This window comes from Hirundo rustica, chromosome 1, assembly GCF_015227805.2.
Source record: "Hirundo rustica isolate bHirRus1 chromosome 1, bHirRus1.pri.v3, whole genome shotgun sequence".
In the NCBI taxonomy this organism is placed as follows: Eukaryota; Metazoa; Chordata; class Aves; order Passeriformes; family Hirundinidae; genus Hirundo; species Hirundo rustica.
In genome coordinates, this window is record NC_053450.1 from 60114665 (window position 1) to 60258843 (window position 144179).

At 41.5% G+C, this 144179-nt stretch overlaps 1 protein-coding gene across 5 annotated transcripts; it reads right to left on the reverse strand.

The window, feature by feature from the left end:
• Positions 1 to 14578: 14578 nt before the first annotated feature.
• On the reverse strand, positions 14579 to 115250 carry ZNF516 (zinc finger protein 516). Of its 5 annotated transcripts, none has more exons than XM_040082916.1 (6): positions 115128 to 115250; positions 70817 to 72836; positions 30684 to 32153; positions 25030 to 25134; positions 24055 to 24122; positions 14579 to 17565 (listed from the first exon to the last, which is right to left on the reverse strand). In XM_040082916.1, the coding sequence occupies exons 2-6, from the start codon at positions 72711 to 72713 to the stop codon at positions 17506 to 17508; spliced, it is 3600 nt and encodes a 1199-aa protein (XP_039938850.1). In that variant the 5' UTR covers positions 72714 to 72836; positions 115128 to 115250; the 3' UTR covers positions 14579 to 17505. The 5 variants fall into 5 exon arrangements, with proteins under 5 accessions (XP_039938850.1, XP_058279101.1, XP_058279103.1 ...); XM_058423118.1 differs by lacking the exon at positions 14579 to 17565 and adding an exon at positions 20076 to 20371; XM_058423120.1 differs by lacking the exons at positions 14579 to 17565; positions 115128 to 115250 and adding exons at positions 20076 to 20371; positions 114977 to 115086.
• Positions 115251 to 144179: the final 28929 nt, after the last annotated feature.

The window sequence follows — 144179 nt, forward strand, 5'->3', positions numbered from 1 at the left end:
ATAAATCGAGCCTTTTTTTTTTTTCCATAGAAGCTGATTTCAAGAGAAGCTAAAAATTATCCAGTGTAAATGATGCGCAGGCTGATGCAGCTGAATTTATAAATTGGGTTGAAAAGTTTGACATGCTGAATTAGATTATACCATATAATGCATCACTAAGTAATTGATATGTACATTACGCACAAAGAAAGCCCCGCTAACTCATGGGTAACTTTCTTTTTTTTTTTTTCCACATTATTGTGTAACTTGGCCATTGGATCATTGTTAGTTGAACAAATTTTCAAAAGGAGATTTAGTCCCTTATGAGCTGAATAAAAACTTTGGTATGTTCTGGTATTCTAAAAATAGAATACAGGATAAAGACACATTTTTTAAAAAGTAAAAAATATATAGGAACACATCAGAGCATTTAAAGCTTCTTTTGTGTCCTTTTTTTCCCATTTTTAGGGAAGTTTTCCTTACATTTGCTCAAGAAATGTAAAGTCCAGATGAAAGATGTGCAGTACCAGCCCCAACAGGAAAGGTCATCAAATATTTAAGGGAATGGGGAATATACCATTTCCTCAACTAAAACCAAACAATGTAACACAGATTTCTGTCTTCTGGGAGTACACTAGAATTTTTTTTAAATCATACCAGAAAGAAATTTCAATTTGATCCTGACTGTTCAGTATATTTACAGTCTTCCACTGATGATCTGCATTTATTTCAAAAAGATGAGAACATTTCCCTCTGCAATTACTAGCATATCTGCTCTGATCCAATGCTGATTGCAGCACAGGGCCTTAAATCTCTGTAATCTGTCTGAAATGTTATTAAATATTAGATTTCACTGTGATTTGTTTTCTTAGCACTTTACTTGTAACTGTACTGCCATTCACCGCCAAGAGACCTTGAACTGGAGGCTTTAATCTCAATTTGTTATACTAAAATGCAAAATTAAAGAAGAATGAAAAAAGTTGAATATTACCAAGCAATGTAATTGATAACACTGTGTCAGTTTTGAGTTTTAATATTATAAACTGGATTTTATGATACTCTACCCTAATAGTGACATATTTAACATTTTAAGACTGGATATAATAATTTTATGGGACAAAATGGGTATTGTTAGAAGATAATACAGTAGTACTTTATCAAGTCCTTCTATATTAAATACCAAAACACTATGATAAAATAATAGTAAGTCTCACTTCTCCTTGGAGAAGAAAATCTGTCTTTAGTGTCTCGTCTCTGGTTCAAGACCTCCTGGAGGTCTCTGGTGAGGAAGCAGTGCGGTGCAGTACGTGCCACCAAAGCTCTGTGCACAGGGATATGGACAGACAACATTTACAGAGTTCTGGCAGTTTTCATTTGAAAATGCAATGCAGGGACATTTTTATATCCTGACAAATTCTGCTTTGTTTTCATGAAATCCTAGTTTGGTAGGTGCCCAAAGGAAATATACCAAAGCGAAAAGGCATGGACATGATTTCAAACAGTACAGGAGCAGCCAGGAGTGGATGATTTTGTTTTTCCTCCCCTGTTTGACTACTCCCCAAAACAGAGGTTCTCTCTTCCATATCACCAGCCAGATTCAAAATTCCTTCCATCAGAGTCCCTCTAATGCACCTCTGGCATTCTGCTGGTTACTATGCTTGTTTATTTGCACGGCATTTTCCTTCCAATCTTCTCTTCCCCTGACCTCCATCTACCTCCCTCTCAGCCCATCCTTAAACTATGGAGAACATGGGATATTCCAAATAACAACAACAAACCAAAAACAACAACAAAAATGTAGAAATCCAAATCTGCATTTCAAGTGAGCTATATTGCCAAAATGTGGCAGGATATCATCATTTTTAGCACTGGTACACACCTGTCATGGTAAAGAAGGGCAATTTTCTAGACTGAGAAAAGGGAATTAATTCCCTCTTGCCAGGAGTCTGAAATACAGACTATGTCCAAATGCAAAAAAAAAAAAAAGGGGAAAAAAAAAAAAAAAAAGGTAGAAATATTGGATGTTATGAGTGCAGAATGGCAGCAGCTCTGGAGATGAGGTATAATACATGAGGGTACAGATGTACAAAGAGGGAGGATAGCACAGGACCTTCAACCATGGAAATATCCAGGTCAGGATACTAACCCAGCAGTTCCATTCTGCTTCGTCTGTCTGAATCACCCAAGCAATGTTCCTCCTAAACAGTCTATCCTTAAAGTGCATATAATAAAACGAGGTCACAGAGACTCATACATGGCTGGCTCTCTCCGTTGGTTTTAATTCACTAACTAGAAATGCTGCAGAAGGTCAGTTTATGTGGAAAAATCTGTATCAGCAGAGGCTGACATTGACCCTTCTTTCAGAAGAAAATGATAGGATTTGAAACTGGGGTTTTGTATAGATTGGCAAAAGTGTCCACAGAAAAGAATGGTGACTGAGATTTTATACAGACACATATAAAGGTTTGGAAGAGCTGTGCCGTGCTTTTGTTACTTATATAGGGCTCTTTCATGACCCACAAAGATCAAAACTGTCAAAAAAAGGAGGTTTGGGGGAGTTTTCAAGGGGAAGGAAGGAAGGAAGGGAGGAAGGAAGGCAGGAAGGAAGAGTGAGTTATACTTTGGATATCACTAAACATGAAAAGACAATCTAGCTACATCTGGTGTTCATGAATGGGTTAATGTTAGAGTTGGCTTCTCTAGAAAGTTCTGTCCAACAAGCTCAGGTGTCCATGATGTACAGCCCCAAGCATAACACTTTATTGCTTATATTTGTCATCTCTTACTGCAATTGCAATTTAGGGACAGATTCAGGGTGAGATTTAGGGACAGAGTTCTTTTCCCAATTCATCCCCACAAAGTACAGGTCAACAAAGGTCTTTCTAGCTGCTGTATTTTCATGGTTTGCTTTCAGATTTACATCACAAATGGATACCCTAACACTTGCACAGTCTTTGTCTCTCTCCTTCTTTGTGTGCATTTACACACAAAATGAAACATTATTCATTTTAGTCCATTTGAGATACATATTATTTTCAATTTTATTTTTTAAATTCTAGAGTACAACAGGATTGGAAAATGTGAAGAGTAAAATAGGGATGGATATCTATAGCAAGAGAAAGCCAACTAAAAGCTTCAAAAATACAAAGGACAACATTTACCCAGAACAGAATCCAGCTAGATCCTGCTTCCATCCGTGGACAGGCCTGGAAAAAAAGGTCATGATCATCTTCCTCTTGGAAGAGGATCACAAAATAATTTCTGAGATGTTAGTTTCAAACAGACATCACTCTGCCTGCAACATTATCCCAGGGCTCAGTATAGAAGAGAAACATGCCAGCTGTGTTCAAAGTGAAAGAAAACTCCCCCTAAAAATACTTTCCAAACAGAAATGGACATCAATTAAAAATAAATAAATAAAAATCAGCCCATATTTATAAAACAAGAAGAGAAATAAAACCTGTCTGATCACACTGCAGAAGTGTCTATTTTGTAGTACGAAGAAAAGAAGTGAAGCTATAGCTAATTTTCTCTGAGTTTTGTTCCTTTTTTTTCCTCAGAAAAGGAAGACATAAAAAAAAAAGTAAATAAAAAGTGGGTTCAAAAACACACAGGGAAAAGGAAACACTTGCTCACAAGATGGTTCTCTCTAATTCCACCTTGGAGATGTCGGCAAACATAAAATGCTGTGCCGGCAGCGGGGCAAGTCGTTACAAACCTGAGGAGCCACATTGTGCACCAGGCTGAAGTCCCAGGGGAACTGTGACACCCAAGCAGGAACAGCTGGCAGCTCCCCCAGAGCTTTTGTGCCCGGAGCCAGGAGGGCAGAGCTGGCACTGGAATGGGCTGGGGCTGGCACCGGGCTGGATTGAGTGTCCCTGCATCAGGGCACTGCAGCCAAAGGAAGGGCTCTCTGTGTGCTTGCACGCTGTGGGGTGCTGTTCGAAAAATGACTCTTCCTGACATGTGATTGCTGTGATTTGGCTCACTGCTCAATCAGAATTTAAAAAAAAAAAAAAAGAAAAAAAAATTCAAAATCAATCTTCTAGAAAAATTCTGTTTACATTCAACCTGGAGACAAAAGCCAAAACACCCAAGAGGTCCATCCCAGGGCTGTAGCAACCCAGCAATAATTAAAGGGAACATTTTTGTTTTATGGCACAATATAGTCATGGTCTTTGGACTTGTCAAAACAAACAAACCATATTCAGGGAAATCTGTGGTACAAAAGAGCGAAACAAATTATGGGGTAGAGGCAAACATGGCCACACCATCAGCATTCAAGACCTGAAGAAAAGAGTGGAAACTTTCAGGGTCTGAATGCAGGAGTAGAAAAGCTAATTGAGCACAAATGAAAGGATCTATTACGGCTGAAAGAATAAGTGAGAGTACAGGCAGGACAATACTCTCATTTATGATTCAAATATCCATGGATAGTGCAGTACAGCTTTAAATACAATTTACAGCCTTGATTACAAATGACTATGTGCATCAACTTGGAAGCAATGCAAAGACTGTGAGCGGGAGAAAGAGCCTGCCTTGTCAGAAAGGAAGGAGAAGGGGATAAGTGACGGCAGAGCTGGGCTGGACACTCAGAAGCAATTGGAATGTGCAGAATTATGAAATAGGGCTTTTAAAAACCTGAAGATGAACTGATTAGTGGGCAAGAAGGCTCACATTTAGAATAACCAAATTGCCCAGTGATAAGATTATAAAGGGAGATTTATGTTAGATAATCACAGCGAGATCAGGGGCAAAGGAGTATCATTCTGTCGCTGTGCCTTCCAAAAGCAAAATATAAATATATGAATGTGGTAAAAATAATAAGTACTGGAAATGAAGAGCAAGGACAGGCTCTTATTTTTATGGAAAGCAGCAGCAGCTTTTTTTCTCAGCCTGCATGAGACCCAAAACTGACCTGAAACCACCCAAGTTGTAACTTTCTACCCAGAAACTGCCTCTCCTGCCTTTTTTTTTTTTTTTTTAAAGCTATGTTACATTTTATGAACCAAACATTCCTTACATCAAATTTCCAAGAGCTAGAAAATTCTAAAAATCTTTCAAAAAGCATAAAATTATTTGGGCTGTGTAGAAACAAAATTAGCACTGGATGGACATTGGCACCAATGACGCTGCACCTCAGGAGCTGCCACAGGCTGTATATTTATGTATTTTTTCAATTCCATTCTGATCTCCAGCCATTGGGTACCGCAGCAGCTAACAAAATCAGGAAAATGCCATCAACCCTCCACAGGTCCCACTTTCCCAATTCTCCCAGTCCCTGTCTGAAACCAGAAACTCACTAAAAAGCTAACGGTGGGAGTAGACCTCAGTGACAAGGAGACAAGCACAAGCAGAAGCAAAGAGCTGAGTGAAGGTGTGGCCTTCCCACCTGCAGGAGGACATCAGTACCTGAGAACTCAGCCCTGCCGCACTTTTCACTAGGACTGGCTAAACAGCACAGGTTTTTGCATTTACCTCTTCCTAGGTGGCCCTGAGACATGGTTTCTTCCAAGTGGAAATCGCTCACCGGAAGTGATCTGTGCATCCAGGACTGTCTTAATCTCAGGCAGTGCACCACATTCTCAGGAGCGAACCCCAAATTTAAAAAGTCTCCTTGCCTCATGCAATATGCAGCAGGCCCTTGACTAAACCAAATTAAGGGGTGGTTCAATACAATTAAGGAGAGCTGCGCATATATCCCTGCAACATCCCAACCCATTCTCACTGAATAATTGTCAGAATCAGTTTTCAAAATGTCCAAGTAGTGAGGACAACCAAACATCAGGAATTACCCTTCCTCTCATAACCAAAAGCCACAATCTCCGTAATGATGTGCATGGGAGACTGGAACTGTGTAGTGAGGAGGAAGAAAATGAGAGGCTTCGGACAGCTGATTCAAGACAACGGAGCCCTCACCTCTGAGCCCAAAGAGTAACCACACAAAAGACAAACCCAAAGTTTCTTCTGTTTCCCTCATCATAACCATTCACTGCAGAGCACAAGAATGCTGGGCAACTGTGTGTATTTTTACTTCTTTTCTAAGTGTCCAGGTGGCACCTTTCTTAAGCAAGGCAGTTAGCATGAGTAGCCCAAAACAGCACCCTTTCTCCACAGTTATTCTTTTTTTAAGGACACTGTTTTTGAAACAAAAAGATAATGAAACTACATGGCAATGCAGTCCCAGTCTCAGATCGGGAGTGGAAGAAAATAATGGCCACACACTGCTATACAATTAGGTCTGCCTTGGAAAGAAATTATACTGATGTTTTTCTAAGCAATGCCAGGTGGTTTATTCACCAAATAATGAGACACTAAATGGATCTAAAGATTCCTGGTGACTGGTAAATGCTTACCTTAGATTCCCTATTCCTCTCTTCAAGAAATGGTTTGCTTTTCCCAAGAGTTTTCTTAAGTAGCACCTCAGCTGTGATTAAAAGTAAATAACAGTGGTCTGAAGGTTGGTTAACTTACACTTGTTTAATGATACAGCTCAGGGAACTGCAAGTGCACCTCAGATGCCTCACTGATTTAGTAAACAGCTTCAGCCATCACAAGACCTTGTTCTGAAAGTCCATAATTTCCTTCCAGAAACAAAAAATAAAATCCCAAACTGTTGTAGCTAACTTTCCTCTACTTGATCACTGCCCAAAATCCTATTAGAAAAAAAAAAAAAAAAAAAAAAAAAAAAAAAAAAAAAAAAAAAAAAAAAAAAAAAAAAAATCTTAGCTTCATTATTTGCAAGAACAACAAAAACACAGAATCTTTTCCCTGGCACTGCAGAAGGAGGGGACACAAGCTCTGAGAGAGAGAGGGAGGTGGCCACGTGTGGGCAGCAGCACAGCAAGGACTGGTGATGTCCACAGCCCAGCACGGAGGAGCAAAGGAGCCAGGCAAAGAAGGGAGAGACCATATGCCAACAGGAGCGTCTGGGCTCCGCATCGACTGTGGAGCAAATCTGCACACAAAGGAGGACTTGAGGGGACCTGGCTCCAACACTTGCTCAAGTAAAAGCTGATGGAACAGCCAAGGACCTCAGAGCCAACATGGCAGTAACTCCCAGGGTTATCCCGTGCCCCTGGGGCCAGGGAAAGACCAGCTGAATGATCCCACTGATCACTGGGAAACTCGATGTTCCAACAACAGCTCTGCCCCATGATTCAAACCCCACCCTGTGATGCTCCATCTTTGAGAACTAGAGAGTGCTTCAGCTCCAAACAAAACTGACCTGGGGACAGGACCCCTCCTGTACAGGTACAAAGCAACGTAAATAAACCTGGGGCTGCTAAGGGCAGGCTTAGGCGTGGGCTGCTCACTTTTCCCCCTGCCGCACTGGCAGGGGTGGACACAGCCTGGTGGGATGGGGTGGACACCAAGGTCGGCAGAAGCACCAGCAACCAGCAGGTGACCACTAGGATGTCACTCAGGAAAAAGGTTTTAAAGGAACAAGCCATTTCAGAACTATCAGCAGACAGCAAATAGAGCAGCCGATGGATTTTGCTTCCCTATCTTTTTGTCCGTTTAGGGAGAGAAGCACATTATAATAATATTAATAACGAAAAATAATGCTGTGAATAATTCTTCACTTATGGTTCCTCCTCCAAATATTTAGAATTAGTATTGCTTTGACCATCTTTGTCCGAAGATCGCTCCCATTTCAAAAGATGACTGTTCACAGCCAGAGATTCAGAATTTCGTTTATGTGAATATAAATTGATATTTATGAAAAATCCTACATCTAAAGTACATCTGCTAGAGTAATTTTCTAGAATATTCCACAAAACTCTAAACATGCTGAACACTGCAAGGCTTCCCAAGAAGAACTAATTACGATGCCCAAATTAATATTTGAAGAAAATCTTGAAGCAATGGTTCTGTTCTCATTTAAATATGTGACTACTCTCTTTATAATGTGCAAAGCATTATAACCATTTATATATGTTCCAAGTGATATATTACTGAGTTGAACCTAGATTCCCCTTCTTTTGTTCTGGGTTCATAACCTTGCTGTATTATCTTCCATAACTCTATAGCTTGCTAATGCATAATTCAAGCTTCTCTTATTGACAAAAGGCGGCAGAAAGAAAGAATATTTCAATGCCACTTTCCCACGTAGATAGTATTGCTTTCACTTCAGCCAGTATCATTTCCATACTAAAGCCAAATCTTTTAAAGTACATTAAGTATCATTTTCATAGCTTATTCACAATTTATTCACTGGGACAACTACATCTGTTTACCTCCATCTTCTGAGACTATTTTATTGCAAGTTTTTTGTTGGGTATTATTGGGGTGTTTTTGAAGTGGGTTTCTTGCCAAAAGAAGAAACTTCAGTTAAAACATTATGCACTAATGTATGACATCGGCTTCACACTAATCTCTTGATTTAACTAGAGCTTTGCTTTAGGACTAGTGTCGCAGTTTCCCCAGATGCAAGTGTGGAGCAGGACGATTTTGCCATCCTTCTGCAAACTCTGTTCTGACCCCTTCTCTGTGTAAAGTAACAGGCAAGTATCATGTTCCCATGCATTTCTGTCTGGAGGTCAAATTTGTCCTCACAGTCAGCCATCCATCTATGCAAAAATCCCACTGATATTAATGCAGTTCCTTCAAATACACACAGGTGGGAGGGAGAAGATAGTTTGTCCATTTTCCACACTGGTGATGGATAGAGAGCTCCAACAGTTTTCAGTCTCCTCTGAGAAACAGATTGCCTCCTTCTCATGGCACAAGAGTGACACAGGCCCACAGACAGAGTAATTAAGGACAATTTAACACTCCAAGAAACAGACAAGTATCAATCTTTCCTCATCACTACCCAGGCGGGTTAAGACTGTCCAAGTTCTCGTGTCTCCACAACACCCAGTTCCACGTCCTCTCATTGGAGCATTCTTTGGAAGCCTAAAAAGGGACGCATCTTCCTTTACAGATGGCTGTAGGGCAGCGAGCAGCTACTCTCCCAGAGGAGAGCTTGTCACCACACCCTTCACACAGTCAGTCCCTGCTGAGTGTGGCTCAGCACACTGTGCTGCGCAGGGAGCTGTGAGAGGCCAGGCTCCTCTGCTGCCTTCCTCCCTACCTGTGCATTTATCTGAGCTCTGAAACCCTGCTCTCGTCTCATCGAACTCTCCCTGGCAGGCAGCCTGGGCAGCCGCACTGCCTACGCACGGCACCTGCCCGTGTGGCAGGCAGCGTCCCCCAGCCAGCCACCACTGTTTGTGCCGTCTCTTGGCTGCAGTAAGAGCAGAGCTTCGGGCAGATCGGCCAAACCCACGAGTGCCGGGGTTCACCCCCACAGTAGGTCCAAGCTGCAACTCATTTGCCCCACAGGCAGCTTAAAGGCATTCAAGCAGGTAAGTGCTGCGGTCAGGGGGGGATTTGCCCCCGAGGCTGGTGCAGCATCACTTCTGCGTGGCAGCCCACAAGCAGCTTTAGCATCAAGAAATGTCTCTTACCATACAGGGCCCAGCAGGGATGGACACCTACCTTTATGTAAATGAAGGAAACTGTAATCTTACAAATTATTATGCCAAAAGGGGCATGAAAAATTATCAGAGGAGGCCCTACTAGGTTCCTGGATTCCCTGGAATCATATTTACCAAACCAGTGTCAGTAATAACACCATCTAGGTAGGTTTACAGCCTTGGTGCTTTCTCTCTGTGTCACCTCAGCCACTCATCTGTTTCTTGCAAGTTCAGCTTCCTGAAGAATTTTAATTCTGGCTACAGTCAAAATGATTTCTCTAAACTTAGGAGCTTGTTTATTTTTTTTCTAAAAAGTCTCAAAGACTAATTTTCTGCAAAATACTCAGAAAACACAGCTTGAGAAGCAAAATTCAGGTGGGTTTAATGGTGCCTCCAGCTGTGCCTCATTTTAAAGTCACTGTTTATTCAACAGAATCAATGCAAAGGAGAATTAGCTCAAGTTATCAAATATTTAAAATGTCATGGCCTGAAAAAGTAGCAGTTTAGGACTGCTGCCAGTTGGACTATTCCCCTTCTACTTGTCTCACTGTAAAAGCCATGGGATTTCTCATATCAAATGATGTCAGACAAGACAAAATGAAAATAACTTCTGTAACTTTGTAGGGAATCCCATTTTTCTAACGCTGAAAGCACTAGTCCTTCAAGGGATAGTGTTGGAAATGGTGCCGTGAAGTAAATCAACAGCCTTGCCAGCAGCAAGTAAAAGGTCCATGTCATTTTTGACACTTGCTAACTGCCTGTCCTTCACCCCAGAATTTCACTTGGGTATGCCTGGATTTAATTCCAGCACTTGCACTCAGCCTATCTCAGAAGTTCCTGCTGTTCCCATTCCACCACACATGAACCCTGGCCAAATGCAAGGACAGCTTAACTTGTGGAGGATGACTACAGAGTTGCAATGAACCTTTTCAGATGATACTGCCCAGGTTCTCAGTTGTTCAGCACATTCAGGATCCCCCCGAGAGGCCTGAACACCTCTCCAGCAAAAGGAGCACAGGGCTTCTGGATCCTGGGCTGCTCCCACTGCATGGCTGGTGCAAAACAAAAAACCCACGACACAGCTGTGCCAAGAGACCCTCCTCAATGGCAGGGCTGAGACCAGCCCCAATTCCCTTCACACCTCTGTCCCGGCAGATGTAGCTCTAGGGATGTGAGAGCAGAGCTTCCCCAGTGGCAGCTGTGAGCTGGGAGGCAGGCAGGTCAGGGAGGGAGCCCAAGGAGAGCCGTGCAAGGATGTCACTGCTGGGGAAACATCAAGTACAGGTCCCCTTCACCACCTGAGTGCCAGCCCAGGGCCGGTGGCAGCAGGGAGCCTTGCCCTCTCAAGGCACAGGGATGGTGACAAACCAGACTGAGGACCTAAGCAAATATCCACATAATTCCACCTTCTTGATAGCAAATTTCCAAAAATCTTTCTTTGTAAAGAGCTCCTAGAACCTACCACTAGACCTACAGTTCTTAGAGATAAAAAATGGGCTTCGTGTTGCACCTGCACTAAGCTTCCTCCTGTCCCTATAACAAACCAGTCAAACACTCCCTAACAAGGACACTCTACCCTTGTCAATACTTTAAAAAAAAATCTTGGGAAAAGCCAATCATTCCCATATTCATAGTAGGCTTTTGCAAATCATCAGAAGCAGGGCCACACAACTGATTTGCTACTTGTCAGGACAAGAAGGTGGCAAACCCCAGCACGAGGAGGGGGACAGGACTAGGCAAGCTTCTGATGTGGACTTCTTGTAAACAGAAAACTCTTCCCAGCTGCCTGTCCGCACCGCTGCTTTGGAGATGTCACCTCCTCTGTGGTGCGAGCAACTACACACATCTCTGTTCTCTGAAGGAGGAGAGGAACACGGGGAGGAAAGATTTGGGAAAGCAGTAGCCAGAAAACTGGTTACCATTTTACATCCATGGTCTTCTGTGGGTGAGGTGCTTGCAGTGACCTCCCACTGCTGGCTGCCATGGGGAAGGACAGACCCACTGTCCCTGCAGCAGCAGCATGACTCGTGTGAAAACTCGTGGTAAAAGCAAGAAATGGCTTAGTCTGTGACCTACCTTCACCAAGGGGAGTCCCTCACAGAAGAACCATGTTAATAGGAGCACTGCTCCAGCATTCTGAGACAAGTTGTAGACCTCAAAAACCACCACTGGCTCGTGAATGGTCCCAGGCAAAGCACAACACTGCCCTGTCCCAGAAAAATAATCTGAATTCTGTGAGCAAGATGAACTGGAGGGTCAGTGTCCCTTTTATTTTATGTCATATCATAACAACGAATACTTAGAAGATAAATAAATAATTTTTCTCTGCTTAGAAAAACCTTCGGAGGTTCCTGTGGTACTTTTGAGTTGATGGTGATGAAAGATGACATGCACAGCTTTTCACTTAGAGAAAGGCAACATGGGTAACTCACATTTTCTAAACTCCTGACAAGTAACTCACCTGATGACACAGGAACAAACAAATCAAGCCATCTGTACCAATCTCATATGAACAACTGAAATACGAGATACAAAGGATTTCACAGAGGAAAGAGCCAAGTGTCTGAAGCCATTTTAATATTGCACATTTTTTTCTTAACAGCTTTAAGCATCTCTAGCTCTTTTTTCCAACATACTACAAGGCATCTTAAAACATTCTGTATTACAGAATGCTATCTGAATGCACCCTCTAGCATCCTCAAAGGATTGCTCCAGTTCAGCATCTGCTTAAAACACTGAGCCTTCTTGCCTGCCTTTTTTTTTCCCCTTTCCTGCTTGGGGCTAATCGGTCTACTTGTTTCTCCAGAAGAGCAATATGCTTCTCAGAATGCCTTAGGTATTGGAGAGACCCTTCAGTCCACCCTCAACTACTCATAATTATAGTACTACCTCTGGTTCACTCATCAGTCAAGAAAGCAGAAACCAAAAGACCTTCCCTTATTTTCTGTCAGAACATCATTCAGCCTAAGAACATTTTTGCAGAATAAAATGATTCACCGAGATTGAAGTATATGCTTATTTTCAGAAGTTTCCAATCCATCTTCCCACAAGCTGTCTGCACATTCCTCCTCTCTTTCATTTGAACAGAAGCCCTCCGCAATGGGAACATAACTTTTCTGCTTGTTTCAGAGTTTCTGCTCCATCTCCAATTTTTTTCAATCTCTCAAATTCCTGACTGTGCCCTTTTTGCCAACTTTTTCACACAAAGGTGATTCTCCTCTGAACTTCTCGCTCCACTTCAGGCCTCTCCTTGCTCCTGTTCTCAGCTTCGGCCTTCCTCAGAGACTGCCTTCCATCTACTTCAACTTCAGAGGGACAAAACTGAGCCCCTTTCTGATCTTTCACGGGCTTTCTTCCTCCTTCTTACAGCCCCATGAGCAACATCCACCACAGTATTCCAACCCACAGAGCTGGGAACAGAACAAATCCCTGGTCTGTGTCTGCTTCCTACTCACAACATATCCCTTTCTCTCTCACAAGCAAAAGCATCCCTTGCTTTGACCAGTAACTGGTGGTCAGTTTGGAATCCATATATGGATTTGGGTTTTTTAACCCATGTACTATTTACTCTGTGACTACCAGCCTTGAATAAAAGGGCATTTTTTTCTGTGTTTTGGGGTGCTTATGGTTTTCTTGCTCCCAAACACAGTATTAATAAGCCCAAGGGACAACAAACAAACAAACAAAACCACAAGCAGAAGTATCTTTGTAACAGCAACTGTATACTTGAAGATAGCTAATGATGCCATCGCATGGGTACAGTCCCTCTTGAAAACACCAGCATTCCCAGAGTCCCATGGAAAGCAGCTAATAGAGGACCATGTCTATGCTTTCAATTATCTTCAACTGCTTTACACCACTTGCTGCTCCAGAAACAATCATTTCAAAATTTGTAATAAAAACCTGATTTTTTTTTTTTTTTTTTTTTTTTTTTTTTTTTAATGCATCAACATGCTCCATTTCATTTGTGTTACCCTCTAAATATTGGGACCAGGCTGGTGTTCCTTACCTGAGAGCTCCCAGTGAATCCACTTGTGCTTTGTCTCTGAACACTGGACTGCCCTGAAGTATGGGGGTTCTCAAACACAGCAGAAGAGAAAGGACAGCACAAGTGGAGAAGACTGTGCAATTCGGTGCTTTGCACAGAACTGCTGGCTTAAAAATAGTGTCTTGCACGGAGGCTAGGAAATTTGACTTGTCATAAAATGCAACGTTTCCCCCAATAATCCAACACATTTTATGCAGTAAGAACTGAACGAAGAAGTTACCACTTGCTTTGTTTCAGGTCTTGTGACAGATCGGCTCCTCAAGGACAAATCCCCAGTGAATTCCAGCATTCCTGGTGAAGCTGCTGAGATACACCTGAGGTAGCCCAACATGGGAATACGGCAAGGAAGAACAAAACCAAGCACAGGCCTGGTCAGAAACTCTTTGGGCATGAGAAGGAGTGAACAGAGGGGATGCACTCCCACTAGAATAACAGGATTTTTTAAGATGACTCCAAACATCATGCACGCTCTGATGCCTCCAGTAGGATAAACGAAGACACCACCAAGCTCCCCAAAGCAGGAGAATGCAGCAACACAGTTACAGGGATTACCACAAAACTTGCAGGATATCAGTGCCTGGAATTCCCCCTAGTGAGATTTGTATCCTACAGTCAACAGCAAACCACTTTTTGCACCTACCAGCAGATGCTGTCTTCTAAAGGATAATACCCAGTTGATTCCATTAAAGCTCAGTCTTCTGTAGGACAGAGGCAGCAATTTATGCTAAGGTTTATCACCAAGGACTTTTAAGAGGTTTTGAAACACAAACCTAAAAACTGTCTTGGCTTTTCAACTGGCGTAACTTTTGGCATAGAATGCATCCATTTATACACGACATTTCTGACAGAAGGAATTTCAGTAATGCAGCATGGTGGCAAGGTAGTAGTTGATTAATCCTGTGGAGAAAGTCTCTCCAAGCTGGACTTTTGCTCAGTGTACAACATTCAGGATACAAAAATACTCTGATGGTCTTTCCCTTCAGCCATAATAGAAGAGATCTCCTACACTTTAGCTAAAATAAACCACACACAAACCAGAGAGAGAGGGAGAGAGAGAGAGATGGCAGATACACTGAGAATCTGCAGCGTAGATAATCAAACCCTTTATTGTCTAAGTTACATTAGACTCGCAACACCATAAAAACCTGTTAAGAAGAAGAAACAGTAGATTGGTAGAGGTAGTAGAAAGTCCCTGTAACAGTCATAAAAGGGCTTTACAGGAGTGTGTCATGCCAAAAAAACTTATCACGTCGCTTAAAAGAGCTGATGAAAGCCCATTTGACTAAATAAATAAGAACACAACTCATTTTAAATACTATGGTCTAACTAAAATAACAAATCAATACAATACAATGATAAAGGAAAAAAAACCCAGAAATCGTGGGATTCACTTTCAAAACCAGATGGTTCTTAAGGTTGGTTTTCCTGCACCCACTCTTATTTCTTGTTTAATTAAGTGAAAATCTCACTTCTGTGCTATACACAGCATATAATTATTTAAACTGATTTCCCCTACTGTTGTTCTTCATGAAGCTAAATTATGATTGTAAACTTTGCTGATTAGTACCCTGGGAATGGCGGTGACAGCACTAGCTTCTCTGGCATTCGGGAAGAAAATTCCAGAAAGAAGATTTTGGCTCTAAATATTAACTCAGATTTTCTAGTTCAGCTTGCCAAAAATATACAATTTAAAAAGGGGAGAAACTACAAATGTACCCTACACTTTTGTGCCATTTTGGGTATAGAAGACATTTTAATAACTAAACCACAAACAAACAGGTTAAGCAACTAACTTTTGTGCATTTCCTGAATTGTCACCATTACTTTCTCTCATGGAAAATATGACTTTAAAAAGTAACAAAACAAAAGGGGAAAAAAACAAAAACAAAAACAAAAAACCCACCAAAACACCCAAAGAGAAAGCTAGTGCAAACCCAAAATGATAACCATTAAGCAACACAGCAAAATATTTAATTTTTTCTTTTTTTTTTTTTTCTATTTTTTCGGTGTACAATGGAATGTGTCTATGCGACCTCCCTCAAAATAACTTCACAGAACAGTTAATTACAGTCACTTTTAAGTACTTGCACAGACATTCCTAACTACACCGAGACTTAGAGAGATTTCTGCTTTACATCTCGTGTAATAGCATAAGGAAAATCTAGTTTGAAAAAAAAGTAAGAAGTTAATTTGCATTGTTGCAAGTGTTGCAAAGTAACAAAACCTGTCAAGTAATTTAAAACAAGAAACAAGTAGTATCCAGCCCAAATTATTGATTGGACTTTTTTAAAAAAGAAACACCCCCCCCCTCCCACCTGTTAGAACCGAACTGTTAGAACAGAAAGTTCATGTTTTAAGGGTTTTTTTCTGCCTTTTTTTTTTAAACAAATCTTTTGTCAGAAGCCCATTTCTACAAAATCAGCACTATTCCATTACTGTATTAAGTAAACTGTGGTCTCACCTGTATTAAAGGTTAGCATCATTTCTGTACATGTAAAATTATTGCTTTTTTGAAAAATATATTTAGCATGCTAGTTGGTTTTTAACTCGATTTCCTGCCTTTACAAAATGTTACAATTAAAAAAAAAACAAAAAAACCCAAACTAGTAAAGCTTTTGCAAAAATTTTCACAGAACATTTTCTTTCAAGGCAGCAGTAACTTTTGATAATGCATAAAATTATATGTGCAAAATCTGAAACTTTCAGAAATATTACCATCACACATAGTGTCACAGCAATAAGAAAAGAAAATATTTATATCTGTGGAATTAATTTTTAATTGCTTACACTGCATGGTTTAACAACCTGTTATGTGCCACAACCCCACCTTGAAAACTTGCAGTTAAAGAGTTACTGTAGAAGAGGTATATAAAGTTTTTTTTTCTTTTTTTTTTTCTTTTTTCCTAACACCACCAGTGATCACCAAGTACAAGACATGACACATTTAAATGAACATTAACCCGCCACCACAAAAGAAGTTCCTCATCTTTCCAGAATGTCAGTGGACCCAAGGAGGAGCGGCAGCTGGTCTGCTCAACCAAACGCAGGAGCAAAGAGCACCTTATGGCCCCAGGGCTGCCTGAATCCGTTCAGTGACACCTTTTCTCTTCTAAACAGACAGATCAGCGGTGTTAGACAGCTGAATGTTTTAATTTTTCCTTTTTATTTTTCATTAAGTGAAGACTTCCTTTGTGACCAGGTTGAAGAAAGTAGCCCTGTTACAAAAAAAAAAGGTCCTGAGAGTAAAACACAGAAGCCTGGTTTTTTTCTTAGTGTTCAACTAGCTTTTCTTTTCCAAAGCAGAATAGAAGCTTTTCTCTGGAAGTGTTTCAATTTCCATATTCACATACTATTAATGGTGCGCAGTCAAGAGCAAGAGCACTCGAAATGCAAGTGGTCCCCAAACTGTAATGAAACAAACCATTGCAGAATGACGGTCTTTCTCTTTAGTCCCTTTAATCCTTCATCAAGCATTGCTTTCTCAGCACCGAATGCCACCTTTCCCCTGCACTCCCCATTCTTCCTCTCTCTGTTGCTGTTTTTTTCTTAATTTGCTTTTCAGCATGACAGGCAGTGGCAGTTTCATTAATTAATACTTCTCCAGCCCTCGAATCCACTGCTGTTTTTCAAATGTATCAAATAGTCATTGTGAGCATCAGGGAGGTTTTTGTTACAGTGCTTAACTTCTTCACGCTGTCCAAATCACATAAAGTTTAATTTTTCCAGTGTCTCAAACTTCTCTTGATTAATATAGATGCCTTGTGCCGCCACAGTGCTTGCCAACTCCACTGTTTATTATAAGGGAAATAAGGAACCATGGGACTGATTAGTATGTCAATTTATATATATCTTGTGTAGCATCTTCATTTGTTTTAAGATGATTAACAGCGCGGAGGCACCCCCCTCCTGGCAGAGCGCTGCTCCCGGCCTCGCGCAGCAGCTCCGGGTGCGGCGAGGGCTGGCAGGGGGATGCTCTGGAGCGCGGGGGGCTGCCGGGGCTCCTCCGCCCGGGATCTAGGTTCCCTTCCGGAGATGCAGCATGTGGGCGACCTCTGCGCTGCCGTGGTCTCTCCCCTGCAAGAAGGACAAGATGGGGAAAAGCTCATTCTCACCCCTGCTCCCAGGCACGACCCTCCAGCAAGTTCTGCCGGCATTCGTTACTCTTTATCAGCATCACGAACATTTATCTTGACCTACCACGTGAGAACACTTTGGTTTTTTTTTTTTTAAGCATCTCCACCAAGAGCAAAGCATGTCAGACACACATAAAGTCCCTGATGGACTAGAACAAGAAGTAACAGGATCTGGCAGAGCAGTTCAGAGAAGGCTAAGAACAAGGAGGCAAAGAAGAGGCCTCCAAAAAGTGGAAATTATGTGCTAGCCAAAAGGGATTCACAACTAGATCAATGCTTGAAAAAGGCTGAAGTCTGAGGTCACAGAGGCAGCTAAATGAAGAAAAACTGAATTCTTGTGCAGGTCTGTCAAATGCTAAGGCGGCTTTTTTTCCCCCCTTGTCATCTTCCTTTTATTTTCTTAGACAATTTTCATGAATAATTACCACGTTGAAAAAAAATAGCAGGGATATTCTAAAATCAAGTGAAATTAAAGATAACATCATGAATAAGTGGGAGCCTGCAGCTCCCAAGAAAAGCTTTAAAATGACATTTAGAACATCACTGTCGGAACAATGCAGTTTACAATCCTGATCCTAAAACAACATGGCAAGATTAATCTTACATAAATGCATTATCCTTAAGCTAAAGTCTTGATGAAGTGAAACAGACCATTTTAAATTAATGCAACATAAAATACGGCACCCATGTAAAATCCAAGCAAGTTTCAAGCTGTGCCTATGGCAGCCCTCGAAATAGCTAAAGAAAGCCCAGCTCTGGTTGACATAATGTATTAAGTGCATCTCTTTTGTTAATAGATTTAGAAAATTCCTAATTAAACCTGGCCCGAGATTCATGACATTTACCAGTCAAAGTTTGGTTTTAAGTCCGAAAGATTTGCAACAAAATTAAAGAAAAAAAAAGCTGCTGTACAGACCGCAGTATATTTGAAATGTAGGAAACAGTAACTGAATGAGAGATGTGATAAAACTTCCTTAGTTGGATGCTGAATTTCCCGCAGTAAACTAAGAAAGATGCTTTACATTTTTGCACGGCTGCATCATGCCTGAGAGACACAGCCACAATTCCAGGAGGAGGCATTCATCACTGGAACGCCTCGTATCGAACCGGCTCCACGCACACGGGGGAGCGCAGCAGAGCTCTGCCGGGCTGGGGAGGAGGGGGGAAAGGGAAGGGGAGGGGATGGCAGGCATCTTGCCCCACTTTGCCCAGGCAGAAACTGAAAAAAAGGGGTGTAATTAGAGGTGCTCTTCTGGGATGGGTGGCCTGCGAGGTGCTGAAAGCGTGCCCTGCGTGTCATGGACCGCACAGCACAAGGGATCCAGGAAAAAGATAATCCATCCTCCCCACACCTGCAAGGACAGCGCAGAGGGGCTGGAGGTGATGGGTGGCTGGGCCCCTCTCAGGCACAGCTGTGCTCCCAGGTTCACTGGCAAACAGGACCTGAGCTTCACATGTGCCAAAACCCACCCGGGGGTTCACCCCCCTGTACTCACACCAACGTATGGCCAGATTTTGAACCAGTTGATACAGAGTTGGATTGACTTCTTCCTGAAATACAAATGTTTTCCCTTTTAAAAAGTAGGCTTTCTTTACTTTTATTGAAAAGCAGCAGATCTTTACGTGAAACCTACAGTTTCCATGCCAAAAGCTGCTCTCATAGCAACTTCCAGTGCTTTTCCCCAGTTATCAGGAAAAACCCAGTTTCTTAACATGCTGGAGAAAGATCATTGCATAACACTGAAGTAAACTGCAAGGAGCACAGATACCACTGCAGTTTCCTAGCAAGGAACAAGCGCTGGGACAAGAACTACAGCTCCTAATCCTGTCTCTAATGCTCATAAAGTAAGAGACATACAGCACATGCATATTACTCAGATGCCAGTACAGCAGCCTCCATGGTTCCTTGATTGTTTGCATTATAATCTCCATATGTATGAACGAGACAAATTAGGTTGCCATTTATTTGTTCATTATCTATTATTTTGATTAATGGAATTCTTGTTCTCAGAATAACTATTTAAAAATAACATTTGCAATAATGAGGACTGAACTATTAATCATGATCTTTGGAAGAAACTCTGCAAGGAACTGAGGCAAGACATTTCACATGAACAAATGTCATAAATAGGACTTCTAACAGACAGTACTAGAATTTTGAGTGCAAGAAAGCCCAAACCAGCCGAACTCAGAAACCAATAGTTTAAATAACTATTTAATCTGGGTTATGTTTTTCTGCCTCCTCCCCTTCTCTGTAAAGTTGCTTTAGGACAAGCAGAGCGATAGTGTTGCTGGACTGTAAAAACATTACAGGTAACAGATGTCCCCAGCTTTTCTCCCAAGCTCCTTTACAACACACACATATAGACACGTATATAGTGTTTTCGTGATGGTTCTCTCCAATATTTCTATCCCTTAAGTTCGGGCTATTTATTGACATTTATGCTATTTCAAGTATTGAATGATGCAAGAGATATTTTAAAATACTTATAGTGGACAAAATAAAGGTTTATGGACCCCTAAATGGCAGGCCACACAGTACTCTTGTCACAGAGCAGGGGACAGGACCTACTGGACACCTGTCTTTTCAGTGAATGAGGCCCAAAAACTGGGGTGTCCAGAGCTGTCTCACAAACAAAGCTGACCACCGCCTTCTGTCATAGGGAAAGCTTCAGCCAGAGAATTCAGGATACCAACAGTTTGGGGTTTTGCTCTGGGCTGCAGCTTCTAAGTGATTTTCTGATTTTCTGTAAACAAAAGGCAGAGAGGACAAAGGCTGGAGTTTTGGAGGTTTTCCTTGTTTCACTCACACAGAAGATGGAGAACTTGGTGTGTCAGGCTCCAGTGATGCAAATATGGCTCACATACATATACACACAATTAAAGAGAGCTCTCCTTCATTGCCAACCAGGAAAATATGACTTTTGAACACTCAATTTCTTGTTCCTTAAAATTTTTAGAGCGCATTGATTGACACGGATAGAGCATAAACCACATTCCTGAAGTGGGCTGAATTTTCATACAGCTTTAAAAATGCCGAGGGAGAAGTCAAACGCACGGCGTACGCGTTACAAACGGCTACCACTGCTGTCACCACCGTGAAAAAGCAGGCTCCAGACTGACTCCTGCACCGCTGGGAATTGGGCTTCTGGCTGCAGCATCAGGAAGTGCCTCTGAAATGACCCCACACTTTAGGAGAGCCTTGCTTTGAGACACACGTGCGTGCAGGGCCCCTTCTGAAGGGGAGCCAGCTTTTGTCTTGCCGTGTATATGCAATTGGAGTGTGCTCCCCGAATTCATGCCTGCTAAATCGTGTCTCTGGATGTCGCTGAAGAGTATTCCAAATTAAGATACATATTCATTGTGGATAACCAAGTTTAATTATGTATATACTGGGATATTTAGCATTTATAAAAATATTCAGAATATTCAGTATGTTTAATATGGCAGCTTTTCAAGAGACTATACATGACTTAGCACAGATTGTATTGACTTGGCATATGTAATGAGCATTTTTTGTCCTTTAGATAAAAAAGAATAGAAAATATTCCAGAGTTCATGGGAAATTCATTTTATGTAAAAATGTCATTTTGTTGGGTTTTTTTTTTTTTAAGCATTCAGGTGGAAATAAGAAAACACAATAAATAATGTTATGAATGAACATCATATTCCTACATTTTATTTATATTTCATTGGTGCTGATAACAAAGCATGAAACACAGCCCAGTGCTAACAGTGGCAAAATTGTGTGTGCTTGATCTTTTTTATACACTCCTATAGGTGACGTCCTTTTCAGGGGTGCTGAACACCTGCACCTCCTGTTGGTGGTCCGTTACCCAAAAATAGGGTTCTTGTTTAGACACCTAAATATACATTTAGCTGGTTCATTTTTGAAAAAGCCTGGCTGTGGACCCTGTTTTTAACATGCAGAATTAGAATTATTCTGTGATAAAGCTGCTATTCAATACAGCATTGCTGTAAGCTACCATGCTGGGGGATTTTAAAAGCCCTACCTAACGTTGCTTCCTAAAGGAAACCTTTAGAGATGATCTTCTGGCTGACTAGAGAAGGGAATGGGGGAACCGTGAAATACTAATGTTAATATTTTTACTCTTTAGCAGACTACTCAGGGGAAGATATTTTACCTGTGAGGTGGAAACATTATGTAAAGTGAATCATTTCCACTTGACATCAAAAAAACCCCCTCATTCCTTCTCAAACTACCGTACATGGTAACTATTGTTTCTTGCTCGGAGCATGTGCATGGCACTTCTGTAACTTGAACTGACTTTACACCATAAACTCTCATGAATAGATCTGTCCCCAATTAAGAAATGAAATGAAGACATGGAGTGACAACGTTTAAAGTGGGAAATGGTAATGTTAACGGAATGCTGCAGGCACCGTTCTCACTGAGAGCTCATTTCTGCGCTTCTAAAGGCCCCTACAGCTGCCTGTGGAAATGAGAGAATTCCCTCTGTAATGCCCAGGGACTGTGCAGGTGGAGTCTTCTGGGGCAGCACAATGCCTGCCTGCGATGAGAGCCGGCGAAACAGCAGACAACTGAATAATCCCACCCGACACAGGCACTGACAAATTGAGACAAAGGCTGGTACGGAGGAGCAAACAAGACAAAAGAAAGGGAACGATCTCCTGCAGAAGTGATCACACCGCATCTTCTGTGGAAGAAACACTGACTGGCATGAGATAAACCCATTCAAGCTGCTAAACCCTACTCGGTGTTCTGCTGTATTGAGAGATGCTGTAATTTAATCAAATGCTTCAAAGGCAGACTGGCAGAGAGAGAGAGCAAGCTACCTTTGCCACAGAAGTTAGTCCGTAAATTCTGACACGACAACAGTTTACAAAGACAAGATTATTAGTCAATTCATTGTGCAGTAATATAGCCCAAATGACAAAAAGAGTCAAGATGTGGTCCAAGCTGCCACACTTCTTTTTGGATATATATGGCCATTCCAGAATTTTTTGGAAATGTACTTCCAGCTCTGACCTTATATTGTCTTCTAGAAGAAAGCCCAGATGCCTTCAGAATGTAATATCAACTACACATGAGAGAAAACAATGAGCATGAGAAGATGAAAGAGAGGAAAGATTAGAAGATGCTTAGGTTTTTTAATCTGTGTTACTAAACTGATGAGAACCAAAGACTAGCTGAGTGAGCTGCCAGAGCTGCAGTGTTTCACTCTGTCACGTTGACTGTGTGCATCTGTCATTTACTCTATTACTCAGAGACATGTTCTTGCACAATTGTATCAGATAAGCATCATAACAGAGACACTGCAGCCTAACTTTGCAGCTACTGTCCCACAAAAGCAAAGCAAACACTGCCCACAACAACAACAACTGAAGTGTTATTTCATCTTAGAAACTTCATGAGAATTGCTGGCCACTCCTATGGCTTGGTGTCATTTCAGACACTCCTGTGACAGAGGCTGGGTTCTCCATGCAGCCTTTGGGCCAGAAAGATGCATGGACACAGAGAAGGTGCCAAGAGTCTTCATGAAGGGTGCAGCCTATGAACTAGGCAGTGTAGTGGTGTCCAGTGAGAATGTTAACTGAGCAAGAGAAACCAATTCCTAAACTTCATACTGTTGGGAGTAGCATGGAGATGCATTCTCTAAGCACGGCTAAAAAACATCTGCAGTAGTTTATTAAGAGGACAGGATGACAGATTTCACTGCTGCTACAGTGAAAATCAAAAATGAGGGAGAAAGGAAAAGCGAGTGATGCTAGAGGCAGTTTCACAATGGAAGAGAAGTGCCCATGAGAAGGTGTGCTCTGAAACAAAGCTGCAAATGGAATGGGAAGTCCAGGCTAAGACACTGCTCTCCAATGACATAAGATACACGAAACAAATTCAGTTTAATGATTTTCTACGTAACAGCTTTGTCACGTATAATTCAGAGCTCTGAGAATTGTTTGTCAAGACAGGAAACTGTATACTATGAACAGGAAAGCACACTAACAGAGTCCATGGAAACTGGTGGATGAGAGCTTTTCAAAGGCCAGATACTGGGTATCAGGGTACAAATAATCTTCAGAAAATATAGACTAAATATTAGTTGTCTTGTTGCAGCAGAAAACATGTTAATTGTTAGAGCAAATTTCCAGGAATTCTTTATGTACTATCTCACAACTACAACTCAGTGCACATTGCAGAATTACCAATCCCACCCAGGCCCCAGTAAGCCAGTGACATGTTTAAACACTACCTGTTTTACAATTAACTGACTCTATATATCAGATTCTGATAAAATGCTCTAAAAATTTAACAGCTAAAAATTAAGCAATACCATTATTATTTATAAGTCTTCTAAAATAGTCAGTGCTTTAGTGATGAATATCCCTGTGCAATTTTTTCCCAGCTACCACATTAAAAACCAAACACCCAATTAATTGTAAAACATACTTGTTTTGGGGCATCTGCGGAGGTGGTGTGAACTTCAGTACCTCGGAGTCCATTAGACTCAAATACCACTGTGGGAACAAGGGGGCTTGTTAACAGATGAACATTCAAGCTTCGTTAGTGTGTGTACATTATTTGAGACCATTACAGATTAACCACGTTCAAAAAAAGACACCAGTTACTAGCCTGTGGCCGGAAAATACCAATTTACCGTAACACTTACTGTAAGAGAGTGTGCTAATGGCAGCCTAGGGCCACTGCCCTTTTTAATTCAGACTTCAGCGCTGAAGAAAGCAATCACTGACAACATTAATTATCAGTGTATGTGTAAAGGGACCCTCTTCTTGCATTACTTACCATTTGGCTTCTGTCATTTTGCATCAGACTGGCTTATGTATGCATCATTCACACTTCCGAGGAGGAACCTGCTACTCTCACTGTCTCATGCAACGCTCAGGAGGGATCACAACACTAGTGGCTTCAGCCTCCTCCAGCCTCAACCACAGACCGCCTCAGGTTAAAAAAGGCTGGTAGGGATTTCTCATTTTAGTGCTGACCAGTCTGAGGAAAAACCTCGTTTCCCACAAAAATGTTCCTGTCAACAGCAATGATGAGGCAAAACAAAGCCTTATGTTGTGCTGAAAGGGGTACTTTGATTTCAATTTGTGCTGGTGGCAACAGAATTCATTAGCATATTCATCTCGGAGTACCCTACTCTCTAATTAAAATAAACCATTTGCAAACAGACTTATCTTGGATGCATTGCTATTTTATGCAGTTCGGGCAGGGATCAGGTAAGCAATATTTGGAGAACAAGAGCAATAGTCATAAAAATAAAAAACCTGTCTCTTAGATTTAGGTACTAGAATTACTTAGGTTAACATGGTATGTGAAATGTAATTCTTGGCATTTTGTTAGCTGAACCTGAAAGCAGGCAAGTGGGAAAGGGAGAAAGCAAGAGTGAGTGTGAAAAGATACCTGTGTGGGACCTCTGATGAGTCCTGAGGTGGCTGGGTTGGGTAAAGCATTTTCCACATTCTCTGCAGACACAGTCTCCTTGGCGTGTTTGTGTCCTGAGCATCCCTGTAGTTAGGAGACAGGGAGGGAAGGAGGGAGGGGGGGTGGGAGGGGGAGAGGAGAGAGGAAAGTTGAGAAGAAAACATTATGCCAGAAGAAAACATCATTAGTATGTCTAATGTGTCATTATGTGAGGCTACCTTCAGGCCCTGGATGACAACTGTCAGCCTTCATCTAGGCACTGGCTGACAGGCTAGGCACACACAGGACTGCAAGAATGCATAAATTACATTGAATTAAAAAATGCTCCCCATGATGTGCCCGCACCAGGACTGGCATGTCAGGTGTGCGCTTTTCAGAGCAGCTGGATCCACTTCTCAGCCATCACCCAGCTTTGTCAAGCTGGTCAAGTACATCAGGCAAATCAAAGTGACTCCAGCGTGGCGGAGACAAGTCACATGGATAATAGGAAGTGAGCAGGACCAGAGCCCGACTGTCCCCCCCAGGCGGCAATACCTCAGAGACAAATGCAGAGCGAGTGGAGCCATCGCAGACTGATCAAACCTTTCGCCCCTGCCTACCTGCCTGCCGGTGGCTGCTTTGACCCCAGACCTCTGAGGCACAGACGAGAGACATCTGTGAATGAAAGTGTCATTCCGGACATTTTGAGCTGGTAGCAGCACAGCAGCCTTCCCCCAGCCCTGGGTAAACATGTTTTCTAGGCCATTAGCATTTGTGGAAAACCGCTCAAACCTCTCCTTTTTCTCCAAAGGTCAGTTTACAGCATCTGACTTAAAGGGCTGGTCTTTGTCTTTTTGCTGCTGATCAAAAAAGACACATTTGACTTTTATTGGGCTTTTCTATTATTAAAAAAAAAAAAAAAAAAAACCTAAGTTTGAACATCATCTTTTCTATTTCGGTAAAACACCCTCTTTGGAAGAAAAGAGTTGATGTTTCCATTTGCCACTGGAATATTTTGGCTTTTAAAGAAATTCTGAAAGGGACGTCAACAGAAGTGAAATTTCAGCTTTTCTTTCATATCCCCCCCCTCCACGGTGACAGCACTTAAAAATAATAAAATTGTGACTAAAAAAGTGGCAACAAAAAAACCTCCACAAAACTGAAAACTTGACTGCAGGATGCCACAAGATTCATCCAAACTAGAGGCGCTGCATCTTAAAATGAACAGAGAAGACAGCTACTATCTACTCTGCTGGTATGACACCAAGCATCCCGCGATGGTTTCCACCAGACCATATACTGCAAAGAAATGTCTTGCTGCAAAAAAACCTCCCAATGCCCCACTCGCAGATTGTTTTCTCCTTTTCTAATAGCACCTCCTGCAGATGGCAGCACAGTCTGCATAATGCACCTGAACATTTGTTCACAAAATTAAGTTTCTGACAGTCAAATGCAAGATCATGATTTGGGGGAAAATCCAGATCAGGTATACACACACACACAAAAAAAAAAAAAAAAAATAAAAAAATCCCCAAACAAACAAACCCAAGGAAAGAAAACCCCAAGAAAACAGATTTTTTAAAATCACATATATGTTCTAAATATCAATACCTTACTGAACTGTAATGAGACAGGTTTGCCCTGTAAAGCAGTCAAGATTAAAGCAGGATTTCTGAGCTGTTAGGAGCATTTTTCCCCTCACTGCCCAGAACTGTAGCTGCAAGCAAGAAAGCAAAGCTGAGGGAAATGTGTGGAGGAACCAGTTGTGGCCTTTGCAGGAGTGCCATGCTGACTGCTGGACAGGTGGGGACCAGCAGAGCAGCTCTGTGAGGCCCAGGAGAGCTGGGTGCCTCAGGTCATGGCTCTGACACCTCTGGAAAGACATTTAATCCCTCTATAACCCACATCTCCTTGTGCTGAAGGAGAATACACGTATCTCAGCAGCCATCACCAACCCAATCCACCAGCCTTCATGGAAGCACTGCTCTCACCCACGAGGGAAGGTTGACGATGCTGTTTGCAAACCAATGTATACACACCAAGAGTGAGTGGGATTAAGACTTCCACCTAATCCCTCCCTAGGACTCACTTTACAGGAGTTATTCAAAAAGCAGGTGGAAAAAAATGGATTGCTTCCAGGTGTATTTGCCATTGCTGCATTTCCCAGGTAGGCTTTTGATAGGTCAGAGCTTTGAGCCATGGGCGTGGCTGCCACAAGGCAATACCCCCGTGAGTTATCACTCAGGTTATCCTCCAGGTGAACAACAGGCAGTGGACAACTACAGGTGTTCGCTAATTAAGGTAAACGAACACCACGGCGTGAATGGGAGTTCCTGTGAAATCCAGGCTCAAAGCTGGACTCAAAGGAGTCCCCAAGAAAGAGTGCATCCGCTGCCATAACCCAGCCATTCCTAATATATAAATGGCATTAATAAAACAAATAACCTCTTTTAAATATAACAGTAAGATTCTCTCTACAGGCATTTGGGAAAACTGGGTAGTGTGCAAGAAACCTAGCCTAAGCACAGAAAGCTTCATGTTTGCAGCTGTATCACAACAGTACACACAACAACTCTCTTCCAAGGACGAACTGGAAAAAAACACAAACGTAAAAGAAAGGATCCCAAAAACAAACGCAGCCACTCAAAAGGAAGTTGAACACTGCACTACCACACACTAAATAATCTAGTATGATCCAAGAAGACATGATATACCAAAAAACCCCAAGGAAAGTCTATTGGGAACATTCAATTGAGGGGAAAAACAGGACAAAGTATACCTAAGCGGGATTTTTGGATGTCCTTTATGTCATGATTACCATGTTCACATTACAGTATTAATGCTAAATGGGATGATACATACTGACTCAGAGGACTCAGCCTATCTAGAGCCATATGTTATTTCAGATGAAGTTCAATTACCCTACTCTGTTTGCAGTTGGTAGGATCTCGTTCCTTTTGCCTGAAGCAGCTTTTTATTTGAGTGCTATGAAAAACAGCCATCATGCCAATTGGTTTGGAGAAACATCAGCAACCTGGAAGTTGTATATAAAACCAAGACAAGCTACATTAAAAAAAAAAAAAGAGATTTCAAATTCTGAAAACTTGATTGCTATAAAACACTTGGACTGAAAGAAGAGGTTTCAAAGCAGAGATGGGCACTAAATAACTTCCAGTTTTCCTAGGATGACTTTATGATGCTTGTATCCCCAATTGTCTGTTCTACTTACGTTGAATATTAAGTTCTGCACCTTTGAGACTGGTTCTGAGAGCGAAGAGGGGAGAAGAAGTGCAGAGTTTGTTTTCAGAAACTGCACTTGCTCCCCTGCATTCTGCTCCTGGACTGTGCTGTCTGCAGCACGGACAGTGGGAGAGAGCTCTCCTTTGCTTTTAGTTAGTTTTTTTTAGCTAGCTGAGGCAGAGAAGTTCCCCAGACTGTGCCTTTTCTTTTCCTTGTAATTGACTGGCCCTGCTCTGGACTGAAAACCCAGAAAAACACCAGGAGCTCACACCTGTGGCCCACCAGGGCCCAGAACACAGCATTTTCCAGCACAGGACGGACTGATGAGATACTGAGCGAGCCGAGCTACAACCCACGACAAGGACTTTCTGGATTTGCTATGTCTTCAGAACAGCAAGAAGTTTTTTTATTTATTATTCATTTTTTAATGCTTGTGAAAACTTTGCTGGTTAAACAAACAGGTTTTTCCACTTTTCTCCAAGGAAATCTTCCCCTGAATCAGAAGGGGGAGGGACCACTTGAATCTGCTTTCTAGAAGGACCCCTTTGGAAGTTTCCTCTCAAATTTGCCCTAAAACAGGACACCAGTTAAAGTGTTGCTAGAAATCACTGCCCAGCAAAAACATTTTGGAAATAAAATCCCTCTTTTAAAAAGCAGGTAAATAGATACCTCTTTAAAGATCCTGCCCCTATTTTACTTTGTTCTGAAAGTCATCATGATTTTTCTGGTCCTTGCCTTCACTAAGTCATCTTCTATTTCCTAGCTTCTACTGTTTTTCTCTTATTCCTCCTAAGACAGCTGGGAACTCACTGATCAGTACGATTTCTGTGAGCAGGCTGACACAATGTACTATTAAATAACATCAAGGAGGACACCCACATGAAGGTACCCCAAGCTGGGGGTGGAACAATTAACTGGTACTTAAGAGCAGGATGTGGACAGGGAGAAACTTTAGAAAACAATCCACTGGGATGGCGAAAGCAAAGCTAGCTGGACAAAAAACCCCTAAGGAACACTAAAACCATAGTTTTCGAAACTAAGCATGTCCTCCTCTGCTTCCTTAACAAAACCCAGGAGCCTGATGTTGGTTGCAATCATCACGCAGCCCCTAAGCTCCTGCAAAATTATCTGCTCAATAAATAGCAGGCCCCTACACAGCACCACCTCTGAAGTGACTGAGCAGAACTGACAATGTGGTGGCTGAAAGGTGCAACTCACTCATGGACAAGGTCGGACAGATTCTGCCTTCCTGTCTCCTCCAAAAGGCCCTCCACAAGACTTAACCTAACACTGGGCCCCTTCCTTACCTCAACTTGCACACACCTTCTGGGCACTAGACCACAGCTGTCCTTAAAACTACCAGCTCCCAAGTGTCCTGGATTTTATACCACTTTCAAAAGCTCCATTTCGCACATGCTTTTGGCAAAACAGAGTGTATTATGTCAAGTGAGGACACTGGGACACCGGCCTGGAATGTGTGCTCTTTTCATGTGGAGTTGATTTGCACGACTTCTACAAAGACAAGAAGGGTATAAAAAATAGAACTGTTTACAAGTGGTGAGAGGTGAGACTATGGCTTCAATTCTCCTCCTCTACAGACACATCTCATATGCAATCAATCAGTGTGATTTTCAGTTTCCACTGAGACAAACTAATTCTGGCAGATCATCACAAGAGTATGGTTTCAAATGCAAATACGTAGGTATATTTTTATTTATATGGCCACTGAACTTTTTTAGTCCCTGAATTTTTAAACTGGCTATTTGCACAACAGATTTTTCTGCTTATGTGAATTAGCAGGCACATGTTGAGCTCTATCTCTTTTTAATTATAAGCATACAAACAGATCAAAAGACTCATTTGAAAAATATCTAGTAGCCTTTGATACAGACAAGGAAGATCTTAAGACTTTTGTCAAGAAAGACAAAGGACACTGACAAGCGATTATCCCTCTGTGTTGTTGGAATACTTGTTTGCAGACAAAATTGAACAAAACCTCCAAAATAACATCACAGATAAGCCCCAGAGGATGTTTATTTTGCCTGGAGCAAAAAGATGATGATGCGTGCCAGCACCAGCATATCAGGGGGATCTTCCTGTGACAGCACATCTGTGTAACTCTAGCCTGCTTGAAGCAAGAGGACAAAGGAACAGCAGTACTCCAGGTGGAACCAGATACATTTAACTTGCGACAGAAATGTCACACAGTGCACAAGGGGGGATGCTGCAATGTTAAGAAAGCAGTAAACAAACTCATTCAAGCCTATCCAGCAATGATAAAAACAGTGAACTTGTAATCCTAACTGTTAAAGGCAGAGAAGGAAAAAACTGGGAAAGAGCATGTCATGGCTCTGAACAAAGAAGGAACAAACAAACTACGTCCTCCGTTATGGAAGAGCTTGTGAAAACCTTACCTGTGTGATCTAGGACAGGGCTGTTGGCACCACAGGTTTGGTACAGTGAAGCAAGGTCCTTTGGAATGTATGTTTTAAAGATATTCAAAATGTCCAAATGTTTCTCGTGCCCATCTGATCCCAGATCCTGTCTGCTGGAGTGTAAAGCCGGAGGAACTCCCACGGCGCCAGGCGGAGGCTGCAGCACTGGACTGGCTCGTGCTACCACTGTGCAGTTCCCCAAAGTCCTCATCTCATTTCCAGCCTTCACGTGAGGCTCCCTCTGAGGCACCGCGGGCTCTTCGTGTTTAGGGTTCTGCTCACTTTTACACAGAGGGTGGTACTGCAGCGGGGGGTTCTGTTTGGCCTTCATGGGGTCGGATGCACAGTGCTTACCTGGAGAGGCAAAACCGGTACTTCCTTGGGGAACCACATACTTTTCCACTTGCTTACTGTTGGTGGGCTGCATGCTAGGCCTGGATATGACTGTTTGAGTAGGTGTTACGCTTCTGCCATAGGTTCCCATTTGTGTAAGTTTGGAATTTGCCTCATACTTGCTTTTTTGTGGTGCTGCTATGCTGTATTGCTCCTGGGAATGGTTTACCTTGGGCTGTCTGTACCCATCCAGGCCTGACACGCGGGAACCACAGTGGCCGAGCGCATGACTGTCCTTTGACAGATGTGTACTCCCGGACTTTGCAGCCATCCCAACAGAAAGAGAACTGGGTTTGGAACCTGGCAACGCACTTGGCACTTGAGTACGTGTAAATCTGGCAATGGGCAAAGGCTGGCATTCCTTACCGCCGAGAACAGGAGGGGGGCCAGTGCGCCCATTCCTCGCCAGAAAGACCAGGTTGTTTTTAATACTCCTGAATCCGTTTTGTTGAACCCACGGGGGTACCATCGAGTTACAGCTGATTTTGTGCAAAATTCTTTTGTGCATCCACAGGACTTCAGGGTAGTAAGTCTTGTGACTGCAGAAAGGACACGGGTAGACAATTAAAGCAGCCTGCAGGGATGTATTTAGGTATTTATTGCATGAACTATCCCTTGTTGATTTTTCACTCAAATCGAGGGGAGCTACCTCTAGAGCTTCAGCACCTTTTTCTATCAGAGGACGCTCCCTGTGCAAGTCTAGCAAATTTTCTCTAGCACGACTAGCTTGCACTTCAAGTGACGTTTTCAAGTCCATGACCATGTCTGAAGATGCGTGGCCCATACCCGAAGCAAAGCTAGCAATGTGACTGGAGCAAGGAAGCCCCTGGCTATGATGAAATACTGGCATCTTTATGTCTGCAGAACCATGGTATTTTGAAAAGGGTTCCTTGATGACACTCTCCAGTGCTGACACCAGAGCAGGAATCTCTGGTTTAGATTCCCTGGCCTCATTTTCTCTGGCGTTGTGGCTGCCCGGCTTTGGGAGTTCATCCAACTGAGATGTTATCATTGGGGTTTCCTCTTCGGGGAAGTTGCAGCGGTATGGCTTTCCATCTGAATGGGGCAAACAATAAAACATCATTGTCATTTCACACAGAAAGGAACCCAAAAGACAAAGCAGAATTCAAGATTAGAAAGGACAGCGGGAGAAAAAGGAAATTTTGGTATTACTATGGTAATGATGTGTTACGGACCAAATGTACTGTATGAGCAAGAAAATCCTGAAATAAGACACAACAGTTCAATTTACTTTTAAAGATGACTGCGGAGTCTGGATAAACTCTCTAATACTGCATATTCGTGACATTTTGAAGAAAAAACAATTCAATAACATACCCATGTTAAAATTCTGGGACTGTGAGAAAAATAAACAAATCTGCAACCATTTAATGCTTTAACAAAAGCAAAGATAATGGAGCCAGATAAAACTGACCTAGTTAAAGGTCTGTCAGCACTTCCATTACAAGCCCCTATTTTCAAAGGGTTTATAACTCAGCAATAAAAATTGGCTCCACACGGAAACCAACCATACAAGCAGGTATAGCATACAGAATAAACTGCCCACTTAAGGGGGACTTTTGCAGTGGCCAAATATAAAAGATGAGTTAAAGAGCATCTAAAATTTGAATTTTCCATCCTTTAGTTTAAAGCAGATTTTTTTTGTTTGTTTGTTTGTTTTTATTTTTTTTTCTTTGTAAAATAAGTTTATGTTTGAGTCAAACTTTAGGAAAATTTTGTGACTGCTCAATCCATAGGAAGGTAAGAATTCAACATTTCAGCCATTTAGATTACAAAATTCAAAACACACTTTTAATTTTCTTCATCTTCTTTTTCACTTCTCAGCTCTCCAAAGTAAATTTATCCACCTAACATATGTCCTGGAAAGGGAACATACTGGCCAGTAATTAAAACTGTTTAGGGTGAAAGAGAAGAGCAGGATTTGTTTTGCTGGGAACGTGGCTATATCTGCCCATTCTCCCGACGCTGACCTCTGAGAACCACTGATGAAGCCAATGAATCCCTTTAAATCAGTTCACAGATCAATTCCACAGAGATTTTCATCACAGCAGTAATGCTTACTGCACTGAATCCATTTAGCATGTAACTGAATTGAATCATCTGACAAACTTTCAGTTTCAATTAACATGCAGTTAATGAGCCACTGCCAGGCAAGTGTAAGGAGACCGTGCTCCATCTAAAACGTCACCAGTCTGAAGTGATCACCACATCCATAGCAGGGGAGAGAAGGGGAAAGGAGTGAACTGCTCTAGAGCTGCAAATCCTCTCACATCAGCTCAGAAAAGCCAGCCCTTCAGAAAATCGAGCGCTGTTTGTTAGCGCAGGGCACTGCCAAGGGCATTATTCTGCACGGCGCAATGGAAGAACCACGCTGTTGGTTGGAGCTGCTCTGCACATAAAGTCTACTTAGCCTCACCTTCAATTCAAGCAAAAACATTCTTAAGCTGTTGTTTAATTCGAGGTAATTAGGTTAAAAATAACCCATAGGTTTGCAGCCTCGCAGGGCTGAATGCTCACTCTGCCAAGATAATTTTCCTTCCAAACTCTGCAAGGGGGTATATTCAGGGGGAAAAAAAATATCCCCACAACCCAGAAACTTGTTTTTCCAGTGTTGCAGGCGACAAGGTTTTGGAAAAGCACATGCCCAGCACTAATAGCCAAATTTACAGTTGGAAACAAAGACACTGCATGCAGCAGTGAAATCTGACACTGCACATCTGTGTTGTTTCCAAAGCATATCTGTCAAAGCTCAAAATACTTGTGCTCTTAAATAAGATTTTAAGGCTTCTCTTTATGATCACAAGGAGTAGCTGCTTTGATCACTGTAGTAAATAATAAAGCAAAGCAGAAACAAATCCTTTGGTTGCGGCAGTACTCGGTGGAGAGAGAACCGACCTGCTGGCTGTGCTGGGCAGAGGAGGGAGGTGAGAGACCAATGCCAGCCCCACTCCAGGGATTACAGAGCTCTTGGTCCACTTCTGCAGCTGCAATGAAGGGGAGCATCAGCAGATACCTGCAACTCCCAGGCTGCTCTGGGTACCACAGACATTCCTGCATACTTTCTTGCTTGGTCAAAATTGATGTCCCAAGCTGTTCCAGCAAGGAGGACAAGGTCAGACTGTGAGAAGTGGCACATGTCAGATCTGGGCTTGGTCTTTTGGTCTGGACTGTTCAGTTAAGACCTGTACTTGGGGAGGCGAAGGGAGAGGGAGGAGAAAGCAGAGAGACAGCCCACATGACAGTCTCACATGCACCCATGAAGCCTGGGACTGCAAATTTTGAGGTAGCTGCATTCCTTTTTGCCCTATTTCCTAGTGCATCCATCTATGAAAAAAGGATTTTTTCAGGTGGAAAATGTAACACAGAGCAGGAAAATGATGAAAGCATTTCTGAGGTGTATAGGCCTGCAGTTGCCCCAGTGCTGTCAGTGTATTAGATGAAAATTTGTAAGGCTATTACAAAACACAACCATAAGCTTCTAACACCTCTTCATAGTGTTTTGCAAGATTCAATTCCTCTGATGCCTCACAGGAACAGTAATGAACATACTAGGAATAATTTTAAAGCTTAGATCAGTAGACTCAACAGTATTTGTGCTAATTGCTCAAGCTGTACTTAAAAAAAAAAAAAAAAGGCAAAGTAACAACAACAAATGAACAAACAAATAAACAGAAACCCAAACAAACAGTAAAACCCCAAATCCCTACCCTTACTTCCCAAGATATTGACAGAAAAAATTTTCAGCTACAGGCCAAATCAAGATTTCTTTATCAGTAAAAAAGCACAGCCTATGCTCTTTCCTAGTCCCATCCTGCCCTCCACCAGGGATCCAACACTACAGATCTTAACACCCAGACGGCCTCGTGCCATCCTTCCCATCATGGCAGGTGATCCAAGCTGGGCTGTGAGCAGGTAACAAAAGCCAGGTGGAAGAGGGGATGCAGGCAAGAAAATAAGAAGATGGTAAGCATACTCAAAAATACAGGTGAGGTCTTTTTAGAAAAACAGATTAAATTTATTTCTGCCTGCTCCCAGCTACTTGCCCCAGCTGAAAAGGGGTACTAATAATCCTTTTAAATCACTGGTATAAAACATTGTTCTAACCAGCCCAGTGCAGGCATTACTGTCACCAGAAACTTTTGAAATTTTATTATGGCCAGGTCAAAGCAAAAAGCCATGGAAGAGATGCCTTCTGCTTGATCTCCAGGGACCATAACTCATACTCCCCATTGAAAGAGTTTTTGGCTAAGCATGCCCTCACTTTTATCCTACAGTCTCTATCATCCCCTTATATTTTCCCTCAATTCCTTTGCTTCTCACCCCAAACAGCTGTTTTTATCTGTTGTACTTTGGAGTGAGAAAGGTCCTTTTACTACAACCCTGAAGTGTTACAGTTTTTCTGTACCACAGATTCACGGGTAACAGCTAAAGCAGAGGAATTTTCCAAGGTGCCTAGCTAGGAGGGGGCTGCTGATGCCATCTCTGGACTTCAGCTTGGCTGCAGCTTCAAGTATCAACAGCATCACAGTCCGCAGGGAAAGCAAAGCAGGAGAGTGCAAAACACTTAACTTATGAAAGCCATGGTCTAGAAACATACGAATTTTCAGGGATTTGAGCAGTTCCTCAGAAACACACCTAATGCCATCACCCAGTTCCACACACAGATAAAAGCAACTCTCCTCCTCCCCACACACATATATCCTCTACTCTCTTTCTCCCCCTCGCAAGCATAAACTCCACTTGTTTTCTTCCCAGCACTGTTTATCCACAAAACTGAATTTCAGATTGGGCTGCACAGCTGTTTTAATTCATGAGGCTTCCTATAAAGTAAACCAGGCCGCAAGGCTGAGGACAATGAAATCGTGATTTCTATTCAGAAGAGCAGAACTGGCTGGAAATTGGCCCCTTTTCTGGCTAGTGTTACAGCACTAGGAGTCTAAGGAAAAGGAGCAGATGTGGTGTGTTTGATTTTCAGTAAACATTTGATAGTGATTTGAACTTTGAGATGAATACTGTTGCTTGATTTGAAAACAGACTGCAAATAAATCATGATAAAAGCAAAGGATAGCAAGGGAAGAAGGCGCAATATTGCAAAGACCTGTATTAGGTCCTATTTCTCATGGTATTTTCTTTAATGTTCCAGAAGAGATTCTAGACAGCATGCTAACTTAAATCTCCAGGAAATATCACATTTGGAGGAGCTGCAAAAATAATGGGGACAAGGAAATAATGCACAGGGACTCTGAGAGAATAGAAATGCAGTCTGAAAATAATCAAATGAGATTCATTCTAGGGAAGAAACGCAGGCTAAGACAAGTGAAGGGAAATGATCCAAAAAAATCCATGCAGTGGGAAGGCAAAATCTGGGAAGAAGCAATGTTGAAAATAACTGATGTTACAATAGTTAAGTGTACTAGATTGAGTTCTTATGCTTAGCTTTCAGAACTGAAAGCACACATCATAAAAACAAAAATAAAACTATCCCTCTGAAAAAGATACAATGGCCATGCTGGTCACACTGGGGTTTAAATATACAAAATGTATGAAAAATATACATTAAAAAATACATCTATATAAATATATACACACCATAACAAAGAGCACTAGGCAAAAGCCCAGGGTAAGCATAATACAATGGGATCCAGCAGGGGAAAAAAGGCAAAAAGCAGTTTTGCAGCAGAAAATCAGGTCTTTTATTCTGCAAAAGGAAGATTCAGCAAAAACAGTCCATGCCTCTAGAATGTCCGTGGAGATCTGCAAATACAGGTAAGCCAGAAGGAGTTCAGAGAACTGCCACAGAAAAGTAACCCACCAGAAAATAAAGAGTTTCCCCATATGGCTAAGGGAAGACAGAAGGGTGACAGGCCAACGTCTGCAGCCTCCCCAGGAGTTCAAGCTCCAGAAGAATTATGTCATCCTGAGCACTGGAGTCTATCAACAACAATCAGATACACTTGCACGCAGAAAAACTCATCATTAACAGAAAGGAAAAAAAAAAAAAAAGACAATACATTTTTGCAGCTTGAGGAATAAATGTCAAGGGAAGAGGCAAAACACCATTTGGACTGTAAAACCTGTATGGACAAAAATATGGATTATCAACACATAAAAATCCATCTTTTTCATTGGGAGGCAGAAGGCATGAGTTACTCCTCCCCTTTGCTCTATCAGCATAGCAAAGCAGAACCCTGCATTAGCCAGTATCCACACACTGTATCTGCTTCACAGACATATGCCAGAAAACTAGCCTTCCTTTCATATTCATTCCAGACACACTTCGCTTACGAAAGAATTCTTGCAGCATTCAACAGTGAGCCCATGACACTCCTTAGCAGCAGGTTTCTCCTCTGAGTGTAGCTCAGGCTGTTCAAAGAGACCTGGATGATTTCAGAGGAGGATTTGTCTTAGCCAAGCCATGCCCCCTGTTCCAATCGCCTGTGGATAAATTTTTTTATATTCCACACGCTGTCCACCACTTCCCCTGCTTTCTGATCCAGTTTTGCCACTCAGAGGATACCACGTGGTGGCAACACGGGCATGAGGTGAGAGACAGCTCTTTCAAACCCTCTTAGGTTTTCTTACAGCACAAGGCCACGTGCCACAATGAGATACTGGCAAGAAAAAGTTATGCTGTTTTGATAGGAGATACAGCTTCTCATCTGCAAAGCTCCTCTTGCTTTACATGTTTTTAGATGTTTTGAGGGGCTCCTACACAAGCTCCCCAATAATTCAGAGATCATGGACTAGACTGGAGCACTCAGCACCACAGGATGAGGTAGGTTAGCAGGCAAGAAGGTGATATTGAGGGCAGAAAGCACACAATCAACTAATATCCCTGCTTTCTCCCCAGCTAGTCTTAGAATTGACGGTGAGTGGTTTTGGCTGAGGTTTGAGGTTTTCCACAGGGCAGAAACCCAGCACCGCTCTTTATGCTGGCTGATACAGACAGTTTGTCAGTCAGGCAGCACACCCTGTCCCACAGAGGTTTCCCTTCAGCTACACAAGGGGGAAAGGAGAGTAATGCTGTCCCACACCACAACCCAGGAGCACATGGAAAGCAAGTCCCAGATGTCCCGAGAAATCCTGCCTTCATCTGGTCATGTGCACGATGCTTCTGGTTTGTATTACACCGCTTTTTTCTTATTACTTTTGAGGATTTTTTCTCTTATTTTTGTTGTGGCTAGTTGTTGGTGAGTTAGTTTTAAACTTCCACACAATCAGCTATACGTTTCTAGCAACGCTATACATCCTTAGCAAATAAACCCAGGCCATGGGTTTCCCAATCAGAAGTATCAGCCCTTTGGTACAGTTTGCATTCACTGTTTCCCCATTCTCCTTTTCTACATCTAAATTTTAATAGTTACTAAAATAATTTCTCATTGACTTTTTAAACTCGTATTTCAAGCAAAGCATCCTGATGGGAACTCTACTTTCTACCTAAGTAATCTACTAAGTATTTACTGCGGAAGGATGATGACTGTGAAAAACCATGATCTCACAAGTAGAGAGATAAGAACTGCTGCTTTGTTCTGGCTTTCTTGGGGGGTAGGGGGGAGTGGGCCCAGAGTGGAAAAACAATTATCTATGAAAAAATTTTAGCTGTTTTTAGGCACTGTCCTGGTTTTGGCCAGGACAGGGTTAATTTTTTGCAAAAACTGGGAGGGGGCCTGGGCAGGACCTTAACATTATTCGATACCTCCCCAGGTCATTGCTGGGTGTAGGGGAAAGGAATACTCTCTCACTGCTCAGGAGAAGGGAGAAAACTAGAGACTAGACAAGTGCTGTATTTGTTTGTTGCTTTTTTTTTTCTTTTTCAGTGTAGTTTCTTTGTCTTATACCTCTTATTATTAATATTGTTTCTGTTTGGTTTTTTATCTCATTTTTGTTTCCAGTAAATTGCTTGTCTCAATCTGTGATTTTTACTTTTTGTGCTTCCAATGGGAGGGGGAGGAAGAAGTGACCAGCAACAGCATGATGTCAGTGGAAGTTCCAAATTTGAGAATAATATTCCTAAAGCACAAACAGGCACCCTAGATTAACAAAATTTAACATTTTGTACACCATTTAGTTCACAAACAGTAGTACTGCTGTTGTCACAATGATTATATGACTAATGGTTGGTGTCTTCAATTCAATTTTTCTTATGGCCATGCTATTTTTCACCTAATTTTCCTTTTTTTAATTTTTTTTTTTTTTTTTTAAGGCTTCCCTCTGTTCCTGGAACAAAAACATACTGATTTATTTCAAAGTCCCATTTCCTTCATTTCACTAACTTTACTCTCTGCAATTTCTCACTTTACCTGCCAGACACTTTTTACCCTTGCTGTCAAATGCATCATCCTTCCAAGCCCAGAGAGAGCACCCATCTCCTTTCCCCTGCAGAACTGGGGAACACTGCAGGGGACAAAAGAGGGACAAGCCAGCCAAGCCCACCAGTTCCAATGCTTCCCAGACTGCATTTGAATAATCTCTCCAGCATTGTCCAGTAGGACACCTGCTGCTTATGAAAAGAAAACCCACAGAGCTCTTACAATCCAGACAGAAAAAAAAAAAATGAATAGGTGACCATCAGACTTAATAAAGTTTGTTCAGTTCTGGACTGCACATGTTGAGATTTCTGAATTATTTAGATTATTAGTGTTATTATCATCAGAGATACTGCATTAGTTTTGCATTTCAGAAAGAATCTGAAATGTCATCAAAGTGATTGGAAAAAAGCAGAAAAATTTTAGATGATTACATTTGAAACTTGACCTTTTAAGACGACTGAAATCTGAGTCTGCGAACAGTAACAGTACAGCACATAAAAGACCCCCCTCTACAAGGTATTCCCTAGCTCAGTAAAATTACAAATTCCTCTACAGAGCAGAAATGCTTCAGAGTTATGTCACACTTCAAGATCACTTTTTTCCCAAAAGAAAAGGGAGGTCTGAAACCATCTGCACAGCTACGGATGTAAATGCCAGCAAGGTTATTGGAATTTCAAGCATAATCAAGAGAATAGGCACCAACAAAGTAACTAAGAAACTAGGCTGTAAAGGGTTATCAGGTCCAAAATCTCTGAGTGAAATGCACATTGTAAGGTACTGGAAAAATAAGCCTGAAAGTTCCCTGCGAACTTTTTCTCTCCAGCTACTCACCTAGAATGTTTTCTTTAAGAATATTTGGCTTTGTTGTTATCTAGGGTACTGATGTTACTATAACCCTCCCAAAAATCAACTCCAGCTCCATGTGCAAATTATTCCAATATCCTCTTGCACAGTATCTTTTTATCACCCTCAGCTTGGCACCAGTGCACATCAGGTGCAAAAAGCTTTGTAGTGAACCTCAAACACAAACCCTCTTCTAGGGCGGATACTTTGGGATCTGCCCTCCCAGAAGCAGGTATCAGCACTTCCAGAAGCAACATAGACTTAGGGTTTACAGAAGGAAAGCATCCACAGCAGGGCATGTAATGAAGTGAAAGTTCAAATGCGGGTAAAATGGCTGCTGCTGGCAGTGTGCCACAGACACGACATTTTCAGTGTTCATCACATTTCTCTGTACCTCCTCAGTAGCAGTTTTTTGGTAAGCCATTCTATACATGGTACACAGGAGCTCTGGGCAGAGATAGTCTTGACTTACCAGTCCTTTCACCTGTGTATCTCTCATAGAGGTCTGTGAGCATATCCTCTGCCCAGCAGCAGGCAAAGAGCCCCACAAAACTACGTGCACTTATCTGCAGATGAAGCTGTAGCTCCAGTTATCACAGCCCAAGAGCCTTTTTTACCTTTCATCCATATTGTATCAACCCAAGGGTAGTGACGACTTCACTGGGACTTTCACTATTTGAGAATGAAGTTTGTCTTTTATCTAGAGCTGAGGGCAGGTGACACTGGTCTGACCAGTTCTACAAAGCATCTGATCCCCATCCTGATGCCACATCCTGCTCACATTCCCAGCACAGCCACTTCTGGGGCTTGGGACCAAACTTCCCGGTGGTAGCCCACAGCCCCTCTTTGCCCTCTGAGCTTCAAGAGCATCCTGATGTCTTCCTACCTCACAGACAGCTGTTTTAGCTACAGTCTGGATCCTGGAAAAAAGTGAAGGAATGGTAACTACTCACCTAAAAATTGTGGGTAAAATAAAAGAGCCAGAGGAATACATATACAAGACTAATACAAACACATTTGAAGGGACTGCTTGCCAAAATGAAACTGTACAATTTGGCATTACCTTAAACTTTGCTGCTCATAATATACTTAAAGAAAATTATGGCATACAAAACCCCCGGAATGCTCTGCAAAATTAGGAAGTGATTAGGCCAGATGATACCAATTTGACTCTTAACACAGCTTTGTCGTAATTTCAGAGTTAACAACCATACAGTAAAACTGGTCCAAAACCTAGGCAGAATACCTCCAGCATGCTCAGTAGCTGCTGCACATTTCTCTGTGTGTGGCCCTGCCTGTGAAGTTTGGTGCAGGTAGATGGGGGAAAAATAAAGGGTCTAAGACTACTAACACAGCAGGATACATAATTAAATTTGAGAGGGTTGGATTTGGGCAAGGGCTCTTGTTTTTTTGGGTATTGGTTCTTTTCTTTTACTTTAAGGCACAGTAAAAGAAGCGCAATTGGCTTTGATGCATCAAAAATACTTGCAGAGGAGATGGAAAATGATGACTCAGATTTTTTTCAGCAAGTGGCAGCTTGCCTGTACAATCCCTCCAAACACAGACCCAAAGAGTTGTAAATCTTCCTGAAGATTTTCCCTTTCATTCCAACAGTCAGATTTGCCGCAGTGTCTGCTCCACAGCATCTTCTTGACCACCACCTGTTCATCCTCCTTCAAGCGCATTAAGAAGGAAGGCTTTCCAGGCCAGGACTGTGGGCTGGCAGTCGTCCCATACAGCTTAACATTCCTCATCCAATATTTCATTTCTCCCATCACTTGTTAAGCATGGGTAGCGTACTGTCATACATCATAAAGCCCTTTACTACAGCTACTCAATCTAAAAACAGAGGGTACAGCTGTGCTGTCAGCCAACATTCTGCAGGAATACCTCAGCTACAGCCGGCAAGCCCAGCATGGTAACAGAGGCAGCAGTCACAGAAATAAGGAGCTCTGCATGACCTAATTTACCTTGTTTCTCCTGCTGAAGGCCACGCTACCATAGCTGGTGACTCTGCTAACAGACTTAAGGCAGTCGACAATCTCTCCTGTGCACGTCCATCACATAAAATACAGGAGCAAATGACAGAAAGGGGAACTTAGATCGCAAGTATCACACAAATTCAAAGATTCAGTCCTTGGACAGAAAATATGCTTCCTTGGGCTTATTGTTTTTCTGTCTTCCAGAGGAAAGAGGACTTTGAAAAGAGAATGGAAGAAAATAAGGTTGGAATAGAGAAAGAAGTACACATGATCAAACCCAAAATATAAGCTGGACAGACCTATGATTCCCTGGCCACCACTGGAAACTGGGTAGCCTTGGTGAGGTGTCACATTGCTGGATCACAATTAGTATCATTATGTGCTGCAAGCACATGGCAGGAGAGATGAGCGACCAAGCCCTTCAGAGTTTCCTCAAGGTAGAAGAAGGACCTATGCTACTGAAAGATCAACAGTTGATTCAAAAAGCTCTGCTCTGGATGGACCAAGGGGAGCCAGGGCACCCAAGGAGGATGTGACTGTAGGCACAAGGGCAGCCTTTGGCCACTCAGTCAAAGCCACTGACTCAGTACCCACTGCAGCACCAAAGGCACTGTACATGGGACACAGCCTGAAGCCCAGAGCCAAAGGCCTCAAGAGAAGAGGCTGGAGGTGCCAGACACAGCTCCCCTGTAGCTGCCTCTGGCTCAGCATTGGCAGTGTTTGCCCGTATTGACTGCACAGGACAGGGGTATTTGCAGGTTGGACAACTGCTAGGAAAGCACCTTCCCTTTCCCCTTCCTTTCACTACCTCCCCTTGTGGTAACAATAACAATGGAAGGCACTTCCAGAAAAGTAAATTCGTGTTTCGGACCTGGCTTGAAACAATTCCGTGACAGCCTTATACAGATCACTAAAGACATCAGCCATTTACTGGCAACTTCCATAATCCCCTGGAAGAGCTGATAGGCAAAGCAGGCTGGGCAGCTGTCTGCAGGCAAAATGCGCTCAGAAAGGGATTTGGAGCTTTAGTATTTTTCCTGACACCATTCCTTTCTTGTGGAGAGGTAAATTTGAGAGCTCACGAGAACACCAGAGTTCTGGGGTCACTTACATTCTTCCTTTTAAGTCTTAATTATTCTTAAAAACCAGTAAAGGGAAAAAAATAACTTTAAGATGTAATTTAAAATATAAAATAAATAAATACCAACATCTATTAAACTCTGATGGAAGAAACAGAGGAAGACTTCTGTCTGGGAAAGAAGTCAGATGAGAATCATCCCAGGGTGCGTGATGTAACTCAGAAAGGTCAAGAAACAAAGACGTCTTGAAAAAAAGGAGAACCAGCTGTAAACGTGTTTTAATGGATCTTTCAAATAAAAGAAACTTTGTTACACTAAAGGAGGATGGGGAAAAAAAATCAAATCCATTTGAAAAATGGCAATAGAAACACATCACTTAAAATAAGCCTCAGAGACAATGAAACAGTAATTCTGCACCTGTGAGCCATGATTATTTATATCACTGCCTCATTTTAATAACAGCTGTGTGAAAATACTAAAACATTATTAAATCTGAAACTACCTACTGCATGTAGCACATAGGAAGCTTCTCTGCTTTCCAATTAGCACCACGGCTTAAGCTTTAAAAGCAGCAGAAGCAAAAGAAATGCTGAAAAACACTGCCACAGGCTGGCTTAATTTGGAACTTCTCCCTTTCAAGAGGATTAAAAACAGAAAACCAAACAACCAAACCATCAAATACACACATCCCGAAGGTCAGGAAAATACTTCAGAATTACGTCCTTCACCCAGCACTCATTTTATTGCATTCTTTACAAGTGACCTGGTAGGTGTATTTAAGGGCATTTTAAAAATTTGGTTTGATAAAAAACAACTTCTACACGTGTCCCTGCAGCATTTTGCAAACACTACTTTGGGCAAGAGGCTCCGTTAAGCTCGCTAGCATCTCTCACTTCCATATTGAGAGCAAGCCCCATGAAAGATCCCTGGGCCTGCCATGGGATTAACAGAGGAAGATTTTTAAAATGTTGATGATCGGATATTTACGAGGTGTCCTTAAACGGAAAGATGTCTGACATTTCAGTGCAGGGCTTGTCTGCTCAGACATACATACCTAGCAGGATGGACGAGCATCTCACTGGGAACAAGGAACAAGCTGCACCAGCTCTTGCGCAAGGGCTGTGGCTTGGTGGATTTTTGTAGAAAGCAGTACTGACAGCTCTCCTCTTGAGGACTTTAAGTGTTAATTATTCCCCGGTGTTAAGGACTTACAGGGACCTGATTTTTTGGAAGCTCAGGAAGGCCATCTGCTTTCCCAGCAGCATACATTAAGTGAGAACAACTCTACTGGAGAGTGGATGCACTGGGGAGGGATGAGGGGAACTAAGGTAACCAAACCACCCTCACCCCACTGCTCTAGACGTGTATCAATTGCAGGGTCTGTTTTTATGCACATACCACTCCATGCGGGGGAGGGAAAAAAAAAAAAAAAAAAAAGAGAGAGAGAGAAATATTAAGTTACTAATAAAGAAAAAGTTCCTCAGATCTCTGACATCACTTCCTTATCATTTACCCACACCCTTCTGTAGCAAATGGCAGGACACCACCCATCCCAACCACAGGTGGCCCCTTAAGACTGCTTCCAGACCGGAAAAAAAAAAAAGTCTACAGAAGAATGGGCTTAAGAAATTAATCTGGTTCATTCAGACTATTAAATAGTAGAAAATCATGCAGAAAGATGTTTGCCCAGATATTTAATAAGTGTGTGTGTGTATCTTCCCAGTATCACCACATAAAGAAGTACTCAGCACCACAACTGCTCTGGCAAAGATACAGATTAGGCAAACGTCAACAAAATAAAAATGTTTTGAAAATCCTTCTCAAAGCCAGAGTCATTTTAAATCCATTCACTAAGACGTATTTAATCTGCAACTTAATTCACCCGCACACCTGACTACGCACAAGGTCCAGGTGATAACCAGTCCTTACGAACAGCTATCGATCACACCGAGCCAGTTTCAGCTTTAGTTCCTTAATCCCACGAAACACACAGCGTCCAAAAGGACTTTAGGCCGTCGTGAGGCAAGTTCCACAGCAGACGGAGCTACCCATCCCCCGGAGTTCAGCCGTGCGCTCTCGGCACTGCGGAGCTCACCGCGGCACCTTCCCCTGCACACGGGTAACGCGCTCAGCTGAAATCCCAGCCGAGGGACTGACTGCCACATGCAGCCTGCTCCTGCCACCGACACCCGCACCGCAGCGCCCCCGAGAGCACAGGGATATCCACTCGGACAGGGCACCGCCTTGCGAGATAGCTCTGCTAGTCTCACTCTCACTAAAGGCGCAGGCATTTTTCCTGCATGCCGATGTCAGCGCCTGGCTCGGCAGCAATCAGGCACCGGGCAGCTGCGGGTTGCTGAGCAGGAAGAAGAGGAGGAGGAGGAGGAGGAGGAGGAGGAGGAGGAGGAAGGGAGGGGAGGTGCAGGTGCCACCCGTGGCCGCCAGGTGGCGCCGCCGCCCAGCGGATGACGGCGGAGCCGCTTCCCAAGGCAGCGCCGTCGCCTCGCTGTCTCCAGCCGGGACCGGGTCCGGATGCTGCCCGAGCCCCCTGCTCCAAACCCTACCCACGGCACAACCACCCCCACGCAAATAAAAAAATCACACAAACAAGAACGGGGGGGGGGGGGGGGGGTGGTGTGTGGAATTCCCCACCAAAAATCCCCTGCCATCCATAACCAAATTCATACATGTCATTCCACCTCCGTGTCTGGGGGACACAAGTCCTTCGGTGACCAAGTGCAGGGCTCCTGTCAGAGCTGTGGGACAAAGAGAGGCTCCATCAAGTGGCAAACGCTCCCCGCAGGACTGAGGTGTCCTGGTGTGGTCAATGATGACACCCAATTCACCCTAGGTCAAAGTGCCTTCCACCATGAAGAAAATATAGCTGTATTGAGTCAAGCACCTTGGGGCGTAATTACAGAAAGACCAAGGGTATTCTATATAATGAACTGTATTATATAATTTTTCTTTTCTTTCTTTTTTTTTTTTTTTTAAACCAAAATTCTCTTCATTTAAATAGCTCCTAACAGGTTTAATATAGATTACTTTACAAGGAAGCACCATGTTTGCAGATAGTAAAAAGGCATCCATTTTACAGGAGACAAAACCTCTAGCAGAGACGTTTTGACTTTTGTTCACTGCCCCTACTATGTAAAAAAAAAAAAAACCTGTCAAAACTGGCCAAAGTTTGGGTGGTCAGCACTAGGATGAGGTAATGCCCACCTCTATCTTTCTTTACAGAGCATCCTTCTTGATGCATGGTAATCAATTAGCCCACACATTCCCCTCCACAGGAAAGGATGGCTTGAACCTTCCTAGCACAGCCACTGGGGAAAATACAGAAACACAGGAGAAGAGAATACAAAGACCTCACAAATGCAAAAACGTCCGCCTGCCAAGTGCTAATTGAGAGAACATTCTTGCCAATTAAAAAAGTGCTCTGCTAGTGGGAGAAGCTTCACTTAGAGCTAACAGGAAAGTAAACTAATAAGCAGTAACGTGCACAAGAAAACAGGTATCTGTGGAGATGGCAGCCTACATTTGCAACCAGGTCACTTTTAAACCACTCCAGACTGCTGGTTTATGGTTACAGGAGGGCAAATTAAGATGCTGCACCATCACATTAATAAATTCAAAATGACTGGAGAGTGCACGTGAATAAAAACTTCAGATTTTGCCAAATGTAGTGAGGAAGGAAAAAAAGCACAATCTTGTGTTCTGAATTCAACGTAAGACAAAGACCAGAAGAATAATAAATGGAGCCAACTCTATTCTCAGGAGAAAAAAAAAATCAGTTATTTAGAGGAAGGAATCCTGAAATGAAGGCCTAGGATTTTTGAAGGAATGGAAGATTTGGGGTACTCCCGTTTCATGGCATTAGAACATACTTCATATGCTTTCATTCACAAGGCATAGTTTCCAGACGACAAGCACATTTCATCACGTTCTGCAAAATGTGGAAACTCTGCCACTGGGCACCCAAATGCACTTGGTTCTCTGGCATTTATTTTCACTTCCAGCTAATGAAGAAATGAGAGCAAACCACTGATTCTTCCCTGATGCCTCACTTTCCTATTTGGAATGGAAAGCAATGGCAGCCAAGTCAGAACACACAGTTTAAGAATATTTTAACAAAGTTTTACAAAAAGAAGTACTTCCAAAGTAAATTCTCACAAAAAAATTGTCCTGGTTTAAAGATTAAGGATTAATTCATATAATTCCTTCATTATTTCAGAATGAAAGTTCCCTGAAAAATCTAAGAGCATAAATCAGCACTGAGTTTACCAGGGACTTTCCAAGGCTGTCATAATTTTGTGCCTTTCTTGATGAAATACTGGCTTTCCCAAGCTCACTGCTGACAATTCCTCCTTCCCTTTGTTTTTTGTTTCTGCTGCTTAAAGAGCCTTTAAAGTTTTCTTTTGTCTATAATTAAGAAATTCTGCACTATGAGGTACTTCCTTTCATCTTTTTTGGGCTGTGCAAGAAGGCTTCCCACGAGAAGGGAATCTTTGGCACAGTTTCTAGATAAGCCAGGTCTGTATTTAGGGTCACAGGTGTGAAAGCCACCCTTTTTAGCACCATGCAGAGCTCAGCAGCAAGCACTTTCTGCCAAATATGAAGCTGAGTCAACCTTTCTATTCCCTCCACTAAAGGAGAAATAGATAGAAACTCTTTACCCCAAAAGTTTTCTCCTTTGCCCTTCCTGTCTGAATCTTCATGGCTACTCTTCTGTATTTTTTAGCCTCCAGAAAAAGCTCATTACTTAGGTGTAATGCCTTTTACCTCTATCACAACTATAAAGATGTCTTCTGGATCTCTTTTCCCCACACCCTTCCAGTATTTTCAGAACACATCCTTCTTGCTAGTCATTAGTACTCTATCCTTTTGTCTTGCTCCATTCTCTGCTTCACAAGAAAAAAAAAAAACCAACAAAAACTTATCTCAGAGGGTGGGATGGTTTTGTAGTTAAAGAAAACGAAAGACATTCCAAGCTACAGTTTTTTGGGTTTACTACATACTTCAGTCCCATAAACAACCATGAGAAAGTTGTTCAGTCCCTCTGAGATTAAAGTTCTCTATCCTCTGGAGGAGGAGCACTGCTGCTCAGAAGCGATAGAGAGTGTCTCTTAGCTCCAACTAACTGAGAACATTTGTCCTCTACTCGGCCCAGCTCTGCACACAGAAGTTTCTGTGTTAATTTCAATTGTGGTTCCCTCATCATCTGCCCTGGCCAGGACAGAGAACTTAATAAGCTGGTTCACTTCCAGTTTTGAAGATGTAACACACTGAAAACAGCCTTGCTGATCGTAACTCCTCACCCCATCTAGTCCTCATCATTTACTACAATTGAGCATTTACATCGAAGTTTGTAAACTCTTATTCCTTCTTTTGACTCTAGTTAACTAGTTGCAGTGAAGTTCAGAGGAACTATATAAGACAAGAAAAGTCCCAGTCATTATGGAAAAAAGCTAAGTTTTTAATAAACAAACAGCCCTTTACATTCTCCTTGCCTTTTTCCTTGTCCCAACGTCTCTGAATCCCACTCTTTAGTTATTCTCAGTTTTCTTTATACTTTCAATGCATTGTACTTGCACTCAGGCAAAGCTGAAAAATTTCCTTTAGGCAGAAACTCTTGCCCAAAAAATTCATGCTCCCTCTAAACTAAACATAAAATTCAGACTTCAATTAAACTACTGTGGATTTCAGACAACTGAGTATTACTGGCACTTACACTGTGCTAATAAATGTTTTCTTGCTGCTTAGCGTTGGACTTCAAAGTACAGTTTTACCCTGGAAATCCTCTCGACAGATAAAACATAAAACTTTTAAGACTAAGGAGTACTTTCAATATTGTGGTAAAGTACAATCCTCGTTTTCAAACAAATCAAGAGTGTAAGTGCCACAGCAGCTCTTCTCTTCATCTGGTTTACTTAAAAAATGTTACTGTAGTGTCATACTCCTGTATTTACAATGAGAAGTGCCTTTAAAATAGAGCTGAATTTTTTATTCATATCCTATTTTGGTTCAAAATTGATCTACTGCTACTGATAGTAAATCTAAGCCGTAATGTTAAGAACATAAACCTATATTTTAATAGAAATTGTTTCTATGTAACCTAATTATCCAGGTTACTATCTGAGTCATCTTGTTACTAGGGTGAAAAAAAACCCCAGAAAAACAAAGCAATACTTTGTCTAACATTACTGAATCACAAGAAATTAATTATTTTCTGTGGAAAGCAGTGGTTTTGGTATTACAGTATCACACTGCTACAAACAATACTTTCAAAATAAGCATGTTTATATCTCAGACTCATTGTAAGTAACTTTTGTTATTTTTTTCTAACCTTCACTTTAAAATAAAGTATGAGAAATTTAATGCATTTGAATGAGGTCAGTTAAAGTTGCCTACAAATTCTCGGCTGACAGGTTCTATAGCCCAAGTTGAAAGGCACAAGGAGGGGTAACGAGGGGTTTCTCTATCCCTCTGTCAGTCTTCTCAAACTCAAATCCTTGACTATTTAGTCTTCTCCATTCCACAGACTAGCCTTCAAGAGATGGCTGCAGACTCAAAATGGAGAATCATCACTGAGTAAGTCTCACCTTTTCCTTGAAACTCCCTCTGAGGAGGTTTTCCATTCCCCCAAACAACATCCCCTTTTTTACCATGCTTGTCCTGTTGCAGGTGGGTGCCATCCTACCTCTTCTAACCAAGCTCCTTCCTGCATGAGTTGTGATCCTAAGAGGATCTAAAGAAATCCCTCACTTGATGTGGCCTGTCCTCTAAGACACAAGACTTGGGGTGATAATGGCTCAGTAGTCTAAAGATAGATCAGCTTGCTCTAACAGCTTAATAGCTCATTACAGGCAGCTGTAGCACTTAATGAGGCACAGAACAACTCAGCTCCTTCGAGGTTCTGCTCCCAACTGCTGGGAGTGGCATTTGCCGACTTGGCCAAAAATTCAAAACTACCAAAAAAACAAAACAAAACAAAACAAAAAAAAAAAAAAAAAAAAAACCAACACCACCCCAAAACACCCCCCACACACACACACAAAAAAACCAAAACAAAAAAAAAACCCACAAACAAACAAAAACCCACCCCCACAAACAAAACACAAAAAAAAAGCAAAACAAAACAAAAAGACAGAAAGAAAGAAAGAGAAAAAAACAAATCATCATTTTACTACTCGTCACTAAGTTCATCTCAGAGCTGATGACAATAACTGCATATCCCAGATGCAAAGCCTGTGTCTATCAGGTGATGCTGGCCAGAGACAGCATAAATCAAGTCTGCCTGCTCACTCACTGAACTGGTATGAAGACAGGCTTTCCAGCAAACTGCTGGAAATGGATGCCACCTCCACTACATCTGATGATCAGTTTAAAGGGAAAACAGGAAAGCTGTTGGACTGGCAGCTCCTTCCTTTTCCCCTGCTGAACTCCAACACCAGATTAGCAGCCTGGCAGACGGTTACAGGTCTTCGCCCATTCTCAACCTACATGTTCTATCAAGCACTGCCAAGAAAGAACCCTGACACTTCACTGCAGCCTCGGGATACACGATTTGGAAGAACGCAGAAGCTCGACCTTCTTAATTAGTTAATTCCCCAGAAGGAGTTCATTCCACAAACATCTGCTCTTCCAGGGAATGTCAAGCTTTGCTGGAAGAAGCAAAACCAGTAACAAATCCACAGTATTCGTAGGACTGACATTTTAAAATAAAACTTGTATGGCAGTTACTTTAAGGGCCTTTTTCTTTAAGCAACCTTGTCATAACTCATCAGTTTGGGACTCCAGAGGAGAACCACCTACATCGCTGCGACAGTGGTACTCTTGATACACACCGTTTTCAGATTTGAAAAATACGCAGGTTTGTATTTTTTCAGGGAAGAAGTAGTAAAGGAGAGGCTACTTCCAGGCATATCTAAGGAAAAAAAAAAAAAAAAAAAAAAAGAAAAATGCTAATACTGCTGGATCATTGCAGTCAGTCATTGGGTTCAAACTTCTTTCCATATTAAAAAGTATGATGGTGTTTTGGACCTGATAGGAAATAACCAAAGTTTCTTCAGTGCTTCCCCTGTGAGCCAAACAAGTCAGGAAGAGAAGTGTATAAGCCACTGCCCCAGGTGCTCCAAAGGTACTCTGAGGCACATCAGACTGTGCTGAGCAGTGAAGCGTCCCTGAACTGCCATAACTTCAGTTAGAACTTGTAATTCAGAAATCTCCCAGTGACCCCATTATCAGCGTAGCATAGAGAAAACAGGGCTGGTCTTGGTATATGAAGGCAATGACTATTCAGGGAGCTTTAATCAGAAGGAATTTAACTGAACAAACAGCCGTGGCTCCCAGAGAGGCCGAGTACTTTTAAAAACTGAAAGTAGCTGAGCGTATGCTCTAGAACAATAAGACAGAATTATTATACTAAAACCCTTTAATTAATGCATGCGACAGAAGCTGCGATTTTTAAACCCTAATCTCCCTGTCATTTCAGTTTTTAAGAAATAGTAAGAAGCACCCATCTGCTCAAGCTGCCACATGAGGCCCAAAGTTCTGTTCTCACACCAGTTTTGTGCCGGATGTCTCAATAAATTTACTGCTTATTTACATCAGCCAAAATGGAGAAGAAAGCTGCTGATCTCCAAAGTTTGCCCTCGTGCTAAAACAAAACCTATTTTGCTGTTACGCACAGCCTTCTTCCCCCTAAAAGCAGGGGCTTGTCTCCCCCTCCCCCCAAAAAAAAGAAAACCCATAGGGCATTTCTAAAACCCTGACAGATGTTTAATTACAGGGGCACTAGCAGGCATTATTTTGAGAAGCTGAAACGCAGAACGACTGTATCTGACGACCAAATGGCTGAAGTGTCTGCTGTACCACTAGCGAAGCAAAAACTCCGCTAAATCTACGTTTTGCTAATTCAAACACCTAATAACTCATATGCGAGCAAAAAGCTGCCGGTAGCGCAACACATCTGAATAACCACTGAATAGGAAGAATCTGCGGTGCGATCTCATGTTACCAGGGGTGTATCAGGAAATACAGCAAACAGCAGTCAGCGCTACGTTGTGAAATATCAAAGCCAACTCTTACTCTCAGCATCTGAGAACAAAGTACCTTTTGTAATGCAGGTTTCTCCCCCGTTCTGCATTTATTAATTCATTAACTTCATTCATTTAAATAGGTCCTTTAGTCACTGATGTAAATGAACAGGGAACTACAGTACTCCTGTGGGCTGTGTGGTAGGAAGAGAATAGAGATGGCACTGCCTTCTCCGCTGTTATTTCCAGCTGTTTGTTACAAAATTCTCACTGATTTCCTGGAAGTTCTCACACTAGGTTCCAATTAAAAAACTTTGTTTTATTCAGACAGAAATCCTAGTTAAGCCTATTAAAAAAATAAACAAAACCCAAAAATCCAGTCACACAGACCTTTGACTAAAATTTCTTGGCTATGCCCCTGAATGGAGTGGAACCTACACCTTCTTTGCTGAGTCAAATTCAGTAGTGAATAATCTTCATCCTTTACCCACCCTCAGAGCTGAGCGAGGCGTACACGCCTTGCTGCGCTGTAGAATTGTGTACTGAGCACGCAGTAACATGAAATATTGTCCTAACAGATTTAAGCATGCCTCAAAGCACATTGTTCTGACAGCGCCTGGGTCTCCGTCATCACTCTCGTAACTATCAATGATTCTGGTTAATTTTACAATCACAAGAGGTACAAGCCTCCATCTGGTTAGTCTACATATTGCTGCAGAGTTGGAATCACACTCATCAACAAAATATGTTGGCTAGTAATGCTCTGTTAAGGTGGACTGATGAGTGGAGAACAGTCCGGCTCTCAGCTACGCTGAAGACCCACAGCAAATACAAGGGAGCAGAGCACAAGGATTGGTGGTCCCCAGGGAAAGGCGCCTGACACTCTAGGGCTGCTGGGGGAGGCCAGACAGACAGATCAGGATTCAGGTGTGCCAGCAGGTCTGCTTGGTAACCTAACACACCAGGTACAGTCTCCTGAGTGCCTGAAATGCATAAAGCAACAGCCTGCTACAGCTCTTTCCCCTGGAATGAAGCTGAAGGGAAGAGATTTCCTGGTTTAATGCCTGTGACTGAGGCAAACTTGTGAGCACAGGCGGCAAGGTTTCCGAACACTCCTTGTTCCCCGCTTGCTCAAACCCCACGTACAACAGCACCCTCACTCACAAGGGAATCACAGCATAGCTGCCACTGCAAGTCACCACCATCCCTGTCATCCCTCACTAAGAAGGCCTGGCTCCCAGATTTTAGGGGGTGTCAATGCATGGATCCCCACTCCAAGAGTACCAAGGTTACATCCGTGCCAGTAGCCAAAACCAGACACCCACAGGACTGTCAGCATGGATAGAAATACCATGACAAGGCTTTTTTTTGTGTGTGGTAGCCCTTCCTCTAAACAAAAGCCAGCTAGAAGTGTCACTTGGCTGGCATTCTTGCATCTGCACCTGGGGATGGACCCCTTTCACCAGACCTACAAGGGCTCCGGGTAATGCTGCTCTAAGCCTAACACACCTAACACAGACATCTCTGCTGGCAGAACCTGCAATGCAGAGTGCATCTAAGTCTCCTGTGAAACAGGTATATCCTGCTTATCTTCCAGTTCCGGGTTACTTTTGCATATTGTCACAAAATAGGACTCTGCTCCATCCCCATCTGTCTTCCAGCACAAGACCCAGGGTTGATGTCGTGCAAGTCTCACTCAATTGTTTTCTTACGTTCTAAACAGGCCCTTTCTATGAACTCCTGGTAAGCAGTATGTTTAAATGCAGAACGAAGTTTTTACAGATCTCTACCTACAGGTCTTCTCAAACAAATCTGCAAAAACACAAATTACTGTCCTAATATGCAATGTATTCCATAAGCAAAAGAAATTAAAAATTCAAGAGCCTTTTCTCATTCTGGACTTCAGAAAACACTTCTCCAGTAAGACTCGGAGTAAACTGATTTAAATGCTCTTAAAAGTTCAGTTTATTCCCAACACTAAATTTGCATCCAAGGCTCTTCACAGCACAGTATGTGTAATGTAGGATTATACAATGGGACACCCTTATGCAACAGTTAAGAAGCAAAACACCTCAACCCTTATATTGTTTCAACCTTCTTTTTGCATTAACCTACAAGGCAAACAGAAGCAATCTACGAGCAAAGGGCAAGTAACACTTCTTTCTCTGCTTTTGTTGAGAATTCCCCTTCCCATTCACTTCTACTCACCATGAGGCACAGCACAGATTCCCCCCAACCATGTTTTATTTCATACATCTAATACTATTCTAAATATGTACAAGAAGCCTGCTGTGATCCCACCAAAATGCTCAATGATACAACTACCAATCTCAAAAGGAAGAGAACTAGTCAGAACATGAACAGATAAAAACCAGTAAATTCAGGGCCTTTCCTAGCTCTGGACAGCTGGAGTTTTTAAAACCACAGTAGTTCCACAGCTTAAGCAATGAAAAACAGGTTGGAGAACTCAGCAACAGGAATTAATAAAAATGACCAAGGGTCATCTGTAGTCTATCAATCACTGTATCATTTACAGTTCGTATTACAGTAGAAAGGTATGAATGTTGTCAGTGTTATACACTGGCTACTCAGACCTATCATGAATAATTGATAGAGGTCATCCATCTGAGTCCCAGCCTATTAGTCAAAACTCTAAATCTGCTGTTCACCGACAGTAGAGCGCTGCAGATGAAGGATAGAGGGGCACTTACTGGGAACTATTTTCAATGATGCAAGCAGTTATAAGGGAATGCAGATGATCTGAAAACAAAAGCTGCATTTTTCTGAGACCTAAGACATTACTCCTTGTGAATCAGCAAAACAGCATTTCATGTATACCTATTTTGTACAATTTATCGTCAAGAATAAAATCCATAAGGCAAATTTGAACTTGAGTTTCGGTCTTAAATCTCTTAAAAGCTTGAGAAGCTTTAAGAGTGTTTGAGCTGAAGGTTGGGAAGTGCATTTGCCTCACTCTCCCTTAGATACTTTGCAACGAGCATCTACTATGTCTCATCCTGATAAAGCGACTTTGAACTAAAATCAAAGAATAAAAAAACCTTAGTGTGATAGAACAAAGTTTTGATGTTACTTTTAAAATGAGTAAATAATAAACCACAAATAGCTATATTTATGAATGCACTGGGTGTTTGAGGAACTAATACTTGCAACATGACCTACACTGTATTAACCCTGACACAGCCATTATCCAAGTACCTTACTCCATGATGGTAATAATGCTAATGGTAGCAAATGGCAGCACACCTTTGAAATTTGGAGCAAAGTTAATACAACAAATAAGCATCTACTAACTACAAACAGTCCTACTAACTAATGCCTTGTTTATTTACTTATAATTCACCGTGACTGAACTGAAGAATTACCACCCTTACTCTCTCAGTCCGTATTGCAGGATGCAGAACAGATCACAATTTCATTTTAGATTTAAGGTCAAGCTCACTGAGCTGCCTTGGTATGGTTTGTAAAGGCAGAATAATCCTTTACAACAATGATGCCTGAGACATGGAATAGGATTGTCTACAAACAGCAGCCCCACTTTTTAATCTTTACAACAGCATTTCAGCAGTGGCATTTGAAACAGCCATAATATAGTTACATCCTGACAAGTAACACCTGAAATGCCTTCCCTATCTTTGCACATCCCAGGAATCAACAAAAAATGTAACATTTTCTCCAATAAATATGAGAGGCAGGTAGCCAAAAATACAGCTTTCTCTGCAAATTTAGGGATATCAGAGACTACTTTTAATTCCCTTTGCTGAAATACAAGGCTCTGTCTAGACACCAGCCTTAAGGCACTCTCTTTGCATATTAGGCAGGTCAGGGTATACTGGAAGCATAAGGATTGTCAAAAAACCTGTTTGGGCTTTGGCAAAGTAGTAGTACATATTCTGTAGACAGCACAGTTCTTAGGCTTCTGTCTGACAGAAGCAAAAAAAATGCTATGGTATTTTTGACAAACTCAAACTTTCCTTGCCAAAAGCCATCCTCTCCCCAACTCAGCCTGATAGGAAACCAGGCTGAAGAAGGCAAATCTCCACCTTTTCTTATCCAGAGATAAATTTTGTTTATTTTGACTGAGTTTCGGAGGCTGCATACTTTGGATTTGCAGACTCCAAGATCAGTAAGACTGGTTTTATCCTTGACTTTTTACAACCTGCCACTCACCTTTTCCACCAACTCAGTGGAGCCACATTTTGACCAGAAACTAATTAACATCCTGCCTGAACACACCAGCAGAGCTTCTTCTCTCATGCCTCCTGTAAACAGCAAAACTCAATCCCACTCCCATCTTAACTTTTAAAATACTTTTCTCGCACCAAGCTCTTGTTCAACAGCTTGTGTGCAGTGGTCAGGCTGTAACACCTTGCACATATACAGTCAGTCAGTGGTTCCTTTTGATGGGTCAGACTCCCAGCTATCCCACTCCCAAGGCTTGTGAATACAGACTTCCAGGCAAGTTTCAAACACTTGGTTTGGAGACAGGGCAGTCGAAGAGACTGAATGGTTTCCACTAAGAAATTTACAGCTGAATTGGCTGAGTGGTTGGTATGACGGCAAGGTGAGGTGAAAACAAGACAAAGGGAAACATTTGATAGCAAACAAATAATTTATCACTCACTTTGTTGCTTCCACATAATTCCTCAGCTGGTTAAAATGCCCGTGCGATACTTGACATGGACAGGCAAATACAAACAGCAGCATTTAGTAAATCAGTTATTAAGATTAGCTTTTCTTTACAACAGCTGAGCAAAGTACAAGATATTAAGCTCAGACAAACTTCATCATGTAGGAAAATAACTGACTGCACTTTAAAGAAAGCCTTGTAAAATTACTGCACCATCAGAAGGGAGTAATTTATTAATTATGTAATGATCATGTATTTCTGTTCTTTTTAGCTAGGCCTAGAGCTGAAATATGAGCCTTATATGGAAAGAAGCTTTGATGACAGTAATTTCTTTGGGAAAGCTTTTCCAGCCTTTTTGTTTCACACAAATTATTTGAATGCTTAAAGTATTGAAATAGTTTCATATCTCGGTATTAATAAAGAGATGTTGTCTTTTCCATCTTTGATATTTTTATTAAGCTTTTAGTGAAAATGTGGTTGCTGGCTTATAAGCAATTCAAAAATAATAGATATACAAGCAGGCAGCCATTTTCACAGTCTGGCAAGTAACAGATTTCCATAAATAACCAAGAATACAGGGTCATGATATCAGCTGTTCAGAAATTTTAAAAAGTCAGATTGCTTCTATTTTTGCAGTAACTATTTGCTGGATTATTTTTATTTATGGCTTGAAACAGAATCTAGAAATGTTTTCCCTGAACTTTAGACATTAAGCTCCTGACTGACTGGCCTTCTCTCTGCTCTCTTTCCACTGGACTTCCATGCATCTGTGTCCACTCTGAGGGCAGGGAATGGCACTGGCTCAGAAGCTGGGCCAGCAAAGGTCAGTGAACATCTGAATATGCTCCTCCTGCATTTGTATGCCCAGCTTGCACAGATATTGGGTTATTTGCTCACATAGGTGGTCTATGTGAGCAGGTCTGTTACCTGGCTCTTCAGATGCAGCATTAATTGCACTGTACATCAGTTTTAGGTAATTAAGACACAGCTGTATGCTTGAAAATGCTAACACGCAGTGGGAAATCCTTCTGGAAGATTTTGGTCAATAACACTTTCACATTTCTCAGGTATACCGCTACCTACTCCTTAATTCTCTGTTTTGACCCCTTTTAAAAGTTTTCTTTTATTTTTCCCTTGGGGACTTTGTCAAGCTTTCCATTTGAAAATGACTCTGCAACATTGTGACTCTGACTCTTCCTAAAAGAAAAAAATCATATCTATAATTCTGTGAAAATATAAGCTGTGCCCTTAAAACTTACAAGGAAAAAGGGGGAAAAAAAAAGTATTTTTGGCCAACAGAAGGTGATGGACAAGATGAGTTTGTTTTTGTTTTGTTTTTTCTTTTAAATGACATATGAAATAATGCATTTCACATACTTCTTCCTCCCTAGAAAAGCAGACCATTTTTCTAGAAAGAGACAGGAAGCTCCTCTTCTGGGAAAAAAACCTTAAAAACAACAAACACCAAAATTGTTTCAGATCTGCTCAATTAATTTTCTTCCACAAATATGGGTTACAAGCCACGTTCGTTTAGAACCAGATTTTGACAACCTTGTTACCTCATGATTCAGGTAAATTTAAAAAAAAAAAAATCTATGCTACAGTTATTCACCAAAATTATGAGACTATTCTTGTTATTGCTTATCTGAAAATTTAAAGCTGGGTCTCAGACATCTTGAAAGAATGGCTTGTTTCATTTTGCTGTATTGGGGCAGTGCAAATAAAGAGGGAAGAGATGACACCAGTGATTGTGAAAGCATGAAAACAAGCACAAAGGCATACACAGAAATAAATACAGCAAAAATAAATACAGCAGAATAAAATTAAACAGGCTCATCCAGTCTGACTGCATATCTGGCATCCCAGAAACAGAGTACAGTATTAGTTAAAGACAATGATCAAGCAATTTCTTCTTCGGTTTCAGGAGTCCAGAGAGAAGAATAGTATAAGAAAAGCAGTGATAACATGATAACCCCAGAAATTAGAGAAGTGTATATCGCTTTAATTTTGATTCATGAGCAAGGATTTCTTTTCTTCCTTTTTTTTCCCTAACTGCCACTAACTGTATTTCTGGTGTTCTGCTTCAAAGGAGCACCAAGCTACTAGGGGATTTCCTAAGTGGGATTACCCCGTGTTTCTTCAGTTCCTGCTGGTTCCTTACAGTTGCACCTGTGACAACTTAACCAAGCTGGCTGTCAACAACCTGCGACCAAACATGAAGATTTAAGCTCTCTCAGAAACAAAGCACATGGATGAAATGTAACCTCAGGGTGGGATTTCTTCCTTTGGCTGAAATCAGTAAGGACTTTTAAGTCCTAAGAAAGAACAGAAAATCTAAACTCTCCTAAAAACTTCCGCCTTTTTGTCAGCCTTGTTTTTCCATTCAGCTTTTGCTGAGGTGTAGTCACAGTGAAGAATATAATTAACTCCTGAGTAAGAGACGAATGGGAAAACGGTTTCCCTTATCTTCTCAGGAAAAGTCTTTTGGGTTGGGAGGGTGGGCGTCAAAACAGAACACTGCCAAAGCATAAGGAGAGGAACAATTAAGCTTTCATACAACATCTGTATCGCATTTACACATGTGCTCACTTCCAGGGAAGCGACAGACATCAAAACTAATGGAGAACATCCCGACTCTCCAAATGCAGGAAGAGCACGGCAGCTTTCCCAGCTGTGCTCTTGAGACTGTAAAACAAGAGACCGGCAAAGGAGCCTAATTTTTATTGCTTTTACTATTGGTTTTGGCCAGGTAGCGTCACAAAGTTTTTAAACAGAGTTATCCTACTGCACTACGAGAATCGTGTACACCAGGACTACTGGAAAACAATAGCTGAAGAATAAGCCTCATCATCCTCTGGATGTTACACACAGTAATTTGTTCCAGGGTCAACACTGTGATGCTACAATAAAGGGCTGTAGCTTAAGGGTAAAGAATAAACACCAGGAGTTAATGGAAATTCTGTTAATATATAAATGCCCCCCAAAATTAAAGAGAGGCAGAAAATAAAATACTCCGTATAAACAAAACTGATTATGAATCCTACATGCAACCTTAGCTCTCAACATGCTGTTAATTTCATTAAAGAAACAGAGCAAGTCACTGTAACAAGAAAGCAACACATTAAGATTCTGAAGCTAGTTTGACAAACACTGTGTTTGCCACGGGTGCCAATTTATTTGTGTGAAAAATACAGACAAAGAAAGGTGTCTGAAGTTACAGTATTATTCACAAAACACCATTATTAGGGTATAGGCAACTTTGTTCAAAACACCATGTGTGATTGCTCCACTGAATCTAAACATCTGGGGCAAGTTATCCATCTGGCTTAGTGCCTTTGAAATGACATGCTATATTTAAGCTAAGAGGTCCAGACACACCAGTTTTAAGTAATCATGTTTTCATAGTTCAGCACTTTATCATTTTGAATCTTTCATTCAATAGCATTTTTGATAAAAATGTATTTAATCCTCCTCCCTACACACCAGGAAAGTGGAACAGATATAGAGGTACAAATGTTTTCTTTCTAAGTATTTCTCCAAATAAAACAATTATCTCCTGCCACTCAAGCACTCAGGTGAAAAGATACAAAGGAATATCAGGTACAAAGGAATATCATTATCCTTGTGATTCGACAGGTGAAACACTAAGACATGAAACATATCAAAATGGAATCCCTCATTAATATGTTTCCCTATCACTTCTTCTGTTTTCCATTTCCACTGTTCTCAGAACCTGAAAGAAACTTTTACCTGCTTTTCTTTCACCTGCACTGCTTCAGACACTGGGACTGCTCATGCAGGGTTGTAGCAGAGGCACTGTGTGAACCTCCTTCCCCAATTCACTCTCAACCCCCTAAATGTGAGCAGGATGACACTGAGCTACAGCACCTTCTTCTTTGGTGTTCCATTTTTTCTCCGTGGTCATTCATTTCCTTCCTTTAAACACTACTCTGTTCCCAAATGCCTGCTGTGCCCGCACGGGATGAGTTCCCACAGTGTGCCAACCTCCCTGGCACGAACTGCTCCAGGCCTTGGCTATCCTCATGGGCCTTCTCCCATTAGTAAGCCAACACTATGACACCTTTTATACAAACACAACATGCTTTCACCTCCAGCTTACTTCCTTGTGCCATTGATTCAGCTTTCTTCCAAGGCTGTTCCTAAGGCTCCTACATAAACCACCTATGATCTGCAGCTGACAAAAGCCTGAAATCCAGACACTTCAAGACAAACTCTTCTATCACTTCCTTTGGCTCACAAACACATGATGGCTGCATCAAAGGAAAATACCCCCAGCCAGGTCCCATCCATCACCCAGCTCTTGGCAACACCAGCCTGAGTGCACGGTTCACCCACAGCAGCACCAGGATACATCATGAAATGGCACTCTGGCTCACTCCCAGTTGGGAACCTCAACAGAAGAAATATAGATTGGTTATCCTACAGTGTATACACGGTGAGGTATCTTGATACCATGCGTCCGATCAAACGTGGATGTCAGAAAGCAAATTCACAGATAGGGCAGCTACTGCAGAAAGGCACATTTTTGGCTTGTGCTTTACCACGGCTCCCACTCCCCACTACAACAGGGATCTCTGGAGAGCTATCAGCAGCAGAGATCTGCCTGGAACTATCAGTGAGCTTCCAGAAGTAGTTGTTTACATCATTTGGATGCACCTCTAAGAGTAGCACATCATTCCTTTACTATTTAGATTTACTTATCTATACATGTTACATAAACTCACACACTTTCTGAATTTTTGTCTTTCTCAAACTTTTTTCTGCTTGATGGACTTTTTAATTGCATTATGATTTTGGCCCTTTCCAACCTTCCTTTCCTCCTTAGGTATCAGGTTTCTTTCCTTTTGGCTTCTAAAAACCTCAAAGAAAGTTGCAAAACTGGAATTTGAGTAAATACTTTATGAAGAGTACTTTCCATGATGCCTTGGTTGAGTGAAGGCAGTATTTCAACATACTGAATATATTCTAAGATACTTTTTTTTTTTTTTTTTTTTTAAACACAATCTTGCTCTAATATAATTGACCAAGAAAGGTCAGTACAGCATAAAACCTTACTTGGCACATAAAAACTTCATTATGAATTAAAATCATTTCATTTCCATTATGAGCCTTAGTATTAGACATTTGTGTACTGATAATGTCTAAGACAAAAAATCCTAATAACTTGTAAAATTATATTATTATGTTTGAATTATAACTAATGTGTCACGTTTGTGTGTAATAAACTTAAAAAAGCACAACACTCCCTTCTTCCACACAAATAACAGCATTGAGACTTCCTTGTCAAATATATTTAGCATTACAGTAGCAAGTAAGTGATTCTCACTTATGCGCACCCATTTTGTTGTCCCAGAACAATCCAAGTAAGATCAATTTTTTCCTGTTACAACTTTACTCGTCGTTCTGTGTTTGGCTTTTTTTTAAGGCTTCTCCAGGCATCAACAGTACTTAAGGTTAAGACATTTCTGGGAAATTGCTGTGCATGTGGATACAGACATGTGGAAGGACAAGAAACTTCTGCAAAGTATTATAAGGGTTTTAGGATTAATATGTTCCATGTGCAGTGTAAGCTGTACTTCCTGAATTCTCTTTTAAGGGAAGAGACAGATCTGTTTCCTTCATTACTTAGTAAAAAAAAAAAAAGGCTTTACTACCTACTGAATAAAGGCTAAATCACAGAAAACTGATCAGACCCTTGGTTCAATATTGCTACACATGTACCAAAACATACAAAAGGCAAGCAGGAAACACAGCATCTGCTCCACTACCTTGGGGTACAGCAGGCATAGGAAGAAATGAAGCCTTTTATATCCCATTATCATCCTGACTCATTGCATTCAGTCTTTCAACATCGTAACACTGGTGAAAGACCTCTACTGTCAAAACACCCAGAAAATGTTTCACAGGGGAGAAAAAAAAAAATAAAATAAAAAGCCCTTTAGACCTGAGGTTCACATTTCCTAAAGAACCCATATATTTCCCTTGTGGTTATGCCTTTTTTCCCCCACCAAATATTTAGGTTTTGCTGACAACAGCTTGCCTCTAATGCTATTTAAGCAGCAAGACATCACAAGACATATGCTGTCCTAAGATAACACACACCTCTGAAGTGCTGTTAGGTGTAGCTGATGCCTTCAACTCTCCGATGAATGTGTTATCTCAAAGAAACACAAGGTCTGGGAGTGCCTTATATTACAAACTAACCCTAAATTTAGTCTTTTAATAAATAAATAAAAACTGTGATTTTTGCATCCCTAAAAAAAAAAAAAAAAAGGAGAGAGATCTGACTTGGAGTAAATCCTAACTAAATCCTAACTTCTGGGTCCCAAACAAAACTAAACTTTTTAGCTTTCTACCTGTGATATGACAAAACCAATCATTTCAATGACTGCCTGTTTTTCTGTTATTTGAAGTAACAGAGATAATGAAGTAATAACTGAGGTTTGAGATCACCAACCTGGAAAACAAAGTTCTGAAAGCAGGAGGGCAAATCTTCCTTCATGGGTCCTGTACAAGGACGAGTATCTTATGCTCTAAATCCATGTTAAGTAAGCACCCGTATCGAAGTTACAATAATCATCAGCTGAGCGAGTACTTTTGTCTCTCACACGGACACTACCTCAGTAGAGACTCTGCACTTTAAAAGGATGAAGGGTTGGATTTTTGCCCTCAGCATTGCTCAGCATAACCAAATCCATCAACAGAGTATCCACAAAAGACAATTCGGAGACTTCCTCCTCCCCTAGTGTTATCCCCTGTAAAGTTTGCCTGCTACGGTACATTTCAGGATATGCAATTTACACTGGCACTGATTACAGAAAATAAAGATTTCCCTATTCTTCTCTAATCTCAGGCCATTAGGTGCCAAGTGGTTCAACAAAGCAGTTAACAATGATTCCAATCTGACTGCCTGTATGCTTAAAATAAAGCCAGCAGTTATAACTACTGCTGTATCAGGGCCAAAGTATTCTGCAGTTTTCCAGTCCAAGCCCATGCTGTCTATAAACAAGAAAAACAAATTCGCCGTATAAGTAAGTTCCCTACACTTTTACAAATCCATTCAGGGCATTGAAATTAATGTCTATCTGTCAGTTACAAAATATTGGAGAGTAGCAATCACACACCAAGTACAAGGATCCAAAAGTCCCATTCGAGGCCTAAGGCAGTGAAAATTATAATGCAAAATTCAAAACTTTTCCTCCACACTTTCAGTAAAATTCACTATACGCTTTTCATGTCCCTAAAAAATACAGGCTTGCTGATGGTAAGTCTTGTCGGCAATCAAAAGAAAAACTGAGAACAGGAAAAGCTATCGATGCTCCCATCATCAAGGGTTCCCTCAACTGCAGCAAAGTTGCTCCTACCTTTTACTGGTACCACAGTCAGGCCTTTTCACAGTAAAGTAATCCAGCGCCTGAATGAGACTACTGGGTTAAAAAGTAATAAAGTGAAGTCAAGTGAGACCTAGTAAAACTTGTATTTGTAAAACACACCTGCAGAAAACAAATTATCTACAAACGATAGGCCCAACCACACATTACTTTTATACCCTGTGCAGCCCTGGGACACCCCCACGTTTCAGCTCCTGCAGAATTCAGCCCACCCCATCCACTGAGAGTCCCTACTGCCAAACCTAATGCATTAAAAAAGAAAAGCTGAATCTTGTTTTACTAGCTGGTGGGAAGCAGTCCTCGCTCACTGATCAGAAACTGCTTGAAAGTAAAAGGACTACACAATGTCATCTTCTGACTAAAAATGTCACAAAGCAGTGTTTCACACACTATAGTTTGATGCAATAGAAACATTCAGTACAAAGAATTACCAGAGATGCTAAACTGACTGTCACAAGGCAGCAAGGCCAGGGCAGGTGTCAAGAAGTGCAGGGTTTGTTACAACTGAGGTTCTATGCAGCTTGATTTTTCCAAGTGCACATCCCTATATGCAGACATTTATCACATTTACTGAAGAAGAGCTAAAAGCCTAGTATGACCACTGGAATCCCAGCATAACTGACTTAAACATGAAGGGGTATTTTTGAATACACACACTGAAACTAAGAAGGCCAATATCTTTCCATACCCTTGAAAATATATATATATATTTAATACGCTAGTGTATAGTGTGGAATGGTGACTGACAGCTCAGGAAGGACTAAACACGGACACAAGCAATCCTTTGAAGCAGCTCTTGGGACAACATTTCCAAAAACTGTGAAAGTAGTAGTATGAAGAAATAATCTTGGGCATTTTCTATATGCTTCAGGGCAAAGCTTATCCTACTATGGCCTACGTTTAAGAAACCACACTCACCTCCTTGCTTCCTAAGAGATAAAATAAAGGCTGGGCAAACCTCACTCTTAGCATCTTGTACAATTTTTCTTCTGAGCTGAGCTGTGTTTTGGTCGCTCATATCACAAAAGTACAGCAACAATAAACTGCCTAAATAATACTTCTATCTCACTGTGTCCTTTGTTATTGCAAAAAAAGGAACACTAACAATTAAAGCGAAATATAGCAGAAGTATCTTTGATAAGCACCAAATTCTTCTGCACTTAACACCTCACTGAAATGTTTACAAGGAATGAAAGCAGTGCTACAGTTGGTCTAGTAGCTTCAAAATGCTGCATAAGAAATTGTCTCTGAGCAACAATAAAGGAAACCTCTGTCATGAGAAGTCATTAATCTACTCAAGTATCCCAAGCTCAGCCAGCAATCCTTAGTTCTGACATGAGCTGACTGTGCGTTATCTGTTCCTCATCACCATGCCCCACTTCAAGAGGAACTTGAATTGCTGTTTAACACACTTGCTGGCCACCCACATTACATGGGATGTAATAAAACAGGCCTTGGTAATGCAGAGTGTGGTAATCAGGAACACAGTGGAATTTACCTAACATTCCTACAGGGCAATTGTTGCATGTTCCTTAGTCAGTATGATGTCAGGTTAATGGACAACATTATAGGATACAGACTGCTTTATGCCAAAGCATTGCTGCCCTGTTCCAATCAAACACTTTCTGCATGAGTTTTTTGAAGCATAGCTCTCACCATCAGCCTAAAATACAGAAGGGGCAAGCAACTTCATGTGTGTGAGGTGCACCTGCCAAGGGAGGTTTTAACCACTTTTTAGATGTCCCATAGCTTTTCTCTCCTCATCTCAGTACACACTGCATTGATTCCGGCTGCTGGAATTTCTTCTTGCTCTCCATTTTCTTGGGACAATCAGCATAATTTCTATTTTGTTCCGTTTCCTCAGCTGTTCTTCCCATTAAGACCAACCCACAGTTAAAGAGAAATAGAAGCAAATCTATTGCTGAGGGCAACACCACAGAAATATATATACTCACACAGGGATACCATCTGCAGTCCTGAGGAGAGTACAAGCGTCCAAAGGGGAGGAAAAAGGTAACAAAGTGCTGCTGTTTAGATACAGCAGAAATGGTCAAAAATGATGGTTCAAGCTGCAGTGTTTTGCAGAGAAACCTCAGATCATGAGAAAGTACCACATTTCACATGGTTCTGTTAACATGGATCAGGGTTGGACGTATGCGCATTACAGCAAGGCAGCTATGAAAGAGAAATTTCTAAATGGTATTATTAGATGTGTTCAAACTAGGTAAAAGATCTAGTCCAAATTTGCTTTAAAGAATAGTTGAACTCTGCTAAACCCCAACCAACATCTGTGGATGGCTTACTGCTAGCACAGGGTCCTTGCTTCTGCCGAACTTCCCCTATCTGAACCATCAATTTGCTTGTAATTCCAAGTCACAGAGTTTCATTGATGTCACTGGAGTTAAGAATCCAAACAATTAGTTTGAATCGTAAAGCTGAAAGGGTTTTATATTCCAACAACTGCCTCTCAGCAATGACCAAATTAACTGGTGAATGTGTAATCACAGCATAACACTCTTATCTTCGCAGTTCTGAGACACTGCTCCTTCTTGAAACTGCTTTATTTCTTGGAAGCCTGGGGCAATAGTTACCAATAGTCCAGCACTGAAACATTCCCCTGTTACATGCTCCTACAGTGAACTAAATATGCTAAATAACTTAAACATACTTAAGACTGTACACATAGAACAAGACATCATCTGGTGCAAAATGCCCAAGAGCACTGCCTTTAGCAGTACAATACTATGGGATTTACACTAAGTGAGAGACTGGCATGAGAAGCATCTGAAATGTAATTAATCAAGATATGCAGTAAAAATGTTCGATTTTTACATAGTGGAGAGACCTCCCCTTGCACAGAGAGAAACACTTTTTCATGTAAGAACAATGAAGTCCTGAAGTCCTGGTACTGGATACTGTCAGCTGTACCATACACTCATGCTAGCAATAGAAAACATCTACTAGAACTAGCTCTGTTCTCTGGAATGACTATACATTTTTATTTTTCTAATTTCATTTGCTTAGCTGTTTTATTCTTACTGTTGCTTTCCTCACAAAAATTACAGCCTTGCTGCTTTACTAAAATATTAAACCTCAGTTTGGGGAAGAGGTGAGCAACAACCTACAGACGGTTCACACAGCTTTGGATGCCAACTCAGCAAACATTCAGGTAGTTTTGCAAGTGGCTGGAATGATAAATAAAAATGAAGAATCATCTGGGTCGGGAATACCTCAAAAATATCCAAAGTCTGGTCTCAACAAAGCAAACGTGCTGAGCCACCTCTTCCCACATGGCTGTCACACAAAGCATAAATACTTCATGCATGATCTCTGCACGACAGGTATCTCACAGTACACTATGTGTAACTCTAGAAAACTCATTTTTACTCTCCCTCCAACCAGATGAAGTACCCTTTGTAGTCAGCCAGTTTAACCCCAGCAGCTGATAAACTGGGTTTGCAACACTACACACCGGCGCCTGAGAAATCATGATGCTACTCGACAAAGGCAGCAGGGGCAAATTACAGATGTGTTAAGAACAAAAGAGTGCCTGCCCTGGAGGCTCTCAACCCCAACTCTTGTTCTTCTCCCAGTGAGCCCTGTCAATATTTCCCTGCTGCTGCCACCCTCAGCCCAGACACCTGCTGGCCCTAAGTGACCACAGAGCAGCTTCCCTGCCACAAGACGCTGTGTGTCAACGGCACTCCCCAGATTATTAAGAATTAAATGCATAAAGAAATACTTTCAGCTGAGTCAAGGCCACAATATTGAATACTTGGCAGTCTCAAGGCCCTTTTCTGACACAGGGTAACATGGTAATGTGCTGAAGGGGGAAGGGAAGAATAAAGATAGGAAAGCAGAAAAAAAAAATCCAAACCCAACAGATATTGCATAACCTTACAAATAGCACGAGATTTTCCTGATTATGGCCTGAGGGAAAATAATGCTGTAGAAATAATTTCAGAAATAGGAACTGAGAGCCCTGTTTGTCTGCCTCCACTGGGGAGGAAGCCTGTCCATAGGGCTGGAGCTCTACTCTTGACGGAAAATCTTCACTTGGAAGAGTAACTAAAAAAAGCTCCTGCAAAGGATACCAAACTACAGCAATTCTAGGACAAAATGTGATTCAAGGCCATACCGGAACACCTCATTTTTGCAGGCACATACATGAGGGCAGGATCTGGCCTATATTCCATATACCTTAAATTACTGTTCACAGAGAAGAGGGAAAAAAAACCTCTTGAATTACAGCAGAATCTGCAAAAGAGTAAAATTAATCCTACAGCTTGCTGGACAGAAGGACCCCAGTTCCTCAGGATACAATACCAGGGCAAAGCCAATAAACCTGCACGCAAAAATGAGACAACTGGGAAACTTTTAGTCCTGAACATTTACCTCTGAAAACTCATTTTAAACATAACAAAAAAAAAAAAAAAAAAAAAAAAAAAAAAAAAAAAAAAACACACCCCCTTAAACTTACTTTCTCATTAAAAAAAACCCTGTCACTTGTAAAAAAATGTTCCTTTCATTGAGACAGTGATTTGAGTTAAATAACCTCTATTAATAGGCAACATTTCTCCTGCACTGAAAGGTTTCTCATCAGCCAATTAAATACTTGATTAGCTCTTCAGCTGTGAGGATAGCAAATATAAAATGCAGCAGCCACTCTCCCAGCCCATCACTGCAAACATATCCCTTTTCCAAAACGTGCCTTTATTCAGGCCCGTCAGTTTGCTGCTTCTTTACAGTTAAAGCAAACTATGATCAATTTGATACCCAAAGAAGTGAGTTTTCAGTTGCTGGCATCAGTTAAGCCAGTAACTTTAATTCCTACGAGAGCAAAGTGCTGTGTGACTAACTCTCCCCTTTCACTCTCGCAACAAGGGCTCAAAGCCTGAGTTGAGGCAAAAAGCCAAACAGGCAAAGATATGAGACAACTCCCCTTGCTAGAAATAAAATATGGAGAGCATGTAAGAGCAGCTTTCCTATCTGAACATCATACAAAGAAGTGTTGTGGTGTCTTCAGCCCATCTCCAGAGAGATGGCTTTCCATCACAGCAGCTCTGATCGCAGCACTGTGCATTACACTGGTGAAACATGGCAGCCCCATTTAACTCTAGATAAAGCTGCAATTTTATCGCCACACCTTGCGTCAGCTGTACCAAAGTGTTTCAGGTGGCAGCCGATGGACTTGCACACAAAGTAGGCATGTACCCATAAAGAAATTGAAGTGTGTTCAAGAATCCAACAGCAGATGGAAAAGCCAAATTCTGAGTCTTTTAAATGTGCAAGTAATCATACCACAAATATTTAAGAATCTGTAAGAATCTAGCTTTCACTGGAGTAGTCTTTTTTTTTATGGAAAGGTGAAAAAGCATTTTAAAAAATGGTGTTCTTGGATTAATTTGAATATATCCAACATTGCTTCAAAAATTTATGGAAAACATGTAACATTTTACAATTCTGGAATATGTTGCTTTGTTGCTGTGGGGTCTGAAGCCAGGAGAAAATGCAACATTATATAATATCCTGAAAGAGCAAGGTAATTGAATAAACCCACTCTCTTCCACAATGGTGCAGATTACTTCATCCAAGATGGTCTTGAAAATGAGTTTAACTCTATAGATAACTATGTTCTTCACAACAAAAGGAATGAAAATGAGAGGAAACCGTTTTTGTTCACCAAACAGAAAACAAACAAAAACCAGCAGAAGGGCTAGTAAGGAAAGAACGGTTAATCTCACATTTCTAAAAGGGTATTATAAACAAAGCATGGTGAACAACAAAAATAAAGGATTAAAAAAAAAAGATACGAAAGTGCTTAATGGTGCTCTTTTAAATATTTACTTTGCTGCTATTTGGAGAATAATTTGTTCCATTTAGTAGCATTGGGCTCAAAGGACCGCTTTAATCCAGAGAGATTAATTATAGCCTTTGGAGCTATAAACACAATTTGGGAAGCGAAGCGGAGAAGAGGAGCGAGACTCCTCTCACGCTGGCGCTTAACGAGTGTATGTGCTTTGGGGCTACGCTACGCAGGCTACACCTGTACACTGCAGGCCTAACACTGCACAGGACACCCATGAATTGCGGAAAAACGGCCCCCAAGGGGAAACACTATCCTACCCTACTCTACAGTGTTGCTATAGGCAACTAAAATACTTTTCAGGTGTCCTTCATCAAAATGCAAGTCCACCGGCACATTACAAAAACATCATCTCACTTTTATTACCTGCACCAGAAACCAGCTGCCACACTGAGACAAGCAGCAGGCATGGGACCTTTAGAACCTCTCACATATTTCTCCCTCTGGTCACTGCTGTGTCCCAGACCAGGAGACAGAGGGACCAGCAACAGTTATTAGGGCAAAGCTGGGAGCGATCTTACCTAGCAAGGGGTTGGCTGCTCCCTCCTCCGAGCTTTCGTCAGCCCCCTCCTCTCCCAAGCCGGAGGTGGCCGAGTCCTCCGGGGCAGATGCAGAGCCAGGGGTGCTGGGCCCGCTGACGGACCCCGAGTCCCCTTCCTCACTGCTGGAGCCGTAGCGGTCCGGCTGGGCGGCCGTCCCGCCCTCGCTGCAGCTCCTGCGCTCCTTGCGGTGCACCCGCGAGTGCAGCACCATTTGGTGGTAGGTGCGGAAGATCTTCCCGCACTCAAAGCACTCCGTGGACTTGTTCTGGGTGGCCCGCCGGCTCTGCCGCGACGCAGGGCGATAGTCCAGAGCCCCTGGGGCAAGCGGGCAGCTCTCCCCAGCTGGGACACCGCCGGTTTTCTCCAGGCGCCCACCGGTGCAGCTCTTTTTCTTGGGATTGCTGGGTGAGTCCTGGTCTCGCTTGCGCTTCTCCTGGTTGACGAGGATATACTCCCTCTTATCCTTGTCATAAGTCACATCTGCATCTGCCAGGGCCTCATCCCATCCCACATACTTCACATACTCTGAGGGCTCTACTACTTTTCCTTTGGTGGCCAGCTGCCAAGCTTGGTAGCTACTGACCGGATCCAGCTCAGCTACTCTTTTCCCAGGCTGTCCTCTCGTAACTCTATCCAGCCCTACAGATGGCCGTAGATTGAGACACTGCAAGAAAAACTGCTTGGTTACCGAGGAGCTCAGGCTCCCATCAGTGACGCCCTCAGCTTTATCCCCGCTGCTGCCTGGCTGCACACGGTAGTGAACAGCATTATGCACTTTCAAGCTTTCCATATTTGTAAACAGATTTCCACACTTGGTGCAAACTTCATACAGAGATAGGCCTGTCACAATTGTCTCCTCTTGTATCACGTCATTGATAGTGGCAATCAGCTCCAAATCATTTTTTGGTTTGTTTTTGCTCCCAGACCTGGGGCCATGCGACTTCATGTGGTTTTTGAGAAACCAGGGCTCTTTGAATCTCCTGCCACAAATATGGCACCCGTGATCAAACGATCCCCTGTGCTTTTTCATGTGAGCTTTCAGGAACCAGGTTTGACTAAAGGTCTGACCACAGACTTCACACGGGAACTCTCCCCCATTCAGCTCACTCTTGCAGTTCTCGGTGTAGGTGTCCCCATTGGGGACCTGAGCTGTTATATGGTCTTTCTCTATGTGGTTTAACAGCGTCTCCTCCCTCAGGGTCATGTAACTGCACAACCTGCACTTGAACGGTTTGTGGACCTGGTGCAGGTGCTGCTCCAGGTCCTTCTTCCTTTCGAATTTGTTTTTACAGAAGGTGCACTGGTAAGAGGTCAGCTTGTCATCCTCCTCAGCTGGTGCCATCTCTGTGACCTCCTTCTTGCTGCTTCTCAACAAGATCTTGCTGCTATCGACCTGAGCGGTACCGTTCAAGATCTTGTTGCAGGCAGATGTACTTTTAGTGGGGCTGGTGCACCCGCCAAGGCCCTCTGAAACACCCATCTCCCCCAGCTGTGCCTCTCCCATCTCTGCCTCGTGTCCCTGACTTAAAGTGCCTGTCCTGTGACTGCGGATGTGAATCTTCAGATTGCCCTTTTGGGAAGCTCTGTGATCGCAGTAAGGGCATTTGTAAGGCTTCTCACCTGTGTGCTTCCTCATGTGCTGCGACAGGGAGCTCTGAAAAGGGAAACTTTTACCGCAGATGCAACAGCTGTGGCACATGGTCTTGTCAGCATCCATGTCGTTCTTGCTTAGCTTGGCAGGGCTGGAGGATCTCCGTAACTCCATTTCTGCCTCTCTGCTACGATCCATCTGTACTACTGCAACAGTGGGTAAGCGGGGCAGCAGGACAAAAGCATGCCCGGCAGCAGAGGAGGGCTGGACCGCGTTCTCAATCATACGGCTCTGCAGAGGTGTTTTATTGCTTCATTCTCGGGGTAACGTTTCTCCTTTCAGCTGCTCCGCAGAGTCCACAGCACCGATTTATTCCTGTGTGCTCTGTAAGCGGACGGCATAGATCACCTGAAACAAGAACAGAATCATACAAATGCACAGATTCTTAAATATATTCAAACCTATTCATGTTTTGAATTCAACGGCTTCCATCACTCACTGCGCACTCAGAAGCACACCATATGACAATCTACTGCACCAAAAGGCAGTAGTTTCTCTTTTTGTTGATATTCTAGACTTCAATGACAAGCATAATTACTAAATAAGTAAAAGCCATAAAGGAGCAAATACTCATTTCCATACACTGGCATCAGTGTCTTGAACGAAGTGCAAACTTTAAAAATATTTTTTTTGTTCTAAAACCAGGCAGAAGTGGCTAAAAATACACCTTAAATGAGCAAAACATTTCTTGTGGGGGTTATTACACTTTAAATCTGTGGCTTTACCATCATGTGTAATTTCAAGTAAAATACTTACTTGCCAAAGATAAAAGGCTTTCCTAGAGACTTTAGCAAGTATCATATTCCTGCTGGCAACTGCATTACTTTGTGTCTCAGAAATCTCGGCTGTGCTTGAAGTGGCAGGCACAGAAAGGCGCAAAGGCTGAGGACGCTCAGTACTTTGATTACAGAGCAAACAAGAATGCAGAGCCTAACAAAGCACTCATGAAAACTAAAAAGTTATTTCCTGCTGGACAGTGAACTAAAAAAACCCTTCCAAGTATAAATTTTAGTCTCAAACTAACAAAGCAAAGTGATAATGCGGCTATCAAATTACCTCAAATGTGAGTGATTTATGTCAACATGACATACAGGAAATGACACCACCACCCACCTCAATGAAACAGCATTTTAACCATCAACAAACAAACAAAACAAGAAAACACTCTGATGAACAGAGCAGAGTAATAAAAGTTTAAATATTAATAAAAGTTTAAATATCTTAAACATTTTGTACCTTCATGAATCAAGGGTCAACATCTTAATGCAAGATGAAACACACCAGCACCTTATACACAGCAAAAAACAATGATCAAAATCCACACAGGCTGTTTCTTTTCCAATTACTACACTGTAAAACAAAATCTTCTCCCCCTCCTAGCCTCATTAAGGACTACAAACACCACATGACTAAGATCAAAGAACACAGCATTCTCTAATGAAGAGAACCCATCTATTGCCACATTAAGAAAACATCAGCTTCTTAAAATGTAGCTAAAAATATGCAGAGCACTAACGAGACCATATATTCCCACATCCATCACTTGACATCTATAACTCAACAAAGAGCTACAGATCTACAGCTGCAAATTTTAAGATTTCTCACTGTATTCACCTCTGAGTCTCTTCAATACATAAATAAGCAGTCTAACCACATCACCAGCATGAGCTAAACAAAAAGCAAGACTGTCGCAATGCTCATCTCAGTTACAGGCTACAGAAGAACTTCATTACATTTAATTTAATCTAGCCCTCTTATTTGCTGCAAGACATTCATTTCTGGGCTGGATTTTCTGCATATCTAGTATCCATTTAGCATGTTAGGAATTCTCAAACAGCATCAAACCCAAACTACCTTTTCCTCAGAGAGCTGACAATAACATTTTAAGGGATGAGTTACAAAAGCAATTTCATTTCTTGAATGAAGCATTTTTTTATTATTAAAAAAAAAAAAAAAAAAGGTATCTCAAATTCAGAAGTCCGTATGAGCAGGAAGTTTACAAACTACAGAATCTAAACAAATCTTTGAAATTAGTCATTTAAAATCAACCTGAGGAACAGCCTCAAAAGAAATTCCCTGGGTGAATAAAGGATGTCAGCCACTGAAGTTGTGGCTGCACCAGAAGGTACAAACACACCAAACAGAAAATACAAGTTTACACTGCCCATCAGTGGATGAAATAACTTAGAGTAACATCTTATTTCTCTGACCGACAATCTAAAACTGCCAAGTAACAAGCCATATTGCTTATAATCAAAGATTTAACCTAAAGGTCATCAAATCATATAAAGAAACACCAGGTTCTTGTTAAAGTATACTATGCTAAATGCAAGCAACAGCTTCTTCTGAAATGTTCCACACCATTTCAGAGAAAAAAAATATATAAAGTTCTGGGAACAAATTTTTTCATGTATTTATACAATGTTTTCTACACTCTTAATTTTCTACAGCTCACACCAGTGAGAATACTGCTTCTACTGGCAGCCTGATTAAATTTTAGACTAACAACTTTTTTTGTTTGTTTGAAAATGTAGGGCCCATTTTAACTCAACTTTCTGCAGTGCTTCCTGTCTGAAAGTTCAAAAGAGATTTAAGAGCCAAGCTTACATGAGAATGCTGTATGCAGCAGTCCAAGCACATGTAGCTTCAGAGTCCCTTTGTTTACTTGGCCACAGATTCCCTGGGCTTAGTCTTGACATATTTCACTTTAATTATTTATAGCGTTTTCATTAATGAAACTTAGTTATGAAAATGAGGCTATGAAGAAAACATTACTTATAGGAAGGGTATTAGCCACTCACAGGAGATCCCCCTAGTCTTGTATTAAATTAGACCTGAGGAGGAAAAATGTCAGACTTAAAAACTATTGAATAATTTTATTAGTCTAAAATACTGAATGGAAGCGTTATCGCCCTCACAAAAATATTCTGAGATTTTTTTTTCATCTTTATTACATTTATCTTGCCCAATGCACTGCAATTGGTGACTTTAAAAGTTGAAATAAAATTATTCCTAGACTTGAGTTATTTGAATTCATGCACATGTAAGACTCACAAAATTTCAAGTCTGATATTCCACAGACAAAATTCTAGGGGGATGAAGGGTGTTCACCCAATCTGAGCTTGCTTTACACAGTACGTGGAGGTCAATCTTTTGCTTCGGTAAAATATATAAACTCACTTCTCCCTCCTCATATAATTTGAGTAGCTACTTCGAAGTAATTCTTCCACAGGGGTCTCTTCGCAGAACAGCAAAGCTGGGTTCATTGGAAAGTAGTAAATAAAATTCCAACTTTGAAAAAAACCTTCAATTTAGAAGACTGAAATTAAGAAATAAGGAAAAAAATACCTGTAAAGAATCCTAACAATACAAAGTAACATTCTGTCTTAGTAATTTTTACCTTGGGATTAATTACTAAACATCAGAGATGGCACAATGCACGGAAGACATCAACTGGTAAATCAAACAACTTAAGTTACTTTTTCATTAGAAGTAAAATTTTGCCATAGTTACCTTTGTTTCTTTCTGGCTGTGATGATAAAAATAGTTGTATTTTGAAAGAATTCCAAATTTTAAAGAATTCTGAAATAATTCTCTATCAGCATGCATGGAATGCAGCCACCTCCAGCTACCCTCAGGCTGTGGAAAGTGTTTCACCTCTCAGCATCAGGTGGTAACCAGCAGCCTTTCACCTTTCACTGCTTTGGTCCAAGCTCACCCTGCAGTTCCACAGCACTGGCTCATCACACAGAATCCACAGCAGATTCCCGTCTGTCAGGAATTTCTGTCACAGTACAGAAATCCCCAGCAGCAGAGAGGCAAGCCATAAGAAAACACAAGTGAATGTAAACCATAAATTAATATGTAGTCCTTAAAACTATTTTGTGTGTTTTAGTGGCTCTGCAGTCTATGCCAAATGACATCCAGGCACTTGAGGGAGCTGTGATACTCTAAGGGGCATAGGAACTAGATTCAGTTTATTTTGTTTAACTAGGAATCAGCAGTTCATGTAAGAAGCAGCTGGCCAGCATCCGTGAGGCATTTTCAGCCCCTTTAAAATACACTTATCACCACTGTTACATGCGAGTTTGGTATATAAAGCAAGACGGAAGAGAAACATGAACAAAGACCCAAAACCAGGAGTGGTGATGTGCTGCGTATATATATATATATATATATATATATATATATATATATATATATATGGGTTGTTTGGTGGGTTTTTTTGCGCAGGCAAATATTTTAGTTATAAGGTTTCTTCCTGGAACATTGCCTCACTAGATTCCTTGCCTTGACCCATACGGGAACAAATACAAACTTTTTCTATCCCCCTGGTGCGCCCCTGAAGGGCAAAGAAGCTTTCCTATATGCTTTAAAGCACATACTTGTCAGAATCTACTCTATTTCAAACATTTAGGCATCAAAACTCCTCTAGTTTTTTAAAACTACGTTGGATAGAGTTGTTTCCTTTCAGAGAAAGCACATTTGACCAAAGTGACTTGCCCTCACCACAGGGCCCCAGCAACTTCTCCATCATCCTTCCATGGCTTTCTGAGTCAGGCTGTGGTAGCCTGTCCCTGCTGGCAGCTCAGCAGGTACTGTGGTATACGGCTGCATCATCCTCCCAACTTCTGCAAGACCTTAATTTAGCCTTGCAATGAAGCATGCACAGAAGTACGGGGAAAGAGCACTTTGTGTATAACATAGGGGCACTCTGAAATATGTACTGCTCTTCTCTTCATGCCACCTTCATACTCTGGAAGAGGTATTGAGAACTGCCCACAGGGAAAGAGCAAGCATCCTAAGGAAAGCATCCTAAGCATCTTGGAAAACTATTAATAAAAATAGAAATTAAAAATAACACAGAAAAACTGGGGGGGGAGAGTAAATTAAGGAAAAAATAATTCAAAAGACACCACACTGGAAAAGTAATTGCAAATTCATTTCTTACATACAAACATGCTGTGAGGTGCAGAGAGAGGAAAACATACAAAATTATTCCTGTTTCAACAAAGAACAAGCAAACTATACATTTCTTTTAAATTTCTCCTCAATTAAACATGATTTTAAAAACCATACTGCATGATCTATAGCGGCAAGCAGAGAAAACTCTTCAGTAAGTAATAAAGAAGAAAATACCATTTGGGAAGCTACACAGACCTATTCAAATAGCACAGTGCATCTTTTAAAACAAGCGGGGTGTATTTCTAGTCCCATCTGAAAGACAAATGCACTGGAGAAAAAATTGCTCCTCTAATCTCCAAGAGGTTTGAACATACACTGCAATCATTCCACCATGTTCCTCTGCCAAGAGCAACATGGACTTAAAAAAAAAAAAAAAAAAAGGAAAGGAGAAAAACCTATGGGAGGCATGATCTTGTTGAAAAATATCTTACTGCAATTCCTTCTATATGATGAAATGATAGGACAGAGCATGCAAATATCAAGATGAATTAGAGGAAGTTGTGTTTTTGAAGAACAGCAACCAGGAGAGAGGCTCTCTGCTGATTTGAGAAGGCTCAGGCTGCCTCAGAGCCAAACAGGCTTCGCCATTCAGAGCAAAGACGCCAGATGAGAGCCAAGTGCAGGAAGAGAGGGGACAAAAGACAGAGAACATTTTACAGCTGCCCCACCAGCCTTCGAGCTCACTGAACCGCAGAGACCTTTTCCCCTGCTCTGTGTCTTCCCACTAGGCTACAGACTGTCCTCCACACACACCAGCCTTGCTCTACCTGCATGCCCTACTCCTCACTTTGTGAGGGGACACGGCTTCTTCTGAACAGCCACATCCCACGGGGATCATCAGTCCATCCCCCTGAGTAAAGGCTCAATCCTGCCATCCTTATTTACACACCAGTCCTACCCAAATGCCTCTTACAGACCTTATCACCAGTCTATGGACCACAGACTATATCAGAGCACATAAGATCTTTTAACAGCACGCCCGTACCTGAATTTGCAGGAAATTCTGGCATTCTGCAGGCTATAAAGGTAAAGGCAGCATAGCTCTAAATGGATTTTTTGAGAGTAACCCAAATTAACCCAGTAAAAACCTATCCAAAAATCCCAAGCCAGTTGCAGAAGACTGGCAATTTTTCCAAATGTATTCAGTTATCAGAAGCAGCAAACTTGACAACAGGCCTCCTGAAGTTTCTTGAAGCCTGCCAAAATTGACATAGGACTGAAAAAGAAAAATAAAAAGCTTCTGGAAAAACAAACAAGAAATTTCTATTAATCTACTTCTACTCAGGCTTTTAAAATCCTTGGGCAGCATTTTGCAAAACGTTTTTGTTTAATTATTTTCACCCAGCCTTCCCCTGCAGCTGCTGAAGCTTTTCCCATTTGCAAAGTTTGCTGTCTGAACCCTGAGATATTATTTTGAACTTCTCCAAATACATCATGTGTTTTTGTGCCTTTCTCCCTCCATGAGCTAATGGCATTTTGCAGCAGGCTTCCGAGCCGCAGCCAGGAAAGCAGAGTCAGGCCTTTCCCAACTGATGCCGCACCCTTAGCAGAGGAAGGAACACATGAAATGAAGGTAAAAACATTAATGCTGAAAAAGCTGGAGCTATGCATTTGCAACGAGGTGATCGCTCTCAAAATGAAATCAGCAAAACCTCTGCAACCCAGATTTTTTTGTGGGTCCTCAGGAATCAGTTCAGGAGCAAGGCTGGGTGGGGGGAGTTTGTTTTCACACCGCTACAGGGTATGTTGAGAAACACAGAGCTGTCACCCACTCAGTACATACTTTGTGTTTTAGTGTACTGTGCGTGTTTGTCTTCTGAGAGACAAAGAAATGTACTCTACTTGTTACACTGTAGTATTCTAAGCGATGAATTGAAATGTATCATTAACATCCAGGACAAGCTTTATCTTGCTACCAAAACAAAGGGACCATTCTTCGAACAAATTGAGGGGGAAAATCCCATAATGACAATGAAGAGTTCCTCTCCCTAAAAACTGTGCTGCACAAGAGTAACAATTACGGGCTTATACTCTGCAGACTGAGGTTGAGAATGGCTGCATGAAGCGATGCATTCACTATTGGGAGAGTAAGTACCATTGATGACAAGGCCTTGGGGCTTCTGCTGTTCGCAGACCAATCAATAATCCATTATGAACAAACTACATTTCCCCCTAATATGAAGAAATGAATAAAAGGGAACCACTAACACTAATACTTTCATGGAAAAAAAACCAACAATGCAGAAATCACAAAATGCCATCACAAGACTTAAAACTATTGGTGATGTCTAACACTGACAGAACTACCCACAATAATCCTTTATTTTACAGCGGTTGCTGGAGACCAATACATTATATAAAAAAAAAAAAAAAAAAAAAAAGGTTATTTTAACAGCAAGATTTTTTTCAAGGCTACTTATTCTGGCTGCAGGACAAAACAAAAAGCAACATTAATCTTTCAAGGCAAAGAGGAGAAAATGAACTAACTTCAAACAAACAGCTACCAGCTTGCTTCAAACTATTTTCTAATGCAACGTAAATAAGAACTTCTAATTAGAAATAACTGCTCAAATGTGACTGGTCAACCATAACAAGACTTTATTGCAGCAGCTGCGTTACCATCCAGACACGAGGCCCTGAAACTGTTGTTCTCCCATTGTCATTGTCAGATGCTACAATACAATCAAGAGAGGATCCATTTAAGTAGCACAACCATAGCAAACCTCAGCATCCTGAGTTCAGTTTCTACCCAGACCTCTCAGCATAGCACCAGAAGGCAGAAGAGAAAAGCTCTCCTGAAAAATTACAGATAAATAAATTTTTTAAAAAAAAGTTACTGACTTTTTTTGAAGGGTAACAGTAAATTAGACCCAAAGGAATCAATGAGACTGATACTACTGATGCATAAGGCAGTCTATGTCCTTTTTATGAAATGTAAGGAACTAGTAGTTAAAGTTGACCTCGCAGGGTGGGGGGCTAGCGGGAATGAATGCACAATGTGATTATTGATCAGCCCTAGAAAAGCCAAGAACTGCACCAGTGCAGATGTGATTTTTCTTTTCCTAGGGTCATTATTGGCAAGTCAAAAGCTTTTATTTTGACATGCTGTAACTGTGTCATTAATTCTGAAAATAAGCATCAACTTAGGTTTCAAAAAAAAAAAAAAAAAACAAAAACCAAACAACAATCTGAACAAACCACTTTAAAAACCCCCAATAACAACAACAACAAAAAAAACCTCCATTTTACTCCAGTGTAAGAGTAATGTATTAATGTTTTCTTTTTTGGCCACACCCACCAAGGGAGTTACTTTAGTGACCGAAACCTATGATTTAAAAGTTGAAGAAACATTTGCAGTTCTGAGTTTAAAACAAAACAATAAGTCAGTCACAAGCAAAGTCACCTCAATACTGTGTATTACCTCCTTATTCAAATCAATGGCATTGATGCTGTCTATTCATGCATGTCTATGGAGATGCATATATATTTGGGCAGCACAGTATTTTCCCAGCATCCAATACTACTTTTATATTTAATGATCTTGTTAGGGTTTCCACTGCAGACCAATGTACACAGAGTTGTAAAATGGCGATTTTAAATCTTCAGTGTAGGGGCTGATTTCAAACTGTATAGGCAGGGTATTTTTCTGTGAATTTACCCTGCTCTGAGCTCAATTTCTATCTCACAACAATAAAAAAATTAGAAGTATCTACTTTTATTTACAGTGTCATGACAAGGACATACTTAGGTTTTTTGCAATTTTTACATTATCTGTATAGAAGAACAGGGACTGGATCATCAGCTGGCAGAAAATGCAGGAGTGCAGTACATGGCACACACAGACACATACCCACCCCTTCTTGCTGCCTCTTTCGTCTGCCCCACCAATGCAAGCTACACACAAACCACATCCTCAGCTGCCTAGGTGCACACGGTGCCATGAAATCAACCTGTATAAATTCAGAAGCTGTACCTCTAACTAAAACTGGAATGTCTTTGTGCTGTGTACATCAAGATGTGAATGCAAGAAAAACATGAGCGTAATTTTAGGTAAACATTTTGAATCATTGATTTCCTACCCCAGCGAAAGTTACACGAAGCAACCTTGTCCTAAATGCCCAAATTCGACTCTGTCACAACTAACAATTGCACCAGTAAGGAACAAACGTCAGTGCTTTAGTAGACTCATGCAGCACTGTAATTTGTCTGTAGGAGATGTCAAATGCAAAAGGCTGTATGTTTAATACCAAACAAGTTTACTAGCTACAGCCATGTGTTCACCAAGCCAATGGAAGGTAAATATTATTTCTATGGGCCACTGCTGCAAGATAAGCTGTGTGAAGAATTAAGAAATTCAAGGTAATAAATTAATTTCAGCTACAGCTAATATATCCTACTGCTCAAACTGCAACAGTAAAATCATTACCTTATAAATAGAAGTGTTGCCAAGCGTTAACCTGTTAATAGACTTAGAATTGCAGCATTGTGCTTTGATTAACTACTAATGTCTTAGTGCAACAAAAATTATTTCTGAAGTAACACCACCAAGTTGTTTGCTTACTTCTTCCCCCTCCACAGTATTATAAAGAAATTGTAAAGGAGTGAAACAAAAGCAAAAAGAGTGCAATGAAAAAAAAAAAAAAAATAACCCCAAAAAATTGGGGGGAGGGGAGGGCTGGGACAAGGAGTGGGACAGAAAAGGCAGAGGGGAAAGGGAAAGGAACTGTGCCCTGAAATTCAAGGAGGAATAATCATATGCAATAAACCATAAAAGCATTCTGTTAAACATTACCTTCTGAGATAGCACTGAGAAGCAACACAAAATTCACAAAACACACAACTAGCAAAGCCTTATTTGCAGATGCTGGGCTACTTTTTTTTCCCTGTTTGTGTAGAGATATGTATTTGTGTCTATGTATGTGTGTGTATATATGAAGTATAGCAAGTACTGGAAGCCCTTGTAAAGCACAAAACAGCATGGACAAGCTCTGTTTTAGGAGGTTTTCTTAAACTTCTTAAGAACTTGAGCAGGTAATTCACTTAGACTTTCAATCACAGTTTCTCCATTCTCTGCAACATTTCTGAATGTCAAGCACACAGACTATGCCCAGGCCCAGACAAAGACACTGCACTTCAGAGATCCCTCACCACCCAAGGTGAAGGTTGCTCTACACCAGCTGAGACTCAGGACCTAGTGCTCTGCTTAAATCACACACAGCTTTGGCTCCCTGACACCACCAGTCTCAAACTGGCAGAGGACAGTGCTGAGGGCCAATCTGCTGACAGCCAGTGTCTTAGAAGTACCTTGATTTCACCTTCTTTACACTAAAGTACACAGTACCCCTGAAGATCAGTCCATCCAAAAGTGTAATTTGTGGTGATGAGCTTATCTTACACATAGCCGTAAGATGGGTGACTGCTAGCAGTTTAAAAGAAGGATCAAAAGTTCCTAAGTTCGCCAGTAGTTTTAAAGATGAGATGTCAGCAGTTGCTTCATTACTCCAACAGTTAGTTTTAGAGTTTTCTGCAGTTATCATCACTAAAAGCCATTTACATTACATACGTGATAAATCCAACTTCAAAATACAATGAGTCTTGTACTGGCCTGTCCCTGCTAGCACAAAAAAGCAAACAGGCATAGCCAGTACAATAAAAGTGGCATAACCATAAAGCATGAGTTGATTTGCACAGTGAAGTAACTACTTTTCTCCTCTTTTCATTCATTTACTTCTTTAAACGCAAAGGGAAAAAAAGGAAGTCTTGTATGTCAAATGAATACAAAGCACAAGTTGACTTTTTCTGTATTTCAAACCCTCCAGTTAGGTGAAAAGAAATTAAACCTGAAATCAAAACTTTCAGCTGTCTGTTGGTCTGGCTTATCTTGGTATGAAGTGCTAAACTATCTCTGTGGAACATCGCTGCAGTGTATCACCTAAAAGAGACAAACATTCCATCCACTCCTTATAAATACAAATTCAAAGCACATTTTACCAACCCTGTCAACTTTGCTGTCATAACAGCACAATGTAAAGCATGCTTCAGAATCTGGCACATCAAGACACTGTGGAATCACAAGATGAACCCTGATAACTCTGTTCAGAACTACCCCCTGTACTCATGTACACCCAGTACATGTACTTCTCCTCTCCTGACAATTTAATCAAAGACTTGGAACCTTTCGCCCAGTCCTTCACCTACACTGTGCAAGGCACTTTCCCAGAACTCCAAAGATGGACGGAAACGTACCCAAATGCAGAAAATTATTCTGTGTTAGGTCCTCTGTGAAAAAAAAGGGCCTGGGTGGACATCAATCTCCAAAACCATTCCTGAGCTCACTGCTGGCCTCTGCACAGGAAGATAGAGTTAAGCGCAGAAAAGTAAAGGAACAAACCCCACCCCTACTTAGATACTCTCCTAACAGCCTCAACACTCAAATGCTGAGCAATTACTTCAAAACAACCCAAAGCCTCTGAAATTATCACTCACAGGATAGCAAGCAAGTAAGCCTGCAAGGAAGAAAGGTCTGTGGCACAGACCGTTGCCGATTTATTCATTTTTCCATACGCTGCAACTGTAACTTGCAAGACAAATCTACCAACTGGTAAGAAAACCATGAACTACATACACCAAGAACACCAATCTGCTTGCATCACAAAGTAGACTGTATTACTGCTTTCAAAAACTGAGCGTACGTACCACATGCACAGACCAGCAGCCTCTCCTCTCACCACTCTTCACAAGAGAGACCTCAACACGCCACCATGGCCACACGTGTCACTGCACCTTCCACCACAGCCCACGTCCCTGTCCCACCCTCACACACACCACTTCTGTAGCACTGATCTCCTCACTGCTGCTCTCCAACCTGGCTCCACCCCACTGCTGTCACCACCATGCCTCCTACCCCCAGCCATCCACACACGCTGCCTGCCTGCCAGATTCCTTCTGGATCACCTGAGGCCGGCTGCCAGGCTCACACTCCTTCTCTGGCCACTGCCATCCTGCAGATGCACTTTAAAGGCCACATCTTTTCCCCACTCTTCCCTGTCCGTCTGCCTGCCCTCCAGCCCTTTCTCAGTTGTCACCAACGCTTCTGCTTCTTCCAGGAGCACTTTCACTTCCCTCTCTCTCCCAAACCTGTTTGGGCCCTCCGTGACTAATTCTTCCATTTGGGCTCTCCCTCATTAGTACAGCCTCAGTCCCTGCTCACTGGCTTGTTTGCCAGGACACTCCAGCACACACTCACATGCCTCCTCCTTGCCCCTTCTGTCCTCTTCCGCAGAAGATGCCCACTCTTCAGGTTTTTATACCCTCAGTTACAACAGAACCATCTCCAGCCTCCAAGCCTGTAACATGTCCCCCTCTGTCTGGTCAGTAACTCCTGCTGTCCCAAAAATCAAAGGATGCCAACACCCATGCCAAATGCCTCGCGTGTGAGGTTCAAGCGCCATTCTTCTTCTCCAAGGACCTACACACCTCCACCCTACTCTCTTTTGTGTGGGCAGTGACTCACCCTCCCTACTACATCTTTTATATCGCAACCTTGTGTTCTGACACTGGTTTTTAGAACTGGTTTTTCATTATATTTTCATTCATTCTTAAATTATATCTTCCACAAATGACTCAAAATTATTTTCTAAAATTAAATCCATCGCTCAGTTTTGTATAGTTGTTTTTTCCCCCTAATGCATATTATGTGTACTACATATTGCTATGATCTAGTTGGTATGCATATTCCTCAAGGCAGGAACTTGAGATCTTTTATATGTGCTCTTTTATGTACTTTTAAACAGTGCCAAATGTTCTAACTTCAAATAATTTCTAAGAGTAAATTATCATTATAAAGTCAAGATTCACCTTTTCAAAGAGTCAAAGTCCCTCTTTTCATCAGAGGTACAGACAGAAGTTGAGAAATACCTTCTTTCCCATGAGCTCCAAAAGTAAACGAATCCCTTCTTCTGCCTACCCAGAGTTCATCTCATAAGTTAACCAAGAGGACCATCAAACAAATGGTAAAGCTAAGCTAGTAAAGAAGCTAACAAGGCATGTCACATCACTAACCTCCAGCCTGTCTGCCTTTTTGAAACATACACTTCCAGCCAACATTATGCATTTACATTTAATAACAAACAAGAAGCATAATGACAAATAGAATTCAAGTGCTGCACTTCTCTGTCTCCATTTCTTCACAAGCAACTGGAAAGAAAAGTAGGCTATGCAGAACATGAAATTAAAAGGTAAGATCCTTAGAGGAGATGCTCACTTCAGTGACGTATTCGTCTTACAGGAGTTAGTCTCTTACTACACCTGGGACTTTGAGTATTATTTGAAAGCTTTTCAAACTCACTTTCCTCCAGCAGGAGCATGCTACTTTATATCACACATTTAGCCATTCCGCAAATAGAAATATACTCCTTCACCCCTCAGGGCAATGCTGAAGCAAGTAGATTTTCCACCAGAGAAGCACAACATAACTGTGACTCTTTAACTCCAAGAGCAAAATTTTAGCCACACTGCTAAATCCTTAAACCTGTTACACAACAAATAAGCATGGATTACAGCGTGGATGGTTCATTATGGGATGTTTTGTGATGCTATTCCTAACACACAAACGCTATTTGTCTTGGCTGCACACATAAAGACCGTTCTCCAGTTTTAGGTTATCCATCTTTACCACTGCTTTCACTTCTCTGCATCTCACCCATTTATTACTCATTTACTCCCTATTTAATATATTTCTACACCGTAGACGGTGATAAGTAATCATGATGTAACAGCACACTATTCTATTTGCTCTACATATAAACAACTGCTACATTACAGTTACCTGACACTTCTTACTACCAAACCAAACCATTTATAACTATATATTACCTTTACTACTCCATGGCTACTCCACTCGCAGCACTATACAAAGAGCATACAAATAAAAAGAAGCAACCTAAGCCAGGGAAATAGCAAGCATAAGTCGCAGAAAATGCCTGACTAAAAGCACATTTTTAGGCAGGTGCAATCTAATTTTGGCAGGTTTACAACAGTCAGCTACAATGTTTGCTAATACTTTAGAGGATTTGGGATTTTATTTTTTTTTAACAGGTTTAGATAAGCACACCTGTATTCCTTAGGTAACAGGAACTTTTACCAAAGCTACTGTTTATAATCTGAAGAGATGATTTTCACACAAATAAAAACTTCCCATATAGATAAGAAAAAGAAGGCCTCAATTTGACCAACAGCAAAAAAACCCACAATCCTGAAAGAAAAACACATGTGTTACTACTACCATGTATGGGGTCAAAAGTACACCACCTTATCTATAATCAAGTATTTTGTAAAAATAAGGAAATTTTTCCCTAAACCCTTGTATCAGCTTTGTATTCAAACGGAACAACTTTCAATATTACAACTCTAAAAATGCAGGTTTACAACTAAAAGTACTGTCCTTCATTCTGTCACACTTCTTTTTTGACAGCCTTTCAAGTATCTCATGAACTTGATCAATTCAAGCATGACTCATTCAATTACCATTTCAAATCAAGGTGTTCATTAAATACAATATCCACAACCAGGTATGGATAAAACTTGCAGAGAAAGCACAATAAAAATGGTTATTACAGTACTGCCAACTCAGAGCACTAAACCTCATATGTCAAGCACTCAAGTATCTTGGTACATCGATCAACTTAGGCAAGGTTTTTGACCATAACTTGGCTGTGGATTCTCTTATTTGTCTTTTGAGCTTTTATAGTACACTCAGTCATACCTCAAGCCTCTTCCAATAACTACAAAGTCAAGGAACTTTCTGTTTTCACAGGCTTACATCTTCTCTTTTGGAACTACTGGACTGCAGAAAAAGGGGCTTTGGGAAATGATCCCTACCTTCTCCACTGACAAAACTATAAGTGGGAAAACCGTAATTGAAGCAGACAAATGTGGTATTCTTTTGCTCTGCTACATCACTCATAAAATATTCCTCAGAAGGTTACAACAGTTACCTATAAACATCTAATGCACGCAGCCAGAGTAATCCCTCCACATACACATTCAGTGCATGGATGTTCAAATGCATAGAGCATGCATAGTCTCCACTTACTCCCTGGGATTTAGAGGTAATCAAAAAATTAGGTAAAGAATGATCTTCTGCCAGAATGTTTCTAGTACAACCCCGAATATTAAAAAACCTGTGAAAACTGTGTCTGTCTTGGGTACAGCGAAAGGCAGTTACAGCATCTGCTAACACCAAAAGCAGTGAGAGGTTGTTTCAGCCCAAACAGACCAACCCTTTGAGATACTGCAATAATGCTGGGAAATGAAGTCCAGAATAGCCTCTGTTTTATCACTTATTCTCTAGCATATTAGCAATTTGGAACTTGTGAAAACATATGCTTCAGATAACAAACCAAAGGGGCAAAGGGTGATCTCATGCTGTTACCTAGATGACTGGACCAAGAGAACCTGGTCCAGCCTCTGAAGTGGTGTCTGGCCATTAACAGGCCCTGTCCTTGGTCAACATGATACCTCTTGCACGAAGCAACTGCTCCTTGGGAACCCCACTAGGGCAGCTGGATACAGCTAATTTGATCAACAAGTTTCTCTCATTTCGGGGCTTGCAGAAAGACTGCCAGCTTACAAGAGGTTTACACCCACTCAAGGCCTTGGTTACAAACTGAGGGTCAAATTCTAACCTGAGCCAGACAACTGCCCCTCCTGACTTACTGTGACAACTTCAACACTCACTGCACACTTATACCCATACAGGAAGGGAGACACCAGCCTTTCAGTTTTTGTTTTGAAGTCAAAGGCTGATATATACATTTAGAATTACTTCCTTTTGCACTAAAATTCTTTTCAAACTCTGCCTGAGCCTATGAGGTGTACATCAGCTGGAAACCCAGACACCCAAAATTTTAAGAAAGTTCCCAGTTTGCCTAGCACACCTCACCATTATCTAACCAATTCACATAAGGCTTAATATTTGCAGATGGACAAACTCCAGAAATAAAAGCCCATTCAAGCTAAGAAGAAATCAAGGTATGACCCCTAGCTTAGTCACTGAACTGCAAACTGGTCAAACTGGGAGTGTACCCCAAGAGGCTTCAATGCTCCAAGCACTCTCAGAGGAAAGACAGGATGGAGCACATGAATCTTCAGCCAGACCCAGTTCAGACCCTCTTACATTCCCATGACTATTATAAACAAATCCAAAGCCATCTGCTGCTGTACGAGAAAAGAGGGAAGGCCTCCCTGTGTTCAGATCCTACAGCCCAGCCACCTCCAGTCAAAGGGTGGGGAGTCACCTTCATGTGGCTGCAGAATTTCAGGGCAAGGCTTATCTTTCACAGCAAGTTGCAAAACAGCTGGCGCTGCAGCCACCCAGAGCACCGCCACCACCTCTGGCACAGCAGCAGGAATACGACTTGGCAAGGTTAAAGAGGACTCCCTTCCCTGCCCTTTTATGAACATATGTGAGAGGTCAACAGCGTCCAAAAGAGCTGACAACACAACTTTCAAACTGAGAAGGCAAACAGCGCTGATTCCCTGGAACTGAAGAAACAAAGCTCTAAAAACACACACATCTCCCACTCTGCTACCTGCTCTGTGTGTCACAACTTCCCACCACACAGGCTGTCAGGAACACAGACATCTTCCTTACTACAAACCAGACACTGCCACGGCTGCCTACAAGAGGCTTCAGAAACATCCTCCTTGTGCCTCCATCGAATGAACCTGAGCGATCAACTCACAGCAATTATCTTGCTGCCAAAGGGAAGGAACAAAAATCAAGTTAATAAACTTTGGTAACTAATGACAGGGATTTTTTAAATCTTAAACAATGACACATAAAAAAAGACATCAGTAAGATTTAAAGGGCATTCAGTACACAGATTTTCTGAGTAAAGGGCATGCTGTGAAGAGAGGACATTATCAGTGTATTTGCACACACACCAAACTTCACAGCTTTCACTGCAAAACCAATTGTTTCTCTGTTTGAAACAGTGAAGCTCATCTGTAGAAATTTTACAGCTAACAAGGATTTGATTTCACTTTGCAGCAACAATGCAGCCATCGTATTATAAAAACCATCAAATGAAATTTTAGTTATTTTCTAAGAGTCAGTTGGTAGCTATTAATGAAGGCAAACTGTTAGGGAAATCCTGCCAAAAAACAGTATGTGTATATAATGACCAGTTGTGTACCAGTGCAGCAAGGTCTAACTTTACTGAGTAACAACTTTAAATCATTAAAAAGAGTTGGACTCATCTATTATCAACCTTCATCCCAACATTTATTTTAGAGTATTTCTCCTAACACAGAATCTATATAAGCCCTTGACCAAAGTAGTTTAGAAATCATGAAATATATGTTAATATCTAAACAAGAGAAAGAGCAGTAATTTTACAGGCTTTCACTTAAATCTTGAATTCTTTTGAGTAACTTCCATTAATCTCTCTTTACAGCTTTTTCAGAGTTCATAATGCTTCCTGCAGCCTAAAATAAAACAAACTGCAAAGATGTGAGAAAGTTATGGATGCACACTTTAATTACCCTATATTAATACTGTTTGTCATCTACATTAACATTGTAAATGAAAACAACACATGAAGATCCAGAGATGTGCATGCAATAGTTTGTACCCTTGGCCACCACGCCTGTGCGGCAGCAGCTAATTACAGGGGAGAGCTATGCCAATATGGAGCTCACGCTTGTATTGCAAAAAAGAGCAATTCATAGCCCAGCTTAGCTTTAACTGCACAGCATGGGGCTTGGAGAAAAGACCCACATTTTGTACTGATATTATTAGAGTGGTATTTTTCACAAAGCTGAGAACTATGTTTCCGTATACATCAAATAAACCAAAAGCACAACTGAACTACCTCTTGTACCATGCTGCATTTCCTTATAAGGGATGTGCAACCCAAAATATTTTAACTACTCTGATAACCCCCTGACATGAACATACGAAATTCCAAGGCATAAAAACGCAACATATCTTCAGCACAGCACAGAAATATCAAATTTAAAAGCTATTTCATTTGTAAATGCATTCTTATTAGAAGAATGCTTATTGCTTCACTGGTTCATATTCCCAAGTCTCTGGCCTATTGAGCAAGTAAGTGAAACAACATCTCTGCATTTTACAATTAAGTTATCTCCACATTATTGTTCTTGTTCTGCACTGATGAAAGCACTAAAGGAAGAAATGCAGCTGGCTGAGCACCAAAGGCGCTCTTCATTTAAAGTATCTTACAGAAAAAAGGCTGAAGTCAAAAGCTGGTCACATTCATTCTCACCTTTCCAGGGAGAGTTGCCACAACCATCAATAATCAGTCATAAAATGTGCAAAAAAAATAGTTTTTCACCCTTCAATTCCAGCATCCACAGGTAGATTTTCTGATAGTGTCACGCTTATTTTTATCTATAATTATTTGAATCAATTATCTAAAGAAACACAACCAACAGCTGGAAAACTACATGTAAGGTTTTAATTATTCTCTTAGTGTCTTGCCATTAAGTTTGTTCTAACATTTTTCCAGCTGGCCAAGAAAAGCAAACATGTGTCAAGGTCAGAGAGAAATAGTTGGTTCTTCCTTCATTTGAATTCCAGTTCTAGGCAACAAAAAAAAATCCAGCAATTTAAACAGGAAACTCGCTTAACAGTTCTGAATTCATCTTTTCCATGAATGGAGAAGCAACATGCAGCAAGTCTGCTTCTGCTTGTTTCATCAATGAGAGAAAGAAAAAAAAAATTAAAAGCCTCAGATTTGGTCTTGCTGAAGCAGATCTGCAAGCGGTGGCTGATTTAATAAAGCCAATCTTCAGTGAAGCACAGAACACAGTAGTGCGTAGCCTTCCTAATACTACAGCGTTGATTTCTGACATGAATTGGAACCTCTTGTACAAAACTTCTCTGGATAATGAAGTGCAAGTTCTGCCAGGTCACCATCCCTTATCATACAATGTAGTGTCGTTTCAGTGACACTTGGAAGCACGCCGTGGATTTACTATGGCTGACTTCAAACTTAACTGCTGCAACATTTTGGGGGGTTTTTTTAAATCAATTTTATCATAATAAATTCCCTTTTGTGGCAGACACTGTTCATATCTGGTATCAAAATAGCATGCACAATCATGAGGACATTTCCTTAAAATCTGAGCCACTATAGCAGTGATTCAATGAGAAAAATACTTTTTCTAAAATCAGAGCCATCCTTCATCTTAAGAAAAGCAGTAAGAGATGACACCAGTTCCCCAGCTTCAGAGGGCACAAAGTGATTTAGAAGTAGGCAAGAGCATCCTTTTTTGAAAAACATTTCTTCTTGACCTCATGCTTTGAGTAGCCCTCTTATGCCAAAAGTCATGCGTCATAACCTCTCCATCAGTTAGCCGGAGCTGTAATGTTTTCCTCTGATAATATCTTGGTATAGTGAGTTCCACAGGTCAAATGTCTTTGAGAGGTCAGCTCGTTCTGGCACCCAGCTACATGAAGACGTTTCTTTTCATTCAAGCCCCACTTCAACTCCACAGACTGTGAACAGCCAATAATGGGTTTGAATAGAAGTTCAGTGCAGAATATTGGTGAAATAACCTGAGCCTAAAGCAATCTTTCCTCAATTACTACATTTAATTTGAAACGGATGTTTAGCCAGTTTTACCATATAGTACATTTCACATACTTGCACATGCACAGATGCACAATACAGGCAGACAATGAAAGAGGGATAAACTAAAGTTTTCAAAGCAGCTGAAGGGTCTTAGAAATGGTGTTATGGAGGTTCCTTTTTTAAGTCTCCTCACTGGCTTTTTCATGCAAGAGTTAATCAGACAATTTAGTGATAAGTACTTATGAATGCACAGCTAGAAAGTAAAAAAGTCTCTACCACACAGGAGGAAGTGGGAAAAAACAAAGGGAGGGAGGTTATAGTGTGTGTTTTTAAGAGAAGTACTTTTTGGTCAACCCTTTAGTGCATGGAGTTTAGTAGGCTTTAACTGCTGCTTTGAAAATACCCAAATTTGTCTGCAGAGCAAACTAAAATGTTTAGTCTGAACGGTCTGAAACAAACTCCCAGGTATTACCCAGAACAACTATATTAAAGGACACAGTGAATCCTGCTTAGAATTTAGTAACAAGAAGTATTTTATATAGGAAATCTAGGATGTCCTGAGATTCACAGCACATCCATACTGTATGGAACTATTTCAGGATGTATTTAAAACTGCCCATTCATGAATACGCTTTCCTAAAATATGCGGACTTATCATTTCCATGTTTTGTTGTATATTGCCTGAACAAAATTATCTGTTGCACATTATTCACAGTGTCCTAAAGAGGCCTGCATTTGAGAAAGCCTCATCAGTCTTCTCATTCCACATAAAAACATTAAACTGCTCCAAATGGTAAAGTCATCATTTTCTAATTATAACTCTAAATTAAGGCTTTTGTGTTGTTAAGTCTCCAGGAAAACTTGCACCTATGTTTTACAATGAAAGGAAAAATATCAAATGCATCTTACTAAAGATTCATGAATGAATCCATTGTATCACTGATGAAACATATATAAAGCCAAAATCCGTTCTATTTCTACATCTTTTTTTTTTCCTTCTACATGAACAGAAGCTGACCTAAAATGATTTTCCTTTCTGAAACCAAATGCAGAGAATGAGCTGTGCTGTAAATACTGACTTTTCAGACATCTTAAAAATAAAGTTATTAAGAATGGAACAAAAAGAAATTTAAACCATTAACTGAAACTCTATACAACCCCCCACACACTTCTGCAAACACTTACGCAACTGAGTAACTTCACACACATGAATAATCTGCTTAAGTCCAGTGGGGCTACTCTTATTTTCAAAAACACTCATACGTTTTGAATGCAAGTAGAATCATGACACAGAACATTTAACAAAAAAAAAAAAAAAAAACAAGAGATTTCACTGTGAAACTTGAAAATTTCTTCCAAAAAGACACTACTTAAAATACATAATCAAATTCTACACATCTGCTCCAAGCAAAAATACCTGTAAGATTAAGAATTATTTAAAATTAAACCTGAAATTTCCCAAATGATGTGCAAATATTTTTCAAGCACTTAACTGGCTCTGAAGATACTTGCTAGGTTACTTATTTAGGTAAAGAATTTTCATGTCTTGGGTATCTCTACAAACCATCATGTTTTAGTGCTTAACAAGGAAAGCTTGCTTTTCAAAGTGCTTATTATTGCATTTCCCGTTGACTGCAATGGGATTTTCAAGTACTCAGCTCTTCTGAGTAAGGGAATACTTAATAACAGGACACCGTAGTGCAAATTAAGAAATCTATAATTAGGTCATCCAGATTTTACAGTTTTTACATGAATAACTAATTTGTGCATTGTACTAGAGATGACAATCAATCACACACACAAAAACAAGAAAAAAAAAACCTAGAAATTATTACACAGTAAAATACAAAGCACACACCCTTGCTACGAGAGCATGCCAATAGAAGACTGAAGCTTTGATCTTCTTTTCAACAGTCACTCATACAGTGGCAGAAACACCCTTAACCCTCCAAAATACATTCAGCCAAGACTACAAGATGACAGTGCTTTCTCCATAAGCATTAAAAAGAGGATGACTTCACCTGAGAAGTCCTTTAATCCTTCCCGTATTACTTTGCTGTCTAAGCACAGAGCAAAAACCCTCCTGTCATACCTCTCCCTAGATCCACGGAGAGCATTCTCTACAACTTGGATGCAATAAACTGCAGCTCATTTTTCATGTGTGGAATCAATATTGTTAAGTGGGAATCAGGGTGGGTTTTCCTCCCCTTGTATGAATGCTTGTAACCATTATTGAATCATTTCTCATCTGCTATCTTGCATAACATCGACATTTGCTCTTTCAACTTTCACCTTTTTTTCTGCTGCCTCTCCAATTTCAGAACCTGTTTCCAGACTCATTTTGGAGGCACTTAGTCATTACAGGGTGGTAAGATCATTTCTTTGGGATGCTCACTTCGTGCTATGTTAAACAAACAATTTTAAAAAAAGCACACCAAACATATTAAAAAAAAAGTAATTTCCTAATACTTTCATTGAATTTTTTCCTCCTAAACTTAAAGGCATTAGTGACTCAGCTCCCAAATGAAACTGATGCTGGAAAGCTGTCAGGAAACTATATTTATCTGGCACGTTATTAAGTGCTGCAAATGTTTATGTTGTAATTTAGAGAAATTATCTGTTACCAATACTTCAACCGTCTCAATCACCGATTTCCCAACATTACACACCCATAACCAAAAGACAGACCAATAGGCATTCGATAATCACCAAACATAAATTGCCCTTTTATAGTATTGATCAGCAGCTTTTTCTACACGTGCAGTAGTTCGAGGGAGTAACAGGCACTTGGCAGTATCAACAGTGTGCTGACAGAAAGAGAAACTGGCTGGCACTCGTGCAGCATCGTGTCAGTAGATACCACGTCCATCAAACACTGACAGTTTGGCAGATCAGACGCTCTCTGCCATAATGTCATAATGACTTCAATTTACTTCTCTGCAGCACCCAAAGGCTGCGATTTTATGAGCCATCCAAGTCTCTTCTCTTCAAGAACAAAACTCTCTTGCTTTAGCAGCCTTGAAAGCTTCATATATTTCCTTAAAGTTTCCTAGTAGGCATAACCAGAACAGTAAGAAACACAAAACTGCTAACTGATTTCCTCATAATTTATACAAATAACTAGAGTTTTACTTAGCAAGTAAAATTTCACTCTCCAAATTCAAACAGTGGCAAGTTCCAATTACTGAAAAACAAACAGAAGCAGAAGAAGGAAACCCCATAAAACCCACTAGGATAGCAACTTCCACAAGCCCAAGGTCAACAGGACTGCCTTCACGCCAAAGAGTAAGATGACAGTGTTCAACATTCAGGAATGTGCTTCAGTGCACCAAGAGGAGAAAACAACAGTCACAATCAAGGATAAGCAGCAGCACAGAGACAAAGGCTAGTGCTCGCTCCTGTCCACTGTGGTTGGAAGTAAGCCCCGACAGCAGTGTGTGTTCAGGCACCAGTGGGAGAAAACACACATCTCTGCATAAAGTCACCAGGACACCATCAGCAACCAGGAGATACTCAGGTATTTCCCCACAGTTACTCAGATGCTGCAACTGATGCTGCAATGATTGTGTCAGTCAACAGCTGAACTGAAACTGCTGTTTGACCTGTAGCATAAAAATGCTACAGGTTCCTTAATCTGCACTGGCGTTTTTAATTGAACAGGTACTTTTTTGTTTTCTCTTCCTTTCTACCTCCCAGCTCCCCAAGGTCTTCTCTGCTGGCCAAGACAATGACTTAAATACTTTACATTGTCTCGAAAAGCAAAATTTCAATCTTTTCCTTTAAAACTTAACAAGTTGAACAAAAAAATGCAGCAAAACCACCCTTTTGTAAGAACAGAGAGACTCAGAATTGAGAAATCAAACCTGAGTTTCTGCATGTGACTTCTGTTTGCCACAGGAAACATTTTGTTCTTCTAAAGCACAGGCAGCTAAACCTACACTTCTGGTAAAGTGTAGGTAGAAAACCTACCCACCTGAAAGCGAAGACAGGGGTGAGGAGGCAGGCTTTCCACCAGAGGACTTCAAAGCACTCCTCAACTCAATAAAAATGTCTCAATGATTCCATGGAGGTGAGCCAACACCTCCAGGCTATATCCCTGCCCTCATGCCTCCACTCCTTCCACCCCTACCCCTACACCAGGGCCCTGCCCTCCAGTGCACAGCCACTATGACAGACACCATGACATGAGAGACAGGAGCTCTTTCTTACGAGATTCAGTTGCTCAAGTCTGGCCCATTGGCCTTAAAAGAAGAAGAGACCCATACAGCACAAGGCAGAACTTCCATGCTGTTGAATCTACAGAAAGCAACATCACCTTTGTTGCAATCTGCATCACTGCAGTGGTCATATCCTATCCTAGGAGAAAAACTAGTGTGACTTTACCTTCAAATTTTATCTAAAAGAAAAATAAACCGACTTTTCATTCCCAGTAACAGAAACAATCCTAAAGAAAAGTTTATATAAACTATCTCACTTACACCACAAGTGATTGTTATATAAATACAGAGTAATTATATCTTAATCCCCGTGCTTTAAGAGACAGATCTCCTTAATCTGAAGTAGGATGCAAACTCTTTTTGTTTTGCTGCGCAACCGTCCCAGATTCTTAAATCTGTGAGATCAGGTACTGTATGACCTAGCTCAAACATGCAGACGCCTGCCACACTGCAGGATGCCTCACCTGTCAGTAACCACAGGAAGAGTAACTAAGCACAGGACAATCAAATCCGACTGCACCCTGGTGACTGCATCCAGTTGGTCTTACCACACTTCAGCATGCTTGCCGATTGCCACATCCCAACCAAACCCTTTCCCCCTCACCCTGGCAAAGTTACATAGGACATATAGTGTGTTAAATTATGTTCCTCAGCAGACCTGGTTTTCACCTATGTCAGTGTCACAATCACATGGACTAAAGGCACATGGACTAAATCCAAAAAGAAACCCAAAACCCCACGCCTCTTAATATTGAATCATATTGAATCAGCCACTCCATACCAAACCTTTCCTCTGAAGGAACAGATAACAGGTACAGCAGGCTGAGGAACCCACTCAGGCCAGAATTTCTTGTTAAGGTCACCTCTCCACAAACAGTCACAATGAAGGGCCATCTCTGTCCCCAGGTGCATACACTGATATGCTTAAAATAATTAAAAAACAAAACCACCAACAACAGAGTTAAAATACCATTTTGGTTTACCCTAAACCTTTTATACTTGCAATACCATGTCCTTGATCAGGCGTGTTCTAGACCCAGTGTTTCATATCATAACTAATCAACTCCTCCCATATATATCCAATATCGATATACATTTTTGTTAAATTCATTCAATTTTAATGAGGAAGAGTTAGGGTGTGGTTTTTTCAAAGAAAATTAAATAATTCTCACTGACTTCTTTGCTTTGTAACCTTTCAACCACACACGAGAGTTGTCTTTGCTGTGACACCTGCAGTGACTCCCTCTAAGCACATTATGCAAGCAGGCAGTGTCAAAACATGCTTTCTAAAGTGATGCCTGAGAGAAGTTTTTGGCCAGAAGACATCCATATAGGAGCTGCAACATGAAAACTTGCAGAGGGGAGCGGATATGTGCTACCCTGCTCAACTGCCCCAGCTGTCACAACGGGGCATGTGGGGCAACCAAGCAATAAGATCTCACCTATGCTATGTCAGCACTGCATTTATTAACCCATTTTCCATTTATCCAAGTTGATATTTTAGCCTTCCTAAACCTTCTTTCACATTCTCCTCAATGCTTAGAGAAAAATCCACAGGAACAACCATTCCTGCCTGCTCCTTCTGTTTCTGACGTCGCACCTGTAGCTCTGCCATCCTTCAGGTACCTGGGCAGAAGCATCAGCTGGGGCCAGAGCCCTTGACCTGCAGCAGCGCTATCCTGCACACTGGCATTGCATCATATGCCCAACGAGGCTTTTTAATCATCCTGATGATGACAGCTCCTCTTAGGTTAACTTCAATGGGCTGCCTCGGTCCTCTCTGACCGAGCATAAATCACAGCTGACTTGGGAAGAGTACTAAGTGCCTCAACACAGCCAGCGGGGAGCTGTAAGGATGAAGACACTTTATAGATCTGAAAACTACATCTGAGCATCAAATGCTAAATCTAGTGCTCGGGGACACTGTGGATCTCTGACACTTCCAGGAGGACACTGAAAGCATAAACTTGTGGATGGATTACACACATTACACTGATATATCAACACAGTGGTTTAACGCACCAGACAAACTGTTTCTCCTGCCATTTAACAAAAACTACCTGCTTTTACACCTGAGTTAGGAACACTTCAAAAATGAGCACTGATACCAAAGCAATTATTTGAGCTCCAAAATTAGGCAATAGTGAATCATTCTGTCTGAAACTAAACTCCAAATTGTACAGACTGACCCACATGATCAGATCTTTGCAGCCAGTTCAACAGACTTCCAAGCGGCCACCAACATCTGCCTAAAGGGATCAGCTTGCCAGACCAAGGAGGAGTGTTAAATTACAGGCTTTGTACCCATGGCAAGAATGTTGATTAAATAAATAAATAAATAAATATCTCTCCATTTTATTATTGGCAGCATGGCAGCTCACTCTAATATTAGTTTTAAAAATACCAAATCAACTGCATCTTTTAATGTTTAACCAAACAGCTATGCTTATCCCTGGTTAAACTCTGCCACACTGGAAAAGAACCAGAGATTAATTTGGTTGAATGAACTTGGCTTTTAACCTAGACAATAAAATTTACTAGTATAAAAGCTTAAATCCCAACTGGCAATGTCAGGATGCCTTAGGGTACGCTCTGCTTCTTGCCAACACCACACATCCACCTTTAAAGCTCTCAAATAAATCTCTGACTTTTGTTCCACATGTATAGGCATATACTATGTGTATACTACAAAAAATCAACACTGACTTGCAAGGGTTAACACTAAGATGCTTGCTAATATATAACCTCAAAACTATAGAGGACTACAGATAACCTACTTCTCCAAAACTGGAAATAGGAGAAGGAAAAAAAAAAAAAATCTTCTTTTACCAAGACAAGAGACGCAGAAACAGTGAATGACAACAGGATTCTAAAGGCACTATTAAACTGCATTGTTACCTTTGGCATTAAGTTCATCATACACTTACCACTATTCTAGCAAGCACCTTTTTTAACAATACTTAGCTAGCTGTCTTCTGTCATACTTGAGGAACTACAGAAAACAGTATCTGTTTCTAAAGCCATCATCATGACAATATTGCCTTCACTTTCCCATTACCAAGCAAGGTATGTAGCATTTTCTGTTAGCAACTGACCTGTTGTTTAAACAAATATATTCAGAACATGTCAGTCTATGTCCTGTATAAACAGGGAACCAAACTGGCCCAGTCTACAACCCTGAACTCTCCACATCAGTGGGTGGAGATGGCAAGAGTTGAGGAGAACCCAGACCACAGCGTTACAAAGGAGCCAAGGGGACAGAAGCACATCACGTCACACTGCCATAGACACAAAATGTCCCACATCATTATGTGCAGCCAAGGAGGCACTTGTACCTATAGGGCTGCTGGTACTGTTTGCCCAGCTTTAAACAGCATCAACAACAGACACAAAACCAACAACTTCTTTTTTTCAAATCCTAGCTAGGTAATACCAACACCCTTTTTTTTGCTGTTTTTTCCTTTGTGCATGTGTGTGTATGTGCCCATGCCCAGGCAATGCCAAACTTAGGGTAACTGAGTCATACCATCACCCTCTGGGGCCAGGCTGGGCCACCACTGCTAACACTGACAAACTCCTACTCAAGAGAAAGTGCCTCAAGTCAGCGAGGCTCCTCAGATGAGTAAGTGCTCACTGATGTCAGTGAAGATTACCCAGCGAGGGCTTTGAAGTTGCTATTTTGTAGTGGGTGTGTGTGTGTGTGTGCACATGCACAGGAGCAGACATGACTCCCTAAAAGCCATGAATTCATCATCAACCTACAAGGCAATATGGCTTAGAGAGAAAAGCAGTCAGAAAGTGAGATAATGTCCCTATGCTATGACCTCAAGGTAGAAATAAGTCGGGTGTAGGCGGTACCTGCCGATACCAGGATTAACATGACTCAGGGAATACAGGGCTGAAAAAAAGTATTCAGTAGGCACAACATCAAAACAGATGCCATGAGCACACCTCTCTCTGCCAGTCCAGTTCCCTGTCACCCTGCTCCACCTTCTATGCCACAGCACATATTCAGTACACCTAATACCAAGCTCTAGTCTAACGTATGCTGATGTAAATTTAAACTTACGTGACCAAAGTAACTGGAAAAATCCCACCAAAATGTACAGTAACTGAGCAAGGTTTAGCCTCTGGGGTCAAGTTGATGCAATGTCCTAAAGTGATGGAATATGTATCATTTTCTGACCACTGTCTAGAAGAAAATTACAATGTCGTTTATGCGTCCATGGGATGTGGCACCACTTCCAGTTGCACTGCTCAGGAAATACATAAAAGTAAGCTTCATATTTGTGATTATTTTACTATGCCGCACAGCTCTTACTAATAAGCTGAATTAGCAAAAACAGAAAGTTCTTGCTGCTGTTTGCAAAAGGAAAGTATCTTTGCAATGAAAAAGAGCTCCATACGTTATACTTTAACCCAGGGAAGAGAGCTGTACTCACATTATTATACCCATGCTATATGGCATGCTAAACATTTTCCTCCTTGGTCCCTGATCTCTTATGTGATTTTTCCTACTGCCCCTCTGTAATGGACACAAAGAGTGAGGGCTAATGAACCATCTTAATATTTTTCAGGGAGCTGGCAGGTTAATTTCTGGTATGACCCAGGGATGCAGACATTGACCACATGTCTAGGCACCCAGGGTGTGATACAGAACCAGAGCCCCATGGTGCTCTTTCCCTTCAAGCCTGGGGCAGGACCAATTTCTGCACAGAAACCAGCTGAGTTTGGAGGAGAGCAGAGGACAATTCCACAGCATCACCACAAAGGCAGCCTTCAGTACCATGAAGATTGCAGCTAAATTGTATTATGCATACACATTCAAATGCCAGATGAGGATCAAACACCAAAACTGGCTTCCCCCCACTATAGTAAAATGCACAGTAAATTCAATTCTAATAACTTATTATTGTGAAGAGGACTGTGATAATTAACAGACATTTATTAGCATTTAATTTGACAGCAGATATGCTTTGGAGAACTTTAATGACCCCTTAATGTATCCATACAACCACATGTACACAGAGGAGATACAATCAAGTCCTGGAACTTATTCTTACTGTGTGTTTGTACACATCCCAGAACAGCAGCAACACATGATCATTGCTAGTGGGTGCCACTGTATGACAACAGCTTATAATTATACTCTCTTGATAAATCATAATCTTCTGTAAGCCTAAACCGCTGACTTTGTGTCAGATAAAAACAGATGCGTGCTGCGTTCCCACGCACCTTTACCTGACCATCATGTTCTGGTTTGATGTAGAGGATGATTGTTAGCATAAGGAACTGATCAGAGCCACAGAAGCCTGGAAAAGGGAACTGTTCCAAGTACTCGTTTTATCTCCTTTATAATGCTAAAAACATAAAGCTGCTACTTCTTTTTAAGAGAGAAGAAACATTACACCCAGCACATTATTTGCAAAAGTCATCAGAATTAAGGTTGTAGCAGTAACAGTCATGTGTAGAAAATGTGCTTCCAGTACAGACTCACGACAATATTCACGGAAAAGACGGGATGAACAACAGACTTCCCAAGTGCTTTTTCTTTTCATGGCTGTTTTTGCTGACATGCATCTTTCACAAACCCAGCTAGTCCTAAGAAATTCTCTTCATTAACAGCAATTTCTTTTTTAAGGAAGCTTGCTATCAGTGCTAAAAACTAATCAGTCTTTCGTGGCTGTTCGCATCGTGCCTGACATCCTCCCAACCCTTCTGTGCCAACAGCCTGGTTTCTCAGCATAGCTTCATCCTTCTCACGAGCCCCTTGCGACACCTGGATCACTCCCATTTTCATTCTGAACACAAACCTGCCTCACTTCATATTCCTCTTCCAAAAACCCTCATGCTCAGCATGCCACATCCACCCACTCATTCCAAATCTCTGCCACCTTCAAGGTTTGAATGCTGACACCAGCTCAAGTTCAGAAGTGTGTAACAGCCAGGAAAAAGGGACTACAGAACAAAGTATGCCTGGAGGACAAGAGACAGGAAAGGAGTCTACAATAAACAGTGATTTCTGCAGTGGAACAAAGTCTTAAGTCCCTTTAAGAAACCACACAGAAGAAAAATCCAGTTACCTCACACACAGGCAAACACATGTGCTCTGCCAATCTCCCCTCCTTCTCCTGCTTAATATCTCCTCTCCACAACCACCACCACTCTAATTTCTCCCAGGGCTCTTTGTGATTAAGCAGGACTTTCACATGCTAGGCACCAGACAAAACACCAGACATCTCCCACATCCTGCTCCTAACACAGCTCTGCACACACCCCATCTCATTCTGGTGCTGCTGCAGGATGGCAGAGACCACCCAGCAGACCAGTGCCACAGGAAATAAAACAAATCTCACTCAGACCCCATTAATGCATCCCAGACAGCGACATCCAGCAACACTGCACAGGGACATCATGACCAGGATAGCTCTGGCCACCACCTCAGCATCATCACTCATGAAGAAAAGCATCACCAAAGGGCAATTATTCTTTCACTACCTTAACGCAGATAACTACAGACTCCTGCCAAGGTGATTTTTGATGAAAGAAAGACATCCACCTGCAGAAACTCAGCATTCCTAGGTACAGGAGAAAGTAGTTCTCCTGCTTCCACAGTCTTCCCGGACACCCACAGCTCCACCAAACACCCATTTCTTCCTCCTTATTTCTGTACGATAGCCTTTTTCCCTTTAAGGCTGTGTTCAGTTCATCATGCCCTGTTTTTTCTCCTCCAGCTTTTGCTGCGCCTGCTGCTTGCACCAGCTCTTCATCACTTCAGAGCAAAGAGACAGACACTGATGCCCAACATGGAACGGCTGAGAGATCTTTACAAGCTCATACTGGCACAGCTCCGCTATCCCAAACACAAGGTGTAATTACCCTACTTGTGGATGGAATTACACAAGGAGTAATTCTGGTTACCTGGTCTTCAGTAAACTTCACAGAGCTGCTCCAAGATTCCACAAGAATTGAGTTCTGCTAGGTAAGTCCATTAGACCCCAACAGCATGGGAGGAAAATAGGGAGGACTGTATGAAGAGCACTTTTACTATTCCTCCCACAAAATTATTTTCCTACGTTCACATATTGCTATACCTACATAGATATTTTCCTTTTACAAGAAGATTCAAGCTCATAACTTCATTTTGCATACTAGAATGAGAAACCGAGATTTTAGCCCTCAAAATACTGTTAATCTTCTTCAAAGTCTAATATACAATGAATAGAGCAGAATAAACTGGGTCTTTAAGAAAACAAAAATCTGTCTCATGTCTAGCATGTTCTTAGATGACAGACTCTCAACTCTCATCATCTTGCCCTTTTTCTTTCATGTTGAAGAGTTTAGTTTAAAAGTTAGCATTCTTCTTCCATGACAATCACAGATGACAGAGTGCACCAAGTGATGAATTTTTTTTCCTCTTCAGAGCCAAGTACCAACTCAGAGGGCAGCATTCCCAATCTCACTGAGCCAGCAGGACACCTGTAGGCTCCCTACACACTCCAGAGTAACCTGGACTGGTGAGCAAACTGAACTGATGGAGAAAAGATTTGAACCAAAATTCAGACAAATTTCTTGACGTTATCACTGCCCTGGGCTGGTCACTGTTCATCAAGTCCATTACACTCTATCTACCATCCTCCAGGAGCACAAAACTCACAGCAGATCCATATTATGCACAGGTTGCTCTCTGTCCATCTGTCTTCCTGTCCAGTCTGGTGATACAAGTCTTGATCCTTGGGTATCAGCCTTAGAACCTGCAGGAAGCTTGGACAAGCCTTCTGCTAGAACAGAAGACCTAGTCTTTAGAAGGGTAAGGAATTAGCTTGATCTCTTATGTCTCAAGGTCCCCATTTCCTTCCATTTTGTAGGCCTGCCAGATCAGCTAGCCCCCAGAGGATTCCTTTTAAGCTTGTATCTTCCACTCCTAAAACAAACCAAGCCAGCATTTCTCTTCTTGAACTTCTTGTTCTCTCCCTTATCATCTGTCAGAGCCAAGGACACAAAAACAATTATGGGTCTCTCCACCAATCTTGGGCAGCGCTCCACATCTTGCTAAAAAGTTGCAAAAATGTTCACTTGCTATTTCACTGCATTTGACTTAGCAAGTATTGAAAAGCAAAATAAATGTCACTATGTTATCTCAAGCTGTACAACAGGACAAGGTAGCAAAGAGTGTGAAAGTCACAGCATCTCCTGAACTAGATGGCAGAAGATAAGAGTAATATCTAAAAGGTTCCATCATGGATGTCATCTTCCTGTGAAGACTCAGAGGGGATGCCCTGGTTTGCAACTCTACTCCTAGTTCAGAGACCTATGTGTGATCTGCAATGAACAGGCGGCAATTAAAGGATTTTGTTATGCAGAGGTACACACAGTTTGCTTGCAGGTTAGAACAGGAGACACAAAAGCCATCAGTCTATTGCACATCATACACATTGTTGTGAGTACGAAATGCCCTGGGTTCTGCACTGAAACAGGAGACACAACAATAGGCAATTCAACAGCAGGCATTTAAAATTTTCTTAGTGGCCTGCATTAATTCCACAGATTACTGTTTTGTACTATTTTTCAGGCTTTTAACAAACTAAACTACCCCTTTACAATACCCAGGCTCCTAAAACATCTACTTCAGAATGTAAGGGGAAAGGCTACCCACAATCTAGAAACCACTTTTGAGCTCCAGACACCCTCCTAAAATGCATGAAACTTTCAAGTGAAATATTAGCAATCCTCGCCTTTTGCACCGCTTACTTTTGTGATGGCAACTTATAATCCCTAATCAACCTAGAAAATAAATGACCGATAAACCAATCTGCTTGTAACCCCATTAACAGATTCTGGCTTCAGTATCAACAGGGTAATTTGCTGAGACTGTTTTTAATCCCAACTGCTAAACCATTAATCCCACAATTTCCACACAGTATTTCCACCACCCCCCAAATTTACTCAAGGTTACCAACAATTTTGCAACTCATTAAAAAGCAGATAAATAAATAACATTTGCAAATATACACCTCCTGGCACTAGAGAACCGACAGACTCCGATTACTTGCTTGATCCCGTTAAAGCCATTACTTTCTAATTGGAAAGAGTCATTCAGAAGCAAAGCTGTGTGTCTGGCATGTCACTTGACACCTGGTATGTACCGCTCATGATAAAATGAACTCTCCAATATGCTTGCCACAATGAAAAGAAGTGGGTTATTTCATCATACCACTGATAGTCACAGCTCTCTACTAAAATCTGTTCCAATTTAATGGGACCAAGGTTATCAACATAAATTGTCATGTTTTCTCAAACTGGCATTAAAATATCCTCTAACTATCATTATTAATGTCAATATAAATTATGCATTGAAGATCACATTATTCATTACTAAGGTAAAATTTATCTGGAGGGAAAGAAAAAAAGAGACAAACAGAGCAAATCTAATTAAAGTAAGTATTTATAGATTTCATGCAGCTTTTCTCTTTAGTGATGAAAACACTCCTTTTAAAAAGGTCTTAAAATAAGCATTCACAGGGGCATCAAAAACAGCACCAAGAAAGCATTGTGTTAATCAGCTAAAGGTACAGTTACACACAGGATGTTGCAAAGGCACTGACGTGGTAATACACAAGCCAGGTAGTTTATCCAAGGATGTAACAACATGGTAGCACAACAATCTGGAAGACAGACCCTTGGTTTCGAATAAGCAGCTACACACCGGAGGAAAAGCTGTATTTAGCGTTGGAAGGGTGGTGTTTAATACTCCTTTCAACTTCTATAAATTATAACATCAGCCATTCCTAATTGGTATACATTAGTATTCAAACACCACGCTGAAATTAGAAGCTTAGCAGTTTTTTGGTACCCTTATAGACACTTCATACAAACACATGAATAACCTTGTCGAACCATTTTTCAGTACCAAGGTTAAAAGAAATTACTTTAAGAAACAGATGGTGAGCAACTGGTACCTCAGTGAGGAGTACCACTGACTTTTGAAAGTTCTCACACAATGCACTGTGTGGGGCTAACTCCTATTTACTGCACACGTTGGGACTTTGCAGTAGAGCCCCATCTGAAACCCCAAAGATGTGCATAGATAGGATGGCACAGGGGAGAGAAAGCCTAAAAATACAACTCCCAAGGAAATCCAAATCCAAAGGGAAAATAAGATATCTTATTTCCCTAATTGCATAGTTTAAGTCAGTCCTCAAGTCACCTGATTCATAGCTTTATCATACTCGTGGCTGCCAATACTGGTACCAGCTCACCAATACAGGTGCCTCCCAGTCTACCACAAAGGAAGCCAGAATGCATCCATAAAAATAGACAACTAAGCAACCTCTTAGTAAAGACTGGTGGACAAGGGGGGGGGGTGGGGGGGTGGAGAGAAAGACTTTGCAAGCACATACTCAACCATCAAAGGAGCAGCTCTAGTTTCAGCCAGCAGAGACTGTAACACCTCGCCCCGCAATCCTTTACAACACACCGTGTCACTGGCTATTGTTCATAACTCTTCCTGCAAACCATTTCAACATTCAGAGAATGACTATTTCTTAAGGAAATTATTTCAGAAGGGGAAAACATTGCTTACTCATGAACCTGGTATCATTGTAACAATGAGGCAAAACAGCTACAGACAATTACATTGCACAATCCTAAATGCATCTTTTATTGTACTCAATTTCAGAAAAAGAACATTCTGAAACACTGAAATAAATCAGAATAAATGTGACTTGTTGTCAGCTCATACAATATGGGTTAAATGCTACCATATGGTGAGTGTGCACACGTTACCCTTTTAAAAACAAAGAACATGGCTAATTTCATTCCCAAATCTATTTTTAAATAAGTAAACGTGATCATGTTAAAATTAGGCTACAATTGTGACTAGAACACCTCAATTTCCACCAGCTCCTCTCCCTCTTTCTTTACTGAAAACTAACACCACTTCCCTGCTCACCATCTTTTTAAAAAAGACAAGGAAAAATTACTATTCAGTCAGCTTTATCCCCGTAATAAGCCAACATAAGCATTTCTATGCAGTGTAAAAATAGTGATGAGCCAACTCACCGTTCTTCCTTTATTATACCTGCCGGAAAAGCAAAGCATGCGTGCGTGTGTGTCTGTGTGTGTGTGCAGTACGCTAAAACTCAATGACATACGAGCCGGTTTTCAGCAAACACTCACAACAGGACCTGACAGACAGAGCTCTCGTTTTCTCTGCACCCCCCCAGCATGTACTGAGACGTACAGTTTCGGTACGCTCCCAGCCAAAAAAGAACCACCAAAGGAAAAAAAAAAAAAAAAAAAAAAAAAAAAGAACCAAAGGAAACACATATGAAACAGACACAGGGTAGCTGAAGTGGATGCTGATGGTTTGAAAATTGTCTGTCTAGCCCCTGTGCTATTTGTTTTTATCATTATACTATAAATGAAACATGTCAGGAGTCTAAAAATAGCTACAAATTGTAATTACATATGCTTTGTAGTTTTTATTTTACTTTGAAAAGAGGTCATTTTAGAAACTGGCCTTAAAGATTCAGGGAGCCACAAAATTATTCTACTTTGCAATTTGAAGCACACTGTTGGAAAGCATTTCCTTTGGGACATAAATATGACAGCCCCAACAAGGAGAAGCAAGCTCCCAACACCACACAGTAAGATGGCAAGAAAGAAAAGCGAGAAGAATAGACAAAGGAAAAAGTAATTTCTTAGAGATTCTAAGAGTGCCCTGATTACGGATGTAATACTATAAGCTTTAATTAGGAGCTAAGTGCTGTGTGCTAAATTCATCCCCACATCCAGAGCTATAAATTCAGTCTCACCCTACTAAAGTTACCTTGGGTTTACCACACGGTACAACAGTAATGCCAGGCCTACAGCTTCTGCAACAGCCTATAATGAAATGTGGATTTTGTTGAACAAGCGTTAAGCGACACAATATCCTGCTGATAAAAATTTAATTCTTTTCCATAAGCAATCACTTAAATGAAAGGTTAGCAAAAATGAATTTTAAGGAGTCTTCAGAAGGTAAGCAGTCTTGAATCAAAAGAAAAGATCCTCTGTTCAAGCCATGACTTGAAACAGTTTACAGACCAGAGTCTTCAGCAGCCCCTGCCCCAGAGTCCCTGACACTGAGTGCAGTGTTAGCTCACAACTTGGGAGTGGTAAATAAGCAGCTTATCTTACAGCAGATGTGTGCTACTGCTATGAGACCTGCTAGAATTTATTAGTCAATAAATAGTTTGGTAGCAACTTACGAGATGCAAGTTCTGTCCATCCATCCGCACGCTAATTTAATCTCGGAACACACGCTTAATGCCCCGCATTCATTTGCACAAGCGCTGTTGCCGTAATGCAGTTTCAGGAATGCAAGGAGAAACTGCTAACACCAAGTGTGTAACAACGCTGATGGGCCTCTGCAGATAACCAAGGATGTAAACAACATCAAAAAATGAACAACCAGCATTGAGTAATCATCACACCAAAAAAAAGAGAGCTGGCTGGCTTCGAATGGCAAAGCAGGTTCAGCAGATCAAGAGACCAAACATTTGCTGACTAACAGTTAGGTAATGAAAGTAAACATTTGTAATGAAGTCATCATCCTAATGAAAGCTGTGGCAGCATTAACTACCTGGACCATAATCCACTCGCAAGTTTTAATGCGGGCTCACTTAACAGAATATTTACTAGAATTGTTCCTGCTGGAAAAGGAAAGGAAGTCTCATTTACTTTTAACATAGAAGTAACAATCAAGAAATATTGCTATCTGTTAAGTCATTCTAACTCCCAAGTACTGTACAGAGTTTCTGTGCAGTTACAGTGGGTAACTGAAAAACAGAATTTTGCCTTCAGTGTCTGAGTCAGAACAGCTTTATCCTAGCACTGAAGTGTATAAATATTTGCAGCATGTAAGATGTCTGCTTCGAAAAAACAATGCTGCTCCAAGTTTCAAATATTTATATTGCAGATATCTAATCAAATAAATGTGACTTTTTTCCCATTTTTTTTTTTTGTTTTTTTTTTTTTTTTTTCTTTTTGTTTGTTTGGTGGTTTTGTTTGGGTGTTGGTTTTGTTTTTTTTTTTTTTGCCACACTATGATTAGGTATCTGGATTAAGTTTATGGCTAGAGGAAAAAAAATACCGTATTAAGTTTTAGTTGATTAACTGCCAATATAATTAAGGATTTCAGATACGCATACAAGAACTGTAATTCCACCCATAATCACCTTCATGCAACTCCCAGTAGTCAATGGGAGTGGAAAGGGTGCTTATTACGGGCCAGCAGTGGATTCACAAGCAACAAGTCAATTTTTAGGATGGTTGTACACGCTCTTATCCAACTAAAGAACAACACATGGTTGTAAAAAATAGTCGTGTCCATTTCTCCTTTCTATGCAGAAATCCAGTGCCCTTTCAGTCCTAAAAGATATGTATCTACCAATTCATACTTGTGCCTCAAAAACTTTAACAGGCACTTTTCTTGTGAAATTTGCAAGCTTGGACAAGTTGCTTCCTGCAAAAGGCAATCACATTGCATTTCAGCTTTCTATTTTGATGACTTTAAGAAACAGCATAGTCAAACCCAGATTTCCAGTTTAAGTACATATATACAGACTGCATCACTGGTCTCAAAAAAAGCTTATGCACTGGATCATTCTGCATACTGCATGTAATCCCAGAGAAGTCCTGGAAGTTCTTGGCATGAATTGAAGTGTTCACAGAAGTTAGGTCTTTCAAAGCTGACAGGTTTTAGATCATACTAAATATAGATACCCTTCATTAGATGGGACCTCAGCGTAAAACACATCAAACTTAATCACAGAGAACAATCAATAGATAACTATAGATAACTAAAGTTATAGGTAACTACAGATAGGAAATAATTATTGATAATTATAACTATATATAAATACAGTTATAAAACTATATGAGATAAACTATATAATAGTTATAAGTAACTAAAGGTAACTGGTGAAGTCACCCGCACACCAAGATCTTAACAAAAAAAAAAAGTCCAAATAAACAGACTTCCCAAAGTTCTCAAAAGTTGGTGGTTACACCATTTCTATGAGGATACTCTTCCAGGCTGCCCCCTCTGAAGTGCACCCCACAGCAGGGTGCATTTTAAAGGTTATGCATTTTTCAGTCAACTGAAGCCAACAGCTCAGCTTCTGAAGGTGACCTGTAATATCTTAAGACATAAACATCCTCCTTTGCTGAAATGAGGATCAATTCAACAGGGAGAGATTCAGAACAATGGCACAATCGTTTTCAACTCCTTCAGTGAACGCTTCTGTACTGATAATTGCTATTATTAAATCTTGGTGACAGCATGGTACTATAACCAATTTTAAAATCATACAATAAACCTAATTTTTAAAGTAAATACATTAGTCATTGCCACAGGAAAACTTTAATCTACAAAATGTTGCTCCATTCTAGGCAGATAGACCTACTGAGGTCACTTGCAAGTAACAGAAGGTAGACTGCACCCTAGTGATGTAAACTCTTTTCTTTTCTATGATGCAGAGAAATAGTCGTTTGCATTCACGGAGGGACTAAAACCGGACAGTTTGTCTGGTACAGGAGTTTAGAAAGTTGCGCAAAGCTTAGATAGGTGCCCTGCTAACAAAGAACACTCCACTCTTTTAAACATGTTTTAGATCATTCCTTAGGACAATGTTATTCTCACTGATGCTTTTTCTCTCCTTTCTGTAAGCATTATCTTTGCATATTAATCTAACAGTTTAGAGGAACAGCTATAATGCCCTATTGTTCACACAGACTCCACAGTACTTATCACTAACTAGGTGTCACTTCAACACCACTCAGTTTTATAGGAACTAAAGGCTTGAAAACAAACTCCAGGCAAGAATTTCTAGAGATAGCTAAAAACCACTTTACATCAGGAGCTAGTAAAGGTATGCTTGTGCCAGTAACATAGAGCCCCACACAAATTACTTTATTTTACAGAGCTCACTCAAGATGGCTATGGCAGCTACCCTTGTGAAACTGAAGATGTCTCCTGGAATATCCGCACCTTGACACTAATTACACCACAGGCGCTCCTATGCAACTTCAGCTTACACTTTCAACAGGGGGAAAGCTCCAAAAGCCACCATGACCACCCTGGTGGGACAAAGCTGGGGTGCACAGAGTAGCAGGTGACCAGGCTGATGATTATGGGTTTGCTGTGACAGAATTGAAGGACACTTTGGCAGAGAAACAAAGCAACAACATTCACTGATGGTCAACTCATCCCGGCCAGCTGCCACGGACAAAACTACTGGAGCAAAACTACCAACATATTCCCCGCCAACATGAAACTTTTGCTCCCACCACCAACACCCCTCCCTGGCACTGCTCCCCCTTACAGTGCAGTTATTTTCCACTCACTGGCAGCAGCCAGCCTGGGGAGCAAGCACACGAGGGCCTCACTAGAGAAGCCAAACGTGCGCTACAACCCAGACCTGCCCATGGGACACAGCCACAAACACAAGGGCATGAGCACACACATCCACCTGCTTCTGTGAAGCATTCCCCCCTCCCGCAGCCATGCGAGCCTCATTGTGCCGTGCACACACACACCCAGCAGGACATACAGGCACGCACATCTGGCTCCCATGCAGCAGTGCAACATACCCCATCCCTGCCCTGCATCTGTGCGCACACACTCCTATCCACCTGTCGCAACACCCCTCCCGGCCCTGCATGCACCTGTCCAGCATGCAGTACCCGGTTCCCCAGCATGTACACGTACACACTCCCCCCAGCCCCATCCACATACCCCTCAGGGGGCTGAGGGAGGGCAGCTGAAGGTCACTGCCCTGCCACAGGGTCAGCATCCTTCTGCTTGGTCCAGGACACAACATGCAAGGCCTTAAAACACCGCTGGAAAGCAATGGTCAAAAATCAGGACACGCAGCACATCCCACAAAATAAAACTCTCGGCCATCATCCCACCCACACACCATGCCCAGGGATGGGGGCACAAAGGAAATCTGAGAGAAGATTTTGAAAAAGACTCCCCCTCCCAAATCAAAATCAACCCACGTTATGCCACTCAGTTTTTGCTTAAAAATTATGCTTTTTGGGGTTTTTTTTGGGTGGGGGAATTGTGGGGGGAGAAGCCAACGCAACACACGGTTGCCAAGTCGAGTTAATGAAAAACCCTTTGGCTGTTAACTCATTTAGTGCAGCAAGCATGAAATAAAGTCCGTGGCATGGGGCCAAAGCGCAGCGGCCCTTTGCCGGGCGGGCTTCTGGGACCTCTCCCCGGCCGCTGAGGAGCCGGCCCTGAGCACGGCACCCACCCACCAGTTTTGGGGAGAGACTCTCCAGTCACCGGTGAACCCGCCTCAAGGAAATAAAAATATTAAAACAAACCCCACAAAAATCAAAATATCGATGCCCCTGCCAGGCCCGAGGAGCTATTTCATAAAGGCGCTTCTGCCCCCAATTCCAAAAAAAAAGCCGGATCCCAGCGCTGCACAGGGAACCGCGAGGGCACAGCAGTAACGAGGCCGGGCCGGGGCTGCACTCCGGACAGGGCAGAGCAGGGCAGGGCAGCAGGAAGGCAGCGGGAAGGTGGCGGCACGGCGGCTCCCCGTCCCACCTCGCCGCGCCCCGACACCCCGGGGCCGAGCGGAGCGGGGCCGGGCCGGGCCGGGCGGTGGCGGGGGGCGGGCCCGCGGGCCGGGGCCGCCCCGGCGAGGCGGGGCCGCCGGCGGGCGGGGGCTCGGCTCGGCGTCCGTCCGGCCCATTCCCCAACCCCCCCTCACCGCGGCACTCACCGTGGCACCCCCCGCGTCCCTCCCCGCCGAGGAAACTTCTCCGCTCGCCGGGAGAGTTCGGCTCCCCAGCAGGGGAGACGCTGGGTGCGAACGGGGGGGGCGGCGAGGAGCGCCCGGCGATGGGGAGCGAGAGGAGGAGGAAGAGGAGGAGGCGGAGAGAGTTGCGCCTCTCCCCAAAAAGGGACTTTGACCCCGCACCGCTCTCCGGCGGACCGCGAATTACATATTTTTGTCACAGGTCGGATCCTAACGCACGTCGACAAAGCGTCTAATTTATGAACTCATCAGCCTAATTTCATTATTTAATCATGCGCCCAGCAATCGTGTTTCCTTAAGAAAGGACTGACCTATTTTTGGCTGGAGATAAACGATCATGTTAACAGATGTTAATCTTGTAATCTGTTTTTCCTGTAAGCACTTCGCAGACCCGCGTTTCAGACATTTAAAAAAAAAAATTAAAAAATCTTGCCGAAACGACTTGACGTCATGATTCAGTTCTTATTAAAAAAAAAAAAAAAAAAAAAAAAAAATCTCGCAGTGGTTTCAAAGACATTAAATCTTTTTCACTTTATAAATGCTGATTTGTTCTGCCTCAACTCCCACAGGCTTTTATTTGCATTTCAAATTCCACAGGTTACACCAGTCGCCTTTTCAGTAAATGTACACCAACAATAAGGCAGCAAATGGGGGGGGGGGGGGAGGGGAACCCTGCATCTGGATTAAATAAAGAACAGAATTAATGTTTCGAAAATAGTCCGAGCAAAATGATATTTGCACGTCCAGTGCCCGAGCGCCTCCGTATCCATAGGGGTACTGTAAAGGATATGCTGTAGGCACACACAATGCGCATTCCCCAGAAGACCCCTGTCTGCTGCTGGGAGCTTATTAACGCTCCTAATAAATGGTGCTGACTCCAAACCGACACTTTTCGGCTTAAAACACAGGGTTTGTCTCCAGCAGTTAATTGCAGAGGTTAGCTGGTTTGAGGGGAAAAACAACGGCCGGCTGTCATGCTCCACACGCCTCCCTACACGTACTGCCAGTTTTAGCACCCCACCTTCTTCCCTCACAGCAAAGTTTACCCATCCAAACTTTCCTCAACTTGCCCAAGTGCCTAATTCGCATTAGGATCGCGACTCGGCGCTATGCTAATGATCACCGAAGATAGTAATGGGGGGAGGGAGGGAGGGACGAGGAGGAGGAAAGCTTTTATTGCAGAAAATGTCTGGAACTGCATTATTTCTATTCTTCTTTTCTCTCCCTCCCTATCTCTCTCCCTTCCCTTTTTTCGACACCCCCCCCCCCTTTTTTTTTTTAAACATGTGCATTAAACTCCCTACCTCCCTCCCCCACCCCACCCGCATCAAACGGGCTATTTTTCCTCTTCTGGAAATAATCGCTACGGAGACATTGTCCTCCGAGTCCTCCTCGCTGTCTATATGTGAATAATTGTTTTCTCCGCCCGCCCACCCCCAACTTCCTTTGATAAACTGTGTACTTCTCTAACGGGGATCACGCAGCCACCGACTCGCCACGGAACCGAGAGCGACTCGCAAACAAGGGGGGGACACACACGGACACAGCCCCACATCGGGCATTTCACGCACAAGCTCGATCAATATTAGCGGGGGTGGGGGGAGAAAGGGGGGGAACAACCACTGTTAATAATTGAAGTGGCTACTCGGGGCTCGACGACCCATCGCCCACCTTCTTCAGCCGAAGCTTTTTTTACTTTAAAGTGCGGCAATTTGTTCTTTGTCTCTTAATGGATTAATATCGCAATCCGCCCCCCTCTCAACGCCCCTGACGGAGCGTACAAAGCCAAAAGGCTGCCGGAGCCCGCAGGGCTCCCCCATCCCCCGGCACCACCACTGCAGCAAACCCGACCTCCTCCTCGCGGAACAGCGCAAAGTTACCATTTTGGAGCTGCTCCGATGACCGGGGGACAGTCCCCATACCCGGGGGGAGGCGCGAAGTTGAGGGGTTGTTTTTTTTCCCCCCCCCCCAGGGGCACAGCCCGAGGACCACCCGCCCCCCGGGCCATTCCCGCGCCCCGCCGCCCCTCACCTCCTGCGCGGCCGGCGGCGGCGGCGTTCGGGGAAGGGCGCGCCGAGCCGCGCTGAAGGTGAAACCACGCGCCGCATGCGAGCGGCGCCGCGCTGCACATGATCCGCCGAGCGGCTCCAGTGGCGCGGGCGGGGGCGGCCCCGCCGGCCCCCGCCGCGCCCCGCGCCCGCGCACCGCCCCCGCCGCGCCCCGCCCGCACCGCCGCCGCCGCCGCGCGTCCCCCGGCGGCCGCGCCGGTGCGGCCGGTGCCGAGCCCGCACGCACACGCCGGGGACCATTGTCTGCGCGGGGCAAAGTTGGGGAGAGGTGCCGCCGTACCCGGGCGCTGCGGGAGCGCGGGGAGCGGGGAGGAAGGCGGGCGCCCCGTTGTGCGGGCGGGGAGTGGTGCTTCTGCCCACCGTCGCCCCGCTTCCCACGTACCTCCTCCGCTGCGAAAGGTGCGGGCTGCAGTTGCCCCAGATGCATTTCTATGAGAAACTTTATTTTTTTCTCTTTTTTTTTTTTTTTTTTGGGGGGGGGGGGAGGCGAATTCCACTGGTAAAATATTTATGGATCTATTGAAATGCGCAGAAACAACAACATTAAAGTCCTCAATCAAGATCAAAGAGGAATACTGTTCAACAGCCACGCTGGGGAAGTTGAAAGACCTCCTAACAAATCAATCTGCCATATGGCTATATAAAGGGGAAAAAAAAAAAAAAAGAAAACAAGCAACAAAAAAGCCACCCCTCCCCTACCCCCAGTTCCCCCCCCTCCTTCCTACGGCTGAAAAGTTCAATTCTTGTTTTCCTGCCTATTTGCGAAGCTCGGTTTAATCACGCCAAATCTGTGTGTGCCACAGGCGAGGGGAGTGTGTTTAGTCTATGGCTGGGAAGCCTAATTTAACGCTCGGTACTAGACATCAAGGGTGTGGATGGAGCCTTTTTTTTTTTTTCTTTCTTTCTTTATTTTTTCCCCCCCCTTTTCTTTTTTTCTTTGTCTCGTAATGTGCGATGACGTACAATTGACACGGAGCGCTTTTGACGGAGGGACGGTGTTATCTCATCGCCCCGGGCCGGCAGAACCCCACTGCCCCCGGGCACCCAAGCTCTGCGCTCTGCGCTCCCCGCCGGAGTCGCCCCCCGGCCCGGCCCTTCCTGGGCGCACCGGCCCCGCGCCGCGCTCCCTCCCTCTCGCACTCGGGACGCGAACTGCTCCGGCAACGAGAAGAAAAAAAAAAAAAAAAATTGGAGCAGGGGGAGGCTTTAAATCCTGCCCTTTCCAGTGCTTATTACAAGAGCCCTCCGAATAAAGGGAAGGGATGGGGGTGGGGGGCAGCAAGCGAGAGGGGAAAGTTGGTAATGAAGGATACACGAATCATAAAATGTAAGCTATGTGTGATTAATGATCTGCACTAATTTGTATAGCAGGCGTGTTAAAGGTCATTGACAATTGTTGCTGCTTTCAGCATGAATGCCTGAGTGGGATGTATTTGGGACAATCAAATTTAATTCTAATTTACGGGGAAAAAAAAGAACTAGACGCTCATAGCAGCTGGTCAAAATATAGAGAGGACGCACTTTAAAAAAATGTACGTGTCCTATTCTTCAAAAGCAGCTTCATTAATGGGAGATGTCTTTAGTGCCTCAATAGTAAATAACGCATCTGGAATGTCTGGATTTTGTCCCTAATGCATCAGCATCTTTCCTGCACACTTTTCAATTGCAGGCCAAATTGGGGTCCCAGTTACTCCAGAAGTGCAGCATTTTGTGGGAATTCCAAGCTTACTGGTGCCATATTTACCTGTGAGTGGACCAGAGCAGATGTCACCTCTCTGAGCCTGAAGAATCCACCCCAGGCACACGCCTATAACACAAGCATGTAGATTCTCTAATCACAGTTTATATAGTACTTTAGCATTTCTTTACACAAAGAGTAAGAAATCCATTATAAATCAGCATTCCTGGGCAGTATTTAGAACTACAGTATTAAGCTAACAATTTCCATATGGTGAAAATTGACAAGTCAGAGCAATGAAAGGTGCATGAGACTTCTCAACTCCTCTACCTAAAAATGTGATTTTTATGACCTACTCCTTTTCTCTAGGAGTCTGTACAGATCCTTTTCCTTAGACAGTAAAACATGAGAATACACAACACAGTGCTTGCCCTATTATTTGACAGTAATGCTTAAAATGCTTGATATTTTCCATATTTGCTTCCATAGGGCCCAGTCTTATATGCCTTGTTCCTGTAAGAAAATAGAAGGCTACGGGGATGAAAGGACTGGAGAACCCATCTCAGGCTTAGTACGCGAGGGGTATTCCACTTTAATGGAAAGGCAATTAAAAATTCAGAAGATGCAGAGACCTTAAAAACAATCAAGCGGTATATTAATTTCACGGAAAGTCACCAGCAGAGTTTCTCTGTCCATGTAATTTTAAATAGGAGATTTTCTCACATTTCTTCTGCTGAGCCCAGCACTTCTGGGTTTTAAAAGCAGACCTGAAACAGTGTAAGATTTATAGATTCAAAAGATATGCAGGATATATTTGCATATCATCGATGTCATGAGAAATTTCAGGTAGAGATGATGTTCTTAATTTTCAATTTGTTAGTAATGTACCATTTCCATGGGTGACTAATTTGTTTGCAGACAGTTTACTCATTTTATCTTTGCCAGAAATCTTCCAGGAAATGTCCTCCAGTTTCAAATTCTTTAAATTACAGTATTTTGTATGAGAATGTCAGCGATATTAATGGTTCAATACGTGTTTTACTATTTATAGGCTTGCATGTATAATAATTCTGGCTAATGAAATACTTGGAGCAGGAAAGCATTTATTTACTTTTGCTATGGTCTAATAAATTATTTGTTCAGCATTTGGGACCAGGCTTTCTCAAGTTAGGGAAAATGGCAGTTTGATGAAATTCTGTGCGATGACTTGTCTGCATAACTTAGCCTTTGGAGTGATTGGTGGAAGTTTAGATAAGAAAAGGTTCCCGAGAAACACTGTGGTAGAGTAGTGAGGAAAAAGGCCATCTCTGTAAAAGCAAGGCTGAAAGCATAGATAAATACGTCAAGACAGGCAAACAAGCCAAGTTTGGATTACATTTCATATATATGTGTGTGCATATGTGTGTGTGTACGTATCACATACACAAATACAGTCTGTGAAATGTAACCTAGGGGAGTCAGTCTCTTTTTCTGTGTGTTGCTCAGAGTTACTCAGGTTTTGTGCCAATTAATATTTTCAGTTATTACAAATCTATCTGAAATTCTATTTAAATTTAAGACAGAGATTTTGCTCTCAAAATGTGCTTGGTTACAAAAAAGAGCACACAAACTGATGACAAATAATCTTTAATTCTTTACATTCTACACCAGACTTTTTCTTGGCATATCTGGAGATACAAAAAACCTGTGCAGAAGTTACCAACTGGAAGGCACAGGCAACTCTAACACCCATCTATGTCTGCAGATCACCACACAGAAGCATTCCCAGTAATGCTTTTAAAAAAGAAACTCACATTTCTGACTCCAGTTAAAATGAGCCATTCTAACACTGGTGTGCTTCCAGAGTTTCTGTGGGTGGCACAGATTTCACTTTGAAACAATATGGCTTCAATTAATAACAAGCTTATACACTTGGATTAAATACATTGACTTCTGATGTGCACCACAACAATCTTTCCTCTTGTCTCTAATCATGCCTCAGTAGCTGGGCAGTGCCCAGCTGCTTCCAGCGTTTGTGCTATGAAAACACACCCCCACCCATCAAAGTTTTGCACACCAGCGTACTCTGGGTCTGCATGGATTGAGGTCAAGCTCTTGCACCCTGTTAATTTAGTCAGGCATAAATCTAGTGAACGGATTTGAAAATATTTTTCCATTTGGAGAGGTGCACATGTTTCATGATCTGACGTGTCTATTAATGTGTAACAGCAATAAGCAACTTGGTCATATCTGTGGACAAATTGTATCAGGTGTCAGGATGTGGTCATAACCTCTTTACTTTCTACTCATACAAGTTTTCCCCTTGCTATCATTGTAATTGCATCAATAATAAAAGATGACTGTTATTTGTTTCCATCATCTCATTTATGGCATGTAATGAGCTTTTCCTTATGGCAGAAATAATATGGAGGCCTTTCATGAAGAATCAACATTTTTAACTCTAATGTCTTTCATATTTGCCCCTAGTTGCTCGGATATAGCCTGATTTTGATTTTTTGTGCTTTGATCCTCTCAAACCCACATTTTTTTTAAACTGAATTATCCAATATTGCTTCTACAATGACACTGAGGAAGAGAGCAGAAAAAGTTAATATTGCAAATAAGTACAGCCTCAGCATACACGGCTATTTTAGGTTCACGTTAACTGTACCAACTTTTCCAGCCCTGGCAGTCAGATTTTCTCACTCATATGTAATTTTATAAACTACATCACGGCTTCACAGCAGGTAGGGAGCCCACAAACCTGTTCTTAATTTCAGTTTAACTGAAAGAATCTCAGCAGCAGCTGGTTTCAGAATAGTTGATCAGACTTCCACAGATGTGGCCCATAATAGGTTCAGAAGTAAAAAAGAACTAGGCCACAAAGTAAAATTAATTTTGAGGAAGACAAATTCAATAAGGATGCCACTTTTAAGATTTTATTTTTTTCTTTGAGACAGAGATCATTGGGAGGGCATATTTCTGTGACTTAGGATTTTCCGTTCTGTCTAGCGATAGTAATACTGCAGTACACCGATTTTTTGGCAGGCTGGACCTGGCTGTTAGCAGGCTGAGCTCTCCCAAAGCAGAAAAACGGGATATTTCAGAATTTGTGTCGCCTCCTCTCCTCTCCCCTCCCCCTTCTTATGTTCCTCCAAGCATAACTGATAGTACTGGAGTGCTTGTGCGCTTTTCTAACTGGACCAGACAAAGACGTACAATAGCTAAAAATGACTGGTGATGTTACAGCGAATGCGCCGCTTGGTAAAACTGGGGAAATTGGCTGCCAGCTCCAAACAATGGGTTATCTGGGGCTGTTACACAAACTTTAAATAAAGGACTACAGAGGAAAAAAAAAAAATAGTTTCGCAAACGTTCATTTCTGGAGTTTAGCAAGGAGAAGACTTTAAATGATTTATGGAACGGCATGGCAAATACATCGTTGTACTATCTTCTGCCGAGTAGAAAATACCTCAAAAGTAAAAGTGGAACAAAACAGTCACTTGTCCTCACAAACAAAATTTCCCTTGACATTCCGTGCAGTGGTCTACGGTGGTTAAATAATCTTAGTTTATATGGTCTTTCAGCTCAGGCAGGCAAGGAAAAAGGAACTTCAAAAAGAGAATATTTTACATGACGTGTACTATTTTAAGGCTTCAGTAATTAGAGACCTGTAAAGGTCAAAATAGCCATCAATATCACAAGCAACAGAGTAGAAGTAACATGTTTGAGAGGAAGTTAGTTGGTTGGCTGTAACATAATATGCCGTAAGCACTTGGATGTGGATCTGCAGTGACGAGCAGCAGAAGAAACAGTAAAAGTTAACCAGCATCGGATATTTACTTGTCTGAAAGCACACAGGAACCTCCAAATGAGAAATACTGATGCTTTAGAGTCTAAATCCCAGAGTTTGTTGCCTCACTGCAGAGATGCTGCAATTTACACCGAGGTCCGTCCACTCAGATCCATTCACAGGCTGGAGTAAAAGTTTGACAGAGCCTTCTAACCTTTCATTGAGCCAAACAAAAACTCGGCATTCAGAAGCTCCCAAACCTTTTTTCTACCTTCTGGATCTCATTCAAATCAGAAAGGTGTGTCATTAGCCTGTATTTAGCATACTGCTGCCCACATCCTAAAGTAAAATCAGGAAAGACTAGGTTGGGGTGAGTAGCTAAGATGTTGCTGTGTGTCTGCTACTCCTGGAACTGTGTCCCAGCCTGTATTTCTGAATTGGCATAAATTAAAAATTAGTAAAAGTACAATGATTACATCTGAAGCTGCAGTAGTTTGCAACAGTGTAAGTCATAATAAACATTGAGAATTTTGGGGAAAATTATTTTGAGAACAGGAACTCTTCCAAAAATTTCTCACAATTTCTTTCATTGATGATAGACCATTTTTCTTCCCTGCACAATTTTATGCCAAATTGGCTATTTTTCTAATTTCCCCATAAATCACACAAAATTCATGATTCCTTTTATCACATTTGGATCCACAAATCAACCGACTGAATTTGTTCTAGTGAGAGAAAGAGGCTGAAACAAACACTCAGGATCATTAGCATAAAATTATCGGCATAAAATTATCCTGACTTATAACAACGAGTTGCAGGCAGCTTCTCATTTGTTGCTTTCATCGGGTTTGAAAGACAGAAAGAAGTGAGTTAGGGGAGTTGGTCCACTACAGATTTTGTGAGGCATTTGCCTTTTTTCTCCCGTTAAACTCCAGGGCTAACAAACCCAGAGCATTCGGCAACAAGCGAGGCACTCATGACAACAAAGACCTTGCTTAGAGACGGCAAGGTTTTGAGAAACTTCTGTGGCAAGGATTTGAAGATATTTTAGTCATATGCAGTGCACTTTAGCTTCTCTGTTTCCTACAGTATAATCCCCTTTGCTTTCCCCCCTCTGTGTTTTAAAACGAGCGCAGAAAAGGCTGAGTGTTAAACTACACGATCCAATTGTCTGGTAAGTACACAAATTCTGTTCAAATCAGAACAAACTTTCAAGTAGACAGAAAGGGGTATTTGGATTTCTATTTGGATTTCTATTTTATCCTGGAAACCCTGCTGAACACCAGTGTGATGGGGAATATAGCCATATCAGACCAACAAAAGGCTCCTAATGTAGTGAAGACCTCCTCCCCCCTCCTCTCCAAGGAAGCCGGCTGGCAGACCTTTTGCTATCGGAATTGTTTGCAGAATAACCAAACTAAAGCAGCTCCCTATGTGGGTGCCTCATTCAGGAATAAGCAGCACTTTTATTCTAAAACACTTATCTAGCTTCCTGAAGAGAACAGGCTATTTGGAAGATACTTCTTTGTTTTGAACATTCTTGTGGAGCAATACCTTATCTGGGTTTGTTGGTTTGGTTTTTTTTTTCCCCCCTTCTATTTACATTTTCATTTGCTTCTCTGACAAAAGCAGAGATGTACTCACTCAATAAAGCAGTTATCACATACGCCAGCAACTCTTAGATTCCTTCTGCTGTTGAAAAGATTCCCAGGAACTGTTTTTATTGCAAAGGATCCCATTAATATCAATGGTACAAACATCCTGTTTGCTCCTAGGGGCTTTATATAATAAAAGGGTTATGCTTTATAAAGTCAAATGCAATAGATCTGCATTTCATATCACTGGTATGACAATGTCCTTGCAATGCAAGATATTCCACTAGTCATACTTTTATTGCTATGAAGTATGTTGCAGTGTATAATTCCACATATTTTTCCCTAAGACATAAGATCATTTCGTGCCAAATCCCTCTATCAACTAAGGAGTCCAGGATCCCATTTATTTTGATGGAAGTTGGGATAATAAAAATAATAGATTGCAAAATAACTGTGGTAACAACGCTGCCAAAAATTCGCACAGAATGATGCTGTTAGTATTGTCCAAGACAATGTTTTGTCTCTCCAGAGAAGAAGGATGCATGTGAGTGTGTACTATCAACTCCATTTGGTGTCAGTCACTAAGGCTAGAGTGCGTGTTGGTTTGTTCGTTTACCTGTGTTACAGAATTGAAGAGAGCTGGGTTCACCATTTGGTGCTTAGCTCCATGAAGGCTTCAGCAGGTAGAACTGACACAAATATCTTCATCTGTAGTCCACAGAAGAGATGCCATGAGTGGGAAGAAGGGGTCAATAGGGTGGTAAGACAGGCCAGGAGCCCTCTGGAAGTGCTCTCCTGCCTTGTAACCCCAATGAAGGTTGTGTAGGTTCCAGTGCCAAGTGAGAGGCCAGCATCTGGAAGCTGGTGTGAACAGCTGAACACGAACTGCTGCCCTAAGCTGCAGGAACTAAAGGGAGGTGCCTGTTGAGGTCACAGTCAGGAGCTCTGCTGTAGGATCTCGGACAAAGCTGGTAGTTTTGGCTACCCACTGCCAGGCTCTACATCTGCTCCTGGAGCCTCCCGTGTTCCCACCTTTGCTTTTTTTGGAGAATGCTACTTGGCAGAGCATTAACACTAACTCTGCGCACTCCTGACTTCATTCACAAGTGCTTCTGCAAGGAATATATAACTACATTAAGTTTATGTTCAAGACTTTTCTACTAAGTTCATACCATTCTGCTGTAGGCAGGCGTAGTATCCATAATCTGGTTATTAAAAAAGTGCTGGTGAATGTGATATTTGCATGAATGACCTAATTTTTCACTTGCTCACTAGAACATTTTTAAAAGGAAGTATTTCCTTGGTTGGTAGCCAAGTGTTTTCTCCTTGACTACCAAATGTGTTTAGTCCATATTAAGGGTAAAATTCTCTCCAAAGTTCACTGGCAATTTCCAGACCCTGCAAAATTTGCACGCAAGAGACTGACAGGAACATTCTTATTTAATCATTTCCCACCATATTAAAAAAAAAAGTGGTTTTCCAGATGCTCCTGACTTCCAAATGCAAAGTGGAAAATGTCCAGAAAAGGCATTACTTCATCTAATGTCATTTATTTAGCACACATACAATCCTTCTGTCCTTCTTCTGCTTTATCAAAAGCAAAGGGATGTGTGACTAGTTTGTATAACTTAAATTTCTTATCTGGACTTGCATAAGTGCATTCAGCAGCTTCCTCAGATGTACAGTTAATGGGAAATTCCATGAGTTTTACACTTAAACTTAATCAGAGATATGAAAGCAAGAATGTAACCATCAAAGCTGTTGCGGAGTTCTTCACTCCCTGACCTTAGGGCCCATAAACTCATGAATAAGTTACATTCATCTATGCACTAACGCCTTTTTTTCATCACAAATGCAAAAATGAATCCAAGTTGAATTTCACTCAAAATGCTCACAAATCCTTACCAAGGCTTGGTAGAACTCATCCTTTCTTCACCCCATGCAGCACAGGTGAATGAGGAGAAGGGAAGGACCACTCCACTGAGCAGAGCTGATGTGGCTGATCTCAATCCCAGGCAATTACTGGCTGCCTGTGGCTGCATCTGCACCTCCCTGTCAGCAGGGTGATGTGTGCCACGGTCCCCTCTCCCTGGGTATCACTGAAGCTGCCACAGCAGGGGATGCAGGAATAAAACATCTCTGCCCTGCTCCCAAAGCACCGTGCTGGGTCTGATCCCCATTGCAGCCCTATGTACTGGGTTTGGGGAGGACACTCCACTCACTGCATAAGCCATTTTTTCTTCTCTCTGAGCCTCATTTTCTTCTAGCTGCAAAATGGGCCAGTACTTTCAGAGAGCTGTGCTCACTACTACTGTAATGAAATACCCTGAGACCTTTGCTGACCCTGGCAGAGCAAACCGTGGCACAAGTCATGCTTGGTACCTGTGCTTGGAATCGTGTTTTGGCATTTGTACCTCACATAGCAAGGGTTATATCCATTCAGCAATCTCTGCCAAAAGTGGGTTTGCACCTTCTTTGAGTTGGCTGTATAGCCAGATTCAGTCACCCAGCTAAAAGAGAAGAAATATACTTTGAATAGAGCAGAGACTCTGTCCCAAACGTGCACTGGAGGAAATAAACAAGGTCTGCTCATGCAGTGCAAGTTTTCTTGCAGTGCTCCAAGATGGTAGATCAGGAAAGTGTAAGAAGGAAGTGCCCACTCAAATAAAGACCTCTAAGATAAAAATATCTCTGTCAACATGAACTGAATAGTAAAGAAAGGATTCAATGGACCAGTTGAATTATATTTAGAGGATTTTTCAGTGAAAAGGTAAATGTTTGTTTGTGTTCATATTTAGGAAGCAAGCAGGAAAAAAGTATCAATATCAATAAAATAATATAACTTTTAAAAAACAGTCCTCACCCAGCTCTGGTTGATAATTTTTTTTTTTTTTTTTTTTTGAAGAGTACCTGTGAGCCAAGTTTTAACCTGATGCAATTTGATACAGGTGAGACATTAAACCCTGAAGACCAAGTTAACAATGGAAACAGTGACAGACGATTAACAGCACTAAAGGTTAGTAGCTGCCATTATACTCGTAAATTCCACGCTTTTCACAGCATAGTGAAACAGCTGATAAACCTTGAACCTGCCTTGCTGCCTTTAGTTTGCCTGTAGTTTATTCCAGGAATGACCGTGTGTTTACTGATTAATTCTGTGGCTCACTTCATGGGGAATTAGAACAACTAGAAAATTTTTAATATCAAGAGCATTTTGCCTCATTTCTTCATCGTCTTTTTAATTTAAATATCCTGGTGTGTAAGCCTAAAGGCAGGAAGTGAGCTGTACAAACTCTTACAATAACAGTATTAGGTTGCAGATAAGCCCATGTGCTCAGTGGTGTTGGGTAATTTTTTTTTTTTTTTTCCAAGGTAATACAAGTTCTGCCAATACTGGAAGAAATGCTACAATGCTTTAACACCTTTTAATTTTTCAAAATGAGCTTCATCTTTTGCACACATGCACAGACACACACACAAAAAAATACTCTCCCAATAAGAAGAAATTACTTTGGCCCATTATGCCAGGCTTTAATTATTTATCTTCACTCTGTATTTGTGTTTCTGCCATGAAACCCAAACCTTTTCAGCAGGCAGAGAGATGGTGGTGGGGTAGGAGCCTACCTGTCCTCTCTTCCATTCTTTTCCCTCCAACTCAGTACTGTTTTAATGCAAATCAAACCCTTGGTGCGTACATAGCCAGCACAGATATCCTTACACTTCATGCACCTGGCAGTCAGCTTTCCTGCCGAGGCTGCTGCTGAACTGGATTGTTTCCTCTTTTGGTGATTACACTTGGCTCTCTTCAATAAAAGACAACAAGAACTTCTTACAGATGATAAACACAGGCCTTCTTTTTTTAATAATATACCTGGATTTATAGGCCTAAGGGAGAAGATTCTGTTAAGGGTAAAATTTAGAATTTTGCAAATGAATCAAATCATTTTTGCAAGCCGGACACACAAGGAGCATTCCAAACCGTGTGCAAGCCATGTAACCTACCAGTGCTGCATTTAACAAAAGTAGGACATGATTTCTGCATCTATTCTCCTTTAATAAGATTATGATCCTGACTGTCCTGTTCTGACTGCAGTCGGAGGTGGCGTTGTTGCTGAGTAGCTCACGAGCAGAAGGCTTGTGTGCTTGCATAACTGATCCCGAATTACACATGGTGGCTATCTATAGGTGCTAATCTTGAACATGACAAAACATTTGATCTCTCTGTGGATATTTGCACGAGCACATTTTCAACCACGTGCAAATACACGCACACACGCATCATATCAAACGCATGGCATTATGTGTAATGAGATTATTACACGTTTGTGTAGGTGCACTGTGAGAAGGAAAAATTGCCTCACGCTCTACCTTTATAAGCCTGTCTTCACAGACAGCCAAATTTTATCAGTTTAGCCATTTCTGCTGTTATTTTGTGCAGCATCTAATTTAGGCCCGAATGCTAATGACAATTTCAGCCAAAACCGTTGAGCTGTTTCTGAAACAGAAAGCAGGTTGTTTTGCTTATCAATAAACAGTCCGGATTTTCTCTGGGAATTGTTCTAGCACCTTCACAATTTGAAGCCAGAGTCTGAAAAATCTGAAGTCTCCCTATGGTAGGGCTTTGCCTTTTGCTATTCTCGTTGCACATTTGGCTGTGTTATAAGTCTGTGAAAAATCACAGTTTGCACATGCTCCATCACTACCTCTTCAACTGGAGTTGCTAAATTCTAGGATTCTGCTGTAACTGAGGATGCTCAGGTTTCTCACAGCTGGTAACGCCGACTGAACCACATATGCCACGTCCTCAGTTATAGACTACAGTGTCCCACTATTCCATGCTCGAATATATTATTCTAGGGTAGATTACATGGGCAAAGCCAAAATTTCACTATACTACGAACTCAAAGCAGTAACGTTGGGATGAGTTCCAACAGCAACTGCCAAGAGGGAGATAAATTAATTTATGTTCATGAAGCGTTCAGAATACTGAAGAACTGGTCACCACAGAAAAGCTGATGAAAAATTTAATTATTTCTTTTTGAGAGAAGCATTTGAATAAAGTTATTATGAGGCTGTGCAATTAAAGATGATACCATAAAGCACACATACAAGGGGGTCAAGTGAACAGACTGAGTATTGGAATCCTCACCACTGGAACTTTCTACATTAGTTTGTCTGCATGACTGAAGAACACAATAAAGAGCCTAGTTCCTTTAATATATACACTCACGCATCCACACACCTACAACTAGCTTGCCTCCAGTTTGAAATAACAAAATAATGGTGGACAAGGGGTTAATAGGTAATTGCATTAAACAATAGAAAATGGCAGGAATAGCTAGTTCGAAGTTATTGGAGACAATGATTTACTAGACATTATGGACAACCCAGAGCACAGAGCTTTCAGCTATCCTCCCTGGGATATTAAAATGTGTGATATACAGTGAAGTACAGAGTAAGGGGCTTTCTGGAGTTTCCATTCATGTCTCAGCAGGCTTTTAACAGAACAACCAGGGGGAACTGTCTACAATAAACTTCTCTTTGTCCTCACTCTTCCAGATTCAGTATGCAAGGAGCTCCATTTTCAGCTATGGAAATGAACTATTTCATTTTTATGAGATCTAATTTCAGTAGCCTACTTCGAATAATAAACAACAATTAACTTTCAGAGCACAGGGGAAGATGTATAATTTTTAAGGCACATCCTGTTTCAAGGACTTCAGGATATAAACTATCCAAGAGCAAGAAACTGTAGAAATAAATGGGAGAGAACAAAGTTTTTCCCTGTACAGTGAGGCTGTCTGTCTTTCTGTACTCCTGCCCTTGTAATTGTATGCATTGGGCCTGATTCCCTGACTTCATTTGAGACCCCTTGGGAGAAAACCAAAGTAACATACTGTGGGATCGTGTTCTTCTCCCAACATTTGTTTTTTGGATGGCCAGTAGAGTGTGGTGCTTAAAAGCTTCACATGAACTGCACAGAGCTTACATGATTTCTTATGGTTTTCTGAAAGTGTGAGTACGGTAGAGCTTGTGCAGCGTTATTTCCTGAGAGCCTATTTAAGCAGGTTTTAGTGCTAGCTTCAACTTCTTAACAAGCTTAAATACAGCATCACATTTGATTTGGTTTTGCAAATGTCTGGAACTTTTCATGTGGAATTAGCAGATCTCAGTCTTCAAGCCTAATGAACTCAGATAAAACTCAGCAGGATGTCCTGTTGGAAACTAATTTTTTTTTTTGTACGAAGACAGCTCTTTGGTCTTCTTTTCTTGCCTTGTGTTTGTTGACTTGTCTCAGAAGCTCGTAAGCTATCTGCTGTCTTATTGATCTACTCTAGAGTCCCTTGAAAACATAATTTTGAAAGCAGCATTTCAGCACCTCTCCTTATTTGATCTCGTTGCTGTGGCACAGTTTTTCAAACACTAGGCTGAAAATCAATGTTGGTGGTTATTTTATGCTTAATAATACATATTTTTTAAAATCTTTACATCTGTCTAATTTTTATTTAAACTGCCTCTCTATATGTTAAATTTTCTGCTTTATTAAAATCTGTCTGAGGATTCACATCCCTTCATTTTAATTTAGCTACAAATTGATTCTTAAAGTATCACATCTAATAGCCTTTGGGGTTTGATGCGCAAACTATTCTGACGTCTATTCATAGACCTTTATAATGGGACCCACTCCAGTTTATCCCTTGAACTGTCAGGCTCTTTGGGAAATAATAGCTCCTGACAGTTGTAGAGTTAAAATATAGGATTAATGATCAGCTTTTAATGTGCAAATGGGGTATTCAGCTTTCCTCTTACCCATCCTATTTAATGCAAATTCACTGTTGAAACAGGTAGCATGAATTTCTTCTCTCGCTAAACATAGATTAATCTATCAGGGTAAGTCCCTGAATCAAAATAGAGATTTAGACACACACCACAAAGTAAATACATTTGTGCTGATTTATAAGCAAGTATTTTTCTTCTGCCAAGTCCATCATTTATTTTTAAGGTTTCAAAACCTCACTTTCACACAAAAATAAAAATAGCTGTGCATTGCAGCAACCAATTTAACCAGCGGGAACAACTCTGCCTTTCTCTATTAAGTACAGCTCTAGAAAGTCCCATGGACTTTGATTTAATTGTTTCCACTAGTCCAAACCAATAAGCTACCTGCACTTAGTAAAAAGTAAAAAAGAAAAAAAGACAGGGATTTCTATACTGAAATATGGAGGAGATCAGATGTTTTCATTAGGAGATTAATGACACGTTTGTGATTCTTGGCCTTAGGAATTGTATAGTAATTGTCAATTGGGGCATCCTATTAAAAAGCTGCCTATCTATACAAAATTAGACTATTTGTTTAGAAAATGTTATATACTCGTGTAATTGGAAAATGCATTTTAAACATAATAAGAATAAGAAGCATTTGTCCATTATGTTCTGCAGTGATAGGCAGCGCTGTGTCCAAGGAGCAGAGCATGGGGAAGTGATGTTGGGTTAAGGTGACCCCTAAAGAACCTTGCACCTGAGAGTATCTGGGCGAAAAAGGTTTTCAGGGTAACTTAAGTGTCAGTCCGAACGTGAAGAGATAAACTCTTGGTCATTCCGAATTTCACATTTAAGGCAGTCACACACCTGCCCATAAGTCTCCAATAACCACTAGTTTTCCCCAGCACATGAAACAGAAAGGTGTTCCTCAAGATACAAGACTTAATCCTTCCAGTGCTTGAATGCCTTAAGCTGCCAATAAAGCAGAGTGAAGTCTGTTGTCTGCAATTATTCCTTTGAAAGGAGTCACATCAGTGCAGCACACATATGTAAGTACCTTGAGAAGCAAAGGAGGAGGGAGAAGAGCAAGGAGAATGCGCAGCACATCGCTTGCATGCAACTTTTGTGTCTTCTATTATTTTTGCTGTTACCTTTGCATACATGCTTTAATATACTAACAGGGAAGAATACCATTAAGGTTATTTTGGAAATCTGGTTTCAACAGCATCTAAATGGCCTTTAGGGATTTCTTTTGTTGCTTTGATAACAGTGTCAATTTACATGGATACCCTCCCCCTGCACCCCCATCCCCGTTTCTAAGAATGCAAAGTAATCTATCATCAATGACTCTTGAGAAACATAAGCTAAATTTAAATTAACCTCACAGACATTGTTTATAATATCCTTAGCTACTAGCTCGTAATTGTTTGCTGCCTTCTACCTTGTATTCGCAGCTGTGCAAAGCAAGTCAAAGCAGCAGTCAGGCAGCAGCGTTCTGCAGACAGGCTGCATTCACGTTGCTTTGGTGTAAGTTAGGGACAATTCAGCAGAAAATAAGTGGTTGCAGACGTTCAGGTAAATATACAGGTGTAATAACCATAGCAGGCTGTGGTCACTAGATGGACTAAAGGTATTTACCTAGCCCTCAATGAGCTGGAGGATGCTTTAGCTACCTTATGCAATTTCTAACACTTGCCAGCAACTTCTGCCTCCCGTGTCCATCCTGCACTATTTTCCTGGTTGTGTAGGAGGCTGGACGGTGGACCTGATTCCCTGGAAGCAAAAAAAAAAAAAAAAAAACCAAAACAAACACCCAGGGAAGACAAAATAGACAAACAAATATAAAATACAAGAATAAATTATGATTTTCTCAGGGATTCAGCTCTCTAACCCGTTTCACTGTAAGGCAGGACAAACCAGTAAGGGCCAAGACCAAGATGAAGCTATGGCAGGGGACAGGGAAAAGGAGGTTGCTGGAAGCCTCCCTGAAAAGTTGTTCATCAGATTACACCAGGACTAACCAGAGTAACCTAATTCCTAACCGGGAATCTCCTCCCTGTAAGAGGCTATGGCCAAACTCCAGCTTTTTCATGCCTTGCTGCAGCTGTGTGTTCCGGTCTTCCCTGGACAGAAAGGGAGTGATGTTTTCCCAACACAAGGTATTGTGTGTGCCGCAGTAGGTACACAGGGAGGCAGTTTGTGCTTGTGCTTGCAGCCTTAATTTTCAACATCTTGGTGTGCTTGGTTTACGATGGTTCTGAAACGCCTTCAAGCTAGCAAAATGGTTGTCATGCCTTGTTGAAGTTAAACCCACAGGTTCTAAATTATATGGCTGTTTTCTGTATTTTGAGAGAATTTTCTCTGGAGACACATTTTTATATAGAGAGATGGGAGGGGGTTTTTTTTAGACTTTCTGCAAAACCCTTTCAGAATTCTTAAATGAATGAACTTAAATGAAAAAAACTTAAATTAAAAATGAGCTGCTGCATTTAACAATTTCACCAATAAAACTGATTTGTCACTCATGGTTGATTTGATTTCACAGCCATAGCCAGAAAACCTTAATATTTCTTTTTTGACTTGCTCATTGGGTACTTAAAATTTGAGATCAGAAAAAGTGCAGCTCACAAGAAGACAAAAAAGTTTTTACTAATCCAGGGAGCAGAGATTAACCGAGCTTAGAATTCAGCTAATGAAGGGGAAAAACACTAAAAACCAGGAGCTGCAACGTATGTAAGAGGGCCAGTTTGGGGGGGGTGGGCAGTGGGGAAAAGAGGGCTTCAAGGAATGAGGAGCTACCGATGGCTCTGAAGATTTGTTCATTTGAACTATTCCAGAAAACAGATCCAGCAGAACTAGGAATCACAACTGTCTCCCAGACACCATCAGAATTCATCAGTGTGCTAAACTCAAAAAACCCACCTCTTAATTAGAGGACACAGTATTTCTCTGCATTCTCAACACAGTTGTGGCTTGTGTTTGGGGAACAAAAGTGATGGGCCCTTGATATTGAGACACCTGTCTGCTAGCACAGGCAGAGGAATGGACTAATATGAGTGCTGAATCCCAGCCTGTCCTCCTGTTTTTCCCCAGAGCAGCAGATAAAAAAAGAACTATTTCACACACCCACCTAGTTCAATGAATCATTTTATTTTAACCCCAACTATTAGCCTAAAATGACGTCAGGATTCAAAACACTTAGACAACTGGAATCCAAATTTCTGTGATTAAGGGGATGACCCCCACCTCATCCTCTTGCAACTCACCACTGCCCTGATTTCATGTGGCTAAGTGGGCATAATTGAAGGGAACGGACTCTCCTAGCTCAGTTTTGTCCTGCAGCCATTCAATTGCCCCCTTTTGTTTTGGCTTGTTTTGTTTGTATTTTCTAACCTTGCATAACTTTAAAATGGCCATGCATAATTTTTTGGACAGTTTCCATTTGGGGCAGAAACCCTTCTTGACAGGTTCAGCAAAAGCTGCAATTTAATGGATGCATTTCAGATTCTCTAAAAGCAGGGTTTGAAGTGCTCAGACACCAGTTTCAGCATTTCTGGAATCACAACACAGCAGAGGAGGTGCAAGCATGTGTTATTTATGTTTGTTTGCAGCTTTACTGCTGTTTGGACATAAATAGGGGGTCAGATTCAATCCCAGTCAGTCCTATCTCATGATGATACAAATCCCCAAAGGGGGCCTCTAAGGTGGGAAATTTGTTGGTGGAAGAATTTGCCACAACCAAAACCAACCATAACCCCCCTGAGTGTGAGCAGGACCTCCTGGGGATGGCAGCAGCCCCCGAGGTGGGTTCTGCAGGACAGGGGGTTACAGGACGTGCTGGCCCCCACAGCCTCTGCTCACAGACATAAACCAAAGCAAAAGTCTGAAGGGGGAGGAGGACCCCGTGGGAACTTGATCTCCTTAGGGAATGAATCCCGCTGTGGCGCAGGGGACTCGGTAAGACAGGAGGGGGGACATGGCGTGCTGGGTGCTGCCCACTCCCACTCCCCTGCATGGGGCTCACAGGCTCGTAAAAGCCTGCTTGTTGCTCTAGCTGACAGCAAAAATACAACAGGAGGACAAATAGTTATAAAAATGATGATAAACAGGGAAAAACAGGGGAAAACGAGGGAAAACAAATCCAATAAAATCAGATGAGAGAGTTCACAGGGCAATTTGATATTTACATTGTCCCAGGAAAGTGAAGCTGAAGGGAATTGATTCACTTGTATTCCCATTTTTTCCTAAAAACTCACTAGCAACCTACAGGGATGCTGGGGAAAAGCAAACAAACAAACAAACCTCTCTGAGGCTTCTCCCTACACCCATCCCTTGTTATTTTTTAAATCAGGGAATGGGGCAAAGGGGCAAAAGAGCAATCCTTCTATTTGCCAGCCAGTACATCTAGCTTCAATCCCTAATGAAACAATGGGACAACCAGTTAAGGAGGGAGGAAAGGGGAACAGAAAATAATGGGGTCATGAGCAATTAAAAGGTTTGGCCAAATCTGACCTTTGTTTTAATGTAATTTTGAATCAGCAGGGTTATATCTGTGTTAAATTTAACTGCTTGGTTTTCTGAATTTTCTTAAAAAGAAATAATGCCAGAGAAACTCAGTTCATCTGATGGAATCAAAAGATGTAGTGGGAAAAATATGTTTTCTTCTTGCTTGCAGCAGCTGTTAAAATTGAAAATACAAAATCATATAGGAGGGAAAAAAAATTTCCTTAAAATTCCAGTATCACCCTCAGTTCATCTAAACTGTGAAAAAACTCATAATATAATCCCAGTCCCTCCCTCAAAAGCTTCCAACCTCCTCATCCACAAGCAGGGGAGAACTAGCCTTAGCATTCTTGGTATTGCCAAGACTAAATGATATTGTTTAGATTTCCTCTTCCCTCTGTTCCCTCCTCTTATAAATCAACACATTTTCCAGATTAATTTGTACTCTGTGGATCTGTGTGTGCGTATTTGTAAAAGAAAGGGTCACGAGTCCCATGCTTTTAAAGGAAGGAAGCCTTTTTACATTATGTTTTAAAATTATCCACGACTAAACATTGCAATGCAGAAATGCTCCTCTTTCTATTACACAGCCCCTGGCAAGATATCCAGGGATCTTCTTCAAGACAGTTTAAATCGGTCAAGCTAGTGAGGGCCCTCCCTTTTCCCTGGACTATGCCACATGTTGCTGATGCACAGAAGTGCAGTAGCACTGCTGCTTATCTGACCCCTTATTGAGCCAATTTAAACAAATAACCTTTCCGCCATCCCCCACCCCCCCTTTTTTTTTTTCTGTGTTACTTTTCAGTTGATTTCAGACTTTAAATTGAGTCACAGGGAGGTCAGGGGAGCACCAGGGCCAGCAAAAGGGCAAGGTCTGGAAATAGGTCACCGAGTCCTAGGTGAGGATGGCGCGCTGGCCCTCATAGAGAAGTGGGTTGTGGCTCCCCATCGGCGAGCAGCATTTCTTGTACCAGCCAGCCTCACTTTTCCCACTCCCGTGGTTTATTTTTGAAAACTTCACCTCAATCAAGAAATTAATCCAGCTGAAGATTATCCAAAATGGGCTGGTTTTCAGCCAGTTCTCTTCCCAGTCTGGTTCACTGGGTACCCTTGCTACCACAGGAGAGACTTCTGAAGAGCGGGCAATCGAGAGAGACATGCTGCCCTGAAAAATACAGTGCTTGGAAACTGGGGCTGTTTTGTGAGGAAACAGTATCACTGCTTCAGAATCTTCTGTTGAAAATTGTCTGCGTTGTAAAAACAAGTCAATTTTAAAATCCGGTCTGTTTATTTCAGACACGTCCGCTAATGAACTTGTAACCAAAGCGCTGGGATTCATCTCGCTCCCCTCTGCCACCATTCACTGCTGTGTGTTCTCAGCAGACAGCAATTATCAGCCCTAAAGCCAACAAGAATGATGTCATTTTTAATTCATCAAATACCAGGTATCCCAGGGGGATCCTTCTCCAGAAATGTAGCATTTCTGAAACAATTTGGGATTTTGGCCTTGGTGGAAGGGTGGTAACTTTGCTACTAATAGCTTTTGTAAATCTGAGAAGTCATCACAGAATAATGAGTTTTTTGACTGTCTCTGCAATAACAAGCTACCACCATGAATAACAGCCGACATTTCAGACTCTGAGTGACCCCTGCGTGTTTTCCAGGTCTTTTTTTTCCCCCTAACTGGTAAATTTGAATAGCTATGAGATAAAACAAGGTAAAGTATGCTGAGGGCATCAGGTTACCTATATGCCCAAAGCTGTAATTTTAACCAGATAATTTTGCATGCAGACTGCTTTTGTGTGAGGATGCCTGTTGCACAATGTCGTTTTTAAGAGAGGAAGCAAAATAGATGGGCTCTCAAAATGATGCAGAGGGCACATGTTATTTCTTGCATAGTCTTACTGGATTTATTCTGAGAAGTTACTGAGACTTCCTGCAAAGATTGTTTAATATCTTTGGTGGAAATAGTCAGGCTTTTATAATAATAGTGATGAAAAAATCATGACTTTCCATATCCAACCAAAGCCTGATTACACTCATTGAAATACAAATGTCAATATTTATTAGTTAATACTAAAATTACTGCCATCTCATTTTTGCAGTTAGTCAGAAAATCATTATGTATCCCTTTTCAAAAATCATTGACTTTTCCTTAGCACAGAAACTCTATTATCAGTCTTTATAAAATATTTATGGCTTTCCTTGACATTCTTCTAATATCCCTAGGAGAACAATCAGCACTCTTTTTGCTGAAAATAAGACAAACCTCTTCTCCATAAAAAATATTATTAACAAAATGTAAATGAAATCAAATCATAAAAAGTAAGTAACTACAGCTTGTTCATCTAATTTTTCCTCTTACATTAGGAAAAATCAAAGGTATCACTGTTTTAACTACTTTATTACAATTATTCGGGCTAAAAAGGGGTCTTGATTTGTCACTGAAGGACGAATTATGGTTAATTTCACGTGTAAGCATATGGAGAGAATTACGAGGCAAAATGGAGGGGCTTTTCACCCATTCATTGATTTTTCTGTGCCATTGATTGTTTGTGCCACTACGTTAACCATACGGCCCCACTCCGAGGTCCAGGGCAGGGTTATTTTCAGTGAAAAAGTGCTAAATCACCCATATTTTCATTGGAGGCTGCTGGAGCTTCACATGATCTGAAGGAAACATCACACTTCTGTGTTGCCGATCCTATTTGATGCCGATATCCCTTCCTGTGACTGTTCTGGAAATCCTGATATGTCTTGTCTCCCCGTTTGTCTTTTCACTTTGCTTGGTAATGAGAGGTGATAAAAAGGGATTCTCCCCCACCACTAATATCCCTGCAGGAGCCATGTATCAGCAAAACCCCTTGTTTAGTTAGCAATTCTGTCTTTGTGCAAACTTTTTTACATGCAGTTGGCTTGTTGCATTTTTCTGTATACTTAGCTGTATTGCCATGGCAATAGGAAAAACATGATGATACAGATTTGGAGAGAAAGGAAGGGAAAAAAAAAAAGATATAAACCATAACTGTAGTCTCGTGGCTAGATGAGGTCAGAATTGGCTAATTTATGAAGTTAAGAGACATGCAGTTTGAAAGATCAGAGAGGTTAAAAGGAGTCCTGAAGTGGAAATTTTCCAAATAATAAGTGTGTGAAGATGGGGATCTGAATTTCCTTAAATTCAGGTCAAGTAAGTCAGCCTGCACTCAGACAGGACACATGATCAAAATCTTTGAGTAAGGAGTAGGAGATTTGACTAATGCCTTTTAAAGTAGACATGCCATAGAAATCAAGTTTTTTTGTCTTTGTATTTACACAATGTAAAATTATATATTCATATGCACAGATATAAATTTTACATTTTTTCCAGCATTATTTTCATATAAATTAGCTAAATACCCTATTGCTATTTATATAAAAATGTTCATAAAATTAGAAAGTTTTTTCCAAATTTCCAAGTATTTCTGTCTTGTTTAAAATTCTTTTGGCTTAAGTGTAATTTCCCCCATTGTATTTACAATTTCAGCATCCCAATGTGTTTCTATTTCAATTCAAGCGTCCTGAGATGTTGTGGGCTGCCTCAGATGGACAGAACAGTACAAGAGTTTCACCAGAGAGCACAAAGTCTAATCTTGCAGAGATTTTCAGGTGTGAATATTTTGAATCTCAAAAGCATTACTCTGGTGACAATGTTACTCTCAGAGAAATTGGATCTTTCAAATACTCACACATGTGAATAATTTTATGCATCTAAGCAGTTGTCTTCTGTGAAACTACTGCCTTGTGTCAAGTTAACCATGTGTGGATGTGCTTCCAGGGATGAGGAGGTTTCCCTGATGATGATCCTGGGGGTTTATAGGAATAAGCCTTACTGACCACTGTACAGATAGAGCATTGTACATGAGATCGTGTCATTGGCAATATGCAAAAATTCCACAAGCAGTATTATGAAATTTAAACCCAAATTTTGAAGAAAATGCAGATTTGATTTTTAACAGGGGGTTTTAACACAAAACCCCCTCTTTAAAAATTCACTGCAGCAAGATCAGTAAATATAAATAAAACATGTGAAGAATATTAATCTTAGTAAAATTGAAGAAGCAAGCTGTCAATGGCTGTCAGACACAATATGAACTGACAGTTGCGTGGCTTACAGTCTGACATCGGGATCGTTACCTGTCTGTTTCTCTATCAGAATACCTACAGGGAATAAGAGTTTGCAGATTGCAGGCATGGGTGGGAGTGGGTAAAGGGGAAGAGCAGTTAAAATGGAGGCTTAATGACAGCCATGAAACGTATGTATGCAACATATTCATTAGGATTAATCATCAGTCCGAAGGAATGGCTTACATCAGTCATTATCATCAGTACTGGAAAAAAGCTTTAAAGCAGCATCTACAGCTTTCAGATCCCATTCTCCCTCAAATCAAACTCAAACCTGACACACAACCTTTTTCTGGCTGCCACATATACAAAACCTATAGGTGAAGCATTAATTGTTCTCACATATTAAGACAATTTACAGGAATGGGTCAGATATTAGATCCTCATGTGGAAGGATGCTGCAGGCTTTTCCACCCTCCTCTCTCAGTCAGGCTCCCCTGGCCAGGCACCCACACTCCCAGGATAACACAGAAGTCCCCTGAGTCCACCTGGAATGACAGGCAGGAGAAATTACTCACAGGCAGCTACCTCTGTGACTGTGGTCTGCACTCCCAGGAGTCTATCCAGGGAACAGACATCTTGGTAAAACCTGATTTTCCATGGAAACTGTAGTGTGAAAGGGTGACTGGGGTCACAGAGAGCACCAATCACATTCCTCCTGGGCTCCCAGGATGGTTAAGGTTTGCATGGCCGCTTATGTGATATGGGAAGAACCACTGGGGAATGCTTGAACCACTTGAATGCTGTGTCCAGCCCTGGGCACCTCAGTTTAGGAAGGACATTCAGACATGTGAGCGTGTCCAGAGGAGGCAACGAGGCTGGTGAAGGGCTTGGAACACACACCCTGTGAGGAATGGCTGAGGGAGCTGGGGTTGTTTAGCCTGGAGAAGATTCAGAGGTGACCTTATCACTCTCTACAACTTCCTGAAGGGTGGCTGTGGACAGCTGGGGGTTGGTCTCTTTCTCCAGGCAGCAACTGACAGAACAAGAGGACACAGTCTCAGGCTGCATCAAGAGAAATATAGGTTGGACATTAGGAAAAAGTTTTTCACTGAAAGAGTGATAAGGTACTGGAATAGTCTGCCTGGGGAAGTGATGGAGTCACCATCCCTGGATGTGTTTAAAAAAAGGTTGGATGTGGCACTCAGTGTCATGGTTTAGTTGAGGTGTTAGGGCATGGGTTGAACTCGGTGATCTTGAAGGTCTCTTCCAACCTAGAGATTCTGTGTGTTCTGTTCTCTGTGTGTCTAAGACTGAATGCACAGATTCACCAGAAAAGCTCAAAGAAGTATAAAACTCAGTGGAACCAGCAGAGAGGGTGGGTCAGGCCCATGTTCATAGAATCAATGACCCACCTTTCTGCACTCATTTCAGTCAAACGTGTGCACAAAGCCACTGATGTGGAAGCATCTCCCATTACAGCATTTGGCTGGGTGGCCTGGGGTCAGGTTGGCACACCTGGAGGCTGCCCAATGCCACCATGCTGACTTCCTGATGTTTTAAAGAAAGTAACACTGCATGCAAGAAATGCACTGCAGTTTATTTAACCCCTAAAGAACAACTATAAACCAGGATTGGAAGCAAACTGGGAACCTGTTAGCTTAAGATGTTAGAAAGTGTTCCAGGGAAAAGTTAGAAAAATTCATTTTTTCCCCTTCAGATCTAAAACTGTACCTTCATATGCTCTGAGGAGAGCAGCCCAGAGCCCACAGAATTCCCGTCTTCCCAGCCTGGGTGGCTGGGCCACTGGAGTCACAGAAACCTTGTTTGTGGACTTTTCTCAGGCTCCTGAGCATCTTTGCACAAATGCTGACTAAATCAAAGCACAGTTGGGTGAACAACACCAACTTTTTCTATTAAATTTTGCTCAGTATTAAAATATGTATCCATTTCACCCATGCTGAAAGCCGTGGCATTCTCTTGTCATAAACATTCATGCAAGAAAATAGTACTAGTATATCTTTATGGAAAATTTTATGCACATACATACTGATGACTTCCATTTTGAAATGTATTTCTTGCAAGGCTTCAGACAAGGATCCTGATGAAGGCTGCATTCATTCACTCTAGAAGCAGAAATTATACCATGTGACAAACCACCATCAAAAATGCAGCTCTGCTGGCAAGTATTTAATATCAGCTAGAGAGTGAAAAACAGCTCACAGGTAGAATCTTTGCAACATTTATCAAGAATTTTAATAACAAATGCATAAAAAATAATGCAATCTCCTAGCAGTAGCTTGTTAAAACTTGACTGAATCTCAGAATTTCGGCAGAGCATTACATTAAAATTTCAACTGCCAAAGAAAAATAAACCACATTGTTAATGATAATTTATGCAGCAGAATTTCATGCTTTTCAGCTTGTTCCACGACCTTAACTATTAGAAAACAGTCCCACTTACAAAGCATATTCCTACAAACTCCTTTCATTATATCACTGACAGTGAAGAGAATGGATGGAGCAACAGGAAGAATCCTCACTGACCTCATGCAGCTTGTTTTTTGTTGTGTTGGTGTTTTTTACGTAAGAAATACAAAATTGAAGTATCTCACACTCTAAAATTTCCCTAAAAATTCCTAGGAAACGGTGAATGAAGATACATCTATTCACTTTCTTTGGTAAAAAAAATGTTATTAAAGTATTTATATTCATTAAACAATATATAATTATTTAATATTAATACAGTCCAGATCATAAAGTGTTCATTTTCAGACCTCCCTCTGATTGGTATATTGTGTAATGAAGGTGATTTCCAAAGTCTTACTAGCTCCCACAAACCCAAGAAATTGCAGAAATTACACAATCCATTGTGTAGACACCTCTTCAAACTGTGGATGAAGTGGGTTTCTGTGTGAGTTAGCAGACAGGGATTGAGTACCCATCATAACATCATCACCCTGTCCTGAGCAGATGTTAGAGGATATGGACTTGCTATTGTTCTTTGTATGGGTGGAACTCTAGCTGAAAAAAAAAAAAGCCAATATTCCCACTTTCATGTCATTGCAACATTGTTAGGATGAAAAATTCTTAAGATATTAAAAAATACATGTGCTTTATTCCTATTTATTTAACAAAATACCTAATCCTTTGGGACAATAAATGCAAAACTTTCTCAAGGTTATAGCCATAATTTATATGGAGATTTCTTCTGCAGTGACAGGCAGTGGCCATAGATTTTTCCCGTCTCTCTCCACCTCCTTTTCTGGTGTCCACCATGATGTACACCATGAAAATCTATCTGTAAGTGCCATGGATTTGACCTGGGGACTGCAAACAGGTCTTAGTAAAGGTCACTTAGAAAGGCATAGCTAGGAAATGGAAGACTGGTTTTTTTGGCTGTTTTTCTAGTACATCCTTCAAGCAGCTTTAGGTCCAAGCCTGTTTTCACTCTCTGTCACACTCTTGGGCTTGGGTTTTTTAAATTAAAAAGAGAGTTTAAATCTCAAATCCTAGTAAGCCTTAATGACACCTCTCTCTTAACTCTTTTCCTTCTTCTTGCTTTGATTACTGCACTAGTCCTTTATCATTAAGAGGAGACTAGACATTCAAAAGCTCATGTGGAGGAAAAACCTGCCCAGTGATGAAATGGTGTGAAGTGCAATGCTTTTCAGTGAAGGGAAGCACATGAGTAAAGGTCACTCCAAATATTCCACCTGCCTTCCCTGGCATTGCACCATGTGTGGCAGGGCATTTGTGGTGTTCACTGGGTGCCTGTGTGAGTCAGGAGAGAGAAGGATAGGCTCTGGCATGTGCCTCACTGCTTAACTCCTACTCTCCTAAGGGCCATAAGCACCCTGACCTTAAATCCAGTGTGCAGAGTAAGAGACAAGCAAGGAGTGGGCAGGGAACAAGCATCCTTAAGAACACATGATGTTGAATGAAGCATTTAGGCAGATAAAGTCCCTTCTAAGAACCTGATTCACAAGGGAAAGACACGAGGATTTGTAAGCTTGCGATCAAGGCTTTATAAACTCCCTCGATAACCATGAAGGTGCACTCTCATTACAGCAGAAATCATCCCTTTTACCTGGCAAAAATCTGCTTTTGCACAAGGCTCATTATCCTCATCCTCGACACACGAAAGCTCAGCCTCTGTTACTGACATGGTCCTCCAGCATCTACTTGTTGCCACGGGCTGCTGCAGGGAGTGATGTACCAGCTTTTCCCCGAAGCCGTTAAGAGACACCACAGTGCTCCTTCAATTGTCCTACAGGCCTTGCTAACACAGCTGTGCTCAGCATGCTGAATGCTCCCCTCCTAAACCAGCTTTTGGACATCCAAACAGAATTAGCCATTGACCTCACGGCCTTGAGTTGAAGTAACAGAAGCTTTTTCTTTCAGGGCCAAAATACAAATTTTGGTATCTAAGGTTTAAAAATTCTCTCTGAGATCTGAAAAAGCCTTTCTTAGTGTGGCACATTCTAGATGTGTAAGCTAAGTTAAAAATACACCTAGTTTGCATTACTTACTTTTAAATTAACATATGTCACTCTAATGATTTGTCAATTAAATTAGTGCAGAGACAAGCATTGTCTTCAAGATTGTCTGAAACAATGGAAATGAACTGTGACTAGATGGATAGGATTGAATAAAATGTGTTCCTTAGGTGTATGGACATACATTTTTAAATTCAGCATAGAAAGAGAAGGGTCCTTTCCAGCTGGAGAAATTCTATGATATTCCTATTAAAAAAAAAAAAATACTGAGACCTTGGTTTAGCCACTATTATTTACATGAAAGCAGATCTTGACTTGTGTGCAATAAATACTTAGGAGTAATGACATTCTGCCTCATCTGAGATTGCTGGAAGTACCAAATATTAATTTCCTCTTACTGTGGCCCTCAAACGGATAAAGAGGCAGCACTGGACCCTACACAGGCAGAGGTAGGAAATTAGTGAGTTGCTGAGTTCCTAGGAAATGAACCCTAGACATTTTACTCACGAGGGCTGCATGCCATACTCAAGACCATAATCTTTGTATATGAGCAAGGAAAATTTGATAAAAACACATACCCACACGTTCTTCTCTGCTTCCTTATTTGCACATTCTGTATGTGAACCAATAAACCACACATTTTTCATCCGCACTATTCATATTGAGCAGAGTCATGACAGATTACTGCAGACTGGTAAAAGCTTTCCGTGGAAAATTTTAACCCATCTGGAGTGTTGAAGATCACCTGATTGTTTCGAGATATTTTTAGTAAGAATGATAGTTAATCTTTAAATTAAAAATTAAAAATCTCAGTCCTTTGCCAGATGCTTTTACTAACTTGTCAAGAACTTCACATTTTTCCCTGTTGGTGATAATCGGATGGCTTGAAGCTTACTGGAAGACAAAATATGGTTTATTCTGGGCCTGATAGCCAGTTTACATATACTTCTCTATCTTGATAATAGCTCTATAAACCATATAATTTGGTAGAATGGGAAAAATCCTCTGATTTAGGCTGTAGCAAAGCATAATATTGTTTCATTCTGGAAAAAAATTATGGTGTCAGTATATGAATTTTTTTATTTTTATATTCTCATCAATTATCGTTGATTTTACCTGCAAGGAGAGTAGCCTGTAGGCAAGGATCTGTGCCTAATTAACATGAACAAGGACAAAAGTTAAAAACTATACAAAATGTACTGTGAACCCCAAATTTGTTGTTCCATTTTTTAAGAAGTCACAACTCAAACCTTTAGTGATCGACAGAAATGGGACATGCCAGTGTGAATTTTTTCGTATTGGTTTCCCATTGTTGTTGAAAGTGAGATTTCGTCACCATCAGTATCTGACCTGAAGTGTCTCACCTGCACCATACCTTGCTGAAGGTAATGGTAAATCATCAGTGAGATGATGAGGCATTTGTGGTTTTCTTTGGGTAGGTGCCTGCCACAAGGATGTACCTTATTTCCAACAGTGAATCCATGAAAATAGTGTATGGATACCGCCATCCTGAAAAGATTACACTTTGCAAGATGTGAGGTGTGGTTTTCATTTCCTGTTCCCATTTCTACTGACCCCTTTTTTCTCAGTTCCTTTCCGTTCTTCTTTTATAGTTTTCCTTCTTTAGCTCAGTTTTAATCTAAATTTCCCATTGATTCATCTTATCTATTTAATATTCCATGTGTCCAATTCCGGCCTTGCTCGCTAGCCCTGTTCTAGCAGGAGTTCATTGAACACTGTTAAGTGTTCAAGAGAAGACTCAGCAACAAAGACATGGCACCAATAAAATTTAGTACTTTTGTACCGTGACCTTTAGGCATCTATAATATGTAGTCAAATATCAGAAATGCTCATTAAACAGTTAAGAAAAATATCTGAGGATGAAAAGCTACTCATTTGGGCCAGAAGGTGAATCAGAGGCAGAGCTGGGAGCATCCCAGGCTTGTGTGCCTTGCCTTCCGTTCAATGACTTTTGCTCCTTATGTCTGCAGTGACTTTCATCTAGAAAGCTCAATGCACATCCAAGTAAGGTCCATGCCTCTAAGAAGTTGAAAGCATTGCATTTATTTCTATCTATATCTCTGCTGCACATGTACAGGAAGGT

Coding starts and splice junctions, on each gene's coding strand:
- ZNF516 (XM_058423118.1), bottom strand. CDS start 72,713: ATGATTGAGAACGCGGTCCAGCCCTCCTCTGCTGCCGGGCATGCTTTT. Junction 25,135..30,683: donor CCCTGTCCTAGATCACACAG/GTAAGGTTTTCA, acceptor TCCTAACTACAG/GGATGCTCAGGACACAAACA. Junction 24,123..25,029: donor TCATCAGAGGTCCCACACAG/GTATCTTTTCAC, acceptor TTGTTCCCACAG/TGGTATTTGAGTCTAATGGA.